The following is a 115,299-nucleotide window of genomic DNA, read 5'->3' as shown; positions in this document are numbered from 1 at the left end:
GGATGGAGGGGATAGGGGGGATGCAGGGGGGGGACAGGATGGGGGAAGGGGATGGGGGGGATTGAGGGGATGCAGGGGGGGAGAGGATGGGGGGATGGAGGAGGGGGAGGTGATGGGGGGGATAGAGGGGGGTTGGGGGGGGATATGGAGGGGGAGAGGTGATGGGTGGGGAGGGGATGGAGTTGAGAGGGACACAAGAGGGGGTGAATGAACCGTTCTGTCCCAGTTTAGCCCCAAAATGGTGTTGTTTCCCCCCCACCCCCCAAGCACAAACTCACCTCCTCTGCAGAGCAGCTGCCACGGCTGGTGGTGGCCAGCACCTTGCGTTGGGGCCAGCAATGGCAAACGTGAGGACTGCATGGGCTTCCTATGGGGGGGGGGGCAGAGTTTTGGGGGGGGGTCAGAAGGGTTTGTGTGGGATCAGAAGGGTTTGTGGGGGGTCAGAAGGGTTTGTGGGCATTTCTTGGGGGGGGTCATGGGATTTTAAGGGGTGTCATGGATTTGGAGGGGATCATGGGATTTTGGGGGGGTTCGGGGGGTCTGACCTGCTCCTGCTGGGCGGTGGGGTCGAGGACGATGTCCCCATGGGGTCAATGGCACAGGTGACCCCCACAGAAGAGGGTGGAGAGCGGCAGCCCCGCATCCAACAGCCCCATGCAGGCAGCATTCAGGCAGCAGGCGAGGAGCTGGGGGGGGGGTCAAGGTGGAGGGGGGGGACACCCCAAAATACACCAACAGCAGCATGGCTTCCCTCCCAAACCTTCACCCACGGAGCCCCCAAAGCCCTCACACCCCACAGAGCCCCCCAAAATAAGACCCTCCCTATTCTCCCCATCCCAAAACCATCACCCCATATGGCCCCCCCCCCCCTAAACATCACCCCAAGGATACGGAGCCGGCATCGCTCAGCACCTGCAGCACCACAGTGATGGAGGTTCGGGGGTGCAGGGATCCCAGCAGCACAGCCTCAAATGTCCTCCGAAGGAGCTGCTCCCGGCTGCGCTCTGCCACGCCTGGAGGGGGACAGAGGGACATGGGGGGACAGAGGGACATGAAGGGTTAGAGGGACATAATGGGGGAGCAGAGGGACATGAGGGGGTCATGGGACAGAGGGACATGGGGGGATGGAGGGGAGGGGGATATGGGGGGGGACAGAGACATGAGGGGGTCATGGGACAGAGGACACGGGGAGGACAGATAGAGGGGACATGGGGGGAAGGAGGACACGGGGGGACAGAGGGACATGGGGGGATGGAGGGGAACATGGGGGGGGGACAGAGAGACATGAGGGGGTCATGGACCAGAGGGACACGGGGGGGTTAAAGGGCCATTGGAGGGGACAGAGGGACACGGGGTGACGTGAGGATGTGGTGGGAACGTGGTTGGATCCAATGGGAAGTGATGGAGCGGGAGGGGGTTGGGGATGTGGGGGGGGGGGGGGGCACCGTGGGGCTCAACAGAGCTTGGGGAGGAGATGGGGGGACACGGGGGGGGGATAACAGGGCACGGTGGGTCGTTGGGGGGGGGGCATTAAGGTGTATAGGACCGTGATGGGATATGAGAATAGAAGGGACACGAAGGCACACAGGGGGTTATAAAGGCGTATAGGACCGTGATGGGGTATGAGAACGGAAGGGACACGGAGCCGCAGCACCCACCGGGCAGCCCGACCTTGGGCCGCAGCAGCACTTCCACCGTGGCTCGGTCGGGGCTCTCCCTGCTGCCCTTCACCTCGGCGGGGCCGTACAGCCCGGCCAGCACCGACGTGTCACCTATTGGGAGGGGACACAGCGTTAATTCAGGGCTGGGGGTGCGGGACGGGGAAGGCCCGGAGCGGGGAACAGGCCTCGGTGTAGGCCCGGATGAAGCCCATAGGCCGGGCGAGGCCGCGTAGGGTCCCGCGGTCCCATTGCGCACCCTGCACGAACGTGGCGGAGCCGTCGGGCCGGGACAGCGGGCCTTGCTCGCAGGAGAACGGCCGCAACGAGCAGCCCAACGCCTCCTCCGCCGCCTCCATTGCCAATGAGGCCGCTGCCGGCCAAGATGGCGGAACTTCCGCTCGTTCCGAGGCGGCTTCCGGGTCGCTCCCAGAGGAACTTCCGGGTCACTCCCAGAGGAACTTCCTCCCGCCTTCAGGCAACTTCCGCCCTCTCCCTGAGGCGACTTCCGCCTCCCAAGATGGCGGCGTTAGCGCTGAGGGCGCTGCGGGGGCGGCTGCTGTGGGCGGCTCCGGGGACAGCGAGGCGAGGCCTCGGCACCGCCGTGAGTGGGGGGGGGGTGGCCGGGGTCCCGCAGCAGCTGCCCCCGCTGTGTCACCGTGTGCCCGGTGTCCTACCGCCGTGTCCCCACAGCCCGGCTGTGGCCCTGTGGGCCTACGGGCCTTCCCCACATCCCGGCCCTGTGAGCCCACGGCCATGTATCCCAATGAGCCGACAGCCCAACCCCATGTCCCTACAGCCCAACCCCATGTCCCTACAGCCCAACCCCATGACCCTACAGCCCAACCCCATGACCCTATGTCCCACCTGATGTCCCCATATGTTATCCCTATGTGCCCGTATTCCACCCCTGTGTCCCTATAGCGCACCCCTATGTGCCCATATTCCACCCCCATGACCCTATATCCCACCTGATATCCCCATATGTTATCCCTATGTGCCCATATTCCACCCCCATGACCCTATATCCCACCTGATATCCCCATATGTTATCCCTATGTGCCCATATTTCACTCCCATGACCCTATATCCCACCTGATGTCCCCATATGTTATCCCTATGTGCCCATATTCCACCCCTATGACCCTATATCCCACCTGATATCCCCATATGTTATCCCTATGTGCCCATATTTCACTCCCATGACCCTATATCCCACCTGATGTCCCCATATGTTATCCCTATGTGCCCATATTCCACCCCATGACCCTACAGCCCACCCCCATGTGCCCATATCCCACCCCCATGTCTCTATATCCCACCTGATATCCCCATATATTATCCCTAGGTCCCCATATTCCACCCCCATGACCCCATATCCCACCCACATGACCCTATATCCCACCTGATGTCCCCATATGTTATCCCTATGTGCCCATATTCCACCCCTGTGTCCCTATAGCCCACCCCCATGTGCCCATATTCCACCCCCATGACCCTATATCCCACCTGATGTCCCCATATGTTATCCCTATGTGCCCATATTCCACCCCTATGTCCCTATAGCCCACCTTCATGTGCCCATATCCCACCCCCATGTCTCTATATCCCACCTCCATGACCCTATGTCCCACCTGATATCCCCATATGTTATCCCTAGGTCCCCATATTCCACCCCCATGACCCTATATCCCACCTGATGTCCCCATATGTTGTCCCCATGAGCCCATATTCCACCCCCATGTCCCTACAGCCCACCCCCATGTCCCTATATCCCACCTGATGTCCCCATATGTTATCCCTAGATCCCCATATCCCACCCCCATGTCCCCATATTCCACCCCCATGACCCTATGTCCCACCTGATGTCCCCATATGTTATCCCTAGGTCCCCATATTCCACCCCCATGACCCCATATCCCACCCCCATGACCCTATATTCCACCTGATGTCCCCATATGTTATCCCAGTGAGCCCATATTCCACCCCCATGTCCCTACATTGCATCCTCATGACCCTATATCCCATCCTCATGTCCCCATATCCCACCCTGATGTCCTTATATCCCACCCCCATGTCCCTCCATCCCACCCCTATGTCCCCATGTCCCTATATCCCACCCCCATGTCCCCATAGCCCACCTTGATGTCTGTACATCCCATCCCCATGTCCCCATGTTCCCATATCGCACCCCCATGTCCCCGTATCCCACCCCCGTGTCCCCATATCCCACCCCCATGTCCCACATCCCACCCCCATGTCCCCATATCCCACCCCCATGTCCCCATATCCCACTCCCATATCCTTACATCCCTCTCTCCAACCCCACAAACCCCCCCCAAGCACTTACTGTCCGTCCATGTGTGGGTCGGTACCGGGTCCCTTTTCGGGTCGGTGGCTTTTAGGACCTTTTATTGCCATGGGATGACCCCAATAACCCCACAGCGGGATTTCCCATCGCTGGAGGAGAAGCCGCAGTTCCCCGGAGCCTCAGCTGAGTTTGTGGATCGCCTGGAGTTCATCCAACCCAATGTCATCTCTGGGATCCCCGTGTACCGTGTCATGGACCGACAGGGCCACATCATCAACCCCAGCCAGGACCCGCAGGTGAGGGGGGCACCCTGATGGGGCACAGCCACGTGTGTGAGGCTGGGAACACGCCATGGACACGTGTGTGAGGCTGTGAACATGCCATGGACGCGTGTGTGAGGCTGTGAACATGCCATGGACACGTATGTGAGGCTGTGAACACGCCATGGACACGTGTGTGAAGCTGTGAACACGCCATGGACACATGTGTGAGGCTGTGAACACGCCATGGACACACATGTGGTGCTGTGAACACGCCATGGACACGTGTGTGAGGCTGTGAACACGCCATAGACACGTGTGTGAGGCTGTGAACACACCATGGACACGTGTGTGAGGCTGTGAACACACCATGGACACGTGTGTGAAGCTGTGAACATGGCTATGGACACGTGTGTGAAGCTGTGAACACGCCATGGACACATGTGTGAGGCTGTGAACACGCCATGGACACACATGTGGTGCTGTGAACACGCCATGGACACGTGTGTGAGGCTGTGAACACGCCATAGACACGTGTGTGAGGCTGTGAACACACCATGGACACGTGTGTGAGGCTGTGAACACACCATGGACACGTGTGTGAGGCTGTGAACACGCCATGGACACGTGTGTGAGGCTGTAAACATGGCTATGGACACATGTGTGATACTATGAACACACCACATCCACACGTGTGACACCCCACACACCCAACAGCCAGGTCTGTGACACCCTAAACACCTCCCACACCGCAAACACGCATGTGACACGCATGTGACACGCGTGTGCCCCGTAGCTGTCCAAGGAGCTGGTGCTGAAGCTCTACAAGACCATGACGCTCCTCAACACCATGGATCGCATCCTCTACGAGTCCCAGCGGCAGGTAGGGGGCCCAGATGTGGGGCTGAGGTTGGGGGGTGGAAGCCCCTATTTGTGCCCCCCTGACCCCCCTGTGCCCCCCCCAGGGCCGGATTTCCTTCTATATGACCAACTATGGTGAGGAGGGGACACACGTGGGCAGCGCGGCGGCGCTGGATGACACCGACCTGGTGTTTGGGCAGTACCGCGAGGCGGGTGAGGACCCCAAATATGGACCCAAATTTTGTCTTTTTTAGAGGGAAAATCACTAAAAAATGATGTTTTTTTCCTCCATCTCCCCTTTGTTGTAGGGGTGCTGATGTACCGGGGGTACCCCCTGGATCTCTTTATGGCTCAGTGTTATGGCAATGCCAGCGACCCCGGCCGAGGTCGGCAGATGCCCGTGCACTACGGCTGCCGTGAGCGCCACTTCGTCACCATCTCGTCCCCTCTGGCCACACAGATCCCACAAGGTGACCCCCCCCACCCCTCCAACTCAGGACCCCCATAACCCCCCCCCAGGGCCCCCCATAACCCCCCCCAGGATCCCCCATGACCCCCCCCAGGGTCCCCCATAACCCCACTTCATTACCACCTCGTCCCCTCTGGATACACAGATCCCACAAGGTGACCCCCCCCCCCACCCCCCCAACTCAGGACCCCCATAACCCCTCCATACCCTCCCAGGACCCCCATAAACCCCACCAGGACCCCCAGCCCACCCACTATAGCCTCTGTTTTGCCAACCAATCCCACCACCCAACCCTCCCCATCCCTCACTACTCCCCCTCCCCTTCCAAGGACTTCCTATAAACCCTCCTACACCACCCAGGACCACCCATAGAGCCCCCTCCCCCCCCAGCGACCCCCCATAACCTCCTCAGGACCCCCCATAATCCCCCTCTGCGCCACCCAGGACCCCATTAAACACCCCCAACACCCCCAGCCCATCCACCACAGCCTCCATTTTACTTCCCCCTCCCCCAATCCCACCCCATAACCCCCCTACATCACCCAGGACCCCCATAAACCCCCACAGGACCCCCTATGACCCCCCCCAGGACCCCTTATAACCCCCCTAAGACCCCCAGCCCATCCACTACATCCTCCATTTAACCCCCCCCCCCAATCCCACCCCATAACCCCCCCATAACCCCCTCTATCCTTCCCCCCCCAGCCGTGGGGGCTGCCTACGCCATCAAACGCGCTGACACCAGCCGGGCCGTCATCTGTTATTTTGGGGAGGGGGCTGCGAGTGAAGGGGACGCCCACGCCGGCTTCAACTTCGCTGCCACCTTGGAGTGCCCCATCATCTTCTTCTGCCGTAACAACGGCTACGCCATCTCCACCCCCACCTCCGAGCAGTACCGGGGGGACGGCATCGGTAAGGAGGGGAGGGGGGTGGGATTTGGGGGTATAAAGGGGGCACAAGGGGGGTCTTCACCCCCATTTTTGGCTGTCCCCATAGCGGCTCGGGGTCCGGGCTATGGGCTGCTCTCCATCCGCGTGGATGGCAACGATGTCTTTGCTGTTTATAACGCCACCAAGGAAGCGCGGCGCCGCGCCGTGGCTGAGAACCAGCCCTTCCTCATTGAGGCCATGACGTACCGGTAGGAGCCCCCCCACCCCATAGAACCCCCCCCCCCAACCCCATAGAACCCCCACCCCCATACAGCCCCCCCACCCCCCTTATTACTATTCCATGCCATTGTACCCCATTACTCCCCCATTACTCCCCTCATTCCCACTACACCTCATTCCTACCCCCCCAAATTACACCCCAGTATTCCCATACCCCCACCCCAAAATCCCCCATTAACCCATTTCTTCCCCAAAACCCCCATTAATCCCCCATTATCCCCTTCCTCTCCCCCAAAACCCATTAACTCCTTCCTTCCCTCCCAAATCCCCCCATTATCCCCTTGCTCCCCCCCAAAGCCCCCATTAACCCCTTCTATCCCCCCAAAGCCCCTCATTAACCCCTTCCTTCCCCCAAAACCCCCCCATTAACCCCTTCCTTGCCCCCCAAATCCCCCATTAACCTCTTCCTTCCCCCATTAACCCCTTCCTTCCCCTAAAGCCCCTCATTAACCCCTTGCTTCCTCCAAACCCCCCCATTAACCCCTTCCTTGTCCCCCAAATCCCCCATTAACCCCTTCCTTCCCCCATTAACCCCTTCTATCCCCCCAAAGCCCCCCATTAACCCCTTCCTTGTCCCCCCCCAGCATTGGCCACCACAGCACCAGTGATGACAGCTCTGCCTACCGCTCTGTGGACGAGGTGAACTATTGGGACAAACAGGACCACCCCATCTCCCGCCTGCGGCATTACATGCAGGGCAGGGGCTGGTGGGACGAGGAGCAGGAGAAGGGCTGGAGGAAAAGCTCCCGCAGGAAGGTGGGCTGGGGGGGGGGGGGGTTCTATGAGGGGGGATGGGGGTCCTTGTGGGGAGGGAGGGACCTTTGGGGGGGGAATTGGGGTCCTATGGGGGGATGGGGGTCCTATGGGGGGGGAATTGGGGTCCTATGGGGGGATGGGGGTCCTATGGGGGGGGAATTGGGGTCCTATGGGAAGGATGGGGGTCCTTTGGGGGGGGAATTGGGGTCCTATGGGGGGGATGGGGGTCCATTGGGAGGGAATTGGGGTCCTATGGGGGGGATGGGGGTCCTTTGTGGGGGAGGGAGGGTCCTTTGAGGGCGGAATTGGGGTCCTATGAGGGGGGATGGGGGTCCTTTGTGGGGGAGGGAGGGTCCTTTGTGGGGGAATTTGGGTCCTTTGTGGGGGGATGAGGGTTGTTGTGGGGCATGGGGGTCCTTTGGGTGGGAATTGGGGTCCCATGAGGGGGGATGGGGGTCCCTTGGGAGGGAATTGGGGTCCTATGGGGGGGATGGGGGTCCCATGGGGGAGGATGAAGGGTCCTTGTGGGGAGGGAGGGTCCTTTGGGGGGAGAATTGGGGTCCTATGAAGGGGGATGGGGGTCCCTTGGGAGGGAATTGGGGTCCTATGGGAGGGATGGGGGTCCTTTGTGGGGAGGGAGGGTCCTTTGTGGGGGGATGAGGGTCTTTGTGGGGCATGGGGGTCCTTTGGGTGGGAATTGGGGTCCTATGAGGGGGATGGGGGTCCCACGGGGGAGGATGGGGGTCCTCGTGGGGGTTGGGGGGGAATTGGGTTCCTTTGGGGGGGATGGAGGGTCCTTTGGGGGGTAATTGGGGTCCTTATGCAGAGTCCACACACATGGCACCCCAAACACATCCACATACAACACTACTACTCACTCCCCCCCCCCGTTACCCTTCACCCCCCATTTTGGGGTCAAACAGCGGCTGATCGGGGGCTGCCCCCCCCCCCATTTTACCCCCATCCCCCCCCAGGTGATGGAGGCGTTTGAGCAGGCGGAGCGCAAACCCAAACCGAACCCACAGCACCTTTTTACCGACGTGTATCGCGAGATGCCCCCGAACCTGCAACGGCAACGAGCGGCTCTCGAGCGCCACCTGCAGCACTACGGGGAGCATTACCCCATGGAGCTCTATGAGAAGTGAGACCCCCCCCCAAACTGACACCCACCCCACACAACTCAACCTGACACCCCCCGGGACCCCCATCCTAATTAATGGGTCCCTACAGCACTACAGGGAGCATTACCCCATGGAGCTCTATGAGAAGTGAGACCCCTCACCCCAAACATGACACCCACAGGACCCCCATCCTAATGGGAGCCCCCTCCCCACCTCAACCTGACACCCTTGGGACCCCCATACTAATGGGTCCCTACAGCACCATGGGGAGCATTACCCCATAGAGCTCTATGACAAACGAGACCCCCCCACCCCCAACCTGACACCCCGGGACCCCCATCCTAATGGGAGCCCCCTCCCCACCTCAACCTGACACCCCCGGGACCCCCATCCTGATGGGACCCCCGCCCCCCCCCCAGGGATGTGCTCTGCCAATAAACGCGGCTGTGTGTCCGACCCAGCTGCAGAGCAAAGGCTGTAATGGGGGGGGGGGGGAGGATCTGAGCCCTTTGTGGGGGGAGCAGAGCCCAATGAGGGGGTCAGCAAGCCTGTGGGAAGGGCAATTATTGCCCTGGGGGGGGTAATTAACCATCTTCAAGGGGCACTGATTGCCTTGGAGGGGGTAATTAACCCATGGGGGGGCAATGAGCCCCCTTTAGGGCAGACTGACCAACCTCCCCCCTATAGGAAGCAATTAACCCAGCTTATGGGGGTTGGGGGGGGGGGGCTTTGGGGTGTGAATCTGACCCCCCCCATCCCCAAACCCCCCCGAGGTGCCCCCAGCCCCCAGCATGAACCCAAACCACCCCTTAGACACAGCACAGTGACCTCAATGCATTTAATGCCACCTCAACCCCCCCCCCCCCATCACAGCACTGTCATGTGGGGGGGGGTGGGGGGGTCTCTGTGGGGTTCCCCTCCCCCATGTCCCCCACGTCCCCCATGTCCATGCCCACCACCTGGCAGTGGGGCAGCATCTCCTCCAGCAGAATCCGCAGAAGCCCCGGGCTGGGCACCGACAGCCCCCCAACATCCAGATACTGCAGCTTCCTGGGGGGGGGGGGACACACATTCAACAGCCCCCCCACTGTGGGGGGGGGGGCTCATCCACATCCCTGCCCTCAGTGGGGTGACACTGAGACCCCCAGCCACATCCCTGTGCTCAGGGGGTGGCAGTGAGACCCCCATCCCTGTCCCCATATTAAGAGGGTGACACTGAGACCCCCAGCCCCATCCCTGTGCTCAGGGGGTGACACTGAGACCCCCATCCCTATCCCCATATTAAGGGGATCACACTGAGACCTTCATCCTTGTCCCCATATTAAGGGGGTGACACTGAGACCCCCAACCCTGTGCTTATGGGGTGACCCCCATCCCTGTCCCCATATTAAGGGGGTGACACTGAGACCCCCACCCCTGTCCCCATATTATAGGGGTGACACTGAGACCCCCCCCCATCCCCATCCCTGTGCTCAGGGGGTGACACTGAGACCCCCATCCCCTGTCCCCATATTATAGGGGTGACACTGAGACCCCCCCCCCCATCCCCATCCCTGTGCTCAGGGGGTGACACTGAGACCCCCATCCCTATCCCCATATTAAGGGGATCACACTGAGACCCTCATCCCTATCCCCATATTAAGGGGGTGACACTGAGACCCCCACCCCTATCCCCATATTAAGGGGATCACACTGAGACCCCCATCCCCTGTCCCCATATTAAGGGGGTGACACTGAGACCCCCACCCCTGTCCCCATACAAAGGGGACCCCCAACCCTGTGCTCAGGGGGTGACATTCAGGCCCCCCCATCCCCATCCCTGTGCTCAGGGCCCCCCCCCAGCCCCCCACCCCCCATAGCCCCCCCCATAGCCCCCTCCCCAACTCACGGCAGCTGATGCAGCGTTGCCAGCCCCCTCTCAGTGACGCGGGGACAACCCGCCACCGACAGCAGCTCCAGGCTGGGCCCAAAGACGTGCAGCCTCCCCAGCGTCCAGTCGTCCACATGGGGGCAGCCGCTCAGGTCCAGGTGCTGCAGCTTCTTTAGGGGCACTTGGGGGGGGGACAAGAAAAATAAGGGGGGGTTTAGGGCACACTATGGGGTACAGGGCAGTTTAAGGGATGCTATGGGGTCTAGGGGGGTTTAAGGGATGCTATGGGGTATGGGGGAGTTTAAGGGATGCTATGGGGTACAGGGCAGTTTAAGGGATGCTATGGGGTCTAGGGGGGTTTAAGGGATGCTATGGGGTATGGGGGAGTTTAAGGGATGCTATGGGGTACAGGGGGGTTTAAGGGACACTATGGGGTACAGGGGGGTTTAAGGGATGCTATGGGGTATGGGGGAGTTTAAGGGATGCTATGGGGTCCAGAGGGGTTTAGGGCACACTATGGGGTATGGGGGGGTTTAAGGGATGCTATGGGGTACAGGGGGGGTTAAGGGATGCTATGGGGTCCAAGGGGAATTAAGGGATGCTATGGGGTACAGGGGGGTTTAAGGGATGCTATGGGGTACGGGGGGGTGTTTAAGGGATGCTATGGGGTACGGGGGGGTGTTTAAGGGATGCTTATGGGATCCAGGGGGCTTTAAGGGATGCTATGGGGTACAGGGGGGTTTAAGGGATGCTATGGTGTCCAGGGGGGTTTAAGAGATGCTATGGGGTACAGGAGGGGGTTTAAGGGATGCTATGGGGTCCAGGGGGGTTTAAGGGACGCTATGGGGTACAGGGGGGTTTAAGGGATGCTATGGGGTACAGGTGGGTTTAAGGGACGCTATGGGGTCTAGGGGGTTTAAGGGATGCTATGGGGTCCAAGGGGAATTAAGGGACGCTATGGGGTACAGGGAGGTTTAAGGGATGCTATGGGGTACAGGGGGGTTTAAGGGACGCTGTGGGGTTGGAGGAGGTCCCTAAAAGTGGGGAGGGGTCTCACCGAGGTTGTCCAACCCGTCATATGTGAGTTGGGATCCTCTGAGATCCACGGCGACCACCGGGGTGTGCTCGAACTGCAGCACTTCGGGGCTCCAGCGCCCCCTGCGGTCTGCGCACAGCCAGCGCTCCTGGCCTTCAAACCTATTGGGGGGGGGGGGGTAAAAATAAAGGGGGGTGGGAGGGAAAAGGGGGGGTCCACAGCTCCAGGGGGGGGTCAGAATGTTGGGGGGGGGGGGTCTCACCTCACCCTCCCTCCGCATGACATGGTGAAGAAGGCGGCTGCAACGTTCTCGCCATGAAGGGTCTGGATGAAGCTGTAGTGCCTGGGGGGGGGGAATGGAAGGAGGGGGGGTGTGGGGTGAGACCCCCAACCCTGGGCTCAGGGGGTGACACTGAGCCCCCATCCCCGTATTAAGGCAGTGACACTGAGCCCCCCATCCCCATATTAAGGGGGTGACACTGAGCCCCCCATCCCCATATTAAGGGGGTGACACTGAGCCCCCCATCCCCATATTAAGGGGGTGACTCTGAGATCCCCACCCCTGTCCCCATATTAATAGGGTGACATTGAGACCCCCTCCCATCCCCAACCCTATGCCCAGGGGGTGACAGACCCCTACCCCTATCCCCATATTAAGGCAGTGACAGAGCCCCCCACCCCCACCCCCATATTAAGGGGGTGACACTGAGACCCCCATCCCTATCCCCATATTAAGGCAGTGACACTGAGACCCACATCCCTGTGCTCAGGGGGTGACACTGAGACCCCCACCCCCATCCCCATATCAATAGGGTAACATTGACACCCCCCCATCCCCAACCCTATGCCCAGGGGGTGACACTGAGACCCCCCCCGTCCCCATATTAAGGGGGTGACACTGAGACCCCCAACCCTGTCCCCATATGAAGGTGGTGACACTAAGACCCCCATCCTTGTCCTCATATTAAGAGGGTGACATTGAGACCCCCATCCTTGTCCCCATATTAAGAGGGTGACATTGAGACCCCCCCCATCCCCATCCCTGTGCCCAGGGGGTGACACTGAGCCCCCCCCCGTCCCCATATTAAGGGGGTGACACTGAGACCCCCCCATCCCCATATTAAGGGGGTGACACTGAGCCCCCCCCCGTCCCCATATTAAGGGGGTGACACTGAGCCTCCCCCCCATCCCCATATTAAGGGGGTGACACTGAGACCCCCCCCCCCATCCCCATATTAAGGCCCCCCCCACATACGCGTTCATCCTGCGCAGTCTCCGGACCCTCCTTCGCTCCGCCCACCCCATCAGCGCCTCCACCTCATAGAACCATTCCCCCAACCTCCGCAGCGCTCCGGATACAGCGCCCCGTGTGTGGGGGGGGGGCAGCGGGACGGGACCCCCCCGGAGCCCCCGTATCTACAACAGGAAACAGCGCTGCCCACAGAAACCTCATTGAACCCCACGACCCCCCCCCAAATACCTCGACCCCCACCCCCAATAAACCTTTATAGCCCCCCCCCCCCATAAACCCTTTTAGGCCTCCCCCCCCCAATAGACCCTTATAGGCCGCCCCCACCCAATAGACCCATATAGCCCCCCCACCCCATAAACCCTTATAGGCCCCCCCCATAGACCCTTATAGGTCGCCCCCCCCATAGAACCTTATAAGCCGGCCCCCCCCCCCCATAGACCCTTATAGGCCCCCTCCCACCCCATAAACCCTTATAGGCCCCCCCCATAGACCCTTATAGGCCGGCCCCCTCCCCAATAAACCCTCATAGCCCCCCCCCCCCAATAGACCCATATAGGCCCCCTCCCACCCCATAAACCCTTATAGGCCGCCCCCCAATAAACCCTTATAGGCCGCCCCCCCCCAGTAGACCCATATAGGCCCCCCCCCCCCCCATTAGACCCTTATAGGCCCCCTCCCTCCCCATAAACCCATATAGGCCGCCCCCCCCCAGGCCGTCTCCGCGGTGACAGGCCGGCACATACCGCTAAAGCTGCCGCCATCTTTTCTTTTACGTCATCACAACGCGCCGCGCGACTTCCGGCCGAGACCACGCCCACACAGCCCTACTTCCGCCCTCCGGGATGCTCTAGGTCCTAAAGGGCGTCGGTGGGATCCGAAGGGCCTTAATATGGCGTCCCATAGGGCCTTAATGGGGTCCCATAAAGCTTTAATGGGGTCCCAAAGGGCCTTAATGGGGTCCCAAAGGGCCTTAATGGGGTCCCATAGGGTCTTAATGGGGTCCCAAAGGGCTTTAATGGGGTCCCAAAGGGCCTTAATGGGGCCCCATAGGGCTTTAATGGGGTCCCAAAGGGCCTTAATGGGGTCCCATAGGGCCTTAATGGGGTCCCATAGGGCCTTAATGGGGGTCCCATAGGGCCTTAATGGGGTCCCAAAGGGCCTTAATGGGGTCCCAAAGGGCCTTAAAGGGGGTCCCATAGGGCCTTAATGGGGTCCCATAGGGCTTTAATGGCGACCCATAGGGCCTTATTGGGGTCCCATAGGGCCTTAATGGGGTCCCATAGGGCTTTAATGGGGGTCCCATGGGGCCTTAATGGCGTCCCATAGGGCCTTAATGGGGTCCCATAGGGCTTTAATGGCGTCCCATAGGGCCTTAATGGCGTCCCATAGGGCCTTAATGGGGGTCCCAAAGGGCCTTAATGGGGTCCCATAGGGCCTTAATGGGGGTCCCATAGGGCCTTAATGGGGTCTCATAGGGCCTTAATGGGGTCCCATAGGGCCTTAATGGGGTCTCATAGGGCCTTAATGGGGTCTCATAGGGCCTTAATGGGGTCCCATAGGGCCTTAATGGGGTCTCATAGGGCCTTAATGGGGTCCCATAGGGCCTTAATGGGGTCCCATAGGGCCTTAATGGGGTCCCATAGGGCCTTAATGGGGTCTCATAGGGCCTTAATGGGGTCCCATAGGGTCTTAATGGGGGTCCCAAAGGGCTTTAATGGGGCCCCATAGGGCCTTAATGGGGGTCCCAAAGGGCTTTAATGGGGCCCCATAGGGCCTTAATGGGGTCCCAAAGGGCTTTAATGGGGGTCCCATAGGGCCTTAATGGCGTCCCATAGGGCCTTAATGGGGTTCCATAGGGCCTTAATGGGGTCCCATAGGGCTTTAATGGGGGTCCCATGGGGCCTTAATGGCGTCCCATAGGGCCTTAATGGCGTCCCATAGGGCTTTAATGGGGTCCCAAAGGGCTTTAATGGGGTCCCAAAGGGCCTTAATGGGGTCCCATAGGGCCTTAATGGGGTCCCATAGGGCCTTAATGGGGGTCCCATAGGGCTTTAATGGCGTCCCATAGGGCCTTAATGGCGTCCCATAGGGCTTTAATGGGGTCCCATAGGGCCTTAATGGGGTCCCATAGGGCTTTAATGGGGTCCCAAAGGGCCTTAATGGGGGTCCCATAGGGCCTTAATGGGGCCCCATAGGGCTTTAATGGGGGCCCAAAGGGCCTTAATGGCGTCCCAAAGGGCCTTAATGGGGTCCCAAAGGGCCTTAATGGGGTCCCATAGGGCCTTAATAGGGTCCCAAAGGGATTTAATGGGGTCCCAAAGGGCCTTAATGGGGTCCAGAGACCCCCACTGGCCTCTCACAGTCACAAACGGGGTCCCAATACCTCACCTGCATCCCATTCACTGCTTCCCATAGCTCTTAATGGGGTTACACGGCTCTTATTGGGGTCCCAGTCCCATTAATGGGGTCCCAGTCCCATCATTGGGGTCCCAAAGGCCCTTCTGTGGGTTCCATGGACCCAATGTGGGTCCTATGGCCCTTCAGGTGATCCCTAAGACCCCCAATGTGATCCCATAACCCTCACTGGGGTCACCCAGCCCTTAACAGGCCCCCCCCACCCCCCCCGTGTTCCTATAACCCCCCATGGCACACAATGGGGCGACACACACCACGTGGATCCCCCCCCTCCCCCTTTATCCCCTTCATTAGGGCCCTTAAACCAGGCTTAGCCCCCCCCCCCCCCCTCCCAGCTCAGAGTGGATTAAGGCTCCATCTGCACAGCAGCACCCGGGGGGGGGGGGGCACAGCTTCACCATATGGGGGGGGGGGGGGATGGAAGGGACCCCCATCCCGACCCACCCATTGTGGGGGGGCTGAAACACAAAGCCCCCCCCCAGAAAAAATGGGACCCCCCCAAAGCGTGTGGCCCCCCATGAGCACAAAGAGCCCTCAGCAAAGCCTTGGACCCCCCCCCAATCAAACCATGGGACCCCCGCAAGCGCATGAAACCCCCCCCCCCAAAATCTATGTGCTATGATCCCATAGTGCAGCTCCTCCCCCCCCCCCCAGCCAAAATTAGGGCCTCCAAATGCAACCCCCCCCCCAGTAAAACCCAACTTATGGACCCCCCCTCATCAAACAGACCCCCCTAAATATACAGACCCCCCCCTCAATAATAACAGACCTTGCTCTCTAATTAGAAGCGCCCCCCCCCCCCTTTTCCCCCCTTCCTTACCCACCCCCCCCCACCTTTAAGCTGCTGTCACCGGCCATTGCCGACCAATTTGTCACCAGGGCCTTAATTAATTAATCCCTCTTAATTCGCCGCCGCCCCCGTTTGCTAAATGAGATCAGCAGAAATTAAGTGGGGGGGTGAGGGGACCTTAATTAACGACAAGCCCCCCCCCTTCGTTTGCACTTTGTTTTAATTGCAATTGTTTCCTTTTCCTCTGCGCTCTCCTTCGCTGCAATGGGGCTGAATGGGGATGGGGGGGGGCAATGTCAGCTCATGCAGCAATGCACCGCTCTGCAACGGTGCTCTGTGCTGCAAGGGTGCTCTGAGCTGCAAGGGTGCGCTGCAGCAGGATGCAAGGGTGCTCTGTGCTGCAAGGGTGCGTTGCAGCAGGATGCAAGGGTGCTCTGTGCTGCAATAAAGCGCTGCAGCAGGATGCAAGGGTGCCCTACGATGGGTGCACACTCGGTGCTGCAGAGGTGCATGCCAAGCAGCTGCAAAGGTGCTCGGTGGTGTGAAAGGCGTTGCAATGCGTTGCAAGGGCGCTGCATCGCTGCATGCCGTGGGTGCAATGCGCAGCACAAAGATGGGCCATGCAGAGCTGCAGCATGCAGGGAGGGGTTGTGCTGCAGGGATGCAGCATGCAGGGGTGGGTTGTGCTGCAGGGATGCAGCATGCAGGGATGCTCCAAGCTGAGGTGCAGAGTGCAGGGATGCAGAATGCAGGGATGCAGAATGCAGGGATGCAGAATGCAGGGGTGCTGCAGTCCTGAGGGATGCTCCATGCAGAGATGCTGCATGTCCTGGGGATGCACCATGCAGGGCTGCTCCGAGCAAGGGCGCTGCATGCAGAAATCCTCCACGTCCTGGGGGTGATGCATGCAAAGACAGACTGTGCAGGGATGCTGCACTCCATAGGGATGCTCCATGCAAAGATGCTCCATGCAAAGATGCTCCATGCAAAGATGCTGTGGTCCTTAGCAAAGCTCCATGCAGGGATGTTGCATGTCCTGGGGGTTGCTCCATGCAAAGATGCTCCATGCAAAGATGTTGCATGTCCTGGAGACGCTCCATGCAGGGATGCTCTGTTCCATAGCAATGCTCCATGCAGGGATGCTGCATGTCCTGGGGGTGCTCCATGCAAAGATGCTGTGGTCCTTAGCAATGCTCCATGCAGAGCTGCTGCAGTGTTCCATAGCAATGCTCCATGCAAGGATGCTGCAGTGTTCCATAGCAATGCTCCATGCAGGGGTGCTGCAGTGTTCCATAGCAATGCTCCATGCAGGGATGCTCCATGCAGGGGTGCTGCAGTGTTCCTTAGCAATGCTCCATGCAGGGGTGCTCCATGCAGGGGTGCTCCATGCAGGGGTGCTGCAGTGTTCCATAGCAATGCTCCATGCAGGGATGCTCCATGCAGGGCTGCTGCAGTGTTCCTTAGCAATGCTCCATGCAAGGATGCTGCAGTGTTCCTTAGCAATGCTCCATGCAGGGGTGCTGCAGTGTTCCTTAGCAGTGCTCCATGCAGGGGTGCTCCATGCAAGGATGCTGCAGTGTTCCTTAGCAATGCTCCACGCATTCTTTGGGGCCGCCCCATGCAGGAACACCCCACTCCTTGCTGCTGCACCCCCTGGGGCCGCCCCACAAGCACCCCCCCCCCCCCAAATCCACCCCCTACCCCCCCCAAATCCACCCCCCCGATCCCCCCCCTCACAACACCTGGAACTTCCAGGAGCTCTGCTCCTTGTAGTCCAGGCAATCGGCCGCATTAAAGTTGAGCTTCCACGCCCCAGCCTGCTCTTTATACTCCAAACAATCCACGGCCCCAAACCCCAACCCGGCCCCAAAACTCTGCCCCGATAAAGCAGCTGGGGAGGGAGTCAGGTGAGCACCCATGGGTGCCCCCAAAGGGCTGAGAGCCGCGCCGGGAGCCCCCAATGGGGGGTGCATGGGGGAGAGGTAGGGCCCGCAGTCCAGCCCCCCAAAGTAGGCGGCCGATCCCCCATAGCTCTGCCCATAGGGCGCCGTTTGGTTGTAGGGTGGAGCAGAGAACGGAGCGGAACGTGGCAAACCCGGAGCGCTGCCGGCGGCCAACGGATCCGGTACCGGAGAGATGGAAGCCGGGCTCCAAATAGAGACGGGAGCAGCGGAACCGGGGGTCCCTGCTGGACCGGGCTGGGTAGGGCTGTATGGACCGGCCCCCCCCCCTGCATCGCTTTGGGGTTCTCGGGGAGGGGTGGGCTTCTTCTTGGCCGGCCGGGCCTTGGGCTGCCCGCTGCTCTGCTGCTGCTGCTGCCGGCACTTGGCGCGGCGGTTCTTGAACCACACCTGGGGGGGGAAAAGGGGGGAAATGAGGAGTGAGGAGGGGGCTGGGGGGGCACACGTGTGTGTGTGTGTGTGGGCAGAGGGGTGGTCTGAGTGTGCACGTGTGTGTGCAAGGAGCTGATGTGTGTGCATGTGTGTGCATGCAGCCAGATGTGTGTGCTGAGTGTGCATGTGTGTGTGTGCATGTGTGTGCATGCAGCCAGGTGTGTGTGCTGAGTGTGCATGTGCATGTGTGTGCATGCAGCCAGATGTGTGTGCATGTGTGTGCATGTGTGTGCATGTGTGTGTGCATGTGTGTGCATGCAGCCAGATGTGTGTGCTGGGTGTGCACATGCATGTGCATGCACTCAGCTGCATGTCTTGAGTGTGCACACTCATATGTGCACTCAGGACCCCGTTATGCACACGTATGTGCACTCAGGGCCCCATTATGCACAATGGCTGCACTGAGGACCCAATTTAGCCCACATGTGTGCACTCAGGGCCCCATTTTGCACACGTATGTGCACTCAGGACCCCGTTGTGCACACGTAGGTGCACTCAGGACCCCATTATGCACACGTAGGTGCACTCAGGGTCCCATTATGCACAATGGCTGCACTCAGGACCTGATTTAGCCCACGTGGGTGCACTCAGGGCCCCATTTTGCACACGCGCGTGCAAGCACATCACCCACCTGCACGCGGGACTCGGGCAGGTTGATCTTCAGGGCCACCTCCTCCCTCATGAAGATGTCGGGGTACCTCGTTTTGGCAAACAGAGCCTCCAGGATGTCCAGCTGCGCCCTCGTGAACGTCGTGCGCTCACGTCGCTGCTTCCGGGGGGTGGCTGCAAAACAACCCCCCCCCCCGTGCAAACAGCCCCACCTGTGCAGCTCCTGTGCAACCTCCCCCCCGCTGCAAACCCCTCCGTGTGACACAAAACCCCACGTGCAACCCCCACCTTGTGCAAACCCTCAGTGCAAAACCCCACCTGCAAACCCCCTGTGCAACCCCCTGTGCAACCCCTTGCTTCCAAGCCCATTTGCAAACCCTCGGTGCAACACCCCATGTGCAAACCCTGTGCAACCCCCACCCCCTTGTGCAAGCCCTCAGTGCAAAACCCTACATGCAAACCCCGTGCATTCCTCTGTGCAAAACCCGACAAGCAAAAACCCTCTGTGCAAACCCTCTGTACACAACCCCTCATGCAACCCCTTGTCCAACCCCCCCCCCCCCATGCAACCCTCCTGTGCAACCTCCCCCCGTGCAACCCCCCCTTTGCTCACCGGGGTACCCCACAGCAGAATGCAGCAAATCCATGCCTGGCCCGGCCAGCGTCAGCCCATTGACAGCATAGTGGGGCTGCTTGATGTAGGACATCATGCTCTGGGCTGCAGGGACACAGCATGCAAGGCAGCATGCAGCAAGGTTGCATGGTGCAGTGCAATATGGTGTGGTGCAAGGTTGCATGGTGCAGTGCAATATGGTGTGGTGCAAGGTTGCATGGTGCAGTGCAACATGGTATGGTGCAAGGTTGCATGGTGCAGTGCAATATGGTGTGGTGCAAGGTTGCATGGTGCAGTGCAACATGGTATGGTGCAAGGTTGCATGGTGCAGTGCAATATGGTGTGGTGCAAGGTTGCATGGTGCAGTGCAACATGGTATGGTGCAACACTGCATGGTGCAGTGCAATGGTGGTGGTGCAAGGTAGCATGGCATGTTGCAGCATGGCACGCTGCAAGGTTGCATGGGGGTGGTGGTGCATGGTGCAATGCAACATAGCATGGTGCAATGCCATCTTGCAAGATTGCATGGTGCAAGGTAGCACGGTGCAGAGCAACACAACGCCGTGCAAAGCAGCACCGCATGGCACAGCACAATGCAAACAGCCCCATAGATTGGGGACAGCATGGGCCCCACAGGTTGGGGACACCTCAGGCCCCATAGACTGGGGACATAGAAAACCCCATAGATCAGGGGCATAAAGAACCCCATAGACTGGGGACACCTCAAGCCCCACGGATTGGGGATATCACGAGCCCCATAGACTTGGGACATAGAGGACCCATAGATTGGGGACATAAAGGGCCCCATAGACAGAGGACACCTCAAACCCCAAAGATTAGGGATATCATGAGCCCCATAGACTGGAGACATAAAGAACCCCACAGACTGGGGACATAAAGGGCCCCATAGACTGGGGACACCTTGTGCCCCATAGGTTGGGAATACCTCAAACCCCACAGACTGGGAACATCATGAGCCCCATAGACTGGGGACACCTCAAGCCCCACAGATTGGGGACATTATGAACCCCATAGATTGGGGACCCCTTGTGCCCCACAGATTGGGGGCATAAAGGGCCCCATAGATTGGAGACACCTCATGCCCCATAGATTGGGGACATTATGAACCCCATAGACTGGGGACACCTCAAGCCCCATAGATTGGGGACACCTCATGCCCCACAGACTTGGGGGCACTGCTGTAGGTCTGACGACCCTCTCTCTGAACCGGGGTCTCCATCCCTCACCCATGGGTGCCCCCCAGCCCCACCCCCACCCCAAACATCCCCCCCCCCCCATCCCCATGGTGCTGTCCTACCTGTGCCGGGGTCCGGGCTGGCAGTGGGAAGGCGTCCCCGCGCCGGGGGGAGCTTTAAGTAGAGCCCCCACGTGACGTCACCGCCCCCGTTAATCCCTGGGGGTGACATTGGGCCCTGGAAGGGCCTTAATCCGCCGCCGCCGGCAATTAGCGCTCATCCCTCGTTAGCAGAAGGGGGGGGGGGGGGGGGGCAATGGAGCTGACCCCCCCATCCACCCCTCAACAAGGCTTTGGGGTAACAAACCTGTAATTGATTATATGGGAGATGGAGTGGGGTTTCTCTATGGGGCGCAGGGTGGGGGGTCATGATGAGCCTCATTGATGCCCCCATCCCTAATTAAAACCTAATTAATACCTGTGTCTAATTGCAGGGCTGACAGCAGGCTGTTTGGTGCTCGTTAGGACCAATAGGGGTGTGAGGAAGCTCATTTGGGTGCAAACTTTGGGTTTTGGGTGCACCCATGGGTGGGGGGGGGGCACACACAGAGCCACCCCATAGAGACATGGACAGATGGGGAGGGGGGGGGCAGGGGTCATGGGATGGAGATGGGGAGGGAAACCCCATTGTGGCCCCATGAGATCCTCAGCCCCCAAATCCCAACACAGCCCCCCCAGATCCCAATGCAGGACCCCCAGATCCCAGTGCAGCCCCCCAGACCCAAATGCAGCCCCCCACCACCATTGCCCCAAGCCCCCCAAACCCCCCCCCAGCAGCTGGGAGCGGCGCTGTACCGGGCCTGATTAGTTTGTTTTCAGACGTGGGGATTTGGGGCTGATTAACCCTAATCCTGCAAAGGGGGGGGGGGGGGGGTGAGGGGGATAGATGGGGGGGGGGCAGCACAGATGCAGCATTGACTCACCCAGGCTGCCCCCTCCCCAACCCAGGACCCCCAATATATCCCCTTTATGTGGTCCCTATGGGCTGAGATACCCCATCCCTATTATATCCCCAAAATGGGGGGGTTGAGGCCCCAAATCTGAGAGATTTCACCCCAAATCCTGTGTGGTGAACCACTGACAAAAGGGGATCCCCCTGCATTACGGGTCACCCCAAGGCCACCCTATATCTGTGTGCCAACCTCAAGGCTTTAATCTGGAAGGGAACCCCAAAACCCCAATTCAACCCCAATAATGAGGAGGTTGAGGGGGGGGGGGGAGACACCCCAAAACGTGGCTGGTGATTTTTGTTACCATTTTTAGGGTTGTCTGGGGATTTTGGGGTCCTGAAATGGCCTGTGGGTTCTCAGCTGCTACTCCTGGAGAAGAAACACAATTAGTTCACTTTGTAATTAAAAGAAACGTTATCATTTCTTAATGAGCATCCTCTGCCCGGTGATGGTTTAAAGCAGAAAAGCCCCAAATAGTGGGGTTTTAAGGCAGCAAAACCACCCAAATTATGGGGTTTTAAGAAGCAAAGCCCCAAAATTGTAGGGTTTAAAAGCAATGAACCCTTAAATTGGGGTTTTTTAAAGCAGAGATACCCCAAACTGGGGTTTGAAGGGCGATTCTGTGCTGCTGTGGGTCCTGGGGGGCAGCTCAGCCCCATGGCTGTTCCTTAGGGCCGACCTCAGGTGCCACCATCCTCCCCCCGGCCCCATAATCCCTCTTAGGGTGGCTCACATGGGACTAAATTTACCACCATGGTGTCAGCAGCAATCACGTCACCTCCCCTTCATAACCCCCCCCCACAGGGTAATCCGGGTGCAAATCCCCCCGGAAAAGGGAAAGGAAAAACCCCACAGCCAAAGGTCCACGGGAAGGGAACCCCCCCCCCCCCAATACCCACAGAGCCCCCCCCAAATCCCCTTCAGTATTGGGGTGTGTGTGTGGGGGGAATTTACTGCTAAATATGGGGTTAATTAGAAAGGAAACTTAATGAATATTGAGGTGTTTATTCATATAGGTGCCACTATGGGGCAAGGAACGCAGCCCGGTACAAAGAGGAACGCAAGAGATATATGGGATGGGGGTGATGGTGGGTATGTGGGGCACAGCTGCTGCCCCACAGCGGGATGGGGGGTGAGGGGCCCCCCCAGCATGACATTATGTGTACAAAACCCTCCCGTGTCCCCCCCCCGACCCCACATTACAGCTCCAAAAGGAAAACCCCAAAGCAAAACGTGTACAAAAAGGAGTAAATGTAAAGGGGAATGTCCTATCAACCACCTCCCCTCCCACCCCCTTTCCTTTCCTCCCCCCCCGCCCCCCCAAAAAAAGGTTTGGGTTTGGGGTATGCTGTGGGTCTGGGGTCTGACCCCCCCAAGGTGTGGATTTGGAGTGGGTCTGGGTTTGGTTTGGGGTTTGACGCCCCTCCCCAGGGAGCGGGTTTGGGATCTGACCCTCCCCAGGTGTAAGTTTGGAGTGGGTTTGGGGTCTGACCCCCCCCATATGTGGGTTTGGGGCAGGTCTGGAGTCTGATTTCCCCCCCAGGGAGTGGGTTTAGGGTCTGACCCCCCCATATGTGGGTTTGGGGCAGGTTTGGGGTCTGATTTCCCCCCCAGGGAGTGGGTTTAGGGTCTGACCCCCCCATATGTGGGTTTGGGGCAGGGTTGGGGTCTGACCCTCCCCATATGTGGGTTTGGGGCAGGTTTGGGATCTGACCCCCCCCATATGTGGGTTTGGGGTGGGTTTGGGGTCTGATTTCCCCCCCAGGGAGTGGGTTTAGGGTCTGACCCCCCCATATGTGGGTTTGGGGTGGGTTTGGGGTCTGACCCTCCCCAGGTGTGGGTTTGGGGTCTGACCCCCCCATATGTGGGTTTGGGGTGGGTTTGGGATCTGACCCCCCCCATATGTGGGTTTGGGGCAGGTTTGGGGTCTGACCCCCCCCATATGTGGGTTTGGGGCAGGTTTGGGATCTGACCCCCCCATATGTGGGTTTGGGGCAGGTTTGGGATCTGACCCCCCCATATGTGGGTTTGGGGCAGGTTTGGGGTCTGACCCCCCCATATGTGGGTTTGGGGTGGGTTTGGGGTCTGACCCCTCAGGCGCGCTCTCCGCGGATGCGCCGTGCCAGCTGGATGTCCTTGGGCATGATGGTGACACGCTTGGCGTGGATGGCGCACAGGTTGGTGTCCTCAAACAGCCCCACCAGGTAGGCCTCGCTCGCCTCCTGCAGGAAGATGGGGGGGGACAAAGAGTCAGTGTTAATTACATTAATTATGATATTAACGAGCTCATGTATTGCTTGGGGTGACTGGGAGGGATGGCAGCTCCTCAAGTTGGGGCAGGGGAGGGTCTGTGACCCACTATGTGCCCCACCATCTCCCCCCACACTATCACTTCCCACTCTCTTAACATCTCTCCCCCCCAAGAACCTTATGGTGCCCCAATGTTCTCCCCCTCCCCCTTCATTGCACCCCAATGTTCTCACCCCACTTCATGGGGGCACAATGTTCTTCCCCCCCACCCCACCTTCATGGTTACCCAACGTTCTCCCCCTTCATGGTGCCCCAATATTCTCCCTCTCCCCCTTCATGGTGCCCTAATATTCTCCCCCTCCCCACCACCCTCCCTGTCCCCTTCATGATACCCTAATACTCTCCATCCCCCATCATGGTGCCCCAATGTTCTCCCCCCCATCCCCTCCCCCCTCATGGTGTCCTAATGTTCTTCTCTCCCCCTTCCCCTTCATGATCCCCTAATGTTCTCCCCCCCTTCATGGCACCCCAACATTCTCCCTCTCCCCCTTCACGATACCCCAATGTTCTCCATCCCCCTTCATGGTGCTCTAATGTTCTTCCCTCCCACCCCCCTCCCCCTTCATGGTACCCCAATGTTCTCCCCCTCCCCTTCATGACAACCCAATGTTCTCCATCCCCCTTCATGGTGCCCCAATATTCTCCCCCTTCAAGATACCCCAATGTTCTCCATCCCCCTTCATGGTGCTCTAATGTTCTTCCCTCCCACCCCCTCCCCATTCATGGTGACCTAATGTTCTCCCCTTTCACGATACCCCACTGTTCTCCATCCCTTTCATGGTGCCCTGACGTTCTCCCCTCCCCTTCATGGTGCCCCAATATTCTCCCCCCCCTTCACGATACCCCACTGTTCTCCATCCCCCCTTCATGTACCCCACTGTTCTCCATCCCCCTTCATGGTACCCCAATGTTCTCCCCCTCCCCTTCATGATACCCCAATGTTCTCCCCTCCCCTTCATGGTACCCCAATGTTCTCCCCCTCCCCTTCATGGTACCCCAATATTCTCCCCCCCCTTCACGATACCCCACTGTTCTCCATCCCCCTTCATGGTACCCCAATGTTCTCCCCCTTCACGATACCCCGATGTTCCCCATCCCCCTTCATGGCTGCACAACACCCCCCCCACCTGCAGCGCTCCGATGGCGGCGCTCTGGAAGCGCAGGTCGGTCTTGAAGTCCTGCGCTATTTCCCTCACCAGACGCTGGAACGGCAGCTTCCGGATCAGCAGCTCGTGGATTTCTGGTACCGACGGATCTCCCTCAGCGCCACAGTGCCGGGACTGGGACAAAACATGTGGAAATGGGGAAAAAACACACGGAAATGGGGAAATACAGCATGGAAATGGGGAAACATCCACCAAAACCCCAACCCCCCCCCCCTCAAATCCCAACCTCCCCACTCTCAATCCCCCCTCCCCAACCCCCCTTCCTATATTCCCCTTCCCAACCCCAAACCCCCCCCCTCTTATGTCCCCCTTCCCCATCCCAACTCCCCCATCTCCCCCCCAATCCCCATCCCCAGCCCAACCCCCCCCTCCCCCCTCCAAACCCAACCCCATTCCCTAACCGCCCCCCAATCCTAACCCCCCATCCCCCTCCCAATCCCCCTCCCCAATCCCAAACCCCTCCCACCCCAGCTCCCCCAAACCCCCTCCCCATCCGTACCCCCCCATCTCATCCCCCCAATCTCCCTCCCCAAACCTCCCCCCCCATAATCCCCCTTCATCCCTCCCCCTCCAAACCCAACCCCCCTCCCCAAACCTCCCCCCCCGTTCAAACCCCCACCAGCCACCCCCAATCCCCCTCCATCCCAACCCCCCAAACCAAACCCCCCATATCCCCCTCCCTCATTCCAACCCCCCCCAATCCCCCTCCCCATCCCAACCTCAAGCCCCCCCCCATTAACACAAAAACCCAACCCCACCCATATACCCCCCCCCAGCCCCCCATATTCCAACCCCCTCCCTCCCCCCAGTTCCGGCCCCAAACCCACTCCCCCATCTCAACCCCCCCATATCTTCCCCCCATCCCCAACCCCCCCCCCAAACCCCCCCCAAAGCCAACCCCCCCAATCCCCCCCTCCCCATCCCAACCCCAAGCCCCCCCACCCATTACCACCCCAACCCCCCCCCATATCCCATTCCCCCCCATATCCCCCTCCCCCCGTCCCAACCCCTCCCATTCTAACACCCCCCCCCATGCCCCCCCCCATTACCGATATCGATGCGGTTTTTTGACGCCTCCAGTGGACGGGGCGCTCTTTCTGGCCGCTTTAGTGGCCAACTGCTTACGGGGCGCTTTGCCACCCGTAGACTTACGAGCCGTCTGCTTGGTGCGGGCCATGCTGCCCGCTGCTCAGGGCCTAAAGGGGAACAGAAGGCCGCAGGAGCCCGGACGCAGCGCCCTGAGGCGTCGGGCCTGGCCGCCATCTTTCGGCCGCCATCTTTGGCCGCCATGTCCCCTCAGAGCGTTGGACTACAACCCCCAGAAGCCTTTGCGTCTCCTCTTACCGCGCTGCACGCTGATTGGCACGGCGGGATCACGTGCCTGCGCAACGCCTCGCTGGTTGGCTGCCGGAGCGCGGCCAATCCGTTTGTAAGCCGCCAGAAAAGGGGCGGCCCCGCCCTCTCTCCCCGCAGATTGACACTCCGCTCCGCCTATCCCCTCCCGCAGCGCCGCGCGGCGGGAGCCAATCACCCGCGCTGACACACCCCTCGGCCTATCAGCTCGCCCCGCTCCGCGCGGCGGGAACCAATCGACACCCCCCATCCCCGCAACCAATCAGCGGCCGGCTACACACGGAAGGCGGGACTTGGGGCAGCTTCTCCTCAGGCGACCTCGGCTCCCCCCCACTCCCCCCCCAATGGCCCAGCGCACCGGGAGCGGCCCCAGTCCCCGTTACCGGCCCCGATCCGCCTTTACCTGCGTTATGAGGCCGCTGGGAGCTGTTTGGTGCCCGGCGGGGGCCGCGCTGGGGCTGCGCTCGGTGCCTGCCCGCCGCCCGCCCGCTGCCTCCTTTCCCGCCTTTCCCGCCAGCCCTGACACAAAATGGCGGCCCCGCTCCCGGCGTGCACCGCGGCGGGAAACGGGGGGGGGGGGGGGGGGGGGGGGGGGGGGTTGTGTGAGGTCAGGAGGCCCCGCCGCCATCTTGGAGTGGTGGTGGCGATGTGCGAAGGGCCAATGGGGGGTGAAGGGGGGAGGAAGGGCCGAACTGTGGGGCTGGAGGGGACGCGTCACACCGTGTGGTGGGACTTAAAGGACATTAAGTTGGGTTGGAAGGACAGCCCTGATCCCACTCCTCCCATAGGCAGCTGCCCCCCAATACAGGCCCCTGATGAGGCCTTCATCTCATGTTGTGTTATGTATCTCATGTTATGGATGCTATGAGGCAAAAGTCCCAAACTCAGCATCTTTGTGCCCAAAAGTGAATACAGTGAGTGCCAGCCCTCCTCCCCAGCCCCACCTTTCTGTTGGGTTCCACCCCTCGTCCTTCCCCAGTTCATTTCAGGCACTTGGTAAACACACAAACCACGTTGTTTTGTTGCTTAAGGGAACGTTGTGCTCATAAACTCGTTCCTTTTCCATCCCTACAGCCTGAGAAATCAGCTGCCACCCAATGACTCAGCCACGTCTCCACCCACCAGCTCAGAGCTGCACCCCTGGGAGGAGAACAGTGGAAAATGTGAATTCTGATTGCAATTTCAGGCCTCAGCCTGAGGGAAAAGGCAGAGAAGCACAGAGCTCTGCTGGCTGCGGTCACCAGAGGGCACACGTCTGCTGCAGTGACACAGAAACAGTCCCAATTTGTGCTGTTCTGAGGTGGGTTTGTCAATGAGACACACAGAGGGGAAGGGGAGACCCCAAAATGGGGCTGGGGTCTGTGGGGATCTGCTCAGAGCGATGCTGAGCTGGAGGGGAAACCCAAAGCAAAGGGGGAAAAGAGCAAAACTGAAGGGGAAAGTGAACCAGAAAGGGGATAAAAACAGAGCAAAGGGGATAAAAATGCAAAGGGGATAAAAACACAGAGCAAAAGGAAATGAGGCAGCCCAAAGTTCCCACAACTTTATTGAGAAACATCACCAAGTGGTGTTATAATGGCACATGTTATAACGGCACATGTTATAATGGTAGAACAGCTCAACCCAGGAGAGGAGCAGCACTTGGTGAACGATGTGGGCACAAAGCAGAACGTCAGTGGCGTCAAACAAATCATCAATGGCGTCAAATGGAACAACAGCGGCGTCAAACGAAACGTCGGTGGCGTCAAACGAAACCTCCGTGTCATAAAGTCAAACATGGACAACGTGTGCCAAACCTGGACGGGTGCAAAATGAAACCTCAGGGACATAAAACAGAACATAGATAACATAAGGCCAAGGTGGATGACATGAAACTGAATCTGGATGACATAAGGCCAGCCTGGGTGATATAAAACCCAACTTGGATGACATAAAGCCAAACTGGATGATATAAAACCCAATGTGGATGACATAAAACCCAACCTAGATGATATAAGGCCAACTTGGATGACATAAAACCAATCTTGGATGACATAAAACCCAATTTAGATGACATAAAGCCAAAATGGGTGATATAAAACCCAACCTGGATGACATAAAACTGAACCTGGATGATATAAGGTCAACCTGGATGGCATAAAACTGAACCTGGATGACGTAAGGCCACCCCGGTTGACATAAAACACAACCTGGATGATATAAAACCCAACCTGGATGACACTAAACCCAACCTGGATGACACAAAACCCAACCTGGATGATATAAGGTCAACCTGGATGGCACTAAACCCAACCTGGATGACCTAAAACCCAACATGGATGACTTAAAACCCAACATGGATGACACAAAGCCCAACCTGCATGACATAAACCCAACCTGGATGACATAAAACCCAACCTGGATGACACTAAACCCAACCTGGATGACCTAAAACCCAACCTGGATGACATAAGGCCAACCTGGATGATATAAGGCCAACCTGGATGACATAAAGCCAAACTGGATGACACTAAACCCAACCTGGATGACACTAAACCCAACCTGGATGACATAAAACCCATCTTGGATGACCTAAAACCCAACATGGATGACATAAAACCCAATCTAGATGATATAAGGCCAACCTGGATGACATAAAGCCAAACTGGATGACCTAAAACCCAACCTGGATGACATAAGGCCAACCTGGATGACACAAAGCCCAACCTGGATGACACAAAGCCCAACCTGGATGACACAAAGCCCAACCTGGATGACACAAAGCCCAACCTGGATGACACAAAGCCCAACCTGGATGACACTAAACCCAACCTGGATGACCTAAAACCCAACCTGGATGACACAAAACCCAACCTGGATGACACAAAACCCAACCTGGATGACATAAGGCCAACCTGGATGACATAAGGCCAACCTGGATGACATAAGGCCAACCTGGATGATATAAGGCCAACCTGGATGACATAAAGCCAAACTGGATGACACTAAACCCAACCTGGATGACACTAAACCCAACCTGGATGACATAAAACCCATCTTGGATGACCTAAAACCCAACATGGATGACATAAAACCCAATCTAGATGATATAAGGCCAACCTGGATGACATAAAGCCAAACTGGATGATATAAAACCCAACGTGGATGACACAAAACCCAACCTGGATGATATAAAACCCATCTTGGATGACATAAGGTCAACCTGGATGACATAAAACTGAACCTTGATGACATAAGGCCACCCCAGTTGACATAAAACCCATCTTAGATGACATAAGGCCAACCTGGATGACACAAAACCCAACCTGGATGACATAAGGCCAACCCAGTTGACATAAAACCCAACCTGGATGACATAAAACCCAACCGGGATGACACTAAACCCAACCTGGATGACACAAAGCCCAACCTGGATGACATAAAACCCAACCGGGATGACACTAAACCCAACCTGGATGACACAAAGCCCAACCTGGATGACATAAAACCCAACCGGATGACACTAAACCCAACCGGGATGACACTAAACCCAACCGGGATGACATAAGGCCAACCTGGATGACACGGTGTGAAGCATGGATGGCGTAACACAGACCCCCAGCAGGTTGGAACACGAGCTCTGGCTCCAGTGCGGTGCGCGGGTTCTGGAAGCAGCCGTGTGCCCGTGGGCCTTTTGACCACCCCCGTCATGGAGCGCTGTGCCAACAGAGCCAGGCGGTGCTGGGGGGGGGGGGTCAGCGTGAGCCCCCCCATGTGATGTGGGGCGATGTGGGGTCTACTTGAGGGCAGCTTCGATGGCGGCCACAATGCGCTGCAGCTTGGAGTCGGTGTCCACGAAGCCGTCACCGTTCTGGGATGGGGGAGAGTTGAGGTTGGGGGGGGGAGGTGGGTTTGGGGGGAAAGTGGGGGGATTTGGGGGTGGTTGGGTAGAAAAGGGCGGGTTTGGGTAGAAAAGAGAAGGTTTTAAAGGTGGTTGGGTGGAAAATGGTGGGTTTGGGGGTGTTTGGGTGGAAAATAGTGAGGTTTGGGGGTGGTTGGGTACAGAACAGTGGGGTTTGGGGGTGTTTGGGTGGAAAATAGTGGGACTTGGGGATGGTTGGGTGGAGAATAGTGGGGTTTCGGGGTAGATGGGTTGAAAATAGTGGGGTTTGAGGTAGTTGGGTAGAAAATGATGGGGTTTGGGGGTGATTGGGTTGAAAATGATGGGGTTTGGGGGGTGATTGGGTGGAAAATAGTGAGGTTTGAGGGTGATTGGGTAGAGAACAGTGGGGTTTGGGGGTGTTTGGGTGGAAAATAGTGGGGTTTGGGGGTGGTTGGGTGGAGAGTAGTGGGGTATGAAGACACTTGGGTAGAAAATAATGGGGTTTAGGGGTGGTTGGGTTGAAAATAGTGGGGTTTGGGGGTGGTTGAGTGAAGAATAATGGGGTTTGGGGGTGGTTGTATGGAAATCGCTGGTGTTTGGGTAGAAAAAAGCAGGTTTTGGGTGTGTTTGGCAGGCAGATGTTTATTGGGGGGGGGTCTGGGCAGTGTGAGGGTCCCTCCCCCCCCCCCACGCACCTTCTTGGAGTGCACCAGGCGGCCGCCCACCGACACCTCGAACCACCCGGTCACCTCCTGCGTGCCCTGCCCTGCCTAAGGGACAACAAACGGGAAGGGGGGGGGTCACCTCTCACCACCCCCGACCCCCATCCCACCCCCCCCCAACTCACCATCTCCAACGCTCCGGGGAAGCGCTCCTCCAGCTCGGCCCGCAGCTGTTCGTACTGTGGGGAGGGGGCAGGCGGTCAGTGCGCGTTATGGGGGGGGGCATAACGGAGAGGGGGGGGGGTATGGTCTTATGGCCTCACCCTGGGCTTGTAGCCTCAGGCTCCGCTGCGGGAGAGACACATCCGTGTTAATGAGGGGGGGGGAACAACCAGACCCCCCCCAGCCCCCCCTTGGTGCCCCGTTACCAGTAGATCACGGTGACGCGGAGCGACATGGCGGTGGGATGGCGCGGGGTGGGCAGGCTCAGCTGGGGGCGGCGGGGGCAATGGCGGTTGGGGGCGATGGCGGTTGGGGGCGATGGCGGTTGGGGGGGATGATGGCGGCCAACCCCAAGCACCGCCCCCACCCCCCCCATTCCCCGCCCCCCCGGTTGTGTCCCCGCCCCCCAGCCCCGTTTGGAGCCGCAGGCGGCGGGTGCTGGTACCGGAGGGCTGTGTGTGGGGGGGGTCTTTATTTGGGTTGGGGTCTCACGGACCCTTCCCGTCTGCCCCGCGGTGCGAAGCCGCATCGTCCCGATCTCAGTGTTCGGTGCGACCCCCCGCAGCCCCCCGGTGACCCCAGCACAGCTCCCACTGCCCCCAATGCATCGCCCATTGCTCCCACTGCCCCAATGCATCGCCCATTGCTCCCAGTGCCCCAATGCATCGCCCATTGCTCGCAGTGCCCCCAATGCATCGCCCATTGCTCCCAGTGCCCCCAATGCATCGCCCATTGCTCCCAGTGCCCCAATGCATCGCCCATTGCTCTCAGTGCCCCCAATGCATCGCCCATTGCTCCCAGTGCCCCCAATGCATCGCCCATTGCTCCCAGTGCCCCAATGCATCGCCCATTGCTCGCAGTGCCCCCAATGCATCGCCCATTGCTCGCAGTGCCCCCAATGCATCGCCCATTGCTCCCACTGCCCCCAATGCATCGCCCATTGCTCCCACTGCCCCCAATGCATCGCCCATTGCTCTCAGTGCCCCAATGCATCGCCCATTGCTCCCACTGCCCCCAATGCATCGCCCATTGCTCCCAGTGCCCCCAATGCATCGCCCATTGCTCCCAGTGCCCCAATGCATCGCCCATTGCTCCCAGTGCCCCCAATGCATCGCCCATTGCTCCCAGTGCCCCCAATGCATCGCCCATTGCTCCCAGTGCCCCCAATGCATCGCCCATTGCTCCCAGTGCCCCAATGCATCGCCCATTGCTCCCAGTGCCCCCAATGCATCGCCCATTGCTCTCAGTGCCCCCAATGCATCGCCCATTGCTCCCAGTGCCCCCAATGCATCGCCCATTGCTCTCAGTACCCCCAATGCATCGCCCATTGCTCTCAGTGCCCCCAATGCATCGCCCATTGCTCCCAGTGCCCCCAATGCATCGCCCATTGCTCTCAGTGCCCCCAATGCATCGCCCATTGCTCGCAGTGCCCCAATGCATCAGCCCATTGCTCTCAGTGCCCCAATGCATCGCCCATTGCTCTCAGTGCCCCAATGCATCGCCCATTGCTCGCAGTGCCCCCACCCATCGCCCACTCCCCCTCTCCATTCCTCCTCCCCCCCCCATAGCCCCCCCCCATAGCGCGGTCCCGGGGCCGCGCTGCGCGCTCCCGCCGCTCCTCGGGGCCGCGCGGTGCTCGGGGCCGCGCTCGTCTGTCCCCGAGCGGACGGAGGCGGCGGCGATGCGGCCGCGGCGCTGAGCGCGGGGGGGGGCCCGGTGGGGCCGGGGAGGGGGGGGGGGGGGGTCCCGGTCCGGGGGGTTTCCCGGTCCGGCACCCCCCGCTCCCATCGCGATGGGCGAATGGACGATCCTGGAGCGGCTGCTGGAGGCGGCGGTGCAGCAGCACTCCACCATGATCGGCAGGTGAGCCCCAACCGGGACCCCCCCGCGACCCCCGCACCGGGACATGCCCCCCCGGGACCCCCACGGTCCGCCCTCCTCGGGCTCCTGCGGCCCCTCTGCCCTCACCCACCACGGGGAGGGAGATGGGGGGGGTCCCGTTGTCACCTCCGGGGATGGAGGGGACACCACGGGGACATTCACAGCTCAGCGTGGGGACATCGCTCCCACCCGTGTCCCCAACCCCTTCGTGGGGACATGGCTCCCACCCGTGTCCCCGGAGCACCCCGGCTCCCCCCGCCGTGCTGTGACGTGGGCTGTGCTCCACCTGCCGCCCCGGGGGTCCCTGTGTCCCCTCGTCCCCATCCCCGTGTGCTGGTGGAGCCGATCGATGTGACACCGAATGGGCCAAGGTCAGCGCTGACACCGTGTGGGGACGGGGGGGACCCACGGGTGGGGAGGGGTCTGAGGTGGGACCCGTGGGAAGGACCCGCTGTACACACAGGGCCTGGCTGGCCTTGGCTGGGGGGCTGGGGGTGCCCATGGTGGACTGGTGTTGAAATGGGACCCATAGGTGTGACCCCAGTGTCCATGTAGGGTGTACATCCCATGGTGGGACCCATAGGTGTGACCCCAATGTCCATGTAGGGTGTACATCCCATGGTGGGACCCATAGGTGCAACCCCAATGTCCATGTAGGGTGTACATCCCATGGTGGGACCCATAGGTGTGACCCCAATGTCCATGTAGGGTGTACATCCCATGGTGGGACCCATAGGTGTGACCCCAATGTCCATGTAGGACACATCCCATGGTAGGTATGACCCCATTGCCTGTACAGGACACATTGTGGTACCCTCAGGGTTGACCCCATTGACTGTGTAGGACACTCAGCCCATGGTATGACCCTTACAAATGACCCTATTGTCCATGTAGGAGATACATCCCATGGTGGTACCCATAGGTATGATCCCATTGTCCATATAGGGTACACATCTCATGGTAGGTATGATCCTGTTGTCCATACAGGACACACATCCCATGGTAGACACGACCCCACTGTCCCTATAGGACACACATCCCATGGTAGATACGACCCCATTGTCCCTATAGGACACACATCCCATGGTAGATATGACCCCATTGTCCCTATAGGACACACATCCCATGGTAGATACGACCCCATTGTCCCTATAGGACACACATCCCATGGTAGGTATGACCCCATTATCTCTATAGGACACACATCCCATGGTAGATATGACCCCATTGTCCCTATAGGACACACATCCCATGGTAGGTATGACCCCATTATCTCTATAGGACACACATCCCATGGTAGGTATGACCCCACTGTCCCTATAGGACACACATCCCATGGCGTTACCCCCCCACCTGACCCCTCTGTCCCCTCTCTCCCCTCAGGATCCTGCTGACGGTGGTGGTGATTTTCCGCATCCTGATCGTGGCCATTGTGGGTGAGACGGTGTACGAGGACGAGCAGACCATGTTCATGTGCAACACGCTGCAGCCGGGCTGCAACCAGGCGTGCTACGACAAAGCCTTCCCCATCTCCCACATCCGATACTGGGTCTTCCAGATCATCCTGGTCTGCACCCCCAGCCTCTGCTTCATCACCTACTCTGTGCACCAGGCGGCCAAGCAACGTGAGCGCCGTTATTCCTTCCTCTACCCGCTCCTGGAACGCGACGCCAAGAAGGCGAGGACGCTCAATGGCGTTTTGGCACCCGGCGCCGACGGCGGCACCAAGGACGAACCCGAATGCTTGGAAGCCAAAGAGCTGCCCAGCACCCCGCCACGCCGCGCCAAGGCCAAGAGGCAGGAGGGCATCTCCCGCTTCTACGTCATCCAGGTGGTGTTTAGGAACGCGCTGGAGATCGGCTTCCTGGCCGGGCAGTACTTCCTATACGGCTTCAACGTCCCCGCCATCTTCGAGTGCGACCGCTACCCCTGCGTCAAAGAGGTGGAGTGTTACGTCTCGAGGCCGACGGAGAAAACCGTCTTCCTGGTGTTTATGTTTGCGGTCAGCGGGATCTGCGTGCTGCTCAACCTGGCCGAGCTCAACCACCTGGGATGGCGCAAAGTCAAGGCCGCGGTGCGAGGTGTGCAGGCCAGGAGGAAATCCTTGGTGGAGGTGAGGAAGAAAGATGGCGCCGCGTTGACCCCAGCGCCCACCCTGGGCCGCACACAGTCCAGTGAGTCCGCATATGTTTAACAGCACAGCCCGACCCCCCCCCCCACAACCACCACCCATGGGTGCTGTGTTGGGGCACTGAGTGGGGGGGTGCAGGATCCCACCCCCCCCCACCCCAAAAACCATGACACCCCTTTACCTCTTCCTCCCATTAATTGAGGATTTGGGGGTGGTCGTCAGCTTCATCATGGTGCAAAAGCAGGAGTGGGGGGGGGCCCACTACCTGCAGGGTTTTGCTTTTTTGGGGGGAAGGGTTGGGATTGACTTATTTATATATTTATTGGGGGTTGGGGGGGGAAATGGGGTGAGAAAAGAGGGGAAATTTGGGAGGGGGGGGATCCTTGTGATGTAAATAAAGTGGAGGTTTGAGGATGCTGCCCTCTGCCTCAGGGTGTGTGTGTGGAAGGGGGGAGGGGGGAAAGGGGGGGGGTGAGCCCCTCCCTGCTGCCCCATAAGCCCTCCCACAGCCCCACCCCCAACAGAGTGGGGGTGTTGGGGGGCAGGGCGCTGTACCATCACACATCCCCCCCCCCCAGGATTTACTGTGCTTAATCCACTCACTAATAGCTCTAAAGAAGGGAAAGGGGCTGAGCCAGGCACCATCTGCCAGGAACCAACCCCCCCCACCCACACACAACAGGGGGGGGGCAATGCTCCTCCCCAGCCCCACCTGTGCCCCCCCAGCCCCTTGTGCCCCCACCATGCAAACCAGGAGGCGAGGATGGGGCACAGAGGGGTTTTATTGGGCTGAGGATCCACAGCTACAACCTGCAACAGAGACAGAGGTGGGTTGAGGGGGGGGGGACGCTCAGCCCCACTGCACCCCCCCCAGTGCCCCCCCTCCATGGTTCCTACTCACGTCACTTCCCGGAACGCCCTCTTCTCCACGTACTTCAGGCGGTATTTCCTCTTGAACCTGGAAGAGGAGGAGGAGGAGGGGAGGGGGCTCAGAATGGACCCCAAATCCACCCCCAAAATCCACCCCCAGGCCCCCCCCCACTCACTTTGCCCGCTCGCGGGGCTCAATCAGGCTCCGTTTCTGAAAGCTCTTGAAGCGGTCGTGCAGGAGGCTGCCCTCAGGCTGAAAAGGGGGGGGGGGAGCACAGGTTGGGGGCTGTGGGGTCACTACAAAACCCCCCACCCTGCCCTACAGACCCCCCCCCCTCAACCTGGGGGTCCGGCGCCCTCAGTGCCCAAGCCCCCACCCCCATGGTGAGGCCCTGGGAACGCTGGGGAGATCTTCACATTCCACAGCACGGGGCTGCAAATCCTCTCAGTGCAAGGATGGGGCTCATCACAGGGCGCCGGCCCCCAGACCCACAACAGCCCCCCACCAAAACCCACCCCCACATGATGCCAACACCCCAATACCAACACCAAGACCCCAAAAGCCAATGTCAAGACCTGGAAACCAAATCCCTCAAAGCCAATGCCAAGACCCAACACTCCATGTTAAACCCCAACTCCAGGACCCCAAAACCCAACATCCAAACCCCAATACCAAGACCCCCCATCCCCAGTACCACGACCCCAAAACTCCAACGCCAAGACCCCAAACTCCAATGCAAGACCCCCAGCCCATCACTAAGACCCCAAACCCAACACCAAGACCATCAATTCCAACACCAAGACCCCAAACTCCAACACCAAGACCCCAAACCCAATGCCAAGACCCAACACTCCATGTTAAACCAACCCCAACCCCCCCCCAACCCCAACCCCCCCCCACCTTCAGCGTTCGCAGCGACTCCGCCAACTCATCGCTCAGCTGCACCTCCAGCGCGGGGTCCTCATACCTGTCAGATCCATGGGGAGGGGGCTCAGCACATCACGTGCTGCCCCCCACCCCAAAGCCCCCCCACAGCTCCCCCCCACTCACTTGAGCCTCCCCAGGCGCCGCGGCAGCCCCTCCATCTGTCGCCGTTTGGCCTCTCGCTGCATCCTCCGTCGCAGCAGCTCCTGCTCCCAGCACCGCAGCTGCCGGCCCAGCGAGCGCAGACGGAACAGCTGCTGCCTCCGGCCCCGCAGCAACTTGTCCTGCCGCCGACGCAGCTCCTGGAGGGGGGAGAAAAACACAGTGTCAGAGCCCCCCCAGCAGGTCAGACCCCAACACCCCCCCCCAACACCAGGTCAGACCCCAACCACCCCCCCCCCCAACACCAGGTCAGACCCCAACCACCCCCCCCCCCCAACACCAGGTCAGACCCCAACCCTCCCCCCCCCCAACACAAGGTCAGACCCCAACCCTCCCCCCCCCAACACAAGGTCAGACCCCAACCCTCCCCCCCCCAACACAAGGTCAGACCCCAACCCTCCCCCCCCACCAACACCAGGTCAGACCACAACCCTCCCCCAGGTCAGGCCCCCCCCCAACCAGGTCATACCTCCCCAAGCCCCCCACCCACATTACCCCCCAACCCCCCCACCTGTGCCCGTGCTTCCTTCTCTTTCCTCCTCTGCTGCTCCGTCTTCTTGCCCGGCCTGGGGGGCGGCTTTGGGGGCTCTGTGGGGTCTGAGGGCTGTGCCCCCCCTTCCATTGCTTCTTCCTTCTTCTCCTCCTCTTCCTCCTCCTCCTCACTCCCCGACTCCTCCAGCAGCCCCTCGCACTGCTCCCGGAACACCGTCTCCTGTGGGCAAAGCACCGTCAGCCCCCTCCCACTCCATTATATTAGGGGAGGGGGCTGCCCTAACCCCCTCCCTTCACCCAAAGACCCCAACCCAGCAGGCTGTTCTGGGGGGTCCCACGGGGTCTCACCGCAGTGGGGGCCTCAGCAGCTGTGGGGAAGCGAAGCTGCCGCTCCACTTTATCCTCCGCTCTCTTCTTCCTCACCTCCACCTCATGTGCCTTCAGCAGCAGCGCCTGCAGGGGGGGGGACACATACAGCCCCATCACCCCCCATTCTGTGGGTGAAGCCCCCCCACCCCACTAATACAATCACACCCCCCCCCAAACCTGGTGGTCCTCGAAGGTGGGGTTGTAGGACCCCCCGGGGGCGATCACCTCCACGGCTGGGAGCTGTGATGGCTTCTTCAGCAGCCTGGGGGGGCGCTGGAAAAAAGGGGGGGGGCAGCCACTGTGAGGGATCTGCTGGGCTGTGCCCCCCCCCCCAAACACTCCCCAACCCCCCCCAGCTCACCTTCACCCTCTGCTTCTTTGTCTGCTGCAGGAACCATTCATCCTGCCCCACCAGCGGCTGATCCAGGGGGTCTGTGGGGACACAGAGACACCATTTCCAGCCATCCCCCCCCCCCATTTCCATCCATCCCATCCCAAATGCCCCCCCCACGTCCATCTATTCCATCACACCCCCCCACTACCATCCATCCCATCCCATCTGCCCCCCCACTTCCATCCATCCCATCCCAACCCCCCCCCATTACCATCTAGCCCCCCCATTTCCATCCCACTCCCCCCCCAAACCATTTCCATCCACCCCATCCCAACCCTCCCCCCATTTACATCCCCATCTCCCACCCCACTTCCATCCCCCACCCCCCCACCCCATTTCCACCCCCCCCCCCTCACCCATTCCCAACCATTCCCCCCATCTTCCATCCAACCTCCCCCAAACCTTCCCCCCATTTTAACCCCCCCCCCCATCCTTACTATCAGCTGCCCAGATATCATAGAAGCTCCTGCCCGGGTCTATTCTCCCCTTTTCAAGTGTTTTATCCCTGGGGGGGGCAGATTTTTGCAGCCTTGCTTGAAGCAATCGTTCAGCTCGTGGTAACACCCCCCTCTGCGCCATCCTCTCCCAGAACTGCTTCTTCTGCCGTTCCTTCCTCCCATTGGGGATCTGATGGGACAAAATGCTGCGGGGGGGGGGTGGGTGGTCAGAGTGGGGGGGGGTCTCATACAGGACCCCCCCATAGATAGGAACAGTGCTCACTCTTTGGGTACTGGTACTTTGGAGTCAGGCTGCAACACCAGGTCAATGTGAAGGGGTTTCTCATGAGGTTTCTCATGGGTTTTCTTCTTCTTTTTCCGTCCTGGGGGGATTTGGGGGGGGATATAAATAAAGCCCCTCTCCACCCCCAAAATAATGGGGAAGGGTCTTAAAGGAGCACCCAACCCCCCCCCATAGCACTCACCCTTCTCAGCATTGCCTTTATCCACAAAGAAGAGCCCTGAGTTGGGCTGTTCTGCTATCAGACCGCTGCCAAAAAGATGGGGAGGGGGTGTTTAAAGTGACACCCCTCATCCTCATAGACCCCCACCACCTGCCAGACCCCCCCCCCCCAAACTTCCAGACCCCTTCTACCTTCTGGACCTCCCCCTCTTCCAGACCCCTCCTCACCTTACAGACCCCCCCCCCCAACCCTCTGGACTCCCTCTACCTTCCAGAACCACCCCCCTCCCCCCAATCCTCTGGACCCTCCCCATTTTCCGGACCCCCCCCCAACCCTTCAGACTCCCTCTACCTTCTGGACCCCCCCAACCCACCGAACCCCCCCCCACCTTCCAGACACCCCCAACCCTCCAGACTCCCCGCCCTCCACCCTCCAGACCCCCCCCCCCACTTTCTGTACCCCCCCCCCCATCCCTCCGGACCCTCCCCACCTTTTGGTCCCCCTCAACCCTCCGGACCCCCCCCACCTTCCAGACCCTCCCCACTTTTACAGACCCCCCCAACCCACCCTCTGGACCCCCCCCACCTTCCGGACCCCCTCCAACTTCCAGACCCCCCCCCCACCCCCTCCAGATTCCCTCTATCTTACGGACCCCCCCCCCCCCCAACCCTCTGGACCCTCCCCACCCTCCGGCCCCCCCCCACTTTTACAGACCCCCCCCAACCCACCCTCTGGACCCCCCCCACCTTCCAGACCCCCCCCCAACTCTCCGCCCCCCCCCCTCACCCCGCCACACGCTGCTGTACAGTCACATCATCGAGGAAGTCTCCGATCTCTCGGCCCAGCCGCGCCTCGGGCCCGGCCCAGCGCTTCCAGCCCTTCTTCCGGTTCCGTGGGCCGCGGTTCCGTCTCCGGGCCGTGGCGGTGTCCCGGGCCGTCGGGGTGAGGCCCAGGAACGAATCCGACTCCGCCACCGCCGCCATATTGGAAGAGAGAGCGTGCGGGGAGCAGAGCGCCGGAAGTATAGCGCAGGTACTTCCGGTTTCCGGGATGGGGAGAGCGCCCCCTTGTGGCTGGAGGACCCACGAGCCGCCTCCCCACGCGCAGAACCACGTGACGTTCTGCTCCCACCCCTTTATCGTCCCCATACATCCCCCCGTATACAACCCCCCTTGTAGGCCCCCTATATATATATATATCCCCCCTAAACCCTCCATATATAACCCCTCATGTCCCCCCACACCCTCCATGTGTCCCCCATATAGAACCCCAAGTCTCCCCAGACATCCCCCCATACAGACCCCCCCATATATACATCCCCCTATATATAGCCCCCCATACACACCCCGTATATAACCCCATACCTCCCCATACACCCCCATACACCCCCCATATCTCTCCATACACCCCCCATACCCCCCCATACCCCCCCATACACCCCCCATACCCCCCCATGCCCCCCCATACCCCCCTCATACCCCCCCATACACCCCATACACCCCATACACCCCCATATACCCCATACCCCCCCATATACCCCCCCATACGCCCCCATATCCCCCCATACCCCCCATACACCCCCATACACACACACACACACACACTCTGCTCTCATCGCTCCGTCCCCTTTATTTCCCCAACATACACCATATATACCCCCCATACCCCCACCATACCCCCCCATACCCCCCACACCCCTCATACCCCTCCCATACCCTCCCATACCCCCTATACCCCCATATCCCCCCCATACACCCCATATACCCCCCATACACACACACACACTGCTCTCATCGCTCCGTCCCCTTTATTTCCCCAACATACACCATATATACCCCCCATACCCCCACCATACCCCCCCATACACCCCCATACACCCCCATACCCCCCATACCCCCCACACCCCTCATACCCCTCCCATACCCTCCCATACCCCCCATACACCCCAATACCCCCCCTATATACCCCCCATACACACACACACACTCCGCTCCCATCTCTCCATCCCCTTTATTCCCCCTCACTCCGCCGATCCCTTCTGACGCCTCTTGGACGGCGGCACGAGGCGGGGGGGCAGGTCGTTGGGCAGCCCCCTCCCCTCTAATTTAGCCCCGATCAGGTGCCCGGCCAAAGCGAACTCCTCCGCGTCCAACATCCCGTCCCGATCCACGTCGCTCAGCTGCCAGATCCTGCCGAGCACGGAGCGGGGCAGTTTGCTGCCCACCATCCAGCCCCTCGCCTGCCGCCCGCTCAGCTTCCCCCCCATGGGGCACAGCCCGTAGAAGATCTCGTCGTACTTGGCTTTGTCCTTGGTCACCACCCACTCGTCCTCCCCTTCTTCCTCCTCCTCCTCCTCCTCCGCCCCCTCCACGAACGGGCCCCTCCGCGCCCCCTCGAACGCCCCCCCCTGGACCCCCGGCGCCGCCTCCCCCTCCTCGCGGCGGAGCAGCGGCATCAGCGCCGCGATGTCCCGGGTCAGCAGCTCCTCCAGCGCGTCCAGCAGCCGCGGCTTCAGCAACGGGAAACGGGTCAGGTCCTGGGCCAGGAGCTGCTCCTGGGGGGGGTGGGTTGGGGGCGTTGGGGGGAAGGGGACTGAGGTCATTGGGGGGAATGGGATTGGGGTCATTGGGGGAAAATGGGTTGGGGTCGTTGGGGGGAATGGGTTGGGGTTGTTGGGGTTATTGGGTTGGGGTTGTTGGGTTGGGGTCGTTGGGGGGAATGGGATTGGGGTCATTGGGGTCATTGGGGTCATTGGGGTCATTGGGTTGGGGTCGTTGGGGTTGTTGGGTTGGGGTTGTTGGGTTGGGGTCGTTGGGGGGAATGGGACTGAGGTCATTGGGGTTGGGGTTATGGGGTTGGGGTCATTGGGGGGACTGGGATTGGGGTTATTGGGGTTGGGATCATTGGGGTCATTGGGGGGAATGGGATTGGGGTCATTGGGGTCGTTGGGGTCATTGGGGGGAATGGGACTGAGGTCATTGGGGTTGGGGTTATTGGGTTGGGGTCATTGGGGGGACTGGGATTGGGGTTATTGGGGTTGGGGTCATTGGGGCAGGGACTAGGTTGGGATTAAAAGGCTGGGATTGGGATTGGGATTAAGGCTGTTATTGGTGTTGGTGTTGGGGTTGGGATTAAGGCTGGGATTGGGATTAGGATTGAGGCTGGGATTGGGATTAAGGCTGTTGTTGGTGTTGGGGTTGGGATTAATGCTGGGATTAGGATTAATGCTGGGATTGGGGTTAATGCTGGGATTGGGGTTAATGCTGGGATTGGGGTTGATGCTGGGGTTGGGATTGATGCTGGGATTGGGGTTGATGCTGGGGTTGGGATTGATGCTGGGATTGGGGTTGATGCTGGGGTTGGGATTGATGCTGGGGTTGGGATTGATGCTGGGATTGGGGTTGATGCTGTAGTTGGTGCTGGGGTTGGGATTGATGCTGGGATTGGGGTTAATGCTGGGGTTGGGGTTGATGCTGTTGCTGGTGCTGGCCCAGACCTGCATCCTCGCGCAGTCGGGGAAGTCTCCGGGCGGGATGTGCTGCTCCATCTGGATGCGGGCGAACAGCAGCGGCAGCTCCGAGATCAGCTGCTTCTTCTTGTGCCCCTTCCCAAACAGCGCCGGCATCTCCTTCCTCAGGCGGCTCAGGATGTGAGCGTGGACCTTTATGGGGGGGGGACCCTCAGCATCGGGACCCCCAATGTGGGGGGGCAGGGGGGCCGAGAGCCCACCCCCATCTCAACCCACCCCCACCTCATCCCACCCCCACCTCAACCCACCCCCATCTCAACCCATCACAACCCACCCCCACCTCAACCCACCCCCACCTCATCCCACCCCCACCTCAACCCACCCCCACCTCAACCCACCCCCACCTCAACCCACCCCCATCTCAACCCACCCCCACCTCAACCCCCCCCCATCTCAACCCACCCCCATCCCTGTTCCATCGCATCCCCTCCAATGACCCCAACCCAGTGACCCCAGTGCCCCCAATCCGTACCCACAGCTCTCACCCCATATCCCCCTGTGTCCCCCCCGCCCCATATCCCTGCCCCATATCTTTACCCCCCCCCCCCCCATATCCCGCTGCCTTTGGCCCCCTCCCAGCGGGGCCGGATGCGGCTCACAAAGGGCCGCGGCTGCAGGTGGCCGGAAGAGATAAGGCTGAGCCAAAATGGGGGGGGGAATCAAATCAACCCCCCCCCCCCCCAAAATAAAAGGCATCTGCCCCCCCCACCCCACAGCCCCCCCCACCCCCAGCCCCATACACAGAGGTGACACTGATGGGCTGAGCCATGGGAACCCCCCAGCCCTATAGATGCTCCCAGTCCTGGGCGGGGGGTGGGCACTGTGGCAATAAGGGGGACATGGGGGGGTTGGGGGGGGGTTGTGTTAATTATTCTGCAATCAATGTGGAGGAAACCTCGTTAGCTCACGGGAAACCCTTAACGAGGAAACCAGGCACAGGATGTGACTGGAGGGATGGGGGGATGTTCCCACCCCCCCCAATTCAATGTGGGGCCATTGTTGGGGGTGGCCCCGAGCCAGAGGGGAGGGGGGGTGGGGGGGGATCCCCTCCTGGTGCTGGGGGGGGGGGGGAAATGGATGTCCTGACCCTCATACCCCACCATAGTCCCACTCAACCCCCGTAGCCCAACTCACAACCCCCCTATGGCCCCACTCACCCCCACCATAGCCCCCATAGCCCCCCTTACCCCCTCCCATAGCCCCACTTGCCCCCTCATTAGCCCCCCATCCCCCCCCATAGCCCCCCATAGCCCCTCCCATAGGCCCATTAGCCCCTCATTGTCCCCCATGGCCTCACTCAATCCCCCACAGCCCCCCATGTTCCCACTCACCCCCCCATACCCCCCATATGCCCCATATCCCCCCATAGGCCCATTAGCCCTCCATAGTCCCCCATAGCCCACCATAGCCCCACTCACCACCCCCGATAGCCTCATAGGCCCCCAATTAGCCCCCCACAGCCCCCCATACCCCACCATAGCCCCCATATCCCCCCATATCCCCCCATAGCCCCCATATCCCCCCATAGCCCCTCCCATAGGCCCATTAGCCCCCCATAGTCCCCATAGCCTCACTCAATCCCCCATAGCCCCCCATGTCCCCACTCACCCCCCCATACGCCCCATACCCCCCCATAGGCCCATTAGCCCCCCATACCCCACCATAGCCCCCATATCCCCCCATAGCCCCCATATCCCCCCATAGCCCCACATAGCCCCCATATCCCCCCATAGCCCCTCCCATAGGCCAATTAGCCCCCCATAGCCCCACTCACCACCTCTCCATAGCCCCCCATACCCCCCCCGACTCACCCTGACCATCCTTGCCCTCTTAACCAGGTCATTGAGTTTCCTCAGGGCTGAATTTCGGGGCAGGTTCTGGATCTCCTGGAACAAATCCTGCTCCTCCAGCTCAAAGAGCCGCCGGTTGTCGGCGATGAGCAGCGGCTCCGACCAGAAGGAGCCGATAAAGACCCTCAGCACCTCGGGGGTGTTGAACACCTTCCCCAGGGACCACATGAGAGCCCCATAGACCCTCATCAGCTGCTGCGTCTCCACCATGTCGGCCTTGTTCAGCACCACTCGCACTTTGTCCTCGTTGCCCCTCAGCGCCCGAATGGCCTCCGAGAACTCGTCCGAGATCTCCAGCTTGTGGGCGTCGAACAGGAGGATGATGAGATCCACGCGCTCAGCGAACCACTGCAGCACAGCAGGGAAGTCGTAGCCTGGAAGGGGAGAGGGGACAAGGGGGGGTTATAGATTATAGTGCTGAGTGTGAACAGAAACACAAACAGCAACCCCAGGGTTGAGCACAACCACAAACCCAACCACAAACCCCAGTGATGAACCCAACACCAAACCCCAACACCAAACCCTAATCCCAGTGTTGAACCCAACACCAGCACCAAACCCAACCCCAAACCCCAACATTGGACCCAACACCAACCCCAAACCCAACCCCAAACCCCAATGTTGAACCCAACACCAACACCAAAACCCCAACATTGAATCCAACACCAACCCCAAACCCAACCCCAATGTTGAGCCCAACCTCAAACCCCAACGTTGTACCCAACACCAACCCCAAACCCAACCCCAAACCCCAGTGATGAACCCAATACTAACATTGAACCCGACCTTAAACCTCAACATTGTACCCAATATCAACCCCAAGCCCCAGTGCTGAACCCAACATGAAACCCCAACACCAAACCCAAATCCCAACATTGAACCCAACACCAAAACCCCAAACCCCAATGTTGAACCCAACACCAAACCCCAAACCCAACCCCAAACACCAATCCCAGGGTTGAGCCCAACACCAAACCCCAACACCAAACCCTAATCCCAGTGTTGAACCCAACCCCAACCCCAAACCCCAACCCCAAACCCCAATGTTGAACCCAACCTCAAACCCCAACGCTGAACCCAAGACCAACCCCCAACACCAAACCCTAATCCCAGTGTTGAACCCAACACCAACCCCAAACCCCAACACCAAACCCTAATCCCAACGTTGAACCCAACACCAACACGAAACCCAACCCCAAACCCCAGTGATGAACCCAACACCAACACCAAAACCCCAACATTGAACCCAACACCAACCCCAAACCCAACCCCAATGTTGAGCCCAACCCCAAACCCAACCCCAAACCCCAGTGATGAACCCAACATCAACCACAAACCCAACCCCAAACCCCAATGTTGAACCCAACCTCAAACCCCAACGTTGTACCCAACACCAACCCCAAACCCAACCCCAAACCCCAGTGATGAACCCAACATCAGCCACAAACCCAACCCCAAACCCCAGTGATGAACCCAATACTAACACTGAACCCGACCTTAAACCTCAACATTGTACCCAATATCAACCACAAACCCAACCCCAAACCCCAGTGTTGAGCCCAACCCCAAACCCCAGTGATGAACCCAACACCAAACCCCAAACCCAACCCAATGTTGAGCCCAACCCCAAACCCAACCACAAACCCCAGTGATGAACCCAACACCAAACCCCAACACCAAACCCTAATCCCAACATTGAACTCAACCCCAACCCCAATGTTGAACCCAACACCAACCCCCAAACCCCAACATTGAACCCAACCTCAAACTCCAACACTGAACCCAAGACCAACCCCCAACACCAAACCCTAATCCCAGTGTTGAACCCAACACCAACCCCAACCCCAACCCCAACCCCAACCCCAATGTTGAGCCCAACCCCAAACCCAACCCCAAACCCCAGTGATGAACCCACATCAACCACAAACCCAACCCCAAACCCCAATGTTGAACCCAACCTCAAACCCCAACGTTGAACCCAACACCAACCCCAAACCCAACCACAAACCCCAGTGATGAACCCAACACCAAACCCTAATCCCAACATTGAACCCAACACCAAACCCTAATCCCAATGTTGAACCCAACACCAACCCCAACCCCAACCCCAAACCCAACCCCAATGTTGAGCCCAACCCCAAACCCAACCCCAAACCCCCAGTGATGAACCCAACACTAACATTGAACCCAACCTTAAACCTCAACATTGTACCCAATATCAACCCCAAACCCAACCACAAACCCCAGTGATGAACTCAACACCAAACCCCAACACCAAAACCCTAATCCTAGTGTTGAACCCAACACCAGCACCAAACCCAACCCCAAACCCCAATGTTGAACCCAACCCCAAACCCCAAACCCACCCCAACCCCAGTGATGAACCCAACATGAAACCCCAACACCAACCCCAAACCCCAACATTGAACCCAACACCAACCCCAAACCCCAACCCCAACCCAACCCTAACCCCAAACCCCAATGTTGAGCCCAACCCCAAACCCAACCCCAACGTTGAACCCAACACCAACCCCAACCCCAAACCCCAGTGATGAACCCAACATGAAACCCCAACACCAAACGCCAAACCCCAATGTTGAACTCAACCCCAAACCCCAACCCTGAACCCAACCCAGACCCCAGCAGTGACCCCAACCCCGATGCCAAAGTTTGCCCCCAGCCTCCACCCCAACCCCCCCCATAAACCCCAAACCCAACCCCAACCCACAACCCCAATGGGGGCTTATGGGGGGGAGGGGGGGGGGGTCCGGGTGTGATGGACGCGTCCCTTCTCCCCCCCCCCCGCCCATATCTCTGCCCCCCCCCACAGTGGGAGATCCCAGCCTAAAAATAACCCAAAAACACCAAAAAAGGGAAAAACGTGGAACAGCCCCAAAACGGCCCCAATGGCCCCGGACCGACCCGACCCCATCCCCCCCCCATCCCCCCCCCACATCCCCCCCCACATTCCCCCTCCATCCCCTCCCCATTCCTGCCCCCCCCCCCTTTAGAACCGCCCCATCCCTCAGGAGCAGCCCAGTGCCCCCCCCGCCCCCCCCCACATTCCAGCCCCGGGAGCGCCCGGGCTGGGCCGGAACGTGGCGCTGCGTCCAACGCGGCCCAACCCGGAGCCCCCCCCCAGGACCCCCCAGGGAGCACAGCTCAGCCCCACACCCCATGTGCCCCCCCCCCCCCCCCCCCCCCCATTGCTGTGGGGCCGCCTCCAGCTCTTGGCCGCGGTTCAGCCTTTGGGGTGGGGAAGGAAAAAGGGGGTGGGGGGACCCCCCCACTTTGTGCAGGGGGGGGGGGGCACCGCCCCATGGCGCAGCTCCCGGCTGTTCCCTTTGGCACCGTTGGGGGGGGGGGGGTGTTGCACCATCCCCCTTTGGCCCCGTGTTTTGCAACCCCCCCCCCCTCCAACGCCCCCCAACCCACTGGGATCCCCCCCAACCACCCCAATTTGAGGGGCTTTTCCCATCAGCCCCCCCACCCCCCAACCACCCCCAAGCAGCAGTTCTGCTCTGCCACCCATTTCGCTGTGCCCCCCCCCCCCCATTTCACAGTGCCCCCATCTCTCTGTACCCCCCCCCTTCCACCATGGACCCCCAACCTCTCCATGCCCCCCCCCATACCCACCCGTACGCCCCTATTTCACCTCCAACCACCCCTCACTGCGACCCCCCCCCCATTCCTCCCCCCCCATTCCTGTGTGCCCCCCCCCATATCTCCCTACCCCCATCTCTGTGCCCCCCCCCCCTTCCACCATGGACCCCCAACCTCTCCGTGCCCCCCCCATACCAGCCTGTACACCCCATTTCTCCCCCCCAAATCCCTGTGTGCCCCCCCCATATCTCCCTACCCCCATCTCTGTACCCCCCCCCTTCCACCATGGACCCCCAAACTCTCCGTGCCCCCCCCCATACCCTCCTGTACACCCCATTTCTCCCCCCCAAATCCCTGTGTTCCCCCCCCCCCATATCTCCCTACCCCCATCTCTGTGCCCCCCCCCATTTACCACCACCACCCCCATTTATCGCCCCCCCCCCTTTACCGCTCCCCCCTCCCCATTTGCGACCCCCCCCCCCATTTACCGCCCCCCCCCCCATTTGCGACCCCCCCCCATTTACCACCCCCCCCCATTTATCGCCCCCCCCATTTACCCCCCCCCCCCATTTACCTCTGCAGACTCGCTGTTTGGCCCCGGACAAGATGCCGGGGGTGTCGATGAGGCTGATACTCTCCAGCACCTGGTTGGGGAGGTGGGCGCACATGAACCTGGGGGGGGGGTTTGTAACACACAGATATTGGGGGGGGGTGTCGGGCACTGTCCGTTCGGACCCCCCCCACCGCCCCCCCCCCCCCTGTGCCTGACTCCGAGTTTCCAAAGGCTTTGGCAGCTCCGGGGCTGAATTCCTGAGCGCTAAATCATCCCCCCCCCCCTGCAAAGCGGGGGGAGACCCGGAGGGGGGGGGGCATACAGGAATCCCCCCCCCAAATAGAAAAGCAGAGCCCCGGACCCCCCCAATGCAGGGCTGATGTTTAGCCAAATAAAATCCAATTGGGGCCACCGCGATCTGCCCCAAATCTGCCCATTTTGCCCCCAAAATGTGACCGATTTGGCTCAATGACCCCCCCCCTCCAATGCCCCGATGAGAAACAAGGGTGGAATTTAGACTGAGGAGGAACCCAAGGGGAATTTTGGGGCTGGTTTGGACCCAAATCGGCCCATTTTCCACCCAAAACTTTTGGGGTGAGGACCACCAGGGTGCAGCTCTTAGGGCAGCAGAGAGCAAAGAAAAAAGCCCATTTTGGGTTGAAAAAAGGCCATTTTGGGCTGAAAAAAGCCCATTTTGGGCTGAAAAAATCCCATTTTAGCACCTCTTCCCCCCAACCAGCACCACTAAAGTGCAGCACTTAGGGCAGCGGCGAGCACCCCCCCAAAAGAGCAGCATTTTGGGCTGAGAAAAGGTCATTTTGGGCTGAAAAAATGCCATTTGGGGCTGAAAAAAGGCCATTTTGGGATGAAATAAGCCCATTTTGGGCTGAAAAAAGGGCATTTTGGGCTGAAAAAAGGCAATTTGGGGCTGAAAAAAGGACATTTTGGTCTGAAATAAGCCCATTTTGGAGCTGAAAAAAGGCAATTTGGGGCTGGAAAAAGAGCGTTTTGGGCTGAGAAAAGGCCATTTTGGGCTGAAAAAAGGCAATTTGGGGCTGGAAAAAGGCCATCTGGGGCTAAAAAAGGCCATTTGGGGCTGAAAAAAAGGCCATTTGGGACTAAAAAAGACCATTTTGGGCTGAAAAAAGGCCATCTGGGGCTAAAAAGGGCCATTTTGGGGCTGAAAAAAGGCCATCTGGGGCTAAAAAAGACCATTTTGGGCTGAAAAAAGGCCATCTGGGGCTAAAAAGGGCCATTTTGGGCTGAAAAAGACCATTTTGGGCTCAAAAAAGGCCACCTGGAGCTAAAAAAGACCATTTTGGGCTGAAAAAAAGGCCATTTGGGACTAAAAAAGGCCATTTTGGGCTGAAAAAAGGCCATTTGGGGCTAAAAAAGGCCATTTGGGACTAAAAAAGGCCATTTTGGGCTGAAAAAAGCCCATTTGGGGCTGAAATAATCCCATTTTAGCATCTCCCCCCCCAACCATCACTCACCGGTTGAGAAACGTGTTCCCAAAGGGGTTCAGTTTGCGGAAGGGTTTGTTGGGGTCGACGATGAGCGCGTTGCCGGGCGTGATGCCGGCGGTGTCGCCGTGCATGATGGCCACAAACGAATCCGTGGTGGGTTCGGGGCCCACGCGGGAGCCGGGAATATCCTCCTCTAATAGATAACGGATGAAGGTCGTCTTCCCGGTGGAGTATTGCCCCGCCACCAGCACCATGGGCTTGTTGTCGAAGTCGGCGTCTTCCAACGCGGGTGAATGGAAGTCATGGAAGCGATAATATTCCTCGACCGGGAGCAGCTTCTTCTTGTAGAGCTCCTTCAGCCCCGCCGTCACCGTGCGAACAACCTCGGGGCTCTTCTTGTCGTGACGCCGCATCCAGCTGAACATGGCGGCGCCGTCAGCACCGGGCCATGGGCCGGGACAGGGGGGATATGGAGCGAAGGGGGTCTTTGGTGAGTAATAGGGGGGCTTTTCTGGTGGGTTCTGGTGGGTTCTGGTGGGTTTTGGTGGGTTTTGGTGGGTTCCGGTCGTCTTTGGTGGGTTCTGGTGGGTTCTGGTGGGTTCTGGTGGGTTTTGGTGGTCTTTGGTCTGTTTTAGTGGGTTCCAGTGGTCTTTGGTGGGTTCTGGTGGGTTCCGGTGGTCTTTGGTGGGTTTTGGTGGGTTTTAGTGGGTTCCGGCGGTCTTTGGTGGGTTTTGGTGGGTTCTGGTGGTCTTTGATGGGTTTTGGTGGTCTTTGGTGGGTTTTGGTGGTCTTTTGGAGGTCTTGGTTGGGTTTTTAGTGCTCTTTGTGGTTCTTTAGGGCTCTTCTTTGGGTTTTTGGTGGTCTTCGTTGGGTTTTTGGTGCTCTTTGGGTCTCTTTATGTCTCTTCTTTGGGTTTTTGGTGCTCTTTGGGTCTCTTTATGGCTCTTCGTTGGGTTTTTGGTGGTCTCTAGGTTTTAATGGGGGTCTTCTTTGGGTTCTTGGTGCTCTTCGGGGCTCTGTTGGGTTCTTGGTGGTCTTTGAGTTCTCTGGGGGGTCTTGGTTGGGTTTCTGGCGATCCCTGGGTTCTTTAGGGGATCTTCGTTGGGTTTTTGGTGCTCTTTGGGTTCTTTAGAGGGTCTTTGTTGGGTTTTTTGTGGTCTTTTGGGGGTCTTCGTTGAGTTCTGGTTGTCTTTGAAAGTCTTTTTGTTGGGTTTTTGGTGGTCTTTGGCTTCTTTGTGAGCCTTCGTTGGGTTTCTGGGGCTCTTTGGTGGGTTTTGGTGCTTTTTGGTGTCCTTCCGTGTTCTTTGCCGACTCCTTTTGGTTCCTCAGGTGGGTTCTGTTGCTCCCTGTTGAGTTCTGGTCGATGTTTGTTGGTCTCTGTGGTTCCTCAGTGGGTTTTTTTGGGGTCTTTATGGTTCTTTGGAGCTCCCGGTGTGTTCTGCTGGTCTCTGAGCCGACGCTCGCTGCGTTCAGTGGGGAAAACGCTGGTTTTCCACCCAAAAAAAGGGTGGTTTTCTGCTCCAAAAAAACTTGATTTCCAACCCCAAAAAAGCTCTTCCCTCCCCCCCTGTAAAAAAAGGGACTTTTCCACCCAAAAGTGTTTCCCACCCCCCGGTTTGGGGCAGGTGTGGGGCGGAGCTGTGGGGCTGCCTTGCTGCCTTTGGTTTCACCCCACTCTCCCGGAGCGACTGAGAGCGGCCGGGAGGCGGCGGGGGAGAAAAGGGCCGGGATGGGAGGGAAAAAGGGGGGGGGGTGGAATATATTACCATAAATTACGGGAAGGGGGGGGGGGAGGGAGGGGGGAGATGAAGGCAGAGCCATAAAAGAGGAAAAAAAAAGGGGTAAAAAATAATGAATAAAATAAAGGTTGAGTTGAGGCGGAGCCGGAGCCGGGTCCCTCCTTCCCTCCTTCCCTTCCGGACAGCGCCGGACCCCCCCCCACATCCACCCTCCCCATAGACCCCCCCCCAACGAGGTCCCACCCAAACACAGCGCTGCTGCCAAAAGGGGCTTCAAAAGAGCGAAAAGCGTCGGATTTAAACCCAAAAGGAGGTCGGGTCGGGTCGGGACGGGGATGGGATGGGAGGAAAAGAGGTGGGGGGGGTTGTGGGGGGGTAAAAGGACGTTGAGAGCGAGGCGGGCGCAGCAGTTAAAAAGAAGAGCGCTTTAATTTACACCGAAGTACTAAATGTACAGAATTCTTTAAAAAACTCGTTATGCACAATAAATACAGTACAAAATTCTCTTATAGGACCGGTGTGCGGTTGGGGGGGGGGGGGGGAAGGGGGGCCGGGGGGGGGGGCGGCGCTGCTCTGCTCCCAGCATTGGAGCCTTTTATTTTTCCTCTTTTTTGGCCTTTTCTCCACTTTTTTTTTTGGGGGGGGGGGGCTGAGATCCCTCCTTGATTGGGGGGTTTTGGGGGGGAACGTCGAGGCAGAACGGCTTTTTGGGTGGAAAACAGGCGATTTTGGGGGTTCTCCAGCGGCTCAGAGCGAAAGGAAGAAGCGAGGCGCGATGAATCCCAATCCACATTTCCTTCTCACTTAAAAAACGATCATTTTAAGACACCAAAGGAAAAGCCAACGATCGGACGTCCGCGTTTTGAGGGTGTTTTGGGTCTTTTATATATATATAAATATCTATAAATGTATATATATAAAGAGCAAAGGCCCGAATGCCGCCCCTTTTATTGCTGCCATCCCAGGGAGCGTCAATGGGAGCGGAGCCAAATGGAGCCGGAAGGGCTGAAAGCAGAGTCTCCCCCCCCACACCGAGCTCCTCATTTTGGGACATTTTGGGCAAAAAAAGGATGAAAATGGGACGCGGGATCCCAAGAGCCGACAATGGGGAGAAGGGCTGACCCCAAAGTGTGGAGTTTTGGGGTGATTTCTTCCATTTTTTGGCCACGAAATCTTCCCGGTGGGAGTCGGGCGCTTTAAGGCCTCTTTTGGGTGTGGAAAATGAGGAGAAATGGGGGGGTGGGGTGTGAAATTGGGCAGAAAAAAGGCAAAACGGGGCCAAAAGCAAAAAGGCAAAGGGGGGTTGGGGGGCACAGGACAGTGATGTGGAACCGGGGGGGTTCAGGCACCGAGGAGCTGAGAGCGACCAACGGCGGATCCTGGGCCCAGAGCAGCCAATTTCTGCATGGAAAAAGTGAAAAAGAAGGGAAAAGGCAGAAAAAAAAGTAAGAAAAAAAAACCAAGCAAACAGAAAAAGAAATGAAAGGGGGGAGAAAAATGAGGGCGGGCGGAGGCAGCAGTCGGCGCCGCTCCAACGGACGGGCAGAAATGGACCCAGCGCTGCCAACAGCATCGGGTCATGGATTTGGGGGAAATCACCCCAAAAAAGGTGAATTGCTCAACGCTGAGTGACGTGTGTGACAACAGCGGAGGGGGGGGAAGGCATGGACTGTGTGGCCCGGTGCTGGCAGAACCATCCTGGGTTTGGTGTGGGGATGGAGATGGGTTCTGATCCAATATTCAGCATCCCGGTGCCGTCGGTGCCATCCTTGGTTCTGTTGTAGGGATAGAGCTGGGTTCTGATCCAATATTCATCATCCCGGTGCCGTCAGTGCCATCCTTGGTTCTGTTGTAGGGATGGAGGTGGGTTCTGATCCAATATTCATCATCCCAGTGCCGTCGGTGCCATCCTCCCTTTGGCTGTTCAGACAGAGCTGGGTTCTGAGGATGGTGAATGGTTCTGACCCAATTTGGTGTCTCAGCGCCATCAGCACCCCCCAGTGTTGGGTTTGGGTCTTCCAATGCAGCTGCGGCTCCGGGGGGGCTGCATTGATTGATCCCGTCCAGCTGTGGGGCTCCCAGGAGCTGGTTGGGTTCCCATCACTGAGCTGCGTTTCCTGCCATTCCTCCATCTGGGGGAGCCCCAAATTCTGCCTTTTTCAGGTGTAAATTCCTTCCAGCTCAGCGCCCTCCACAAACCAGCGCTGCCCAATTCATCCTTCAGTTCTTCCTTCTCCAAATCCTTTTGAACCCGACGTTCCCCATTGGGCATTTCTTGAACCCGACGTTCAGCGTTGGCTCAATCCGACCTTCCTTCCCCAAATTTCACCTTTTTCCACCCAAACTGGGCCTCCTTGTTCCGGATGGGATCCATTGGCAGCTCGTTGCACACACACACACACACACACACACACACACACACAGACACATCCCTGCCCCTTTTAGGGACACCCCACACATCAGTGGGGCAGCGCTGGCTCTGGAGGTTGTCGCCTTCATTCATGTGGGGCAGAGAAGAGCAGGAAGGTGAGGGAGGAAGGCACGGCCCTGCCCAATTAAACCAGATCCTCCTCCTGGCACCGGGACCCAGCGTTTCCCTTCAAAGCCTCCCGGTGTCTTCATTGCGGTTCAGCCCCGGCACGGCCGCGGTGCAGCGCTGGGATCCGACCCTTCCGCCTCCATGGAGCTGTGGGTGCGTCGTGGTGGGACTCAGCCCCACCTCCTCCTGTCTGTAGTAACCTTCCATTGTAGCCGTTGGGGTCTCACCGTGTTCTGCCCGACGATGGGGGGGTCCCTGCCGGCCCGCAGGGCTGGGAAATAACTTAAAGAAGGAAGAAGAAGAAGAAGAAACGTCGCCTCCGCACGCGGCAACGGCGGCAGAGTCCTCTTTGGCCTCCCACGGCTCTGCCTCGCGCCCTGCTCCGCGCTGAGGGCGGCCAGGGCGGGGGAAGAGAACAGAGACCGATCAGATACTCGTCATCTTGTTACAGATTCTAATTACACAGCCAACAACACCTACAGGCCCCGCTGCTCCGCCCTGGCACAGAGCCCCCCATTACCCCGCACTGGTGACGGAGGGGGCTGAGCGCCGCGGGACCCCCCACCCCACCCCACCATCCCCCCCAGCCTTTCCCCTTTCCTGGGCCGGTCGTGGTTCGCTGTTATCTGTTCAACGTCCTCGCTCCAAGGCCGCCGTTGTGATTGGGGGCAAGGTAGGCGTCCGTGCGGTGGACGGGCGACGAGAAAGGGGAGGAGGAGGAGTTGTATGAGGAGGAAGGGGTGCGGACGTTCTGGCCGCCAGTCTGAGGTTGCTGCAGGTTGAGGATGCTGTCGATGGCGCTCTGCAGGTGCTCGTTGAGCGAGTCGTCCTGCGGGCTGTCGCTGGAGAAGCTGGCGTTGTCCACCTCGAAGGACTCGGACTTCCTGCGCTTGGCGGGCGGCAGCGGCACCTCCCAGCTGAGCTCGGGGCCGGGGCCGTGGTCGGGGGGCTCGGATTTGATCATGCCATGGTAGAACTCCTCTTCCACCTCCGCGAGTTCCTTCATAAGGCCACTGGTTGAGTCGTCGCTCTTCTGTGGGACGGGGCTGCCGTGCAGCACTAAGGAACGCGCGTCGCTGCGGCCGAAGAAGAGCAGCTTGGAGCCGTCGTCTGCGCGGCCGCGCTCGGCACTCTCGTGCGTTTTGTGCGCCGTGATGACGCCGCGGGTGCCGTCCTCCTGTTTCAGGAGCCCTTTGTCGGCCTTGGCGGCTCCTTTCTCCGTCGGTTTCTCGGCCACGAAGGCATCCACGTTCTCCCGGTATGTTTTACGCAGGGGGAGGCGGCAGAAGGTGACGGCCGCTTTCTTCTCGGCCGGCGCGGTGCTGCCGTGCTCCACGGTGCCGTTCATCTGCCCAGCGGCGGCCGAGTGCTGCTCGGCGGCTTTGATCACCCTGCAGACCGGAGGCGTTTGGTGGACGGGGTCCAACGCGGTGTTGTGGACCACTTTGCTGAGCCCGGCTTCCTGCTTGATCTTCAGCTTGAGGCCGATGCGGCTGCGCGCCTCATAGGTTTTGATGGGGGGTTTGCTGCGCGACGGCAGCGCGTCGTCGTCGCCGTCCAGGTTGGGGGAGGCTTTGGCCCACGTCACCGACGGGGATCCGCCGCTGTGTTTGATCACCAGCTTGGTGGGGTTGATGGCCGTGGCCGTCTGCACCGTGGGAGCCTTGGAGCTGTCGGCCGCGGGCGCCAGGCCGGAGGAGGAGGAGGAGGAGGAGGGCTGCGCTGCTGCGGAGGAGAGGCTCTGGGAGCGGGATGACGACGAGACGTATTCATCTGGAGGGGAAACATGGGGTGGGTGTCAGCCTGAGTCCTCTGGGACCAATGAGAGTCCTCCAGAGCACCCGACAAGACAAGCACAGGCTTAGGGAGCACCCTGAGGTCTCCTAGAGTTTCAATGGGTCCCTCTGGGGCACCCCAAAGCATAGCTGCAGCTCTGCAGGACAGTGGGGGTCCTCACTGTCCTGGGGAGCCTTTAGGAGACCCTACAGCAGAGCTTCAAGCTCTGGGAACACACCATGTGTCCCCACAGGACACTGGGAGTCCTGGGAAGGCTCCAGAGCACACAGGGAAGCCTTCAGAACACCCCAGAGGACAACCAGAAGCATGGCGATCACTTCAGAGTGCCCTATGGGATACTTGTGGGTCTTGGGAGGCCTTTAGGGCGCACTGGGACACCTCTAGGGCACCCTGGAGCAAACTGGGGAGCTCAGGGAGTGCTCTGGGGTGTCCTAGACTTCATCAGGAGTTTCTTTGGGTCTTATAGGGCACATTGGGAAGCATCCAGGGCGCTCCAGAGCACAGCTATAAGCTTGGAGAACATTCTGGAGCACCCTACAGGACACTGGGGCGAGGAGGGGGGTTGGTCCTGGGCACCCCAAAGCACATGAGTTGCTCAGGGAGTCCCATGGGTAGAACCAGCAGCAGAGCTGTGGTGGGAGCCCTCACTGCTGCAGCTCCCAGCCCCCTCGGGGGGGTCTCACAGCCCCTCATAAAATGACTCCAAGTTTTGCCTTCTCTGCTGTTTGTGCTGGGCTTTGCTGCCTCCTGGCCAGCTGCAGTTCCTCAGCCCCTCCTCCCTCTGGGAACAAACGGTCCTTCCTTCCCACTTGTGATGAAGTTTATCCCTTAACGAGCTCGCCCTGGGGATACACAGTGACTGAACACAAACCTAAATAAAGAATCTCCAGGGCAGCCAGGAACAACAAGTAATTTGTCAGGGGCCTGAAGGCTGCTGCACTTGGTTTAAAGCTCCAGGCTTCGGCCCCATGAAGGGGAAGGGACTGAGGGACAGAGCTGGGGATGGCCCAGCCCTGAGCACCCCGGGGCCTCTGTAAAGGAGAACAGCACGAAGGCACGCAGTTATAAAGATAAAGGAGAGCGCTTCCTACCTGGCTTCTCCTTGGCCAGCTGCTTATCCAGAGCCAGCATGGTCTTCTCCTCCTGGATGAACATGCGGTCGATCATCACCATCTCCGCAGAAGGGCTGACTCTCTGCAGGGCAGCAACAGGAGGAGGAAGAGGGGAGGGCAGGGAGGAAGAACGGTTCGTTAGAGGACAGGACGGGGCAGCAAAGCACCATCTTCAGGCAGTCTATAGGGTTAGCATCACCCTGAGTCCTCCCCAAGAGCTCGGAGCAGCCGCCTTCCGCTGAGCTCATGGCATGATAAGCATCGCTTACGTGCAAAGCCTGAGCTGCAGGAGCAGGAAAGCTCTTCCTGCCTTTGTCAGCACGGAGTCACTGAGCTCCCCATGGCCCCACAGCCCCCGCAGCCCCACAGGGTGGGCGTCCACGTGCTGTGGGCCCATTGGTGTGTGCGGAGGACGCTGAGTGCCGTCCTTACCCGGGACTCCTCGAGGAGCAGCAGGCGGTATTTGTTCAGCATCGCTTGTGTGCGCTTCAGCAGCTGCGTGGACACCACCTCGAACTCCTCATCCACTGTGAGGGGAGCAGAAGGAAACGGGGAGAGGTTGGGGGGTGAGGGATGGTTCTGTGGTGCTTTGAACCCATATGGGGGTGGTTCTGGGGCACAGCTTTGCACGCATTGGGTGGTTCTGTGGTGCTTTGCACACATGGGGTGGTTCTGCAGTGCTCTGCACAAATTGGGGTTGGGGGGGATGCTGGGAACCCCACTCTGACAAAGGGATTCCCAGTAATCCCTAATTGCTGTGAGACCCCTTTGGGCTGCAGCTGCTGCGTGTTCTCAAAGCACAGCATTGAAATGTCTTGAATGGAGCGTTGGAAAACTTCAGGTCAGAATCCCTGGCAAACCTCGAGTGCCGCCCTGGGAATTGGGTGTTTTTCCAGAGCAAAAGCATGAAGAGTTTCTCCTTTTTTAGTACTAACAAAACACGCTGTTTTCTCCCCCCCCCCCCTTCCCCTCTCCCAAACCTCCCCTGACCCCCCTTTTTTTGTTCTTAAAGCTGTGCCTGCCCTGCTGGCAATGCTATGGCAGCACGGTGAGGCAGAGCCTGCAGCCCTCACCCTTCCTGTAGTCCTGGGCGGAGGGCAGCATCCCCTGGTAGACGTGGTAGGGCAGCAGCCTCTGCAGGGCGTCCTCGAAGGAGTGGAAGGAGCTCTTGTAGTCGGGGTGCAGCACCGCCCCCTGATGTTTGTGCAGCTGCTCCAGGAAGCTGCAAGAGAAAAAGAGCACAGAGCTGCTGGAATTCACGCTTATCCTCATTGAAATGGGACCAGGCTGCGAGATGGGAAGGAGACACAGAGGGATTTTGGAGGAGAGCTCATGAGGAGCACTATGACACTGCCGGATATTGTAGGGCAGCACTGCAGCTTGCAGGGAGAGGCAGCAACGTGCAGCCCCCCAGCTCAGTACTCCCTGGGTGCAGCTTCAACCAACTCCCCCCCCCTATGGAGCCCCATTGCACATGGGTGTCCCGCTGTGCTGTAATGCTTTGCCCCCCCTGGAGCCCCCCAGAGCTGCTGCACTCACCAGGCCTCTTTGCTGGGCTGTAGTGTCGGGGTTTTCTTCAGGCTCCCCAGCTTGCTGTCGTACTTGGGGGGGAAAGAGAGAAGAGAGGTGAGGGCAGAGGGGAGGGCAGCACGCGGGCAACGTGTGGGTGAACAAATACATCTGTGCTAAGGGGAGCTCTGCTTCTCTGAGGGCATTCGGGATGCAGATTGGAAGTGCTTTACACAGATGGGAATGGGTTTAATTGCATCAGAAGTGGGGAAGGAGCAGGAGGAGGAAGCAGAAAGCAGAATGCAGAAAGCAGAGAGCAGAGAGCATTGGGGATGGATGTTCATTTCCACGTGGTCTCACCAGCTGCTGGCTCTGCACCGAGGGCACGAGCTGCGACAGCCCCTTCCCCACCACCTGGATCTGCAGCGGCCCCTTCCCCAGGTTCAGGCTGGAGACGGAGCTGATCACCCCTGGTTTGGTCTGCAGGACACAGAGAGAGAGAGACGGCGCTTGGAATCCCGGCAAGAACTCAAGGAGCTTTCGTTAAGTCATTAATTCTCTTGCAGAGGAAGGAGCACAGCTCCCCTCCACAGCAGCTCTGTTCAGATCAGAGGGAATGGCTTCAGCTTGAAAAACACCTTGTGAGGGGGATTGCAGGGAATTAACTCTTCCTATCCGGACAAAACGCAGCACTGACACGAATGGATCTGATCACGCTCCACCTTCCCACTGGGATGGGACCCCCCCACTCTCACCTGCACCGGCTGCGACATCGCCAGGGATGCTCCTGGTTTCCCCGTGGCCGTGGGTCCCTTCCCGGCAGCGATGGGCGCAGCAGCACTGGAGAAGGGTTTGCTGTCAGAGGGAGGGGGGGCGCTGCCACCTGCGGACACAGAGCGCTGGGTTAGGGACCACCTTGGTCCTGCTGGGCTGAGGGTCACCCCATGATGCGCAGCTGGCAGTGAGTGCAGGGCTCATGTCTGTTGTGCATCACCTAATGCGATCGCTGCTCTTCATTCTCAAAGCAAGTTGTAATGCACAGCGCTCGCTTTGACCTGCACTGAGACTGGCTTCATTATTGGACCACGAGGAGACTCCAAAGAGCATCCCATGTTTCTGCCTCAACTCAACCCAACTCAATTCAATTCAACCCAGCTCAATTCAATTCAATCCAACTCAATCCAACTCAACCCAACTCTACCCAACTCAATTCAATCCAACTCAACTCTACCCAACTCAATTCAACTCTACCCAACTCAATTCAACTCAACTTAACCCAACTCAATTCTACCCAACCCATCTCCAACCAACTCAACCCAGCCCATCTCCAACCCACTCAACCCAATCCAATCCATCCCCAACCAACTCATCCCCACTCAACTCAACCCAACCCAATTCACCCCTACCCAAACAACACATCCCCACTCAACTGACCCAACACAACTCAACCCAACCCAATCCAACCCACCCCCACCCAACCAACCCAACTCACGAGCCTACACAGCGCAGCTGACCGAAGCACGCCATGCTCTGCCATCCAAACACAACAAATAGACCCACATTGGCACAGGAGTTGGCACACACCTGCACTGGAGGGCGGCCCGGCGCTGGGTGCGTGGCTGTGCGCGGGGCTCGGTGTCGCCGTCACCGTCACCGGCTGCCCCTGGCTGCTGACCAGCACGGAGGAGGGTTGGCTGCTGAACTGGCTCAGCGCGGGGGAGGCCTGGCTGGTGGGAGTCTGCTGCTTCGTCTGCAGGATGATCCCCTGCGGCACCTGGGTGGGACGAGAGGCAGGAGATGAACACTGTGCCCCCAAACAACTCAAGTCCAGCTTTGTGCCCAGTGCTACGATGGGGGCACAAAAGGAGCGAGGTTGATGCACCCTCCAGACCCATCGCTGCTGAGCCCACACGAGCCAGGCATACAGAGGGGAGCTCCTCTTAATGACTGCAATTAAACACACCAAGCTGCCCCTTTCACTCCATTTCCTCCCCCCCCCCCAGGCCTGGTGTTTCTCCAAGCTGGATGTTCAAGCTTGTTTTCCCTAGGCAAGTTCTAATGAAACCCCATCATGGAGGGCACGCAGCCCCACTGCGCCCCAAAGCCCCACAAGGGGCGCACCTGTGGGGCACAGCATCTCTTGGGGACAAGTTAATCTGTCCCCACAAGGCCTCCTCTTAATTAAAAGCCATTAATGCCTCATTTCCCGGGCAGCTCCTGCTGAACATGATGGTGTGCGGGAGGTTCTGCGCTGCGTGGCGCCGGGGGATGCAATCAGCAGCACAAATGGACCCGTGGGATGAGGTCACAGCACTGTGCTGTGCCTCCATGCACACAGAGCCCTCAGCCCCACAGAAACAGCGACCCACAGCACCAGTGACCCACAGAACCGGAGCCAGCTGCTCGGCTCTGGAGGCCACTGCGGGGAGGAAGAGGGTGGGCTTGGGTCTGGTTTGGATGTGGGTTTGGTTTGAGCTCAGGCTTGGGGTCGTTCTGGGTTAAGTTTGAGCTCAGGTTTGGTCGTGGGTTTGGTTTTGGGTTGGGTTTGGTTTGAGCTCAGGTTTGGGGTCTTTCTGGGTTCAGTTTGGGTTTTTGGGTCCGGTTTGGCTTCAGATTTCCTTTAGGTTCGGATGGTTTTGGCTTCAGGTCCCGCTCTGGGTTTGGGTTCTACATGGAGCCCCATTGCTGCCCCACACCGAGCGGAACAACAACCCCGGCCCTGGATGGCACCCATTTACCTGCTGGAACCTGTCCACAATTTGCTTCTGCTGAGGAGCGGGATTGGGGATTGCTGAGAGGGGCTGGAATTGGCCCGGGACCATCTGAAAGCTCCTCTGCTGCTCTGCGGTTAGGTGCAGGGCTGGGGTAGGGGGGCCCTGGGGGGGGAACTGCAGCTGGAAATGGGGTGAGTGGGGGTCCGGGGAGGGCGCGGGGGGAGGGCGGGAGGGTGGGCGCAGGGGGATGTGTGGGGAGGCGGAGAGCTGCCCGGGGACACCGAAGATGCCGGGAGCTTGAGGGGTGCAGGAGCGGGCGGGGGGCTCCGAGGGGGCGCGGGGTTGGGATGGGGGGCGCGAATGGGGCCGAGAAGGGGGACGGGAAAGGGGCTGGGGCTGTGAGGGGGGGCGGGAAGGGTGCGGGGAGGGAGGGGGAGGGAGGTGGGCGGCCGGGAGCTGCGGGCTCTCCCCCAGGGGAGGATGAGGTAGCGAAGGGGACGGGGAGGCTCCAGGGAGCTGCTGCTGCCCTGCGGGTAACTGCAACAGAAGGAAAGAGGCAGAGGTTAGTCGGAGCACCGGGCCTTCGTTAGGTCCGTGTTAACGAGGCTGGGGGGCTCAGCGTCTCATCGCACTGAGTTATAGGGCAGGAGGGAGGGGAGGAAGGGGGTGAGGAAGGGGCTGGGGGGGGGGAGCACAGCGAGTGAGCAGCGATGGAGGGGAGCATTAGTGGGAGCTGGGGGGCAGCGAGAGGCGGGGGGGGGACCAATGGATGGATGGGGGCAGGAGGAGCCCCTGGGCACCAAGGTTTGGTTTAGATCCGCCACCTCGGGCCCTCCTGGCTCCTCTCTGCACTTGGATCCCTGATAGCAGCTCCAATGGGCAGAACCTCGGCTGCGGTGGGACCACCGGGACCAAACCCAAACCCAAACCCACCTATAAACCAGACTGAAACCCACCTACAAACCAGACCCAAACCCACCTATAAACCAAACCCAAACCCACTTATAAACCAAACCCATCTACAAACCAAACCCAAACCCACCTCCAAACCAAACCCAAAGCAGAACCCAGCAGCATCCCAAAGCTGAGCAAACAGCTCATTGAGTTCCTGCCACAACCCCAGGCCTTTTGGTGCCGATGGATCCGGGCCCATCTCATGGCACTAAATGAGTGCCATAAAATCACCCAGAGTGACCCAAACCCAGCACTGAGACGGGGTGCTCATGTCATTGGGGCCACAACACCGCATCATTTGCCTCCAGGTAATGAAATGGGCATCTCCTGGGCTGAGCCACGGCCAAAACTCCAGGAGGAGATGGGCAGTGCCACATACAGGACCACAGGGAGGAGATGGGCAATGCCACATACAGGACCATGGGGAGGAGATGGGCAGTGCCATATACAGGACCATGGGGAGGAGATGGGCAGTGCCACATACAGGACCATGGGGAGGAGATGGGCAATGCCACAGACAGGACCATGGGGAGGGCAGTGCTGACACCCCCATTCAGGGGCTGAGGTTGGAAGGAGCACGCTGGGCACTCATTGCCCTGCCCGGGTAGTGCTGTACTCGCCTGCTGCAGGAACATCTGCATGGAGTCCTGGTTGATGACGGCCCCGGCGGCCGTTTGGCCCAGGATGATCTTCTCGGGGCTGGAGGCCAGGCCGGGGCTGGGCTGGGAGGCTGCAGGCAGCGGGGCGGCCGGAGGGGCGGCCGGAGGGGGCTGCACGCTCAGCTGCAGCGGGGCAGGTGCTGCGGGAGGAGCAGAGGAGGGTTGGATGGCCAGGATGGACGCGGGAGGGTCCGTGGTGCTGGGCAGGAGTCCTGCGGCCGGGGCGGGCTGCGGGGGGAGCAGGCCGGGGCTCTGGCTGCTGCCCGAGGGCTGGATGCTGACGGCCTGGCCCAGTCCATCGGCCGCATTGAGCATGGCCACCTGGCTGGGCAGCGTCACCCCCTGGATCACCGTCTGCCCCGTCTGGCTGATGGCGGCGCCGGGCAGAGACGCGGCCGCCGAGGGCTGGCTCTGCGTGGTGAGGCCGCCAGCCAGCGACACCGGCATCTGGAATAAGGCCGGCTGCCCCACCTGGCCGGGCTGCAGCTGGATGGGAGCCGACAGGATGTGGGCCGTGCCGTGGGCGTTCTGCGAGGTCAGCACCTGGCCCAGGTTGAGCTGGCCGGCCAGGTTCTGGTTGGTGAGGATCTGCGCCGGCAGCGCCTGGTTGGCGATGAGCTGCCCACCGGGGCCCTGGCTGGTGATGATGTGAGCCTGGCCGCCGCCGTGCGACGCTGTCAGGATCTGGCCGCCCACGTTGGCCGGCAGCGCCGAGAGCTGCTGCGGGATCTGCACGGCCGAGGCGCCCGCCAGCTGCCCCGGCAGCAGGAACTGGTTCTGGCCCTGCAGCATGTGCTGCGCCGGGATGACGATGCTGCCGCCCTGGTTCAGCAGGTGCACGCTCATGGGTTTGCTCAGCGCCTGCTGCTGCGGCGGCGGCTGCTTGAAGACGTTGGCCGGGAGCCCCTGCGGGAAGCCCGACAGCACCACGTTCTGGGCCGGCTTCCCCGCCATGAAGGTGAGGTTCTGCTGCGCCTTCTGCTGCTGCAGGGCGGCCTCGTTCTGGATGGTGAGCGTGGCGTTGTTGGAGCCGAAGGGTTTGGGGCTGATCTGGTAGAGCTTCTGCTGCAGGACGCCGGCGGGTTTGGGCTGGATGGGGGTGGGCGTGCGGTGGATGATGACGTTCTGCGCCTGCACCAGGGGGCTGCTGAGGTTGGAGGTGACGGTGAGGGGCTGCGAGCCCTGCGCCCCCGACACGCCGCCGAACACCGAGCTGCCGTTCAACGTGGTGGTGGCCACGGCCGGGAGGTTCTTCTGGATCACCAGCCCTGCGCCCTGCGGGGACACCCCGGCCGACGTCAGCGTCACCTGCTGCTGCTCCGGGGCCGGCTGCGTGATGTAGCTGCCCACGGGCACCGTGGCCACTTGGGACGGCTGCACCTGCTTGGCGATGAGCTGCTGCGCCGGCTGGTTGATGGCCATCACCTGCTGCCCCACCACCTGGATGGGGCCGATGCCCAGCGCGCCGCCGGGGCTGCCGTTGGGCAGGCTCTGCAGGTTGGAGATGGGCTGGATGGTGACGTTGCCCAGCCCAACCTGCTGCAGGAAGGGCTGCACGCTGATGGCTTTGTTCACCACGTCCGCCCCCACCGACTGCTGCACCAAGGCCTGGTGCGTGAGCACGGCGGGCGGCTGCAGCCCGATCAGGTCGGCGCCGCCGGAGAAGATCTGCGGGGCCGCGTCCGACGCCGCCTGCACCACGGGCTGCAGCGTGGGCAGCTGGAAGGAGCCCAGGTCCAGCTCGGCCTCGGCCTCCAGAGTCTGCTCGGTGATGTTGGCCTCCTGCAGGCTCTGCTGCAGGATGTCGCACGGCTGCTCCGAGCTGGGCAGGGCGGCCCCGCCGCCCGCAGGGGAGCCCAGGATGTCATCCTCCAGGAAGTCCAGGTCCACGCTGGCGCTGGGCTGGCTCTGCTCCGCCGTCAGGTGGGTGCCCGAGGACTCCTGGACGTGCAGCTGCAGGGGGGGAAGAGGAAGGAGTTGGGTGTATGGGGTTATGGGGTGACAGGTCGGCTCTGTGCCCAATGGGTTTGAGTTGGGTGTATGGGGTTATGGGGTGCTGGGTCGGCTCTGTGCCCAATGGGTTTGAGTTGGGTGTATGGGGTTATGTATGGGGTGCTGGGTCGGCTCTGTGCCCAATGGGTTTGAGTTGGGTGTATGGGGTTATGGGGTGCTGGGTCAGCTCTGTGCCCAATGGGTTTGAGTTGGGTGTATGGGGTTATGGGGTGCTGGGTCGGCTCTGTGCCCAATGGGTTTGAGTTGGGTGTATGGGGTTATGGGGTGCTGGGTCGGCTCTGTGCCCAATGGGTTTGAGTTGGGTGTATGGGGTTATGGGGTGACAGGTCGGCTCTGTGCCCAATGGGTTTGAGTTGGGTGTATGGGGTTATGGGGTGCTGGGTCGGCTCTGTGCCCAATGGGGTTTGAGTTGGGTGTATGGGGTTATGGGGCGCCATGTTGGTTCTGCTCTGTGCCCAATGGGTTTGAGTTGGGTGTATGGGGTTATAGGGTGCTGGGTCGGCTCTGTGCCCAATGGGGTTTGAGTTGGGTGTATGGGGTTATAGGGTGCTGGGTCGGCTCTGTGCCCAATGGGTTTGAGTTGGGTGTATGGGGTTATGGGGTGCTGGGTCAGCTCTGTGCCCAATGGGTTTGAGTTGGGTGTATGGGGTTATGGGGTGACAGGTTGGTTCTGCTCTGTGCCCAATGGGGTTTGAGTTGGGTGTATGGGGTTATGGGGTGCTGGGTCGGCTCTGTGCCCAATGGGATTTGAGTTGGGTGTATGGGGTTATGGGGCGCCATGTTGGTTCTGCTCTGTGCCCAATGGGGTTTGAGTTGGTGTATGGGGTTATAGGGCGCCATGTTGGTTCTGCTCTGTGCCCAATGGGTTTGAGTTGGGTGTAGAAGGGGAGGAAAAGTGGAATGGGGGGGGAAGGAGGGGGAGGAAAAGGGGAGGAAATAAGGGACAGGAAAAGGGGAGGAAAAGGGAAATGGGGGGAGGAAAAGGGGGAGGAAATGTAGTAAAAATGAAGGAAAAAAAGGACAAAAAATGGACCGAAAAATAAAGAAAGGATGGATGAAAAAATAAGGAGCAAAAATCAAAATGGATTAACAAAAAAATGAACAAAAATCAACCTGGATGTGAAAAATAAAGGGCGAAAAAACAAAAAAAGGGACCAAAAATGAAAAGACCAAAAACCTGAAAAACCAAAATGAACTTAAAAAAATAAAAATGAAAGGATCAAAACTTAAAGGACCAAAATCTAAAGGACCAAAATCAACCTAAAAGACCAAAATGAACCTAAAAGGCCAAAATGAACCTAAAGGACCAAAATGAACCTAAAGGACCAAAGCCAAAGGAGGGGCTGGAACAGCCCCATTGATACGTACCCCAGCACCCTCAAAAAAGGCGCTGGCTGCATCTCCTGTGCTGTCCAGGAGATCATCACTGTCAATCTGGAATTAAAGAGAGCCCGTTTACTGCCTTCGGACACCGTTTATTACCAAAAAGGGTGTAAAAAAGAGAAAAACCAGCATTATTTTGGGGGGGGGGGGGGGGGTTGGAGCCCCCAGTGTTGGGTGGTTACAAAAAGAAAAGGTTAAAAAATAAGGGGGGGGGGGGAAGAAGAGCACCTTGGAAATGGGGCGGGCGCTGAGTGCGGTAATTAGGTGAGATTAATTAGCTGTAATTAGCGGGGGGTTGTTGGGGGGGGTTGGGGGGAGGAGGGGTCGCTGCTCACCTTCTCGGATCCATGCAGGAAATCGTTGAGGGCCTGAGGGTCACTGCAAGGAAACAGTGGGGTCAGGGAGCCGCAAGGAGGGGAGCGGCGCCTGCCCCATACACTGTGTGGGGCTGGGGGGTTATGGGGATATAGGGCTATAGGGCTGGGGGGTTATGGGGCTATAGGGTTATAGGGCTGAGGGGTTATGAAGCTACAGGGTTATAGGGCTGGGGGGTTAAGGGGCTATAGGGTTATAGGGCTGAGGGATTAAGGGGCTATAGGGCTGTGGGATTATGGGGCTATAGGCCTTAGAGGTTATAGGGCTAAGGGGTTATAGGGCAATAGGGCTAAGGGGTTATAGGGCTATAGGGCTCAGGGGTTATAGGGCTATAGGGCTCAGGGGTTATGGGGCTATAGGGCTAAGGGGTTAAGGGGCTATAGGCCTCAGAGGTTATGGGGCTATAGGGCTAAGGGGTTTTAGGGCTATAGGGCTGCGGGGTTACGGGGTTATAGGGCTGTGGGGTTATGGGGCCATGGGGCTATAAGGCTGAAGGGTTGTGGGGCTATAGGGCCGTGGGGTTATGGGGCTGTGGGTTACTCACCAGATGACATCTAACAGGCACCGGCCGTCCTCATCGTCCATGTCAACTGCAAAGAGGGGACACAGCGTCAGCACTGCGGGCAGACGGGGGGAAACGGCCCCAAAACTGCCCCGAACTACAGCGGGATGGGGGGGACAGATGGGGGGGGACACAGATGGGGGGGGACACAGATGGGGCCACACTGTGACACATGGGGTGACACACAGCAGGAGATGGGGTGAGATGAGGTGACATAGGGTGACATAGGGTGACATACAACAGGAGATGGGGTGACACAGGGTGATGGGGTGACACACAGCAGGACATGGGGGACATACAGGGTGACACAGGGGGGGATGAGGTGACACAAGGTGATGTACAAGGTGACACAGCACAGGGACAGACAGACAGGGTGACAACCTGAGACACTGTGACAATGGGGTGACACAGTGACAATGGGGTGACAATGGGGTGATACACAATGACAATGGGGTGACACACAGTGACAGTGGGGTGACACACAGTGACACATAGTGACAATGGGGTGACACACAGTGACAATGGGGTGACACACAGAGACAATGGGGTGACAATGGGGTGACACACAGTGACAGTGGGGTGACACACAGAGACACATAGTGACAATGGGGTGACAATGGGGTGACACACAGTGACAATGGGGTGACAATGGGGTGACACACAGTGACAATGGGGTGACAATGGGGTGACACAGTGACAATGGGGTGACAATGGGGTGACACACAGCTGGGGGTGGAGGTGACACACGGGGTCCTACACAACCAGAGGTGACACGTGGGGTGACATTGGGTGACACACAGTGGAGGTGACAGATGGGGGGGGTGACAATGGGAGTGACAATGGGGGTGACAATGGGGGTGACACAATGGGGCTGTGACAATGGGGTGCCACACAACCAGAGGTGACATTGGGTGACAATGGGTGACAATGGGGTGGCACGTGGTGGGGGGCGATAAATGGGGGGGGGAGGTGACACATGGGGGGCCGGACAGCCAGAGGTGATACCTGGGGCGACAATGGGGGGCCATAGGGTGACACATAGGGTGACACTGGGGGGCCATGGGGGGGGTGACACATAGGGTGACACTGGGGGCCATGGGGGGGTGACAGTGGGGTGACAGAAGGCAGCTGAGGCCCCTTGGGTTTGTGGGGGGGATGGGGGGAGAAAACGGAGCGTGGGGACCCACAGAGCCGGACCCATAGACCCACAGTGCCAGGCACACAGACCTGGACCCACAGACCCACAGCACCGGACCCACAGCTCTGAGCAGCACCCACATCCAAGGACCCACAGCTCCATGTGCAGCTTCTGGACCCGTGGCCCCATAGCACCAGCCCCATAGTTCTGTGAGCAGCTCCAGCCCCACAGCTCCTGGACCCACAGCCCCACATCTCTGTGTTGCTCCTGGACCCACAGCCCCCCCAGAACAGCCCCAGAGCCGCTCCAACAGCCCCATCACACCAACCCCCACCAGCTCAGCTCAGCTCCCATCTCCAGCCCCACACATCCATTGGGGACCCCACAGGCACAGCCCCCCCATAGCACCCACACAGCCCCCCCAGCACCCACAACACCCCCAACCCCCCCCAGAGCGCCCCCCAGCACCCAAACAGCACCCACAGCCCCCCCAGTCCCATACAGCCCCCCCAGCCCCCACTCAGTCCCCCCCAGCCCCCAAAGCAGCCCCCACCCCCACAGAGCACCCATACACCCCCCCCAGCACCCACACAACTCCCATACCCCCCCCCCCCCCCAGCCCCCACATAACACTCACAGCCCCCCCCCCACTTTTGGTCCCCCAGCCGCCATAAGGACACACAGGGGTGATGTGAGGGGCACAAATGGCCCCATAGGGCAGCACAGAACCGGAACCACCAAACTGGGTCTGGGCCCACAGCACCAGGAGCCGCATTCAGAACCGGGACAGAGGCTCCAGGGTCCCTTACTCAGAACCAGGAGCTGGACTCCGGGCCTCGCTCACAACCAGGATCTGTGCATTGGGATCACAACCCCGGGACCATTCAGAACCAGAACCGGGGCTCCAGAACCACTCACTTGGAACCAGAACAGCAGCACCAGGCCTCCCTCACCCAGAACCAGGACCAGGACCATGGGTCAAGGACCCTCATTCAGAACCTGAACCGGGGCTCCAGGCTCCCTTGATCACAACCAGGACCTGGGCACTGGGATCAAAACTCTGGGATCCCTCAGAACCAGGACCAGAACCAGGACCAGAACCAGGACCAGAACCAGGACCAGGACCCCAGGCTCCTTCACTCAGAACCAGGACATGGGCTGCAGGATCCCCCAATCAGAACCAGGACCAGAACCAGGGTCCCAGGCTGCCTCATTCAGAACCAGGACTGGTCTCCAGGACCCCTCAGAACCAGGAGCTGGGCTCCATGCCTCCCTCACCCAGAATCAGTACTCCAGGACCCACCAATCAGAACCAGAACCTGGGCTCCAGGACCCCTCACTCACAACCAGGACCAGGGCCACCGGGCTCAAGGACCCCTCACTCGGAACCAGGACGGCAGCACCAGGCCTCCCTCACTCAGAACCAGGACCGTGGCTCAAATACCCCTCACCTGGAACCAGGACCCAGCTCCAGGTTCCCTCATTCAGAACCAGGACACAGGACTCCAGGTTCCCTTGTACAGAACCAGGAACCAGGTACTGGAACCACAGATCTGGGGTCCATCAAAACCAGAACCTGGGCTCCAGGACCCCTCACTTCCTACCAGGACCAGAACTCAAGGACCCCTCATTCAGAACCAGGACCTGGGCACTGGGATCACAGCTCTGGGGTCCATCAGAACCAGGACCCAGGTTCCAGGCTCCCTCATTCAGAACCAGGACACGGGGCTCCAGGCTCCCTTGCACAGACCCAGGACCCAGGTACTGGGAAAACAACTCTGGGATCCTTCAGAACCAGGATCCAGGTACTGGGACCACAGCTCTGGGATCACCCAGAACCAGGACCTGGGCTCCAGGACCCCTCACTTAATACCAGGCCCAGAACTCAAGGACCCCTCATTCAGAACCAGGACCTGGGCACTGGGATCCCTCAGAACCAGGACTGGGCCTTGCAGACCCCTCACCCAGAACCAGGACCTGGGCTCCAACATCCCTTACAACCAGGACCTGGGCACCGGGATCACAGCTCTGTGGTCCATCAGAACCAGAACCTGGGCTCCAGAACCCATCGCTCACAATCAGGACCTGGGTTCCAAGATCCCTTATAATCAGGACCTGGGTACCAGGCACCACAGCTCCAGGGTCCATCAGAACCAGAACCTGGGCTCCAGAGCCCATCACTCACAATCACGACCTGGGCTCCAACATCCCTTATAACCAGGACCTGGACACCAGGCACTACAGCTCCAGGGTCCATCAGAACCAGGACCAGGGCTCCGGGTTCCCTTGATCACAACCAGGACCTGGGCACTGGGGTCCCTCAGAACCAGAACCTGGGCTCCAGAACCCATCACTCACAACCAGGACCTGGGCACTGGGATCTCTTGGAACCAGGAACTGGGCACCACAGCTCTGTGGTCCCTCAGAACCAGGACCAGGGCTCAGGGCTCCCTTGATCACAACCAGGACCTGGGCACTGGGGTCCATCAGAACCAGAACCTGGGCTCTAAGATCCCTTATAACCAGGACCTGGGCACTGGGATCACAGCTCTGGGGTCCATCAGAACCAGAACCTGGACTCCAGGACCCCTCACTTAATACCAGGCCCAGAACTCAAGGACCCCTCATTCAGAACCAGGACCTGGGTTCCAAGATCACTTACAACCAGGACCTGGGCACTGGGATCACAGCTCTGTGGTCCCTCAGAACCAGAACCTGGGCTCCAGAACCCATCACTCACAATCAGGACCTGGGTTCCAAGATCCCTTATAACCAGGACCTGGGTACCAGGCACCACAGCTCCAGGGTCCATCAGAACCAGGACCAGGGCTCCAGGTTCCCTTGATCACAACCAGGACCTGGGCACTGGGGTCCATCAGAACCAGAACCTGGGCACTGGGCTCCCTTATAACCAGGACCTGGACACCAGGCACCACAGCTCTGTGGTCCGTCAGAACCAGAACCTGGACTCCAGGACCCTTCACTTAATACCAGGCCCAGAACTCAAGGACCCCTCATTCAGAACCAGGACCTGGGCTCCAACATCCCTTACAACCAGGACCTGGGCACTGGGATCACAGCTCTGGGGTCCATCAGAACCAGAACCTGGGCTCCAGAGCCCATCACTCACAACCAGGACCTGGGCACTGGGGTCCATCAGAACCAGAACCTGGGCTCTAAGATCCCTTATAACCAGGACCTGGGCACTGGGCACCACAGCTCTGGGCTCCATCAGAACCAGAACCTGGGCTCCAGGCTCCCTCACTCAAGAACCAGAACCTGGGCTCCAGAACCCATCACTCACAACCAGGACCTGGGCACTGGGGTCCATCAGAACCAGGACCTGGGCACTGGGATCCCTTATAACCAGGCACTGGGCACCCCAGCTCTATGGTCCCTCAGAACCAGAACCTGTTCTCCAGGCCCCCTCAGAACCAGGCCCAGGCCCCGGTCCCGGCCCAGCAGCATCTCCACGCCCTCAGCACCACGAACCGAACCGCTGCTCCCCGCGTCCCCCTCCACCGCTTCCGACCCGCCCCAATGAAATAGCGGAGAACGTGAGGACACAACCAAGTGTATTTATTGGGCTTCGCGCTGTGACCCACAGCCACCCCACAGCGGGGGGTCGGGGGGGCACATCTATGGGGCAGGACGGAGCCCTGTTTGCTGCCCCCCCCCCCCCACCTCCCCGTTCGGATTAGGCCGAAGGAGAGCGGCGGGCCGGCAGTGCCCGCTAACGGAGCTGAGCCCCAATAGAGGGGGGCGGTGGGTCCGGGCCTATATATGGATATGGCTATAGGGGGATATATAGGGGGGTTATATAGGGGGGTTATGGGGGGCTGCCCCCGTTGTGTCGGCCCGGGGCCGGGCGAGGCGGCGCTTCCCTCCCTCCCTCCGTCCGTCCCTTCCTTCCTTCCCCTCCCGCGTTATTGTGCGGCGGGGCCGGGTCGAGGTGGGGGGGGGGGATGTGAAGGGGGGGCCCCGTTATTGGCGGCGTGTGGGGGGGGCGGCGGCATTTGGCGACAAATCGGTTACATTGTGCCCAACTCACCGTGAGGTTTGAGCGGCGGCCGGCGCGGGGTCTCCCACACATCCCCGCACGGGCTCCGGAGGCAGGACCCCAAGCAGGCACCGACACGTAGCGGTTCAACGAGGTGCCTGATGAACGAACCGACACCGAACCGGAGCGGGGGGAACGGAGGGAGGAGGGAAGAACGGGGGAACGGCGGGAGGGAACGGGAAAAAATTCAACATCGCGGCGCTGACGGAGGAAAAAATTAAATTAAATCGGGGGCCCCGGTTCGCCCCCACCCACTACCGGGGTATTTGCATGAGACACGCCCACCGGGACCGGGGCGGAGCCACCGCGGGTACAAACGGGAACGGAGCGACGGGAGCGGGACCGGGAACCGCCGGGAGGAACCGGGAGGCACCGGGCCGGGACATGAGACCCCACACACACAACCGGGGCTGAGCCGGGAATAACGGGACCGGCCCGGGAGCAGCAGGGACACCCCAGGGCTCCGTTCTGAGAGCACCGGGAGCACCGGGCCGTTACCGGGAGCGGCGGACACCCCCGGGGCACGGAATGAGGATGGGACGGACACCGAGCGCCGCTACCGCCAAAGGACGGGAACGGGCAACGATGGGCGACGGTGCGGCCCGACGGCGGACACCGCCTCAATGGGAATCGGATCAACGGCGGCACCGAGCGGCGGCACCGGGCCGGGATCCCGCCCCGCGATACAGGCAGCGCATCGGGCAGCCCCGCCCCGCCGCGGGGTCCTCGCGCTGCGCCCGGCTCGGCGGCGCCGGCGGCCATTGGCGCGTCGGGGGGCGTGGCCTGAGAGGAGGAGGCGTGGCTTAGAGCCGTGTTTACAGCGCGCGATTGGCTGGATTGGACGAGGGGGCGGGGCCACGGGGAAAGGGGCGGGGATACGAGGGATGGGGCGGCGCGCGGGATTCCGCCGGGGGCGCCGGCGCGAAACGGGCCGTTCCCGTGTGTGTCTCTATGGGATCCCGGGAGAACGGCGATAAAAAACAACGGAAACGTTAAAAAATAAACGGCCCCGGCCTAAAATAGCACCGACACAGCGACACCGAACGAGGCTGGTTTGGGGCGTGCTGACAGGACAGTGCTGTGTCAGCCGGGATCACGGGCACGTAACGCAGCCTGACGGTAATTAATGGAGTGACGGTAATTAATGGAGTGACGGTAATTAAAGGAAGGGCTGAGAAATGCCCGTTTCCTTACCTGGAACTGCTGGCTGGGATCAGCGCTGCCCATAGCATCAATGAGATGGGATGGAAGGGACGTGGAGGGCGATGGAGCTGAGGGACGATGGAACCGAAGGACGATGGAGCCAAAGGATGATGGAGCCGAGGGATGGAGCTGAAGGACGATGGAGATGAGGGACGATGGAGCCAGAGGATGGAGCTGAAGGATGATTGATGGAGCTGGAGGGCGATGGAGATGGAGGACGATGGAGCTGAAGGATGATGAAGGGCGATGGAGCTGGAGGACGATGGAGATGAAGGATGATGGAGCTCCAACCCCTGCCTGGCAGTGCCACCAACCTGCCCCATTGACTCCATCATGTTGCCCAGGGTCTCATCCAATCTTGCCTTGAGCAGCTCCATCGATGGACGGGGCATCCACCACCTCTATCACTCACAACCTCCTCACTCTCACATTAAAGAACTTCCCCCTGCCATCCAACCTCAATCTGCCCCTTTCAACCCCAAACCATCTCCCTCATCCTGCTCCTTATCTCCCCTCCCAATGAGCTGACCCCCCTCCTGGTTATAGGGTTCCCTTCAGGTGCTTTAGGCTGCAATGGGGTCACCCCATAACCTTCTTTATGCTGAACAAGCCCATCTCCCTCAGCCTGTCCCCATATAGGAGGTGCTGCAGCCCCCTGACCATCTTTATGGCCCCCTTTGGACCCTTCCCACCAGCTCCTGAGCTGGAAGAGCACCCTGCTGGCTCACGGTGGGTTTCTCACCCATTGGGACCCCCATATTGGGGTTCCCATCCATCAGGACCCCCATATTGGGGTTATCATCCATCAGGACCCCATATTGGGGTTATCATCCATCAGGACCCCCATATTGGGGTTCCCATCCATCAGGACCCCATATTGGGGTTATCATCCATCAGGACCCCATATTGGGGTTCCCATCCATCAGGACCCCATATTGGGGTTCCCATCCATCAGGACCCCCATATTGGGCTCCATCCATTGGGACCCCCATATTGGGGTTCCCATCCATCACGACCCCATATTGGGGTTCTCATCCATCCTTTCTGCCCCCTCACAGAGGTTCCCCTCACACAAACCCCCTCAGATCCCCTCACGGAGGGTCACTGTCACACATTCAACCCCAGAGACCCCCTTAGAGAACTCCTCACAGAAACCCCATAGAAAACCCCCTCCATATCCCTTCCCATAACGAAGAACCCCATCCCCCCCATTCCGACCCGGATCCAAGATGGCGCCGCCGCCTCCCCTCCCTCATCCCGTTCTTCCCGCCAAAGAGCTCCCCCCGTCACGTGACGGCGAGGGCGCGAGGCGCTCCGTCCCTACGCGCATGCGCGTCGCCTCGCCGCGAGGCGCGCCTCTCCCGCGCGCATGCGCAGTGCGGCGGGCACGCGGCGAGGAGGCGCAGCGCCGCCATTGTTGTTCGCCTCCTCCCGGTTGTTCGTGTGGGTTCCGTGACGGGGTGACGGTGTGTGAGGGCCGGGAGGGTCCCCATGTGCCCACACGGCTCCGTTCGGCCCCGGGTGTAGCAGCGGAGGAGGGAGGGAGCGGTGTTAAGTGCGATCGGGATGGAGCTTTACCTCAGGGAGGGGTGAACGCGGCCTTGTGTGGGGATGGGGGGGGTTTATGTGGGATTTAGGGCAGGATTTACCTCAGGGGGGAGATTGAAGCCTCAAATGTCGGCCTGGAAGCGGGGGGGTGTTTGTTCCTCCCCCATTATGGCTTTGGGTCGGGGGGATGTGAGGCCTGATGTGAGACTGGCTGCAGGGCTTACCTCAGGGAGGGCCCATTCACCCCCATTATAGGTCCATATTGGGGGTGTTAATAGCTTTATGTGGTACTGAGTGCAATGGTTACCTCAGGGAGGGCCCCTTCACCCCATTATAGGTGTGGGTTGGGGGGTTCACAGCTTTATGTGGTATTGAGTGCAATGGTTACCTCAGGTAGAGCCCCTTCACCCCATTATAGGTCTGGGTTGGGGGGTTCATAGCTTTATGTGGGATTGAGTGCAGTAGTTACCACAGGTAGAGCCCCTTCACCCCCATTATAGGTCCATATTGGGGGGGTTTCATAGTTTTATGTGGTATTGAGTGCAATGGTTACCTCAGGTAGAGCCCATTCACCCCCATTATAGGTCCGGATGGGGGGGGTTCATAGCTTTATGTGGGATTGAGTGCAATGGTTACCTCAGGTACAGCCCCTTCACCCCCATTATAGGTCCATATTGGGGGTGTTCATAGCTTTATGTGGGATTGAGTGCAATGGTTACCTCAGGGAGAGCCCCTTCACCCCCATTATAGGTACATATTGGGGGGGTTCACAGCTTTATGTGGGATTGAATGCAGTAGTTACCACAGGTAGAGCCCCATCACCCCATTATAGGTCCATATTGGGGGGGTTCACAGCCTTATGTGGTACTGAGTGCAATGGTTACCTCAGGGAGAGCCCCTTCACCCCCATTATAGGTCTGGGTTGGGGGGTGTTAATAGTTCTATGTGGGATTGAGTGCAGTAGTTACCACAGGTAGAGCCCCTTCACCCCCATTATAGGTCCATATTGGGGGTGTTAATAGCTTAATGTGGTATTGAGTGCAATGGTTACCTCAGGTAGAGCCCCTTCACCCCCATTATAGGTCCATATTGGGGGTGTTAATAGCTTTATGTGGTATTGAGTGCAGTAGTTACCACAGGTAGAGCCCCTTCACCCCCATTATAGGTCCATATTGGGGGGGTTCATAGTTTTATGTGGTATTGAGTGCAATGGTTACCTCCGGTACAGCCCCTTCACCCCCATATCATGGCTCTGGAGGGGGCACTGTGCCTCCTTATGTTGCTTTAACTCAAGGAGATCGTCCTGTCCTCCAAATTCAGCCCTGAAATTGGGGAATTGCCCTTATGTGACTCTGGGAGCATTATTGCTCTCAGGGAGAGCCCCCACCGTTTCCGTGGGGCAGCTGTAGCTTTCTATGGGGCTGAGAGTGGATCCCCCTCCCCACCACAGGGGGCAGTTTCAGCCCTTTCTCTGCTGCAGGGGTTTCATTGTGGAGCCCCTCAGCTCTTTGCTCACTCCATTTTCCCTCTGTGTATCTCAGGTGGTTTCTCCCCCCCCGCTGCCGCCATGGAGCAGTTCCCATTTGGAGACGAGAGCTCTGTGAGCCTGGAGATCCAACTGCTGGGCTTCACCGAGAGCCCCAGCCCTGAGCTCAGCCTGCAGGCTGCGGCTGCGGCCCCCCCGGATGGTGCAGCCCCCCCAGATCTGGCTGGTGTTGCACTGGAGGACGGGCTGAGCGTGTTGTCCCTGTGCCCAGACAGGGAATGGGACGGTGAGGTGCAGCACGGTGAGCATAGGGGGGGTCAGTTGGCAGCTTAATGGGTGGGGGGAGCAATTAATGGAGATCCACTAATTGACGCTTATATTAATGAAGGAACGTGGGACATGGAGGTGTTGATGGGCAGATTTATGTAGCTGTGGGGTCTTCCAAACCACACAGATCTGGGTCCTCTGCACATCCCCACTTGGACCATGGAGTCCTCCAAACCCTACAGACCCAGAGTCCTCCAAACCCCACAGATTTGGGTCCTCCATTCATCCCTATGTGGACCCTGGAGTCCTCCAACCACCCCAGTGTCCTCTAAACCCCACAGATTTGGGTCCTCCATTCATCTCTATGTGGACCCTGGAGTCCTCCAACCACCCCAATGTTCTCCAAACCCCATAGATGTGGGTCCTCCACGCATCCCTATGTGGACCATGGAGTCCTCCAACCACCTGCACACAGATCCAAGCCTTCCAACCTCCACACACCTTGAGTCCTCTGACAACCACCTTATTAATAAATTACTAATGAGGCTACAAAGGCAGGGCTGTGCTGATAACCTCACACTGTCCCTTCCTCCCTCTGCCCAGGGCTGTGCCTTCCAGTGGTGCCCAGCGCTGACCCTGCAGCCGCTCAGAGCCAGTTGTCCCCTCCCAGCTCTCCGCTGCCTTGTGGTTGTTGTGGGACCAGCCGCAGCCCGACTGACAGCCAGCAGCCCCAGCAGCCGTATGTGGGGCACGGCGGGTGCTTGGGGTGCGTTTGTGGCTGCTGTGGGGTCTTGTTTGCCCTCCTGGGGCTGTGCCTTGGGTGCAGGCTCTATGGGTGCAGGCTCTATGCTTTGGGTGCAGGCTCTATGGGTGCAGGCTCTATGCTTTGGGTGCAGGCTCTATGGGTGCAGGCTCTATGCTTTGGGTGCAGGCTCTGTGCTTTGGGTGCAGGCTCTATGGGTGCAGGCTCTATGCTTTGGGTGCAGGCTCTATGGGTGCAGGCTCTATGGGTGCAGGCTCTGTGCTTTGGGTGCAGGCTCTATGGGTGCAGGCTCTATGCTTTGGGTGCCGGGGGTTCTATGCTTTGTGTGCAGGGCTGCACTGGGTGCAGAGCGCTTTTGTTTCCCATTTGCATATCCATGTTCCATTGCCCCACAGCAGCAGGAAAAGGAAAGGCTGGCAGTGCCCGGAGCGACGCTGTGAGCTGCAGCCCCCGCGGTGCCCGCAGGGTTCAGGCTGTTCATCCTGCAGCCTGGTGGAGGACGGCGGCACAGCAGAGAGCTACCCGGCCGGCTCCACCACCACCACTGGCATTGAGCTGAATGGCAGCGTGGCCCCCAGCCCTGCTCTGTTGGAGCCCCCAGGGCTGCCCGCTGAGCCCGGTGCCGTGCCGTGCTTGGCATTGCTCAGAGCGCAGCAGGCGGCCGTCAGCTCCCACCCATGGGTCAGCGCCCAGAGGAGCAGCTCCTGCTTCACGCTCAAAGCCAGCCCTGCTGGAAGGGAAGCTCCCCTGTCCTGCTCCTTCCTCTCTCAGTACCCAGACGCTTCTCCTTTCCCTGTGCTGAGCTGCGGAGTGGAGGAGGTGCTGCTGGGCCGCCCTGAGGACAGCACACAGCTGTGGCAGAGCGTGGTGGAGCAGCAGGCGGTGCTGGGCGGTGCTGGGCAGCTGAGATCTGCCTGCACGGAGCCGGGGAGGCAGAACCTCCTGCAGGTACTGGCCGCCTCCCAGCACGCCCTGTCCCACGTGCTGACCCCCAAAGGGCCGAAGGATTCGTCTCCTTGTGCTCGAGAGCACGAGAGCGGCGCGGTGACGGATGGGCTGCACAACAAGGCTGCCTCCAGCAAGGGGGATAGGAGCAGAGCTGGCGGCGCGGGCGCAAGCAGGTCGTGGCGGGTGCCCGCTGCACGCAGGGAGAAGCTGGCGGCGGGGCTGGCGGGCACAGCGTCCCCCAGCCAAGTGGCCATGGACTCCTTTGCACCACGGCAGCAGTGCGGGATGAGCGTCCTGCAGCGCGTGCAGGTGTGTGAGAGCAGCGGGGGGAGAAAGGGGAGCCCTGCTCTATGGGCAGCACCGTCCTGGTGTTGGTGCTGGGGGGGATGGCGGCCTGGTTGCATGTCTGCATTGTGCAGCTGGGAATGGGGGGGTTCGGTGTTGGTTGTGTGAGCTGGGAGGGTGTTGGTTGACGAGTGTTGGGAGATGCAGTGACAGCGTTGGGGTGGTGACACCTCGTTCTGATTCTTGTTTCTTCACCCCCAGGGGGGAAACGTCTGCAGCTTCCCAGGCTCGGTGCAGGAGGACGGTGTGTCGGCTGCCAGGTGAGCGGCTGCGCTGAGCTCCAAGTAACGAGGCCTCGTCATCTGGTTGGGTTTGTGTTGTGCTGATGAACAGGGCTGTAAATGGGAACCATGAGAACCTCGGTTCTGCCTCAGTTGTATGCAGTGTGTGGCCAAATGAGCCCACACTGTGTGGCCAAATGAGCCCAAGAGTCTCCCCTCTGCTCCAGCTTTAATAGGGGAGACGCAGGGCTGTGCTCATCACACCAACGAGCCAGATGTTCCTTTTCTAAAGAGAACGGGGCTGATTTTCTCCCCTTTATCTCCACGTCCCCCTTAGTGTGAAGAGCAGCGCAGCTCCCACCAACAGCAGCGACTGCGACGGCGTTTTCCTATGCAAGAACTGCCAGCAGGTGTTCTACACCCAGAAGGGCCTGGACAGCCACATGTGCTTCCGTGACGAGCAATGGCTGCTGCCCCAGAGGAGAGAGGAGCCGCAGGTGAAGGGAAAGCGGAGGGGTTGGGGTGCTCACAAAGCAAATGTGGGGCACAAAGGTGGGGGTGGAGCCTTATTGAGGTCCAGGACCCCCCCCCCCAAAGTGCTGTGTGACCGCTGGGTCTCTCTGTGCTGCTCAGGGCCGTGCTGCAGACGATGGATCCGCTGCGAGGCCGGAGCTGCAGGAGGAGCCCTGCGAGGCCGGAGCTGCTCTGCTCATCCCTGTCTCGGTGCCGGTGCTGCCTGGGGGTGAGGTGGGTGAGAGCTGCATTGTGGGCTTTGCTCTTGTTGCCGAGCTCCCTTTTTGCTTCCCAAATGGTGCTGAAATAACACTAAACTGAGGGATCTGATGGTCATTAGTGTGACGATAAGCTTGTAAAGGTGATTAATTGGAGGCAGGTGAGGATATGGGGTGATGCAGGATCATCAATGGGGTGGTACAATGCACCAAGTGAAATAACTCAGAATCACAGAATTATCAAGGTTGGAAAAGACCTAGAAGATCATCTAGTGCAACCACTACCAATACTTCCCAGCTAAACTCGGGGCTCCTCCAGCCAGCGTAAGGAATGTGGAGGTTTCACAATTGGGTTTTTGGCCCAGGGTCGATGTTCCCAGCAGGGTTGGGATGAGTGTGTGTGAGGACCAGGTCTGTGCTTTGGTGCTGGAGCAGAGCAGCACCAGGTGGAGCCCTGCAGTGCCACCCTGCTTCCCCTGACACCTGCAGCTCCTCGTGGTGCCGCTTTCCTATGAGCAAACAAGACCCTGTTTGGAATCCTTTGTCCAGGTGACCCCCAAGGAGAGCCAGGATGGGAAGAGCCCGCGGCTCAACTCGCAGCCCAAGAAGAGGAAGCGGCAGATTCTCCCCAAGCCCCTCTTCATCCCCCCCCTAACGCCCCCCGACGTGCAGCCGGTCCCTGGGGGCTGCTACCGGAGCAACCTGCGCTCCCCGGTGCTGCTGATGGACCGGCTGCTGCGGGACCTGCTGCAGTGCTCGCCCTACACCCCCCCACCCATGCTCAGCCCCATCCGCGAGGGCTCGGGGCTCTACTTCAACGCCGTCTGCTCATCCACTGCAGCTGAGCCTTGTCGGCTCCTGGGCAGTGTGCTGGGTAAGGGGCAGTGCTGGGTAAGGGGCAGTGCTGGGTAAGGGGCAGTGTGCTGGGTAAGGGGCAGTGTGCTGGGTAAGGGGCAGTGCTGGGTAAGGGGCAGTGTGCTGGGTAAGGGGCAGTGTGCTGGGTAAGGGGCAGTGTGCTGGGTAAGGGGCAGTGCTGGGTAAGGGGCAGTGCTGGGTAAGGGGCAGTGTGCTGGGTAAGGGGCAGTGCTGGGTAAGGGGCAGTGCTGGGTAAGGGGCAGTGTGCTGGGTAAGGGGCAGTGTGCTGGGTAAGGGGCAGTGCTGGGTAAGGGGCAGTGCTGGGTCTGGCAGCTTCTCCCGTGGGGCTTTGGAGGCCGCAGCGTGCTGAGAACCCACCCTGCTGGGCACAGCTCTGGGCACAGCTTTGTGAAGGGCTTTCAGATGGGAGCTCCAGCTATTGGTCCCTGTTGTGGGCTGTAGGACACATGGGGTTTTGAGGAGTGAAAGGCAATATCTGAGTTAATCAGGGACTGTTTGGCCCCTGCTTGGCTCGCTGGCCTGGCTGATGGTGGGTGGCTCCTGGGCATTCCCTGGGATGAGGGAACTGCAGGAGAGGAGCCTTGTGCTGCAGTGGGAATAGAAACGAAGCCCTGGCAGCTGGTTTCCTGACCTTGTTGGTTTCCACCCCTTTCAGACCGCATGGATCAGGACTTCGGGATGTGCCTCATGAAGGACGGCACCAAAATCAGCATTGAGCCGTGAGTTACAATGCACGCCAATGGGAAACCATTGGGAAACGCACCCTGAGTGTGGCTCCCTTTCTGCCCCACTGCGGCCCCATTGCCCACCCCATTCCCCGCTCTGCAGCTCAGAATGTCCCCTTTTCTCTCTGTCTTTGGATGCATCCCCTCCAGCTCACCCTTCTCACCCCCTCCCCTTTCTCTCCCTCAGCCACATTAACGTTGGGAGCCGCTTTCAGGCCGAGATCCCGACCCTCCAGGACAGATCACGCTTAGGAAGCACTGAGCAGGCGGCCTTGGTGTGGAAGCCATGGGGAGACATCGCAACCAACGAGGAAACGCAGGACAGAGGTGGCTTCACCCTTTACCTTCAGGACCTCGGAGGTTCTATGGTTATAAAGGCTTTTACTGCAGCTTTCTGCACACCCCAATCTTCTGCCTTGGTCCTCTGTGCTCTGTTCTGTCGGGGTTGGGGGGCTGGAGCTGCAGGACGGAGTTGGCTGTGCCCCCCAAGAGGGGCTGCAGGAGGGGGGTGGCTTGGTGGGACCCCACAGCGGTGGCCCTCAGTTCTCTTTGTTGGTACCTGTGGGAGCTGATGGCTTTCCATTGCCTCGCAGTGATGGAGCTGCTGAACATGGCGTGCTCCAGCGTCATGCCGGGCGGGGGAACCAACCTGGAGCTGGCGCTGCATTGCCTGCACGAAGCACGGGGCAACGTGGTGGTAAGGAGCTGCTGCTGGGCCCTAATTAACAGCACCACAATTAATCCTTCAAGGTGTGAGCTGAGAGTGCAGGCTCAGGTGGGCCCACGAGCAGCTGGAAATGAGGAGCCCTTTGGGCTGAGGTTGTGGTGGGTTAGGGTTAGGGCTAAGGCTAGGGTGAGGGTTAGGGTTAGGGTTAGGGTTAGGGTTAGGGCTAAGGCTAGGGTGAGGGTTAGGGTTAGGGTTAGGGTTAGGGTTAGGGTTAGAGTTAAGGTTAGGGTTAGGGGTAGTTTTAGGGTTGGGATGGAGCTCAGATCCATCCCCTGCACTGGAGGGCGCTGCAGCAGCACAGAGCTTCCCGCTCCTGCTTCTCCTGCTGTCTGAAGCTCTTCTCCTCCACCTACAGGACGCTCTGGAGCTGCTGCTGTTCGGCTGGCCGCACAAATCCCAGTCCCATCCTCTGGCTAATTACCGCTACACAGGTAACGAGCTCAGAGCTGCCTTACAAACAGCCCAGGGGGGAAAGGTGCAGAGGTGTGAGCAGTCAGAGCGCCCCGAGCCGTCCCCATGTCACACTGCAGAGCTGCGTGTGCCGCTCTTTGTCCGCCAGGCTCCGATGTGTGGACGCCCGTGGAGAGGCAGCTCTTCAAAAACGCCTTCCATGCCCACAAAAAGGATTTCTACCTGATCCAGAAGAAGGTGAAACCCTCAGGCTGAGGGGCTGGGGCTGCACCTGGCCTTGGGGTGCCGTTAGCAGGGGAGAGTCGGGGCTTTCCTTGCTGTTCCCTATAGGGATCACTGCTGTTCCTCCCGCTCAGGTCCAGACAAAGAACGTGTCCCAGTGCGTCGAGTATTATTACATCTGGAAAAAGATCATCAAGTTTGAGCACAGCCGAGCTCAGAACATGGACAGAAAGGCCAAGAGGGAAAACAGTGAGGCCGAGGAGGCCGAGGAAAAGGTAGAAAACTGCTGCGTTGTTTTGCTGAGCTCCTTCTGCAGCGTCTTTGGAGCAAAGCTCTGCTCTTAAGCTTGATGTGAGCACGTGCCTGGTGGGCTTCTCCTTTCTTTAGCCCACCCGCTGCCCCTCAGCAGGCACAGAACTAACCTGTGCTGTCTGACCTGCAGCCCCTCTGCCCCCCCAAGAAGAGGCACTGCCTTCTGCCCAAGGAGAGCAGCAAGAAGAGCTGCAGGAAAACATCCCCCAGTGCGGGCAGCCCCTCCTGCAGCCCTGGCCGAGCTCCTGGCGCCGTGGAGCATCACAACGTGTTCCCTTGTGCTGAGTGTGAGAGGTAGGGCTGTGAGCATCACATATTCCTTGTGCTGAGTGTGAGAGGTAGGGCTGTGAGCATCACATATTCCCTTGTGCTGAGTGTGAGAGGTAGGGCTGTGAGCATCACATATTCCCTTATGCTGAGTGTGAGAGGTAGGGCTGTGAGCATCACATATTCCCTTGTGCTGAGTGTGAGAGGTAGGGCTGTGAGCATCACATATTCCTTGTACTGAGTGTGAGAGGTAGGGCTGTGAGCATCACATATTCCCCTGTGCTGAGTGTGAGAGGTAGGGCTGTGAGCATCACATATTCCTTGTACTGAGTGTGAGAGGTAGGGCTGTGAGCATCACATATTCCTTGTGCTGAGTGTGAGAGGTAGGGCTGTGAGCATCACATATTCCCCTGTGCTGAGTGTGAGAGGTAGGGCTGTGAGCATCACATATTGCCCTGTGCTGAGTGTGAGAGGTAGGGCTGTGAGCATCACATATTCCCTTGTGCTGAGTGTGAGAGGTAGGGCTGTGAGCATCACATATCCCTTATGCTGAGTGTGAGAGGTAGGGCTGTGAGCATCACATATTCCCCTGTTCTGAGTGTGAGAGGTAGGGCTGTGAGCATCACATATTCCCTTGTGCTGAGTGTGAGAGGTAGGGCTGTGAGCATCACATATTCCCTTATGCTGACTGTGAGAGGTAGGGCTATGAGCATCATATATTCCCTTGTGCTGAGTGTGAGAGGTAGGGCTGTGAGCATCACATATTCCCTTATGCTGAGTGTGAGAGGTAGGGCTGTGAGCATCACATATTCCTTGTGCTGAGTGTGAGAGGTAGGGCTGTGAGCATCACATATTCCCTTGTGCTGAGTGTGAGAGGCAGGGCTGTGAGCATCACATATTCCTTTGTGCTGAGTGTGAGAGGCAGGGCTGTGAGCATCACATATTCCCTTATGCTGAGTGTGAGAGGTAGGGCTGTGAGCATCACATATTCCCCTGTGCTGAGTGTGAGAGGTAGGGCTGTGAGCATCACATATTCCCTTGTGCTGAGTGTGAGAGGTAGGGCTGTGAGCATCACATATTCCTTTGTGCAGAGTGTGAGAGGTAGGGCTGTGAGCATCACATATTCCCCTGTGTTACACCCCTCCTTGGGAGCAGCATTGCACCCAGCCTGGGCCTGCTCAGTTCTGAGTTCTCTGAGCATCTCTCAGTCTGAACCCACATGGGTGGAACTCATGTTTCACATGTTTCATGGCCTTCATCTAATGAAGAAAGGAATTAATTAACACCCCCCCTTCCTTCTCCCCCCCAATTTTGTTTTGCAGGGTGTTTGACAAGATCAAAGGTCGCAACGCTCACATGAAGCGCCATCGGCCGCAGCACCGCGCCGTGCCTCTCCTGCAGGCCCAGTGGGCCCTGGAACCCCTCAAAGGAGAGGAGGCCACAATGGGGGGAGCCCTAAGCAGCAGTTGGGGGGCTGAGCCCCCCGAGTAACCCCAGGTGGGTTCTCTCTCCTTGTGGGCACCGCGATCCCTGGGCTCTCTCAGCTCCCGGCTCGGAGCCGCTGCGGAGGATGTTTGGCAGCCGCAGGAAAAGCTTTGGAGAAGCGTTGGAAGAGTTTGTTTGGGGGGGGGGTTGTTCAGTGATGGTGGAGCTGGGGGGGTTGGGTTGGGGTCTGGCCAATGGGTCCAGCAGGCAGAGAGGTGCCTGTTGACTCCCCATTGTGCTGCCCAGTTTCACCGACCCAAAATCCTTCTTTTCTCCCCTATTTTCTAGCAGACTTTTTGCATTGGGTTCTGGGGGCAGCAGCAGTTCTGTGTTGTTTAAAAGCAATTAAAACAATTGAATTAAAGCGATGGCGGGCGCTGCTGTTTGGCGTAGGGCTGCGTCCGGGTGTCTGTCCTTGCACTAATTAACGCTCGTTTGCATCAATAACGTCTCAGGATGGAGCTTTTTGGCCGGGTTGGGTGGCTGCAATGGAATGAAGGGGTTTTTCCTCGGCACAACTCCCAGCTTTGGTGGCATTTTGGGGATGGTCCCCATCGCTGTTTGATTCTTTCTCCTTCCCCAAGGGTCCAATGTGTGTTGTGGGCTTGGAGAAACGCTTTATCTAAAGCAGAATCTGACTGTTGTGGAGCCCTTTCCTTTCTCATCAGGCGGCTCCTTGCATTGGAGGAGCACACAGCGACGCTTCCTCCAGCCCTGGGGACAGCAGGGGAAGCTCATCTGCCTCCAGCACAGCTCTGCCTGCAGCCCCCCGGACCACCCTGCACCCCCTGCAGCACCCCGGACCACCCTGCAGCCCCCCCGGACCACCCTGCACCCCCTGCAGCCCCCCCGGACCACCCTGCACCCCCAGCACCGTGTGAGCTCAGAGCTTTGGGAACAGCCCTGGAGGAACCTCAGCAGCTCCCGGCCCTGGAGGAGCCCTCATATCCCCCACCCCATAGATAACCCTGGGTACCACCCCCATAGATAACCCTGTATTCCCCCACCCCATAGATAACCCTGGGTACCACCCCCATAGATAACCCTGTATTCCCCCACCCCATAGATAACCCTGGGTACCCCCCACCCCATAGATAACCCTGGGTACCCCCCCTCCCAAATGACCCTCAGACCCCCCTGCCCCCCCCGATCCCCCCGGGACCCTCCTTGTTAACTCTGGGTTACCCCACCCCATAGATAACCCTGTGTTCCCCCACCCCATAGATAACCCTGGTTCCCCCACCCCATAGATAACCCTGGTTCCCCCACCCCATAGATAACCCTGGTTTCCCCCCACCCCATAGATAACCCTCAGTTCCCCCACCCCATAGTCCGCACTTCCCCTGATTAGGAGGTTAGGAGGCGGTCCCGGAGCTAATTAATTAACGAGCCGAGCTAATTAATGAGCGGAGCCAATTAACAGTGTTGTCTTAATGAGGGGCGGCTCTGCTAAATGGTTTTCCTACCCAACCAGCCCTCCCTCATTAACCCCAACGGGAGCCGCGCAGCGCTCTGCAGTGAGCTCAGATCCTGCGTTGCGATGACGTCATCGTTGCGGGCTCACAGATGATGTCATTACGCTGCGATGATGTCATCGCGTGACGTCATCTAGGTGATGCACTCGGTCCTCCCAGCCCCGTGGGGGCGCTGTCACCTCTCTTTACTCTCCTCACGTGATCCCCCTCCATCCAACCAATAGGACGCGTCTCCTCGCATCACGTGCAGGGGGGGCGCTCAGTTGACGTCCCGTCAAGGCGGAAGGCGGCCGCCATGGACCAGGCCGGGAAGGAGAAGGAGGCGCTGCAGCTGTTGGCCGAGGCCGACAAGAAGGTGCGGGGCTCCCAGTCCTTCTTCGCGGGGCTGTTCGGGTGAGTCCGGGGGGGAACGGCCGAGGGGGGGGCCTGGAATGAGGGGGGGGGAGAGGTGGGAATCGGGGGGGGGCGCGGTGAGGCCTGTGTGAAGGGGAAAGGCCTGGGGGGGGCGGGGGGCTGGGGCCTATTGGAGGCTATTGGGGCCTAGTGGGGCCTATTGGAGGATATTGGGGGCTGTTGGGGGCTATTGGGGTCTGTTAGAGGCTATGGGGGCTATTGGAGGATATTGGGGCCTATGGGAGGCTATTGGGGCCTATTGGAGGCTATTGGGGTCTGTTAGAGGTTATTGGGGCCTATTGGAGGCTATAGGGGCCTATTGGAGGCTGTTGGGGCCTATTGGGGCCTATTGGAGGTTACTGGAGGCTATTGAGGCCTATTGGAGGTTATTGGGGGCCTATTGGGGCCTATTGGAGGCTATTGGGGACTATTGGAGGCTATAGGGTCCTGTTGGAGGCTATTGAGGCCTATTGGAGGCTATTGGGGCCTATTGGAGGCTATTGGGGCCTATTGGAGGCTATTGGGGCCTGTTGGAGGCTATTGGGGCCTTTTGGAGGCTATTGGGGCCTATTGGAGGCTATTGGGGCCTATTGGAGGCTATTGAAGCCTATTGGAGGCTATTGGGGCCTATTGGGGCCTATTGGGGGCTATTGGGGCCTATTGGAGGCTATTGGGGCCTATTGGAGGCTATTGGGGCCTATTGGAGGCTATTGGGGGCTATTGGAGGCTATTGGGGCCTATTGGAAGCTATTGGGGCCTGTTGGAGGTTATTGGGGCCTATTGGAGGTTACTGGAGGCTATTGAGGCCTATTGGAGGTTATTGGGGGCCTATTGGGGCCTATTGGAGGCTATAGGGGCCTATTGGAGGCTATAGGGGCCCGTTGGAGGCTATAGGGGCCTATTGGAGGTTATTGGAGGCTATTGGGGCCTATTGGAGGCTATTGGAGGCTATTGGAGGTTATTGGGGGCCTATTAGAGGCTATAGGGTCCTGTTGGAGGCTATTGGGGCCTATTGGAGGCTATTGGGGGCTATTGGGGCCTGTTGGAGGCTATTGGGGCCTATTGGAAGCTATTGGGGGCTATTGGGGCCTATTGGAGGCGATTGGGGCCTATTGGAAGCTTTTGGGGGGGTAATAAGGGTTTTAGGGGCTTTTGGGGGGGATTAATTGGAGTAATGGGGCTTTTGGGGGGGACTAATAGGGGTAGTGGGGCTTTTGGGGAGATTAATAGGGGTTAATGAGGCTTTTGAGGGGATTAATGGAGATAGTGGGGCTTTTTGGGGGGGCTAATGGGGCTTTTGGGAGGATTAGTGGGGTTAATGGGGCTTTTGGGGGATTAATGGGGTTAATGGGGCATTTGGGGGGGATTAATGGGGGTAGTGGGGCTTTTGGGGAGGATTAATGGGGCTTCTGGGGGGATTAATCAGTGTAGGGGGCTTTTGGGGGGGATTAATGGGGTAGTGGGGCTTTTGGGGGGGATTAATGGGGGTAGTGGGGCTTTTGGGGGGGGATTAATGGGGGTAGTGGGGCTTTTGGGGGGGGATTAATAGGGGTAATGGGGCTTTTGGGGGGATTAATGGAGTTTTTGGGGGGGTTAATAGAGGCCGTGGGGCTTTTGGGGGGAGATTAATGGGGTTAATGGGGCATTTGGGGGGGATTAATGGGGTTAATGGGGCTTTTGGGGGGATTAATGGGGCTTTTGGGGGGATTAATGGGGCAGTGGGACCTTTTGAGGGGGATCTTGGGAGCTTCTGGGGGGTTAAAAGGGGATTTAGGGGCATTGGGAGCTTTTAGGGGAGCTTAAAGCTGTATTGGGAACTGTTCTGGGGGGGCTGGGCACCTTTAGGAGGGTTCTGGGTTGTGGGGTTGGTTCTGGGGGGGCACGAGGAGCTTTTAGGAGCCTGGGGGGGGTGGGATGTGGGGCAGCAGAGGGTTGAACATGGGGCCAGGGGGCAGATCCAGGTGGTTGTGGGGTCAATGGGGGGAGGAATCATGGATCTTTGGGATGCATCCATTGGGAGCGCTGCATTCCTATGGGGGGGGGGGGGGAGGAGGTGGGGAAAAAGGGGGAAGAAATGGCAAAAATGGCATTTGCTGCCCTCCCACCCGCGTCCCTGAGCGTGGGCCCCTCCAGATGGCGAAGGGAATGAAACGATTTCCTCCTGGAAGGAGATGGGGGGGGGGCTCCATTCCAGCACGAGGGAGGGGGGGGAATTGCATAATGCTGAGCTGTGACAGCAGGCGGGGGGGGCGCTCGGGCTCTTTGGTGCCGCTAATTAGTAATTAGGTTTGTAATTAGTGAAGGGCGGCGATGCTCACAGCGCTGCTGGGGTCCACGTCTCAAGGTTTTGTCCCTTTGGGGTTGGGATTTCCAGCCCCACATGACACAGTCCCTTCTCATTGGGATTCCCAGTGCTATGGGGAGCCCCACATCTCCTGTGTCCATCCCATTGGGGTTGGGGATCCCATATCCCATCTCATTGGGATGCTCAGCACTGTGGGGAGCCCCACATCTCCTGCTTCCATCCCATTGGGGTTAGGGATCCCATATCCCGTCTCATTGGGATGCTCAGCACTATGGGGAGCCCCACATCTCCTGCTTCCATCCCATTGGGGTTAGGGATCCCATATCCCATCTTATTGGGATTCCCAGTGCTATGGGGAGCCCCACATCTCCTGCTTCCATCCCATTGGGGTTGGGGATCCCATATCCCATCTCATTGGGATGCTCAGCACTGTGGGGAGCCCCATATCTCCTGCTTCCATCCCATTGGGGTTGGGGTCCCCAGATCCCATCTCATTCCCAGCGCTGTGGGGTGCCCCATGTTGCATTTCATGGTTCCATCCCTCTGGGTTTGGGATTCCCAGCGCCGTGGGGAGCCCCACACGACCCAATTCCTTCTCCTTGGGGTTGGGGTTCCCAATGGATCGGCCATTTTCCCTCTGCTCCCTTCCAGGGGTTCCTCCCGCATTGAGGAAGCATGCGACATCTACGCCAGAGCCGCCAACATGTTCAAAATGGCCAAAAACTGGAGTGGTACGAAGCACCCCAAAGTGGAGCAGACCCTCCGTGTTGGGTTGGGGGCGCGTTGGGACGGAGGGGGATGCGTTGGGTTGGGTCTGGTTGGGGTGGGGGGGGGACATCGTGTTGGGATGGATTGGGTTGGGGACGCGTTGGGTTGGGTTTGGTTGGGGTCGGGGGGGGGGGAACATCGTGTTGGGATGGATTGGGTTGGGTTGGGTTCTGTTAGGGTTGGGGAGGAGATGTTGTGTTGGGATGGATTGGGATGGGGGCACTTTGAGTTGGGCCTGGTTAGGGTGGGGGGGAGACATGGTGTTGGGATGGATTGGGTTGGGTTGGGTCTTGTTGGTATGGAGGGGGATGCATTGGGTTGGGGGGGACACGTTGGGTTGGGGTCGTGTTGAGATGGAACGGTTGGGTTGGCCATGGGTTGGGTTGGTGGGGGGACACGTTGGGTTGGGTCTGGTTGGGGTGGGGGGGGAATATCGTGTTGGGATGCATTGGGTTGGGACATATTGGGTTGGGTCGTGTTGGTATGGAAGGGGATGTGTTGGGTTGGGGGTGGCACGGTGGGATGGGGGGGACACATTGGGTTGGGGTTGTGTTGAGATGGAATGGTTGGGTTGGCCATGGGTTGGGTTGGGGTCGTGTTGAGTTGGCCATGGGTTGGGTTGGGGTCATGTTGAGTTGGGTTGGGTTGGCCATGGGTTGGGTTGGCCATAGGTTGGGTTGGCCATGGGTTGGGTTGGCCATAGGTTGGGTTGGGGTCGTGTTGGGTTGGCCATGGGTTGGGTTGGTGATGGGTTGGGTTGGTGATGGGTTGGGTTGGTGATGGGTTGGGTTGGCCGTAGGTTGGGTTGGGGTCGTGTTGGTTTGGCCATGGGTTGGGTTGGGTTGGCCACGGGTTGGGTTGGTGATGGGTTGGGTTGGGGTCGTGTTGTGTTGGCCATGGGTTGGGTTGGTGGGGGGACACGTTGTGTTGGGACACATCCATCTTTGAACCCTATGTATCCCCCCAACACTGTGACCCCAAAGAAAGGGGGCTCGATGCTCTTTGCCCCCCCCCAGCTGCAGGGAACGCCTTCTGCCAGGCAGCACAGCTGCACCTCCAGCTGCAGAGCAAGCACGACGCCGCCACCAACTTCGTGGACGCCGGCAACGCCTTCAAGAAGGCGGACCCCCAGGGTGAGAACAAATGGGGGGGGGTCCTGGGGGGTCCATGGGGGTCCTGGGGTGGGGGGGGCACTGGGGGGTCCATGGGGGTCCTGGGGGGTCCATGGGGGTCCTGGGGTGGGGGGGTCCATGGGGGTCCTGGGTATGTGGTGGGGGCACTGGGGATGTCCTGAGAGCAATGAGGTTTCCTTGGGATGTGGGGGGGCTGTGGGGGATACTGAGGGGGTCTTGGGTGCCTTATGGGGATCCTGGGGGGGCTGGGTGTTCCTTGGGGTGCTGGGGGGGGCACCATTGACCCCCCCCTGGGTCAGTTTGGGTCATTTTCAGAGCAGATAACAAAGAGAAAACACGGTTAATCCCACGGAGGATTTGTTTAATCTGCTGAAGATCCACATCCCCATCATCTGCCCTGTGTCCTGTTCTCCTTTCCCTTCCCTGAGCACTTGTGGGGCGCTCAGCCCCCCCCTCCCCATCACCACCGACCTGCCAGGACCCAAAGGGGGGGGCAGCGGGGGGTGGAGCAGAGAAACACCCCCATTAATTTGATGGACAACACCATCCCCTTCCATTCTGGGCCTTATTAGGGTCAGTACTGGGACCGTGACCCCTTTCTGCCCCACACTGAAGCTGTTTTTCCTCCCCCAGAGGCCATTAACTGTTTGATCCGGGCCATTGAGATCTACACGGACATGGTGAGGGTTCCCCTTCCCCTTTGGGTTCTGGTGCCGCCGGTTCCGGTACCGAACTCGGCTCTGTGCCCTCAGGGCCGATTCACCATCGCAGCCAAACACCACATCTCCATCGCCGAGATCTACGAGGGCGAGTTGGTGGATATCGACAAGGTGAGCGGCCCCTCCCACCACAACACGGGGGGTCCCGTGATGCTGGGACCTGCCAGGACCTTCCCAACACAGTGTAGGGTTCCATGGTCCTGTGATCTTTAAGGACCTTCCCAACACACTTAGTGTAGGGTTCCATGGTTCCATGCTCTGTAACCCACTCTATGATTCCATGGTCCTGGGACCTGCCAGGACCTTCCCAACCCACTTAGTGTAGGATTCCATGGTCCTGTGAGCTTTAAGGACCTTCCCATCACACTGCTTGTAGGATTCCATGGTTCTGTGATCTTTAAGGACCTTCCCAACCCATCCAGTGTAGGGTTCCATGGTTCTGGAAGCTTTAAGGACCTTCCCAACCCATCCAGTGTAGGGTTTCATGGTTCTGTGATCTTTAAGGACCTTCCCAACCCAACTGTGGCTCCGTGGGGTTCATTTCCCCTACAGACATGAACGAGTTAAACCTGGTTAATTACAAACGTAACGAGTTCCCACATCCTGCACCACAGGATCTCCCTGTGCTGTCACCCCATAGCATCCATTGACCCCATAGCGTCCATTGACCCCATGGCATCCATTCACCCCATGGCATCCATTCACCCCATGGCATCCATTGACCCCATGGCATCCATTGACCCCATGGCATCCATTGACCCCATGGCATCCATTGACCCCATAGCGTCCATTCACCCCATGGCGTCCATTCACCCCATGGCGTCCATTCACCCCATAGCGTCCATTCACCCCATGGCGTCCATTCACCCCATGGCGTCCATTCACCCCATGGCGTCCATTCACCCCATGGCATCCATTCACCCCATGGCATCCATTCACCCCATGGCATCCATTCACCCCATGGCGTCCATTCACCCCATAGCGTCCATTCACCCCATGGCGTCCATTCACCCCATAGCATCCATTCACCCCATAGCGTCCATTCACCCCATAGCATCCATTCACCCCATAGAGTCCATTCACCCCATAGAGTCCATTCACCCCATAGAGTCCATTCACCCCATAGCGTCCATTCACCCCATAGCGTCCATTCACCCCATAGAGTCCATTCACCCCATAGCGTCCATTCACCCCATGGCATCCATTCACCCCATAGCGTCCATTCACCCCATGGCATCCATTCACCCCATGGCATCCATTCACCCCATGGCATCCATTCACCCCATGGCATCCATTCACCCCATGGCATCCATTCACCCCATAGCATCCATTCACCCCATGGCATCCATTCACCCCATGGCATCCATTCACCCCATGGCATCCATTCACCCCATAGCGTCCATTCACCCCATAGCATCCATTCACCCCATAGAGTCCATTCACCCCATAGAGTCCATTCACCCCATGGCGTCCATTCACCCCATAGCGTCCATTCACCCCATAGCGTCCATTCACCCCATAGAGTCCATTCACCCCATGGCGTCCATTGACCCCATGGCATCCATTGACCCCATGGCATCCATTCACCCCATAGCGTCCATTCACCCCATGGCGTCCATTCACCCCATAGCGTCCATTCACCCCATGGCATCCATTCACCCCATAGCGTCCATTCACCCCATAGCATCCATTCACCCCATGGCATCCATTCACCCCATGGCATCCATTCACCCCATAGCATCCATTCACCCCATAGCATCCATCCCTGGCCACATTCCCATCCCTGCATCAGATACTCCTTCCCCTCCCTCCTTCCTCTTCCTCCCCCCCCTCCACAAACTGACCCATTTTCAGTGCAATTCCCCCCGATCCAACCCACCCCCCCCCCCGAGGTGAGTTAACAAACGGGTTGAAATAGCAGGAAAACAGCTTTTCTCCAGGCAGGGGGGGCCGCTTTCCATCCCCCCCCCCCTGTGCACACAGATGGCGGCGGATGCGCGGGGGCGACGGCGGTGCAGGCGCCGTGTTCAGCCCCAAATAGATCCAGGGCTGGGATTTGATGGGTATAAATATCACTGAGGAACCTTCTCCTTCCTCCCCCCCCCATAACCCCCCTCCCCATGACCCCCCCCCAACCTTCCTCCCCTCCTCCTCCTCCTCCTTCAGGCCATCGCGCACTACGAGCAGGCAGCGGATTACTACAAAGGGGAAGAGTCCAACAGGTGAGGCCTCTGAAGGTGGAACCCCCCCCCAACCACCCCATAGCGGTTATGGGGCTGTGCCCCCCAACCCCATGCAACCCCATAGCAGTTATGGGGCTGTGCCCCCCAACCCCATGCAACCCCATAGCAGTTATGGGGCTGTGCCCCCCAACCTCATAATGGTTATGGGTCTGTGCCCCCCAACCCCATAATGGTTTGGGGCTGTGCCCCCACACCCCATAGCAGTTATGGGGCTGTGCCCCCCAACCCCATAGCGGTTATGGGGCTGTGCTGAGCTCTGTGCCCCCCACAGCTCGGCCAATAAATGCCTGCTGAAGGTGGCCACGTACGCGGCACAGCTGGAGCAGTATCAGAAGGCCGTGGAGATCTACGAGCAGGTGGGGATGTGGGGGGACTGGGGCCCTCTGCCCCATAGCTGGGGGTCCCTCTGCCCCATAAGTGGTGGGTATGGGCAGTTTTAGAGCCCTCTGCCCCATAGCTGGGGGTCCCTCTGCCCCATAAGTGGTGGGTATGGGCAGTTTTAGAGCCCTCTGCCCCATATCTGGGGGTCCCTCTGCCCCGTAAGTGGTGGTTATCAATGGTTTTAGGTCCCTCTGCCCCATAAGCTTTGGCTATGGGTACCCTGTAGCCCTCTGCCCCATAGCTGGGGGTCCCTCTGCCCCATAAGTGGTGGGTATCAATGGCTTTAGGTCCCTCTGCCCCATAAGCTTTGGCTATGGGTACCCTGTAGCCCTCTGCCCCATAACTGGGGGTCCCTCTGCCCCATATCCAGTGCCTGTGCCCCCCCCCCCCATTCCCTGTACCCACCATTTACCCTTTAACTCGTCCCCCCCCAGGTGGGCACCAGCGCCATGGACAGCCCCCTCCTCAAATACAGCGCCAAGGAGTATTTCTTCAAGGCCGCGCTCTGCCACTTCTGCATCGACATGCTCAACGCCAAGGTCGGGGGGGGGGGGGGCTGGGGTCTTTGGGGGGGGCGGGGGTCATTGGGGTGGGGGGGGAGCTTAGGGTTGCTTGGGGGTTGGAGGGGGGAGAGCCTGGGGTTGCTGGGGGGGGGTTTGGGGGGGTGGAGCCTGGGGTCGTTGGGGAGGGGGGTGTTTTGGGGGATCCTGAGGTTGGGGGGGTGGATATTGGGGAGGGGGGGGGGAGTGTTGGTGGGGGGGATATTGGGGGAGCCTGGGGTTGGGAATATTGGGGGGTGTTGAATAGGGGGAGTGTGGGGGGGGATATTATGGGGGGTGGGGGTTGGGGTGGCCTCACAGGTGCCCTCAAGGTTGGGGCTGGGGGGGATTTGGGGGGGGGGGTCTTTGCACGTGACCCCCCCGTGGTTTCCTCCTGCAGTTGGCCGTGCAGAAATACGAGGAGATGTTCCCCGCCTTCACGGACTCCCGTGAATGCAAACTGCTCAAGGTTTGTGAGCCCCCCCCGCTGTGGGGCCGGGGCTGCAGCCAGGAGCCCATGGGGGGGGACGGGGGCGGTGCATCCCCCCCCAACGACCCCCCCCACAGCTCCCCCATCTGTGCAATGGGACGGAGCCAGCAGCAGTGACGCACAGCTCAGGGGTTTCCTGCACCAGGGGAATGGGTTTTCCTCCTGGGGGAGGCGCAGTGGGGCAGCCCCATAGATCAGTGTGGGGCAGCCCCATAGATCAGCAGCACAGCCCCATAGATCAGTAGGACAGCCCCATAGATCAGCAGCACAGCCCCATAGATCAGCAGCACAGCCCCATAGATCAGCAGCACAGCCCTGTAGATCAGCAGCACAGCCCTGTAGATCAATAGGACAGCCCTATAGATCAGTAGGACAGCCCTATAGATCAGCAGCACAGCCCCATAGATCAGCAGCACAGCCCTGTAGATCAATAGGACAGCCCCATAGATCAGCAGGACAGCCCCATAGATCAGTAGGACAGCCCTATGGATCAGCAGCACAGCCCTATAGATCAGTAGGACAGCCCCATAGATCAGTAGGACAGCCCCATAGATCAGTAGGACAGCCCCATAGATCAGCAGGACAGCCCCATAGATCAGTAGGACAGCCCCATAGATCAGCAGGACAGCCCCATAGATCAGCAGGACAGCCCCATAGATCAGTAGGACAGCCCCATAGATCAGTAGGACAGCCCTATGGATCAGCAGCACAGCCCTATAGATCAGTAGGACAGCCCCATAGATCAGTAGGACAGCCCTATAGATCAGCAGCACAGCCCTATAGATCAGTGTGGGGCAGCCCCATAGATCAGCAGCACAGCCCCATAGATCAGTGGGGCAGCCCCATAGATCAGTGGGTCTGACCCTCTTTTTCTGCCCCCCTTTGCCAGAAGCTGCTGGATGCCCACGAGGAGCAGAACGTCGACGCTTACACCGACGCGGTACGTCCAACATTGAAACACCCCCCCCCCAATTAGGAATATATGGGGGTCTCCCCTTTGACCCACATCCCCCCTGCCCCACATCTCCCCCCACATCCCCCCTGTATGTCCCTAAAGGTGAAGGAGTACGACTCCATCTCCCGCCTGGACCAGTGGCTGACCACCATGTTACTGCGCATCAAGAAAACCATCCAGGGGGAGGAGGAGGATTTGCGCTGAGACCCCCCCCCCCCAACGACCCCCCCCCAAATCCCCCTGTACAGGAACCTCTGCCCCATAGACCCCCCCACTATTTAATTCTCGCAGCCATTTGGGGTTGGAAGCTTTGGGGTCCCCCTCTGTGTATCGGGACCATGGAGGGCTGGGGGGGGGGTCCTCAGTGTGGGCAGAGCCCCCCCACCCAAATCAGCCCCTCCTGCTGCCCCACAGCGGGGGCTGTTCTATGGGGTGAGGGTGGTGCCAGCCCCATAGAGGGGGGACAGCTGCTGCTGTGTCCCCCCCCCCCCTTTGCTGTAGTGCCCCATTGCGCCGTGGCCAATAAACGTTGCATGAGCCGAGGGGGCTTGGAGTGATGCTGGGGGACTGAATTCATGGGGGGGGGGGGGGTCTTCATCCTGCCCCATAGCCCCCCACCTTTCTGCCCCATAGAACCCCATTCTGCCCCATAGCCCCCCCCATCCTGCCCCATAGCCCCTCCAACACCTTCCAGCCCTATAGACCCTCCCATACCCAATGCTTTCCTGCCCCATAGCTGCCCTATAGCCCCCCCACACCTTCCTGCCCCATAGCCCCCTCCATCCTGCCCCATAGCCCCCCCCCCCACCTCCCTGCCCCATACCCCAAGTGGTTCTGGCTGCCTGTAGCTCTGCCCTACAGCCCCCTTATACCCTCCCGTGCCCCATAGCTGCCCCATAACCTCCCCCTGTTCCCTCTGCGGGTCCCTTTGTGCCCCATTTCCCCTCGCTTTTGAAGGGGGGGGGGGCTCAGTGTGCCCCATTGCTGCCCCACTGACCCCCATAGCCCTATAGGGACGCTGCCTTAGGCCACGCCCCCTGGATTCAAGCCACGCCTCCTCCCTTAAACCACGCCCACTTCCTTAAGCCACGCCCACTTCTTCCACCCCGCCTTCCCATTGGCTCCTTCCTCCCACCCGTCGCAGCTCAAAGCCCCGCCCACTCCTCCCCACCCCGCCTTCCCATTGGTTGTCCTTTCCCCCACCCGTCGCGTCTCGATGACGTCACATCGCCGCGCACATGGAAGGCCCCCACGGCTGATCTCGGCGCTGTCGGGGCTGCCCCGCGTGGTGCCGGTGCCGTTGATCCGCGATGGCGGCGGGTCCGTGTCCGCTGGTTGAGGACAGCTGCAGCCGCCTCCCGTCGCAGAGCAACGTGTTCGGGCTGGCGGCGCTGCCCGGGGCCGGGGGGCTCCTGGCGGCCACGTTGAAGGGCAAAGTGCTGCACTTCCGGTACCAGCAGCTGCGCCACAAACTGCGCCCGGTGGCCACGGAGCTGCAGTTCACCTACATCCCGGGTCAGGGGGCGGGTACTTCCGGGTCATGGGGGGCGGGGCTAAAATAAAGGGGGCGGGGCTTGGCGTGTGTTGCAGCCAATGGCTGGGTGAGATTAGGGAGGGGGCGGGGCTAAAATAAAGGGGGCGTGACTTGGGGTGTGCGGGACTGGGGAGGGGGCGGGGCTAAATAAGGGGGCGGGGCTTAGGATGTGCTGCAGCCAATAGCTGGGCCGGACTGGGGAGGGGGCGGGACTAAGGGAGGGGGCGGGGCTTAGGGTGTGTTGCAGCCAATGATTGGGTGAGATGGGGCGTGGCTAAAACGAAGGGGGCGTGGCTAAAATAAAGGGGGCGGGGCTTAGTGTGTGTTGCAGCCAATGGGTGGGTGAGATGGGGGGGAGGGGCTAAAATAAAGGGGGCGGGGCTTAGGGTGTGTTGCAGTCAATGGGTGAGATTTTGGGGGCGGGGCTAATTGAAGGGGGCGGGGCTTAGGATGTGTTGCAGCCAATGGGTAGGTGTGATTGGGGAGGGGGCGGGGCTAAGGGAAGGGGGCGGGGCTAAAAGGGGGAGGGGTCTGAGGGAGGGGGCAGAGAGGGGTTAAATGGGGGGGGTCAAAGGGGGGTCTTATTGGGGGGCTCATTGGTGGGGGTCCTATTGTGGGGGCTCATTGGGGGGGTCTAATGGGTGGGGTCCCATTAGTGAGGTCCTACTAGGGGGGGCTCATTGGTGGGGGGTCCCATTGGAGGGGGGGCTCATTTGTGGGGGTCCTACTGGGGGGGTTCCCCCTGGGGGGTCCCTTTGGGGGTCTCATGGGTGGGGGTTTCATTGGGGGTCTCATGGGATGGGGTCCTATTGGTGAGGTCCCATTGGTGGGGGGCTCATGGGTGGGGGGTCCCACTTGGGGGTCCCATTGGTGGGGGTCCCATTGGGAGTTCCATTGGGGGGACGCATTGGTGGGGGTCTTATGGGGGGGGTCCCACTGGGGGGGTCTCATGGGTGGGGTCCTATTGTGGGGGTCCCATGGGGGTCTCATGGGTGGGGGTCCCATTGGGGGGCTCATTGGTGGGGGTCCCATTGAGAGGGTCCCATTGGGAGGGTCCCATGGGGGTCTCATGGGTGGGGTTTCAATGGGAGGGTCCCATGGGGGTCTCATGGGTGAGGGTCCTATTGTGGGGGTCCCATTGTGGGGGTCCCATGGGGGTCTATGGGTGGGGTCCCATTGAGGGGGTCCCATTGGGGGTCCCTCATTGGGGTCCCTTGGGGGCATCCCCCCCCCCCGCCACCTCCCTGCAGTGGATGCCGAGATCGTCTCCATCGGCTGCTTCCAGAAGTCGGCCCCAAAGCGGGGGCTGGTGGTCGGCATCACCTTCATTAAGGTAATTAACTCCATGGTTAACGAGCCGGGCATGGCCCCCATTCAGGTGGGTTGGCTTCTTAATTGGGCATCGCCTTCGTTAAGGCAAAGGGTTAATGAACTGGATGTTATCTGTGGTAGTTAATAGGGTTACATGCATTAAGGTAGAGGGGTAATTAGTTAATTAGGCATCGTCTTCATTAAGGAGGGTGGTCGCTAATTAATGGGGCATCACTTGATTCAGTGCTTGGGGGTCATCAATGGGGCAGCGCCTCCATGAAGGTGTGGGTCGTTAATGGGGTCGTTAATGAATGGGGTCATTAATGAATGGGGTCATTAATGGGGTTGTTAATGAATGGGGTAATTAATGAGTGGGGTCATTAATGAATAGAGTTGTTAATGAATGGGGTCGTTAATGAATGGGGTCGTTCATGAGTGGGGTAATTAATGGGGTTGTTAATGAATGGGGTCATTAATTAATGGGATCGTTAATGAATAGAGTCATTAATGAATGGGGTCATTAATGAATAGGGTCATTAATTAATGGGGTTGTTAATGAATGGGGTCATTAATTAATGGGGTCGTTAATGAATAGGGTCATTAATTAATGGGGTTGTTAATGAATGGGGTCGTTAATGAATAGAGTCGTTAATGAATGGGGTCGTTAATGAATAGGGTTTTTAATGAATGGGGTAATTAATGAATGGGGTCGTTAATGAATGGGGTTGTTAATTAATGGGGTCGTTCATGAGTGGGGTAATTAATGAATGGGGTCATTAATGAATTGGGTCATTAATGAATGGGGTCGTTAATTAACGGGGTCGTTAATTACCATCAGGACTCGGGGGACAAACCCAGCCCCTTCCTCAACATTTACTGCGACTACGAGCCGGGCTGCGAGTTCGACCTCGACTCGGTGGCACGTGGGTGACGCCCCCATGGCCCCGTGATGACGTCACTGTGATGACGTCACTGTGATGATGTCATCATTGTGATGACGTCATCATGATGATGTCACCCCCCCACCCACAGAGAGCTGCCTCAACCTGGAGCTGCGCTTCACCCCCCTGCAGCTGTGCCATGCTGAGTATGTCACCCCATTGAGCCCCATTGTGTCCCCATTGTGCCCCATTGTGCCCCATTGTGTCCCATTGTGCCCCATTGTGCCCCCATTGTGTCCCATTGAGCCCCATTGTGCCCCATTGAGCCCCATTGTGCCCCATTGTGTCTCATTGTGCCCCATTGTGCCCCCATTGAGCCCCATTGTGTCCCATTGTGTCCCCATTGTGTCCCATTGTGTCCCATTGTGTCCCCATTGTGTCCCATTGTGCCCCATTGTGCCCCATTGTGTCCCATTGTGTCCCATTGTGCCCCATTGCTGCCCCTGTCCCCCCTATGTCCCCATGCTGTGTCCCCCCATTGCCCCCATTGTGTCCCCCCCCCAGGGTCTGCATTGGGGACAGATGTGACACCGTTTTCCTGCTGAGCGGCACCGACCCCGGGGTCCATCTGTACCGGGAGGTGAGAGGGGATGGGGGGCACTGGGGGGGGGTGTCACCTGCTGCCCCCATTGTCCCCATTGTCCCCATTGTTTGTCCCCATTGTCCCCCCACAGAACGAGGGGCTGCATCAGTTCGAGGAGCAGCCGGTCCATGAGCTGTTCCCGGAGCTGGAGGAGCTGCCCAGCAGGTGGGGAACGGCCCAATGACCCCATAATGTCCCCATAATGTCCCTATAATATCCCCATTATATCCCCGTAATGTCCCTATAATAACCCCATAATGTCCCCATAATATCCCCATAATATCCCCATAATGTCCCCATAATATCCCCATGATATCCCCATAACATCCCCATAATGTCCCCATAATACCCCCATAATGTCCCCATAATAACCCCATGATATCCCCATTATGTCCATATAATAACCCCATAATATCCCCATAATATCCCCAAAATGTCCCCATAATATCCCCATGATATCCCCATAATATCCCCATAATGTCCCCATGTTGTCCCCATAATATCCCCATAATGTCCCTATAATGTCCCTATAATATCCCCATAATGTCCCCATAATATCCCCATAATATCCCCATAATGTCCCCATAATGTCCCCATAATACCCCCATAATGTCCCCATAATATCCCCATGATATCCCCATAATGTCCCTATAATAACCCCATAATGTCCCCATGATATCCCCATAATGTCCCCATAATATCCCCATAATGTCCCTATAATGTCCCCGTAATGTCCCCATGATATCCCCATAATGTCCCCATAATATCCCCATAATAACCCCATAATATCCCCATGATATCCCCATAATGTCCCCATAATATCCCCATGATATCCCCATAATGTCCCCATAATGTCCCCATAATGTCCCCATGATATCCCCATAATGTCCCTATAATAACCCCATAATATCCCCATAATGTCCCAATAATATCCCCATAATATCCCCATAACGTCCCCATAATATCCCCATGATATCCCCATGATGTCCCCATAATGTCCCCTCAATGTCCCCATAATGTCCCCATAATGTCCCCATGGTATCTCCATAACGTCCCTATAATGTCCCCATGCTGTCCCCCTCTGTCCCCCCCCCATATCCCCCCTATCCCCTCTCTCCATCCCGCAGTGTGCTGTGGTTGGACGTCGTTGCGGTGCCGTTGTCGCGGCGCCGTCTCACGGCCGTGGGTTGTCAGAGCGGGTACGTCCGCGTGGCTCACGTGGACCAGGACACGCGCGGTGAGTGGCGCCGGGTGACCCCATAGGTGTCCCTATGGTCATACTATGGCCATACCATGTCCCTATAGCCATAGCATGGCCATACCATGTCCCTATAGCTATACCATGTCCCTATGTGTGTCCCTATGGCCATACCATGTCCCTATGGGTGTCCCTATGGCCATACCATGTCCCTATGGGTGTCCTTATGGCCACACCATGTCCCTATGGGTGTCCCTATGGCCATACCATGGCCATACCATGTCCCTATAGCCATACCATGGCCATACCATGTCCCCATAGCCATACTATGGGTGTCCCTATGGCCATACCATGGCCATACCATGTCCCTATAGCCATACTATGTCCTCATGGCCATACTAGGGGTGTCTCTATAGCCATACCTTGTCCCTATGGCCATACCATGTCCCTATAGCCATACCATGTCCCCATGGGTGTCCCTATGACCATACCATGTTCTCATGGCTATATCACGTCCCTATGGCCATACCATATTCCCATAGCCATACTATGGGTGTCCCCATGGCCATACCATGTCCCTATAGCCATACTATGGGTGTCCCTATGGCCATACCATGTCCCCATGGGTGTCCCCATGGCCATACCATGTCCCTATAGCCATACTATGGGTGTCCCTATGGCCATACCATGTCCCCATGGGTGTCCCCATGGCCATACCATGTCCTCATAGCCATACTATGGGTGTCCCTATGGCCATACCATGTCCCCATGGGTGTCCCCATGGCCATACCATGTCCCTATGGGTGTCCCCATGGCCATACCATGTCCCCATAGCCATACTATGGGTGTCCCTATAGCCATACCATGTCCCCATGGGTGCCCCCATGGCCATATTACATCCCCGTGGTCCTGATGTGTGTCCCCATGTCCCAGCGGTGCTGCAGAGCTGGAGCATCCAGCAGGACGGGCCCATCTCCACCGTGCTGCTCTTCCCCCTGGAGGAGCCGGATGACGACGGGGACGTCACAGGGGGACCCCATAGGGACGATGTGGGGGGACCCCATAGGGACGATGTGGGGCCGTCAGCCCCCGGCCCGGATCCCACCCCACACTACAGCCTGCTGGTGGCCAGCACCATCGAGATGTCCGTGGTCTATCGGTGAGCATGTCCCCATGTCTGTCCCCATATCTGTCCCCATGTCTGTCCCCATGTCTGTCCCCATGTCTGTCCCCATGTCTGTCCCCATATCTGTCCCCATGTCTGTCCCCATGTCTGTCCCCATATCTGTCCCCATGTCTGTCCCCATATCTGTCCCCATATCTGTCCCCATGTCTGTCCCCGTGTCTGTCCCCATATCTGTCCCCATGTCTGTCCCCATGTCCCCCTGTCCTGTCTGTCCCCATGTCCCCACATCCATCCCTGTGTCCCCCCGTCCTTCTGTCTGTCCCCATATCCTTCTGTCTGTCCCTATGTCCCTGTAACCACCCCCACCTCCCCATCCCCATCCCCATGTCCCCACATCCTTCTGTCTGTCCCCATGTCCCCATATCCCCATATCCATCCCCATGTCCCTACATCCATCCCCACGTCCCCATGTCCTTCTGTCTGTCCCCCCATCCATCCCTGTCCCCCCATCCATCTCATTGTCCCCCCATTGTTCCCTCTCATTGTCCCTCTCATTGTCCCCCATTGTTCCCTCTCATTGCCCCCCATTGTTCCCTCTCATTGTCCCCCCATTGTTCCCTCTCATTGTCCCTCTCATTGTCCCCCATTGTTCCATCATCTCATTGTCCCCCATTGTTCCCTCTCATTGCCCCCCATTGTTCCCTCTCATTGTCCCCCCATTGTTCCCTCTCATTGTCCCTCTCATTGTCCCCCATTGTTCCATCATCTCATTGTCCCCCATTGTTCCCTCTCATTGCCCCCCATTGTTCCCTCTCATTGTCCCCCCATTGTTCCCTCTCATTGTCCCTCTCATTGTCCCCCATTGTTCCATCATCTCATTGTCCCCCATTGTTCCCTCTCATTGTCCCCCATTGTTCCATCTCATTGTCCCCCATTGTCCCCCATTGTTCGCTCTCATTGCCCCCATTGTCCCCCCAGTGACGTTCTGCTCCGTGGGCTGTCGGAGCAGCTTTCCCTGCCGGGCAGTTCCCAACACGACGCGGTGCTTTGCGCCATCTTGTCCTGCACGGCGCTGGACGGCGGCCGCGAGGTTCTGCTGGGCACCTATGGGCAGGTACGGCCCGGGGGGGGGGGGGACCATCAGCCCCCCATAGTCCCCCCCAGGAGCCCCCATAGTCCCCCCATAACACCCCGAGGACCCCCATAACCCCCCCAGGATCCCCATAGTCACCCCAGGACCCCTCCAGGACCCCCATAACCCCCCCAGGACTCCCCAGGATCCCCATAACCCTCCCAGGATCCCCATAGTCACCCCAGGATCCCCATAGTCCCCCCAGGACCCCCCATTTTCCCCCCATAACGCCCCCATAACCCCCCCAGGACTCCCCAGGATCCCCATAACCCCCCCTCAGGAGCCCCCTAGTCCCCCCATAACACCCCGAGGATCCCCATAACCCCCCCAGGATCCCCATAGTCACCCCAGGATCCCCGTAGTCACCCCAGGACCCCCCATAATGCCCTCATAACCAACCCAGAACTACCCAGGATCCCCATAACCCCCCCCAGGAGCCCCCATAGTCCCCCCATAACCCCCCCATAAACCCATAACCCTCCCAGGATCCCCATAACCCCCCCCAGGAGCCCCCCTAGTCCCCCCATAACCCCCCCATAACCCCATAACCCTCCCAGGATCCCCATAGTCACTCCAGGACCCCCCATTGTCCCCCCATAGTCCCCCCATAACGCCCCCATAACCCCCCCAGGACTCCCCAGGATCCCCATAACTCCCCCCCGGACCCCCCCAGGACTTCCCCAGGACCCCTCAGGACCCACATAACCCTTCCAGGACCCCCCGTAGCCCCCCCCAGGAACCCCATAACCCCCCTGTAACCCCCCAGGACCCCCCATAGTCCCCCCAGGACCCTTCCGGACCCACATAACCCTGCCAGGACCCCCCATAACCCCCCCCCCAGGACCTTCCATCCCCTTTTTCCCCCCCAGGACCCCCATAACCCCCTTATGACCCCCCCAGGACCCAGGACATATGATGATAATGGGGGATGGAGTTTGTGCTGTGGGGGGGGGCTGGTCTTTGAGCCCCCCACCCCTTATTCTGCCCCTATAGGAGCTGCTGTGTTACGGGTACCGGGGCCGGCGCTGCGGCTTCCAGCTGCTTTGGACCCGGCGCTTTCCCGGCCCGGTTCTGGCGCTGTGTGGGGCCGACCTGACGGGGGATGGGCTGCGGGAGGTGGCCGTGGGGTGTCTGCAGGGGCTGCACGTCCTGCAGGTGGGTGCTCAACCCCCCCCGTGTCACCCGTGGGTCCCTGTGCCACCCCATAGGTCCCTATGTCTCCTTATGGGTCCCTATGCCACCCCATAGGTCCCTATGTCCCCTTATGGGTCCCTATGCCACCCCATAGGTCCCTATGTCCCCTTATGGGTCCCTATGCCACCCCATAGGTCCCTATGTCCCCCACTGGGTCCCTATGCCACCCCATAGGTCCCTGTGTCTCCTTATGGGTCCCTATGCCACCCCATAGGTCCCTGTGTCTCCTTATGGGTCCCTATGCCACCCCATAGGTCCCTGTGTCCCCCACTGGGTCCCTTTGTCCTCCTTTGGGTCCCTATGGCACCCCATGGGTCCCTGTGTCTCCTTATGGGTCCCTATGCCACCCCATAGGTCCCTATGTCTCCTTATGGGTCCCTGTGTCCCCCCTATGGGTCCCTATGCCACCCCATAGGTCCCTATGTCCCCTTATGGGTCCCTGTGTCCCCCACTGGGTCCCTATGTCACCTTTATGGGTCCCTGTGTCCCCCAATGGATCCCTGTGTCACCCCATAGGTCCCTATGTCACCTCTATGGGTCCCTGCATCCCCCTATGGGTCCCTATGTCACCCCCATGGGTCCCTATGGGTCTCTATGCCACCCCATAAGTCCCTGTGTCCCCCAATGGGTCCTTGTGTCCCCCTTTGGGTCCCTATGTCACCCCAGTGGGTCCCCAGGTCACTCCATAGGTCCCTATGGGTCCCTGTGTCACCCCTATGGGACCCTTTGTCCCCCACTGGGTCCTTATGTCACCTTTATGGGTCCCTCTGTCCCCCTATGGGTCCCTGCATCCCCCTATGGGTCCCTTTGTCCCCTATGGGTCCCTCTGTCCCCCTATGGGTCCCTGCGTCCCCCTATGGGTCCCTTTGTCCCCTATGGGTCCCTGTGTCCCCCTATGGGTCCCTTTGTCCCCTATGGGTCACTGTGCCCCCCTGTCCCCCCACAGCACAGCCTGGAGCCCACAGCTCAGCGCCTGAAGGAGCGGCTGCGCAGGGAGGTGGCACGGAGGGCTCAGCAGAGGGGGGGGGAGGGGGCCGGGACCCCCATGTGAGGGGGGGGAGGGGGTTGGGGGTTGGGGGGGACCAAAGGAAGGGCTGGAAAGGGGAGAAATGGCCCCAAAAAGGGGAGAAATGGCCCCAAAAAGGGGAGAAATGGCCCCAAAATTCAGGCGGTGGCGCCGACCTTTTGCTGCCCCCCCCCCCCCCCCCCGAAGACCCCAATAAACGGCCCCGCTCCGTCCCCCCGTGTGACAACATTGGGGGGGGGGGCTCCATTGGGGGGGGGGTGTTAATCTGGGTCTGGGGAGGGGAAACTGAGGCACGCGGCGGGGGGGGGGGGGGGGGTCGTTTGTCCCCATTTTGTTTTGGGGACCCCCCCGAGGATGGGGGGGGGGTTGGGGGGGGGGGCGGAGTGAGGACCCCCCCCCCAACAACGTGGGGGAAACTGAGGCACGCGGGCGCTGTCCGCGGCTGTGGTGCTGAACGCGCGGCGCTGCCGTTTGCAGCGGGGGAAGCCGGGGGGGGGGGAAATGGGGGCGGGGCTCTCCGGTACCCCCCCCCCCCCCCCCCCTTTTCTCGTCCCCCCCCATCGGCTTTGCCTCCGCCCCCCCCGCCCCCCCCCCCGCCCGCGCCATGGAGCGGTAACGGAGCGGGGAAGGAGCCGGGAAGGAGCGGGGACGGACGGCGCTGAGAGGTGGGAATGGGAGCGGGGGGGGGGGGGCATTTGGGGGGGGGTCTCTATGGGGTGGGGGCTCCCACGGGGGGGGGGGGGGGGCTGTGGGGATGGGGAACCCCGGGGGATTCTCGGGGATGGGAACAGGTGGTGGGCGGGGGGGGGTGGAGGGATGAGGGATTGGAGGGGGGGGGAACGGGGTTGGGGGGAGGATGGGGATGAAGATGAGGATGAGGATGGGACGGGGCTGAGGGGGAGGGATGGGGTCGGTGATGAGGGTCCCTGCGACCCCCCCCCCCCAATGGCCCCACCCGGGGGTCTCTGGGATCGGGGCTGGCAGCATCAGGTGCCCCCCCCCCCCGCTGCTCTTCCTCCTCCTCCTCCATCTCCCCCCCCCCATCTCCCACTCCCCAGCAGCTCCCGGCTCTGTCCCCATTGAGGGGTCGGGCAACCGACCTCAGCCCTGAGCTCAACCCCAACCCCAACCCCAATGCATTGAACCCCAAACCCCACCAACCCCAAACCCAACCCCAAAGCTGGGAACCCCAACCCCAAACCCAACCCCGACACAACCAACTCCAACCCAAATCCAACCCCAACCCCAACTCAGTGAACCCCAAACCCAACCCCAAACCCAACCGAACCCCAAACCCAATGGAACCCCGAACCCCAATGCAACAAACCCCAAACCCAACCCCAACCCCAATGCAGTGAACCCCAAACCCAACCCCAGACACAACAAATCCCAACCAAACCCCAAACTCAGTGAACCCCAAACCCAAGCCGTACCAACCCCAAACCCAACTGACCCCAAACCCAACCCCAGATTCGACCCTAACCCCAACCCAACCAACCCCAAACTCAACCCCAACCCAACCAACCCCAGACCCAACCGCCCCAACCCCAGACTGGATCCTAACCCCAACCCAATGACCCCAAACTCCACCCTAGATTCGACCCCAACCCCAACCCAACCGACCCCAAACCCAACCCAACTTTAACCCTAACCCCAACCCAACTCTAACCCCAACCCCAACCCAACCGACCCCAAACCCAACCCCAACCCAACCAACCCCAACCCAACTCTAACCCCAACCCCAACCCCAACCCAACTCTAACCCCAACCCCAACTCTAACCCCAACCCCAACTCTAACCCCAAACCCAACCCCAACCCAACCGCCCCCAACCCCAACCCAACTTTAACCCTAACCCCAACCCCAACCCCAACCCAGACCCAACCCCAACCAACCCCAACCCCAACCCAACCCAACGTAACCCTAGACCCACCTCTCTCCTGTCCCCCCGCTGGGGCCGTGGGTCGGGGTCGTAGCGTTGCCCCCGTGGCCGCTCCCTGTGCCCCCTCCCACCCCGTCGTGCTTTTCCCCCCTGACGCTTTAATTGCTGTTTCACCCAGACGCTGTTAATGAGCCGATTAAATTAATTACAGCTGTGTTTGCACCGCTCAGAGCGGAGGCGACGGCTCCACGGCCCCGGAATGGGGGGGGGGGGTACATTGACATGGGGGCAATGGGGATGGGATGGAGGGATGGGGCAGTGGGGTGAGATGTGGGGCGGAGATGTGGGGCTGGGAGGATAAGGATGTGGGGGGAATGGGGAGCGAGGTCTGGGGATGGGGGTGATGGATGGAGGAGTGGGGCTGGAGCGATGGGGGGATTGTGGGGCAGAGCTCAGTGTGGGTCTCATGGTGTGGGGCTCATGGTGTGGGGCTCACGGTGTGGGTCTCACTGTGGGGGTCTCACTGTGGGGGTCTCACTGTGGGGTCCCCTCTGGTCCCCCCTTCCCGCTCCATCCCCCGTCTCCGAGCCGTTCCCATCCCCCGATTGCCATGGGAACTACGCGGTTGCCGGGCGGAGCCTCGCGCGCCCACGCATCCCTGCACCCCCGGAGCCGTGGGCGGTTCCAATGGGGCCCGCCCCACTGCTCTGCGCCCCACAGCTGTGGGTCCCAGCCCTATAGCGTCGTCTCCAGCCCCATTGCATCACCTCCATCCTCACTGCATCATCCCCAGCCCCACTGCGTTGCCCCCAGTGCAACTGAATCATCCCCAGCCCCATGGTGTCGTCCCCAGCCCCACTGCATCGTCCCCAGCCCCACTGCTTTGCGCCCCATAGCTGTGGGTCCCAGCCCCATTGCATCACCTCTGGCCCCATTGCATCGCCTCCATCCTCACTGCATTGTCCCCAGCCCCACTGCATTGCCCCCAACCCAGAGCTTTGCCCCCAACCCTGATCCCAAACCCACTGCAATGGCCTCAACCCACTGCCCCCCAACCCCGCTGCCCCCCAACCCCATTACATCGATCCCAGCCCCACTGCATTAATCCCAGCCCCACTGCATCGATCCCAATCCAACACATAGACCACAACCAACTGCACTGACCCCAACCCACTGCATTGACCCCAACCCAACGCATTGACCCCAACCCATTTCCCCCAACCCACCATCACTCTCCATCAGCCCCCCTCTCCCCCACCCCCTCTCCCCCACCCCTCTGACCCCTCCCCTCCCCCCATACAGGCCGTCATGGCGGCGTGGCGGGCGGCGCTGGCGGCCATGTTGCTGCTGGCTGAGCCGTGCGCCCCGGAGCCGACATGGGAAGTCAATGGGACGTGCCAGGGCTCCAACCGCTGCCAGCCCGGCGTCCTGCTGCCCGTCTGGCAGCCCGACGACCCTTCATTCGGTGACAAGGCGGCGCGCGCCGTCGTCTACTTCGTGGCCATGATGTACATGTTCCTGGGCGTCTCCATCATCGCCGACCGCTTCATGGCCTCCATCGAGGTCATCACCTCCAAGGAGAAGGAGATCACCATCACCAAAGGTGTGGAGACCTGGGTACAAGGACAGGGGGCTGCTGGGGAGGGTCCAAAGGGGGCCATGGAGATGGTCAGGGGGCTGCAGCACCTCCTGTGTGGGGACAGGCTGAGGGAGATGGGCTTGTTCAGCATAAAGAAGGTTATGGGGCGACCCCATTGCAGCCTAAAGCAACTCCATCTCCGTCATCCATTCATCTCCATCACCCTTCATCTCCATCACCCTTCATCTCCATCGTCCTTCATCTCCATCACCCTTCATCTCCATCGTCGTTCATCTCCATCGTCCTTCATCTCCATCGTCCTTCATCTCCATCGTCGTTCATCTCCATTGTCCTTCATCTCCATCACCCTTCAGTTCCATCATCCTCCAGCTCCATCGTCCTTCAGCTCCATCATCCTTGAGGTCCCTTCCAACCCGGCTCATTGATTCTGTGCTTGATTCTGTGATTCAAAGCCAACGGTGAGACCAGCATCGGCACCGTGCGCATCTGGAACGAGACAGTGTCCAACCTGACCCTGATGGCTTTGGGTTCATCGGCTCCGGAGATCCTGCTGTCAGTGATCGAAGTGTGCGGCCACAACTTCCAGGCAGGAGAATTGGGTCCGGGTACCATTGTGGGCAGCGCCGCCTTCAACATGTTTGTGGTCATCGCCGTCTGCGTCTATGTGATACCCAGTGGGGAGAGCCGGCGCATCAAACACCTCCGTGTCTTCTTCGTGACGGCGTGGAGCATCTTCGCCTACATCTGGCTCTACCTCATCCTGGCCGTCATCTCCCCCGGTGTGGTGCAGGTGTGGGAAGCTCTGCTCACCCTCATCTTCTTCCCGGTCTGCGTGGTCTTCGCGTGGGCGGCCGACAAGAGGCTGCTGTTCTATAAGTACGTCTACAAGCGCTACCGCGCCGACCCGCGGAGCGGCATCATCATCGGCACCGAGGCCGAGTTACCCAAAGGCATCGAGATGGACGGTGGCTTCCAGCCCCCCGAGCGCCGCGAGGCCGAAGGCTCCTCCGGCCCCACGCCTTCCCCTGCCCTCCAAGCTGGATCCGAGGAGAAGGAGCTGGACGAGAGCCGGCGGGAGGTGATCCAGATCCTGAAGGACCTGAAGCAGAAATACCCCGAGCGCGAGCTGGAGCAGCTGGTGGACATGGCCAACTACTACGCCCTGCTGCACCAGCAGAAGAGCCGGGCCTTCTACCGCATCCAGGCCACCAGGATGATGACGGGAGCCGGGAACGTGCTGAAGAAGCACGTGGCCGAGTTCTCCAAGCGCTCGTCGGCGCTGCTGGAGGTGCCGTCGGACGCCGAGGAGGAGACGTGCAGCCGCATCTTCTTCGAGCCGTGTCTCTATCATTGCCTGGAGAACTGCGGCGCCGTCACGCTGTCGGTGGCGTGTCAGCACGGAGCCGAGCTCAATCACACCTTCTACGTGGACTACAAGACGGAGGACGGCTCGGCCAAGGCGGGCTCGGATTATGAGTACAGCGAGGGGACGCTGATCTTCAAACCCGGGGAGACGCAGAAGGAGCTGAAGATCGGCATCATCGACGACGACATCTTCGAGGAGGACGAGCACTTCTTCGTGCGGCTGCTCAACCTGCGCGTGGGCGACGCCGAGGGGATGTTCGAGGCCGACTCGGCCGAGCACCCCAAGGGTCGCCTGGTGGCGCCGCTGGTGGCCACCGTCACCATCTTGGATGACGACCACGCCGGGATCTTCTCCTTCCAGGAGCGCGTGGTGCACGTCAGCGAGTGCCAGGGCGCCGTGGAGGTGACGGTGGTGAGAAGCTCCGGAGCGCGAGGGACCGTGATGCTGCCGTACAGAACCGTGGAGGGGACGGCACGAGGAGGAGGGGTGGACTATGAGGATGCGTGCGGGGAGCTGGAGTTCCGCAATGATGAGACCGCGTGAGGACGGGGGGAGAGGGATAAAGGGATGGAGGGGTGGGGAAGGGATGGAGGGATGGGTGGGTGGAGGGAGGGAGGGATGGAGGGGTGGGGGGATGGATGGATGGATGGATGGATGGAGGGATGGATGGATGGATGGATGGATGGATGGATGGATGGATGGAGGGATGGAGGGATGGATGGATGGATGGATGGATGGATGGATGGATGGATGGATGGATGGATGGATGGATGGATGGAGGGATGGATGGAGGGATGGATGGATGGAGGGATGGATGGATGGATGGAGGGATGGATGGATGGAGGGATGGAGGAGGGATGGATGGATGGATGGAGGGATGGATGGATGGATGGATGGATGGATGGATGGATGGATGGATGGAGGGATGGATGGAGGGATGGATGGATGGAGGGATGGATGGATGGATGGAGGGATGGATGGATGGAGGGATGGATGGAGGGATGGATGGATGGAGGGATGGATGGAGGGATGGATGGATGGAGGGATGGATGGATGGATGGAGGGATGGAGGGATGGATGGAGGATGGATGGATGGATGGATGGATGGATGGATGGATGGATGGATGGATGGATGGATGGAGGGATGGATGGATGGAGGGATGGATGGATGGAGGGATGGATGGATGGATGGATGGATGGATGGATGGATGGATGGTGGATGGGTGGAGGGAGGGATGGAGGGATGGATGGATGGATGGATGGAGGGATGGATGGATGGATGGACAGAAGGATGGTGAGGATCCTCCCTGCTCATCCCTGGAGGTGACACCCCCCCACACATCCCCACCCCCAGGAAGACGCTGCAGGTGAAGATTGTGGACGATGAGGAGTACGAGAAGAGGGACAACTTCTTCATCGAGCTGGGGCCGCCGCGCTGGCTGAAACGGGGCATCTCGGGTAGGGGGGATATGGGGGGGGACATGGGGGGGTCGTGGGGAGGGTCACAGGGGGACACGCAGCCTCTCACTGCCTCCTGTCCCCTCTGCAGCCCTTCTGCTGAACCAAGGTAAGAGCCTTCCTCCCTCCTCCTCCTCCTCCTCCTCCTCCTCCTTGGCTGGATGAAGCCCATAGGAGGGCGGGTGCCCTGTCCCCATATCCCAATGCCACCCCCCATGTCCCCATACTTCAATGCCACCCCCGTGTCCCCATACCCCAATGCCACCCCCATGTCCCCATACCCCATTGCCACCCCCATGTCCCCATACCCCAATGCCACCCCCCATGTCCCTATACCCCAATGCCACCCCCCATGTCCCTATACCCCATTGCCACCCCCCATGTCCCCATACCCCATTGCCACCCCCACGCCGTGCCGTGCAGCCGAGGACCGCGTGCTGTCGGCGGAGGAGGAGGAGGCGCGACGCATCGCAGAGATGGGGAAACCCATCCTGGGGGAGAACTGCCGCCTGGAGGTCGTCATCGAGGAGAGCTACGACTTCAAGGCAGGGGGACAAGGGGACAAGGGGGGACAAGGGGGGACAAGGGGACAAGGGGACAAGGGGGGATATGGGGACAGGGGGGACAAGGGGACAGTGGGGGAAAAGGGGACAAGGGGGGACAAGGGGACAAGGGGACAAGGGGGGATATGGGGACAGCGTGGGAACAACTGGGGTTGCGGGGTGTGGGGACATGGGGGGACATAGTGGGGCTATAGGGACAATGGGGACATGGGGATGTGGGGACATCATGGGGACATGGGGACAATGGGGACTATGGGGGTGTGGGGACATGGGGGGACAGCGTGGGGATATAGGGACAATGGGGACATCATGGGGACAATGGGGACTATGGGGATGTGGGGACAATGGGGACATGGGGACAATGGGGACTATGGGGGACAATAGGGGACAAAGGAGGACAATGGGGGCTAATGGGGCCAATGGGGCCAACGGTCCCACAGAACACGGTGGACAAACTGATCAAGAAGACCAACCTGGCCACCGTCATCGGGACACACTCATGGAGGGAGCAGTTCCTGGAGGCCATCACCGTCAGCGCCGGTGCGGAACCCGACCGTGGGGACAGCAAATATGGGGACAGCCATCATGGGCGGCATCCATCATGGGGGGACCCAACCATGGCAGCATCCATCATAGGGGGCATCCATCATGGGGGGACCCAACCATGGGGACACTCAAGCATGGGGGACACCCCATCCCTACACCCCGGTGATGCTCTGTAGTCAGTGGGGTCCCTTTGGGGTCACCCCATGCCCATCCCAACACCCTGGTGATGCTCTATAGTCAATGGGACCCCTTTGGGGTCACCCCATGCCCATCCCTACAGCCTGGCCTTGCTCTGTAGTCAATGGGGCCCCTTTGGGGTCACCCCATGCCCATCCCAACACCCTGGTCTTGCTCTGTACTCAATGGACTCTGTAGTCAATAGGGCCCCTTTGGGGTCACCCCATGCCCATCCCTACACCCCGGTGATGCTCTATAGTCAATGGGGCCCCTTTGGGGTCACCCCACACCCCATCCCTACACCCTGGTGATGCTCTATGGTCAATGGGGTCCCTTTGGGTTCACCCCACACCCCATCCCTACACCCCGGTGATGCTCTGTAGTCAATGGGGCCCCTTTGGGGTCACCCCATGCCCATCCCTACACCCTGGTGATGCTCTATGGTCAATGGGGACCCTTTGGGTCACCCCACTCCCCCCAGCTCTGACTCAGCCTTCCTCCCCAGGTGAGGAGGAGGAGGATGAGGACGGCCGCGAGGAGCGCCTGCCGTCGTGCTTCGACTACGTGATGCATTTCCTGACCGTGTTCTGGAAGGTTCTGTTTGCCTGCGTCCCCCCCACCGAGTACTGCAACGGCTGGGCCTGTTTCGGGGTCTCCATCCTCCTCATCGGGGTCCTCACG

At 59.4% G+C, this 115,299-nt stretch overlaps 13 protein-coding genes and 1 pseudogene across 26 annotated transcripts; 6 read left to right on the top strand and 8 right to left on the bottom strand.

Annotated features, from left to right (window-relative positions):
• Positions 1–212: 212 nt before the first annotated feature.
• On the bottom strand, positions 213–2,090 carry LOC107307101 (exosome complex component RRP46). Its single transcript, XM_085534925.1, is given in 6 exon segments — positions 213–331; positions 334–367; positions 546–686; positions 892–1,013; positions 1,659–1,772; positions 1,918–2,090. Coding segments are annotated over 6 exon segments (615 nt in total). The 5' UTR covers positions 2,018–2,090; the 3' UTR covers positions 213–227.
• A 66-nt stretch (positions 2,091–2,156) lies between these two features.
• Positions 2,157–9,065, top strand: LOC107307112 (branched chain keto acid dehydrogenase E1 subunit alpha). The gene is made up of 9 exons (XM_085534921.1): positions 2,157–2,262; positions 4,104–4,265; positions 5,026–5,112; positions 5,195–5,303; positions 5,399–5,560; positions 6,265–6,471; positions 6,556–6,697; positions 7,313–7,484; positions 8,459–9,065. Exons 1-9 carry the CDS (start codon positions 2,179–2,181, stop codon positions 8,627–8,629), a joined length of 1,296 nt encoding a protein of 431 aa, XP_085391047.1. The 5' UTR covers positions 2,157–2,178; the 3' UTR covers positions 8,630–9,065.
• Positions 9,066–9,429: 364 nt separating this feature from the next.
• On the bottom strand, positions 9,430–13,549 carry DMAC2 (distal membrane arm assembly component 2). 3 transcript variants are annotated; one of them, XM_085534922.1, is made up of 6 exons: positions 13,507–13,549; positions 12,767–12,927; positions 11,774–11,854; positions 11,533–11,672; positions 10,494–10,656; positions 9,430–9,655 (listed from the first exon to the last, which is right to left on the bottom strand). In XM_085534922.1, exons 1-6 carry the CDS (start codon positions 13,522–13,524, stop codon positions 9,484–9,486), a joined length of 735 nt encoding a protein of 244 aa, XP_085391048.1. In that variant the 5' UTR covers positions 13,525–13,549; the 3' UTR covers positions 9,430–9,483. The 3 variants fall into 3 exon arrangements, with proteins under 3 accessions (XP_085391048.1, XP_085391049.1, XP_085391050.1); XM_085534923.1 differs by lacking the exon at positions 11,774–11,854; XM_085534924.1 differs by lacking the exon at positions 12,767–12,927.
• Positions 13,550–16,170: 2,621 nt separating this feature from the next.
• Positions 16,171–21,070, bottom strand: LOC116652623 (homeobox protein otx5-like). The gene is made up of 4 exons (XM_085534870.1): positions 20,902–21,070; positions 19,584–19,688; positions 18,993–19,144; positions 16,171–18,319 (listed from the first exon to the last, which is right to left on the bottom strand). The coding sequence occupies exons 1-4, from the start codon at positions 21,008–21,010 to the stop codon at positions 17,702–17,704; spliced, it is 984 nt and encodes a 327-aa protein (XP_085390996.1). The 5' UTR covers positions 21,011–21,070; the 3' UTR covers positions 16,171–17,701.
• A 2,699-nt stretch (positions 21,071–23,769) lies between these two features.
• LOC107307114 (histone H3.3A-like) lies at positions 23,770–27,143 on the bottom strand (annotated as a pseudogene). The gene is made up of 4 exons (XR_001552338.2): positions 27,021–27,143; positions 26,314–26,460; positions 25,226–25,378; positions 23,770–24,010 (listed from the first exon to the last, which is right to left on the bottom strand). The product of XR_001552338.2 is annotated as a histone H3.3A-like (transcript).
• A 992-nt stretch (positions 27,144–28,135) lies between these two features.
• On the bottom strand, positions 28,136–31,715 carry SELENOW (selenoprotein W). Of its 2 annotated transcripts, none has more exons than XM_085534917.1 (6): positions 31,570–31,715; positions 31,465–31,489; positions 31,327–31,380; positions 31,175–31,249; positions 30,172–30,467; positions 28,136–28,413 (listed from the first exon to the last, which is right to left on the bottom strand). In XM_085534917.1, exons 1-5 carry the CDS (start codon positions 31,596–31,598, stop codon positions 30,393–30,395), a joined length of 258 nt encoding a protein of 85 aa, XP_085391043.1. In that variant the 5' UTR covers positions 31,599–31,715; the 3' UTR covers positions 28,136–28,413; positions 30,172–30,392. The 2 variants fall into 2 exon arrangements, with proteins under 2 accessions (XP_085391043.1, XP_085391044.1); XM_085534918.1 differs by having other exon boundaries at positions 30,213–30,467.
• Positions 31,716–32,991: 1,276 nt separating this feature from the next.
• LOC146751291 (gap junction delta-2 protein-like) lies at positions 32,992–35,794 on the top strand. Of its 2 annotated transcripts, none has more exons than XM_085534920.1 (2): positions 32,992–33,226; positions 34,628–35,794. In XM_085534920.1, the coding sequence occupies exons 1-2, from the start codon at positions 33,156–33,158 to the stop codon at positions 35,436–35,438; spliced, it is 882 nt and encodes a 293-aa protein (XP_085391046.1). In that variant the 5' UTR covers positions 32,992–33,155; the 3' UTR covers positions 35,439–35,794. The 2 variants fall into 2 exon arrangements, with proteins under 2 accessions (XP_085391046.1, XP_085391045.1); XM_085534919.1 differs by lacking the exon at positions 32,992–33,226 and adding an exon at positions 33,275–33,615.
• A 345-nt stretch (positions 35,795–36,139) lies between these two features.
• NOP53 (NOP53 ribosome biogenesis factor) lies at positions 36,140–40,483 on the bottom strand. Its single transcript, XM_085534916.1, has 13 exons — positions 40,275–40,483; positions 39,510–39,574; positions 39,308–39,407; positions 39,025–39,230; positions 38,555–38,625; positions 38,371–38,466; positions 38,173–38,277; positions 37,844–38,044; positions 37,297–37,472; positions 37,147–37,213; positions 36,422–36,498; positions 36,277–36,333; positions 36,140–36,185 (listed from the first exon to the last, which is right to left on the bottom strand). Exons 1-13 carry the CDS (start codon positions 40,469–40,471, stop codon positions 36,179–36,181), a joined length of 1,425 nt encoding a protein of 474 aa, XP_085391042.1. The 5' UTR covers positions 40,472–40,483; the 3' UTR covers positions 36,140–36,178.
• A 996-nt stretch (positions 40,484–41,479) lies between these two features.
• Positions 41,480–52,309, bottom strand: LOC107307111 (EH domain-containing protein 2). Its single transcript, XM_085534915.1, has 5 exons — positions 50,517–52,309; positions 49,045–49,142; positions 44,829–45,241; positions 42,985–43,149; positions 41,480–42,042 (listed from the first exon to the last, which is right to left on the bottom strand). The coding sequence occupies exons 1-5, from the start codon at positions 50,912–50,914 to the stop codon at positions 41,509–41,511; spliced, it is 1,608 nt and encodes a 535-aa protein (XP_085391041.1). The 5' UTR covers positions 50,915–52,309; the 3' UTR covers positions 41,480–41,508.
• A 329-nt stretch (positions 52,310–52,638) lies between these two features.
• Positions 52,639–73,287, bottom strand: BICRA (BRD4 interacting chromatin remodeling complex associated protein). Of its 4 annotated transcripts, XM_085534910.1 has the most exons (14): positions 73,035–73,287; positions 67,828–67,873; positions 67,244–67,286; positions 66,894–66,959; positions 63,474–65,465; positions 61,924–62,436; positions 60,770–60,959; positions 59,941–60,068; positions 59,546–59,665; positions 59,216–59,277; positions 58,750–58,898; positions 58,109–58,203; positions 57,656–57,758; positions 52,639–56,540 (listed from the first exon to the last, which is right to left on the bottom strand). In XM_085534910.1, exons 2-14 carry the CDS (start codon positions 67,866–67,868, stop codon positions 55,390–55,392), a joined length of 4,653 nt encoding a protein of 1,550 aa, XP_085391036.1. In that variant the 5' UTR covers positions 67,869–67,873; positions 73,035–73,287; the 3' UTR covers positions 52,639–55,389. The 4 variants fall into 4 exon arrangements, with proteins under 4 accessions (XP_085391036.1, XP_085391037.1, XP_015706034.1 ...); XM_085534911.1 differs by lacking the exon at positions 66,894–66,959 and having other exon boundaries at positions 73,035–73,284; XM_015850548.3 differs by lacking the exon at positions 61,924–62,436 and having other exon boundaries at positions 73,035–73,277.
• Positions 73,288–74,690: 1,403 nt separating this feature from the next.
• Positions 74,691–85,948, top strand: LOC107307115 (zinc finger protein 541). 3 transcript variants are annotated; one of them, XM_085534913.1, is made up of 16 exons: positions 74,691–75,712; positions 77,336–77,581; positions 78,151–78,313; positions 78,706–79,567; positions 79,805–79,863; positions 80,162–80,321; positions 80,458–80,571; positions 81,105–81,429; positions 82,087–82,150; positions 82,344–82,483; positions 82,750–82,853; positions 83,239–83,314; positions 83,443–83,531; positions 83,651–83,791; positions 83,959–84,122; positions 85,418–85,948. In XM_085534913.1, the coding sequence occupies exons 2-16, from the start codon at positions 77,362–77,364 to the stop codon at positions 85,584–85,586; spliced, it is 2,850 nt and encodes a 949-aa protein (XP_085391039.1). In that variant the 5' UTR covers positions 74,691–75,712; positions 77,336–77,361; the 3' UTR covers positions 85,587–85,948. The 3 variants fall into 3 exon arrangements, with proteins under 3 accessions (XP_085391039.1, XP_085391040.1, XP_085391038.1); XM_085534914.1 differs by lacking the exon at positions 74,691–75,712 and having other exon boundaries at positions 75,909–77,581; positions 78,151–78,286; XM_085534912.1 differs by lacking the exon at positions 74,691–75,712 and having other exon boundaries at positions 75,909–77,581.
• A 1,368-nt stretch (positions 85,949–87,316) lies between these two features.
• LOC107307099 (alpha-soluble NSF attachment protein) lies at positions 87,317–97,523 on the top strand. Of its 4 annotated transcripts, none has more exons than XM_085534907.1 (11): positions 87,317–87,448; positions 90,405–90,484; positions 91,538–91,654; positions 92,288–92,334; positions 92,407–92,484; positions 94,540–94,595; positions 94,888–94,972; positions 95,432–95,536; positions 95,937–96,005; positions 96,916–96,966; positions 97,084–97,523. In XM_085534907.1, the coding sequence occupies exons 1-11, from the start codon at positions 87,351–87,353 to the stop codon at positions 97,183–97,185; spliced, it is 888 nt and encodes a 295-aa protein (XP_085391033.1). In that variant the 5' UTR covers positions 87,317–87,350; the 3' UTR covers positions 97,186–97,523. The 4 variants fall into 4 exon arrangements, with proteins under 4 accessions (XP_085391033.1, XP_085391032.1, XP_085391035.1 ...); XM_085534906.1 differs by having other exon boundaries at positions 91,505–91,654; XM_085534909.1 differs by lacking the exon at positions 95,937–96,005.
• Positions 97,524–98,191: 668 nt separating this feature from the next.
• LOC107307116 (KICSTOR complex protein kaptin) lies at positions 98,192–107,239 on the top strand. Its single transcript, XM_085534905.1, has 11 exons — positions 98,192–98,496; positions 99,766–99,848; positions 100,665–100,749; positions 100,859–100,913; positions 101,272–101,347; positions 101,442–101,515; positions 102,478–102,587; positions 103,482–103,707; positions 104,653–104,788; positions 105,800–105,961; positions 106,947–107,239. The coding sequence occupies exons 1-11, from the start codon at positions 98,292–98,294 to the stop codon at positions 107,049–107,051; spliced, it is 1,317 nt and encodes a 438-aa protein (XP_085391031.1). The 5' UTR covers positions 98,192–98,291; the 3' UTR covers positions 107,052–107,239.
• A 317-nt stretch (positions 107,240–107,556) lies between these two features.
• On the top strand, positions 107,557–115,299 carry LOC107307098 (sodium/calcium exchanger 2; the record flags this gene model as incomplete). The annotated part of the gene is made up of 8 exons (XM_085534878.1): positions 107,557–107,692; positions 110,211–110,511; positions 110,961–112,413; positions 113,229–113,332; positions 113,424–113,441; positions 113,756–113,877; positions 114,336–114,435; positions 115,124–115,299. Coding segments are annotated over exons 2-8 (2,268 nt in total), but the record flags the coding sequence as incomplete, so codon positions are not given.

The sequence above is a fragment of the Coturnix japonica genome, unplaced genomic scaffold, assembly GCF_054131305.1.
Source record: "Coturnix japonica strain WE unplaced genomic scaffold, WE-NBRP24 Scf103, whole genome shotgun sequence".
Classification (NCBI taxonomy): domain Eukaryota; kingdom Metazoa; phylum Chordata; class Aves; order Galliformes; family Phasianidae; genus Coturnix; species Coturnix japonica.
This window is presented reverse-complemented; position numbering and strand designations above follow the sequence as displayed.

What these genes read in the sequence shown, in the direction of transcription:
- LOC107307112 (XM_085534921.1), top strand. Translation starts at nt 2,179, where the DNA reads ATGGCGGCGTTAGCGCTGAGGGCGCTGCGGGGGCGGCTGCTGTGGGCG. An exon ending in GGCCACACAGATCCCACAAG is followed by an intron (nt 5,561 to 6,264) that starts GTGACCCCCCCC and finishes TTCCCCCCCCAG; the next exon opens with CCGTGGGGGCTGCCTACGCC. An exon ending in GGAAAAGCTCCCGCAGGAAG is followed by an intron (nt 7,485 to 8,458) that starts GTGGGCTGGGGG and finishes ATCCCCCCCCAG; the next exon opens with GTGATGGAGGCGTTTGAGCA.
- DMAC2 (XM_085534922.1), bottom strand. An exon ending in TCATGCGGAGGGAGGGTGAG is followed by an intron (nt 11,673 to 11,773) that starts GTGAGACCCCCC and finishes CCCCCCCAATAG; the next exon opens with GTTTGAAGGCCAGGAGCGCT. An exon ending in GCAACGCTGCATCAGCTGCC is followed by an intron (nt 9,656 to 10,493) that starts GTGAGTTGGGGA and finishes CCCCCCCCCCAG; the next exon opens with GAAGCTGCAGTATCTGGATG.
- LOC116652623 (XM_085534870.1), bottom strand. Translation starts at nt 21,010, where the DNA reads ATGTCACCCCCAGGGATTAACGGGGGCGGTGACGTCACGTGGGGGCTC. An exon ending in CAGCCCGGACCCCGGCACAG is followed by an intron (nt 19,689 to 20,901) that starts GTAGGACAGCAC and finishes GTGTCCCTGCAG; the next exon opens with CCCAGAGCATGATGTCCTAC. An exon ending in TGCCCGAGTCCCGCGTGCAG is followed by an intron (nt 18,320 to 18,992) that starts GTGGGTGATGTG and finishes TTCCCCCCCCAG; the next exon opens with GTGTGGTTCAAGAACCGCCG.
- LOC146751291 (XM_085534919.1), top strand. Translation starts at nt 33,461, where the DNA reads ATGGCTCCCACCCGTGTCCCCGGAGCACCCCGGCTCCCCCCGCCGTGC. An exon ending in GTGACACCGAATGGGCCAAG is followed by an intron (nt 33,616 to 34,627) that starts GTCAGCGCTGAC and finishes CTCTCCCCTCAG; the next exon opens with GATCCTGCTGACGGTGGTGG.
- NOP53 (XM_085534916.1), bottom strand. Translation starts at nt 40,471, where the DNA reads ATGGCGGCGGTGGCGGAGTCGGATTCGTTCCTGGGCCTCACCCCGACG. An exon ending in AAAGTACCAGTACCCAAAGA is followed by an intron (nt 39,231 to 39,307) that starts GTGAGCACTGTT and finishes CCCCCCCCGCAG; the next exon opens with CATTTTGTCCCATCAGATCC. An exon ending in TGATATCTGGGCAGCTGATA is followed by an intron (nt 38,626 to 39,024) that starts GTAAGGATGGGG and finishes GTGTCCCCACAG; the next exon opens with ACCCCCTGGATCAGCCGCTG.
- LOC107307111 (XM_085534915.1), bottom strand. Translation starts at nt 50,914, where the DNA reads ATGTTCAGCTGGATGCGGCGTCACGACAAGAAGAGCCCCGAGGTTGTT. An exon ending in GGGAACACGTTTCTCAACCG is followed by an intron (nt 49,143 to 50,516) that starts GTGAGTGATGGT and finishes CCCCCCCCCCAG; the next exon opens with GTTCATGTGCGCCCACCTCC. An exon ending in CAAACAGCGAGTCTGCAGAG is followed by an intron (nt 45,242 to 49,044) that starts GTAAATGGGGGG and finishes CTCCCCTTCCAG; the next exon opens with GCTACGACTTCCCTGCTGTG.
- BICRA (XM_085534910.1), bottom strand. Translation starts at nt 67,868, where the DNA reads ATGGACGATGAGGACGGCCGGTGCCTGTTAGATGTCATCTG. An exon ending in TGCAGATGTTCCTGCAGCAG is followed by an intron (nt 62,437 to 63,473) that starts GCGAGTACAGCA and finishes CTTCTGTTGCAG; the next exon opens with TTACCCGCAGGGCAGCAGCA. An exon ending in CAGCCCAGCAAAGAGGCCTG is followed by an intron (nt 58,899 to 59,215) that starts GTGAGTGCAGCA and finishes TTTCTCTTGCAG; the next exon opens with CTTCCTGGAGCAGCTGCACA.
- LOC107307115 (XM_085534913.1), top strand. Translation starts at nt 77,362, where the DNA reads ATGGAGCAGTTCCCATTTGGAGACGAGAGCTCTGTGAGCCTGGAGATC. An exon ending in GACGGTGTGTCGGCTGCCAG is followed by an intron (nt 79,864 to 80,161) that starts GTGAGCGGCTGC and finishes CGTCCCCCTTAG; the next exon opens with TGTGAAGAGCAGCGCAGCTC. An exon ending in CGAGGAAACGCAGGACAGAG is followed by an intron (nt 82,484 to 82,749) that starts GTGGCTTCACCC and finishes ATTGCCTCGCAG; the next exon opens with TGATGGAGCTGCTGAACATG.
- LOC107307099 (XM_085534906.1), top strand. Translation starts at nt 87,351, where the DNA reads ATGGACCAGGCCGGGAAGGAGAAGGAGGCGCTGCAGCTGTTGGCCGAG. An exon ending in AATGGCCAAAAACTGGAGTG is followed by an intron (nt 90,485 to 91,504) that starts GTACGAAGCACC and finishes GTGACCCCAAAG; the next exon opens with AAAGGGGGCTCGATGCTCTT. An exon ending in TCGACATGCTCAACGCCAAG is followed by an intron (nt 95,537 to 95,936) that starts GTCGGGGGGGGG and finishes TTCCTCCTGCAG; the next exon opens with TTGGCCGTGCAGAAATACGA.
- LOC107307116 (XM_085534905.1), top strand. Translation starts at nt 98,292, where the DNA reads ATGGCGGCGGGTCCGTGTCCGCTGGTTGAGGACAGCTGCAGCCGCCTC. An exon ending in CGTGGACCAGGACACGCGCG is followed by an intron (nt 102,588 to 103,481) that starts GTGAGTGGCGCC and finishes CCCATGTCCCAG; the next exon opens with CGGTGCTGCAGAGCTGGAGC. An exon ending in AGGGGCTGCACGTCCTGCAG is followed by an intron (nt 105,962 to 106,946) that starts GTGGGTGCTCAA and finishes GTCCCCCCACAG; the next exon opens with CACAGCCTGGAGCCCACAGC.